At 42.9% G+C, this 116,040-nt stretch overlaps 5 protein-coding genes and 1 long non-coding RNA gene across 7 annotated transcripts; 3 read left to right on the forward strand and 3 right to left on the reverse strand.

Annotated features, from left to right (window-relative positions):
• Positions 1–3,584: 3,584 nt before the first annotated feature.
• gja10b (gap junction protein alpha 10 b) lies at positions 3,585–5,873 on the reverse strand (the record flags this gene model as incomplete). Its single annotated transcript, XM_084000400.1, has 2 exons — positions 3,585–3,623; positions 4,491–5,873. The coding sequence occupies 2 exons, from the start codon at positions 5,871–5,873 to the stop codon at positions 3,585–3,587; spliced, it is 1,422 nt and encodes a 473-aa protein (XP_083856526.1).
• A 3,484-nt stretch (positions 5,874–9,357) lies between these two features.
• casp8ap2 (caspase 8 associated protein 2) lies at positions 9,358–19,985 on the reverse strand. The gene is made up of 10 exons (XM_084000354.1): positions 19,694–19,985; positions 18,592–18,649; positions 18,256–18,333; positions 17,981–18,081; positions 17,704–17,778; positions 17,289–17,404; positions 14,785–17,138; positions 11,663–14,483; positions 10,322–10,421; positions 9,358–10,232 (listed from the first exon to the last, which is right to left on the reverse strand). Exons 2-10 carry the CDS (start codon positions 18,623–18,625, stop codon positions 10,170–10,172), a joined length of 5,742 nt encoding a protein of 1,913 aa, XP_083856480.1. The 5' UTR covers positions 18,626–18,649; positions 19,694–19,985; the 3' UTR covers positions 9,358–10,169.
• Positions 19,986–20,142: 157 nt separating this feature from the next.
• On the forward strand, positions 20,143–73,677 carry mdn1 (midasin AAA ATPase 1). The gene is made up of 102 exons (XM_084000984.1): positions 20,143–20,421; positions 20,717–20,943; positions 21,506–21,730; positions 23,107–23,214; positions 23,467–23,659; positions 23,754–23,963; positions 24,156–24,287; positions 24,420–24,523; positions 24,984–25,098; positions 25,715–25,899; positions 28,719–28,800; positions 28,982–29,077; positions 29,316–29,428; positions 30,675–30,823; positions 31,375–31,435; positions 31,601–31,812; positions 31,901–32,004; positions 33,011–33,155; positions 33,274–33,370; positions 33,494–33,607; positions 33,911–34,058; positions 34,152–34,259; positions 34,459–34,610; positions 35,850–36,028; positions 37,021–37,229; positions 37,799–37,945; positions 38,058–38,199; positions 38,293–38,427; positions 38,556–38,694; positions 38,983–39,115; positions 39,589–39,719; positions 40,045–40,183; positions 40,328–40,442; positions 41,221–41,481; positions 41,569–41,766; positions 42,371–42,579; positions 42,671–42,793; positions 43,101–43,298; positions 43,426–43,533; positions 43,686–43,874; positions 44,133–44,222; positions 44,721–44,984; positions 45,078–45,342; positions 45,443–45,602; positions 46,304–46,420; positions 46,510–46,718; positions 47,125–47,273; positions 47,381–47,580; positions 48,023–48,246; positions 48,585–48,698; positions 48,946–49,075; positions 49,232–49,338; positions 49,435–49,568; positions 50,305–50,471; positions 50,628–50,748; positions 50,905–51,118; positions 51,441–51,681; positions 51,780–51,903; positions 52,173–52,337; positions 52,435–52,649; positions 52,951–53,338; positions 53,613–53,725; positions 54,041–54,704; positions 54,807–54,968; positions 55,299–55,581; positions 55,668–55,906; positions 56,068–56,163; positions 56,327–56,421; positions 56,555–56,679; positions 56,856–57,008; positions 57,267–57,376; positions 57,495–57,568; positions 57,837–58,020; positions 58,147–58,291; positions 58,457–58,603; positions 58,704–58,830; positions 59,463–59,568; positions 59,660–59,775; positions 60,265–60,672; positions 61,309–61,535; positions 61,629–61,766; positions 62,379–62,572; positions 62,697–62,858; positions 62,965–63,102; positions 63,724–63,859; positions 64,106–64,275; positions 64,374–64,505; positions 64,591–64,744; positions 65,257–65,561; positions 65,670–65,828; positions 66,188–66,289; positions 66,715–66,913; positions 67,050–67,223; positions 67,353–67,510; positions 67,817–67,906; positions 69,633–69,748; positions 70,522–70,696; positions 70,794–70,867; positions 71,060–71,174; positions 71,599–71,665; positions 72,103–72,245; positions 72,493–73,677. The coding sequence occupies exons 1-102, from the start codon at positions 20,326–20,328 to the stop codon at positions 72,676–72,678; spliced, it is 16,590 nt and encodes a 5,529-aa protein (XP_083857110.1). The 5' UTR covers positions 20,143–20,325; the 3' UTR covers positions 72,679–73,677.
• Positions 73,678–78,777: 5,100 nt separating this feature from the next.
• LOC311007546 (uncharacterized protein) lies at positions 78,778–83,743 on the forward strand. The gene is made up of 7 exons (XM_084000783.1): positions 78,778–79,024; positions 80,277–80,400; positions 80,619–80,827; positions 80,930–81,105; positions 81,214–81,358; positions 81,531–81,667; positions 82,324–83,743. The coding sequence occupies exons 1-7, from the start codon at positions 78,976–78,978 to the stop codon at positions 83,413–83,415; spliced, it is 1,932 nt and encodes a 643-aa protein (XP_083856909.1). The 5' UTR covers positions 78,778–78,975; the 3' UTR covers positions 83,416–83,743.
• Positions 83,744–87,360: 3,617 nt separating this feature from the next.
• Positions 87,361–92,397, reverse strand: LOC311007806. Its single transcript, XR_014596439.1, has 5 exons — positions 92,131–92,397; positions 90,848–90,902; positions 90,359–90,443; positions 90,002–90,094; positions 87,361–87,830 (listed from the first exon to the last, which is right to left on the reverse strand). It is a non-coding gene; the product is annotated as an uncharacterized lncRNA (long non-coding RNA).
• Positions 92,398–93,935: 1,538 nt separating this feature from the next.
• Positions 93,936–110,539, forward strand: LOC311007322 (EH domain-containing protein 3). Of its 2 annotated transcripts, XR_014596415.1 has the most exons (9): positions 93,936–95,049; positions 99,258–99,434; positions 101,896–101,993; positions 104,824–104,965; positions 105,095–105,194; positions 105,789–105,959; positions 107,560–107,724; positions 107,825–108,543; positions 108,589–110,539. XR_014596415.1 is itself a non-coding variant. In XM_084000462.1 (8 exons), exons 1-8 carry the CDS (start codon positions 94,823–94,825, stop codon positions 108,350–108,352), a joined length of 1,608 nt encoding a protein of 535 aa, XP_083856588.1. In that variant the 5' UTR covers positions 93,936–94,822; the 3' UTR covers positions 108,353–110,539. The 2 variants fall into 2 exon arrangements, 1 of the variants encoding a protein (XP_083856588.1); XM_084000462.1 differs by having other exon boundaries at positions 107,825–110,539.
• The last annotated feature ends 5,501 nt before the right edge of the window (positions 110,540–116,040 follow it).

The following is a 116,040-nucleotide window of genomic DNA, read 5'->3' on the forward strand; positions in this document are numbered from 1 at the left end:
TTCTTGTGCGCACATTGAAGCAGAACAGTATTTACCCATGTGGAGATTCTACCAGGTTAAAGCCAGAAAATGAAAGTGGGACACTTTATGTTACAGAAGCGTCTTCTCTGCAAACATTATGCAACATTTTCTATTTGTGTGCTTGATCTTAAATTGAGGAACCCTGATGTTGCATCGGAGAGCACATACTCTTTGACCTTGTGTTGTTTTTTTTTGTTTTTTGTTTTTCTGTTTGGAGAAAAAGAACCCATGAAGTTTGTATTGTAGCCTAACTATTGTAACAAAGGACCCTGGGCTTCTCTTCAGATGTGTAATGATATTACTACAATGACATTCTTGTTCATGCATAGTAGAATTTCTGTTTCCCTTACATACCTACAGTACTGTATGTTGCTAATTCAACATAGCATGCCCTGAGTTTACCTTAGAGGGTGAAGCAAACATACAGAAATCCCTGAATCATACTCTCCAGTCAGGAGACCTCTGAGCCCTTTGAGACTTGCTGCACACTCCAATACTGACTGCTTGGTCAAACTATAATTCTCCATCCATCCTCAGCTTCAATGGCGAGATGGTGTTATTGTCAGCAAAGTCAACATATTAATTATTCCATTAAAACTGTCTGGCTTACATCCTGGAGATTATTATTTTTAAAGGGTCTTCTCTCTCCATCTTTTTGAGTTTTCTGCCACCACTCTAATTCAGCAGACAATAGAGGAAATAGTTTGTTCCCATCACAAAAAAAAAAAAAGAAAACTTATCCAAAAACTCCAACAGCCCTATTTCTCTGGAAGATTGCATGGCATTTGGTTATTGCAATGAAAACTCAGTTGTATTGTGGTGTTGGTAGAAATCTCAAATGCTTTTGAAATTTCTAGATGGCAAGTATTTAAATCTGCTCAGAAACAGACATTTTGAGTTGGTTTGTTGACATCATTTAAAGCTGCATTAATTGAATGAACTAATACTGACCACTTGAGGGCAGCAGAACAAGTCACATTAGCATATTATCACCATATACAGTATGTTTGGTATGGCCAGTGTGTGAGGAAACAGTCAGTCCAGCAGAAATAGTTGTGAATTTCAAACCAATATGCACTCTCCTCTTAGCTCTGTTTTGGTCTCCACCAACTCCTGAGAAAATACTTGTGAATCTTGACCTCCAGTATCTCCACCAGCTGAAGGGAGGTGCAGAGTTGGTAATAATTTTCTGCTGGTTTGTCTCTCACATTGCACACAGTCATCTAATTCATAGATCATATGCAAATATTGATTGGTGCAACTTTAAGATGATGTAACAGGAATAATTCCAAGCATAGAAAACAGCTCAAATGAATTTGATACTGAAACATGAGGGATCCTTGGGGCTCCTTTGTGCAGGCCAGACATGTTTTAGTTCATAGCCAATACAACAGATTCATTTAAGTGAACAATTTTGCTGTTGCTCTAACTCTGTAATTGGATGCTCTTACCTTTTATGCTGTGTGTTTGTCTTTTTTTTAGGTAACTTTTTTTTGTTGCTGCTTCTCTGAAACAAACACTGGCTTTTCAACTCCAAAGGTTGTTCTGTAAAAGAATATGAACAAAAACATGCCTTTTTTCACAGACTGCTCAACTTCATTGAGAAAAAAAAAATCTAGTATCCTGGTTGAATGCGCAGGTCGAGATCATTGAAGATAAAATATGAAAAATGGAATATGTTTACAAATAGGTGTCATGTCATGTATGATTGATTTTTGCCATGTAAAAATCACTTGGTTCAATTCGACTGGTTCTTGGTGTTGTGTAAAGAGACAAAGAATGAGTTTCCTCACCTTGTCTTTAATCCAACTTTCGGGATGGGTTTGCATTATATGAATACAAGTGCACCTCCGATATTTGCCTTAGAAAGTGCAGAGGCCATAGTTCACATTCAAGTGAAGTGAGTGTATACAGGGGCCTGGGCCCCCATCCCCGAGTCACCAGTGCGGACTTTCTCACACTTATCTACCTGTGAAATCCTTCATACCTCTCATAACTGGTCAATGACTGTATCAGCAAACTGCATCAGGTGTTTTTTCTACATGCTTTTTACACAGATTATATGGATTATTGTATTAGTCGATTTTGGTGCATCATTTTTAATGTAATAGCTCTTAAGCTTGTAGTTCAAGTTGTTGTTTTTTTCTTTCATTTTTCTAGATGACTGTTTTGTGTTAATATTGTCAATTTGAAATAGCTGTTATTTGCTTATTCTCTACTAAGAGTTCTTACCTTTATAATTTTTAAATGCTACATGACCCTAATTAATTAAAATGACTTCAATAACCATTGTAAATACAGTATTGTGCAAACCCAATTTTCATTAATTTCAATTGCTAGTGTTATCTAAACAACTTTTTTGTCTAGACACCATTTCTCTTTATGAAATAAAGAAACATGCATATCATGTGTGTATTTTGTGATTTTTTTTTTTTTTTTTTTTTTTTTTTACAGTAACGTGTTGGTAAATTCCATTAATTAATTTCTTAGTTTCATTTCCGTATTTACTTTGGCCACTTGGGGGCACAACGTTGACATATTGTCATTGTCCATATGACATTGATTTAAGTAAACCTATTTACTCCACCAGCAGACCCAGAGCAACATCAGCATTCAACTACTCATCAGCGTCAATACTCACTCTCTACCTACTGATCTCTAACAACTTCAGAGAGAAACATTTAGCTTTTTAGCTTGTTCACTAAATGCACCACTGTGTTCATCAGTCAGTCTCTATGTAACCTTGAATATTTAGTTGCTAACAGTGTATAGCCCTTTCGATTCATACATATTAATATGACCTTTGTTCATGTGAATCCCTAAAAGAGTTAATAGTTTATATTTTCACATGTAATCTTAATGACATACAACTGCAGTTTGTAGCATGAATCCATGGAAACCCACGGTACATATGACACCTGTCAGACAAAAGAGTTCAGTCCTGAAGAGGGAAAAGTATTTATTTAAAAAACAAACAGGACAACAGTAATATTTACTACAACAGCTTAAAATTTGTCAGATATTTTCATAAAGAAAACATTTGGCTACTCTCAGTCAAGACAAAACACTGAAATTGCAGAGCCCTTATTTCGCAGCTCATTGTGTAATTCTGTATTCTGTAAACCATTAACACTGTTTTTTGTGGTTGCCAATTCCACAATCTTTAATTACAATCTTCTGTCAAATATATTTGCAACCATATTTTGGTCTCATTTTATGAGTATTCACATGTGCTTTGAGCCAAATACAATTTTGATTCTCATTTGATTTATGGTCTCAAAAAACCCAAATTCAACCCCAAATAGCAAGTCACTTGCAAACTGTTAGTATAAAAAACATTGGAGATATCATTGGTACAGAACCTGAGGCAAATTATCAATCATCTGTGGAATTAAGTGTTAACACATTTTTACTGAAGCTTTTGTTCAAACACAATAAATACTGTATGTGAAAGCATAGAGTTGCTGTTGACAGGATGAGATTTGCTTTGCGATGAGGAACGCTCAGTCCCTTTAAGACCCACGCCTCCAGGGCTGTGTCCCACAAAAACAGTCATCTTCAGTTTACTTCTTCATGATTGAAGACAGCTCCAGGATCATGCTCTGAGAGAAGAAACACGTGGTTATTAATCATGTCACAGACACAAACACACTCCTCTACCCAGCAGCACCTGACCTCCAGTCGTTCCACTTGCCACCTACTAGCCAAGGTGTGTCAGTGTACTGTCTGTGACATCACTGCTGGGTGTGGTTACAGGTGCACGCTTCTCACCAAACCCAACCACTCTCCTTAGTGTGAACATAACGTACAACTACATTGAATTTCCATTCGGATATATAAATTACAAACATATATGTGGAATTCACATATGGAATCTAATACAAATTCAAACAAAGTATATTAATATATGTTCATATTCTAGACATACTGAAAGTTACATGAAGATACAATAGGCCTATATCCATTCTAAAACCTGTTAAGATATGGTGATATTAGAGAGTGAATATTCTTGATATCTTCATATATGACATTTATCTGTTAAATTTCTGTATGGATGTTGTGGTCAGAGATGTATAGTTGACAGTTAATTAATCACCTTCATACATGGGTGTCTACATGACCAGTTTTGGTGATTGCACATTGTAATTTCTAAATTTTCCCATAGTGTGTCAGTTCCCAGTAACATCACTGGTGGCCATGATTACAGGTGCAATGGAGTCCGACCAAATCCAACCACTCCCACCTAAAAGGGAGCCTTTTCTTTTTTGTAGATGGAGTAAATGTACTGTATGTCCATGCCAAAATAGAGAACAAACAACTGTCCAATCAGCCTGGTGTGCATAACGAAACACTGCATTTCAGTTTGGATAAGTTACACTCCATTGGTCACACTTGATTAACATATTGAGCTATACTCATCAGATAGGCGCCCCTGTAAAACATGCATTACTGTTCAATCATGTTCCTACCATGGACATCCTCCTCCCACTGGCTGGGGGCGGTGGGGTCATCACTGGACTCTCTCCCTGGTTGAGGTGCTGGGCCTCGTTGTCTGTCCCGCTCTGAGAGTCGGCGCTGTCAAAAGGAGATGCCAGCATTCCCTCTGACATTCCCCTGGACATAAAACTGCACTTCCTGGCTGTGGGGTAGTGGTCGCTCTCTGGGGAATCACTCATGTCGCTGAGCTCCTTACAGATACTCACTCTGCTCTGCTTCCTGGGTGGGTTCTTTAGGGCTGCCGGGATCTCCATGTGGCCAGCCATCAGCGTGGGTCGAGGCCTGGCGTACTGAGCCTGGCCTGAACCATGGGGTCCGTTTGAGTCGTCGCTGCTGCACGAGGGTTTCCTGCTCTCCAGGGTGTAGCGCCGGTCCACGGCCCCCAGCTGTTGCAGACCCTGGATGTCGGCGTGGCTCTGCAGATACGTGTGTGGAGGCTGCTGGTTGGAACCGCTGGACTGCTCCTGATTCGGAGGGGCCCCGTGGGTGTCAGGCACAATGGAGCAGGTCATGTGTGTGAGCTGCATCAGCCTCTGTGGAGAGGAGTTGGTGAGCACACAAACCTGCTGCACCATGGAGTTTTTCTTTGACCTGCACACACTCTCGTCATCTCCGTATTTGTATCCGTACAAGCTCTGTTTAATCTTCTTCACCCCCAGGTGGAAAATCTCCAGGAGGTTGAGGAACAAAGAAACTCCAGCGATGACCAGCATGAAGACCATGAAGATGTTCTTCTCAGTTGGTCGTGACACAAAACAGTCAACACTGTTGGGGCAAGGCAACCGCTCGCATTTGTACAGAGGAGAAAGCCCAATGCCAAAGAGAGCACACTGACCAATAATAAAACCCACCTCCACCGCAGATCTAGTCAAGATATGGAAAACATATGTACGAAGCAAGGAGCCTCTGAGGGGAGCCTTCCTTACTTTCTTCTGTTCGTCTAGTTTCCTGAGCTCTCGCTCGATTCTTTTATGGTCCTCCTGGACGGGGTCGGTCCCCTCCAGCTCAGCTTTCAGACAGGCTTTCTTCTTGTGCCTCTGTTTCTCAAGGGTCCTCAGACGGTATAAGGCATGACCCATGTAGACCAGAGATGGGGAGGACACGAAGATGATCTGAAGGACCCAGTAGCGGATGAGGGAGATGGGGAAGGCCTGGTCGTAGCAGACGTTCTTGCAGCCCGGTTGCTCCGTGTTGCAGACAAACTCGCTCTGCTCATCGTCCCACACGTCCTCGGCGGCGACCCCGAGGACAAGCATCCGAAAAATGAAGAGGATGGTTAACCAGATCTTCCCCACAATGGTGGAATGGATGTGGACCTCCTCTAAAATACTTCCTAATAGGTTCCAATCCCCCATCTTTTGTCACATTATTATCAGCTGTCAGTGAATAAAGAAAACCATAAAGAATTTGTACTTTTTTATGTTAAAATGCCATACAAATGTTAAAAACATACTTACATGTTTGCCAGGGCCCTTGTCTTGTGTGCTTCAGTGTGAAGCCATCATAAACTGAGCAGATTTGTTTGTGGGACAATGGGGCTCTGCTGTCGTCCTCTGAAGACAGACGAGACCCCACTGTGCAGTGTGACTGACACTATTTCACTGCTGTGGCAAACTAGGGCTCCAGTTTGAAGCGATTGATCCACCACATGACCCTATAATGCCCTGAGGTTAGTTTCACCCTGCAACTCTTAACAGGACACAACACTGGCAATAGCACAAACTGAAATGTCAATACACAGCCATGGACAATGTTTTCAACTCTATTTTTATTTTTATTTTTTATCATTTCTATATTATATATAAATATTCTTTCAATAATATACACAATATGACCAAGTGTAAGGGTACCATACCTATTTTTTTGTTGGGTTAGGGATATTTTGAAGACCATTATGCTTTTTACTTCTAAAGATAATGTTTGTAGAAATGTTTTTCCTAGTTTGGTGTGGAGGAACTCAACTGACCTCTACCATCCACCAGCTTGGGATGAACTGGACTGTCAACTGCCACCAAGGTCTCATCAGTGAACATCAGCTGAAGTTGTTACAGCAGGAGAGGTTCACAGGTGGTAAGTCTTAGATTCACATGTTATTTATTAAATCCACAGAGTTCACTGAGGTTATCCTTCATTTGGGATTGTTTGGGAATTGGGATCATTCTCTTGAATTGTCAGTGGGTACTGTGTGAGAGTGACAGTAGGTAATTCCATCTATGTCATGCACAAAACCAAAGGTTGATTTTTTGTAACCCGTGGGACTTAGATAGTTAGAAGATGTGGTGACATAAAATTGAAGAGGTTTGGTGAGCTCTTGCAAGAAACTGTTGAGAGCTAAAATGTATCTCAGGGTTTTACATAGACAAACACTGCTCACACACTCATATTCACAACCAAGAGCTATTTCAAGTCGCCAGTTAGCCCAGTGTGGGAGCCAGAGAACCAACACAGGCGCAGGGAGAACATGCAAACTCCAGAACCTTCTTGCTGATGAAAACCAAAACATTTTGCTTCACAAATTCCAACTGGTTACGTTGTTTCCCTCATCCTAGAGTCCAATGATGCAGATTCAGATTCAGATTCAGCTTTATTTGTCCTTTGCAAGGAAACTTGTTTTCACCCCCGTACGCCACACACAACCTCAAGATACATAAATACATACATTACATTACCCACCCATACACATTAAACAGGAACACACATTTAGCGACGCAATCTATTTAGTTCTGTTATAGCAGAGGGGACGAAGCTTCGGCTGAACTTGACCCTCTTCCAGGTCAGGGACCTGTACCGGCGGCCAGATGGAAGCAGCACAAAGTACGGGTTTAGGGGGTGACTGGGGTCCTGGGTGATGGTGAGTGCTCTGCGTGTTATGGCTATGGTGTTGAGGTCAGAGAGGATGGGGGTGGGGAGGCCAATGATTTTGGCAGCTCTGTGAGTGATTTGTGTCAGTCTTTTTATGTTGGGGGATGACAACATGTTGAAGAAACAGGAGGAGCAGTAGAGGAGGATGGGCTGAATTATGCTCTTGTACAGTAACAGTAGGAGGTGGGGGGCCACTGAGAGAGCTCTCAGTTTCCTGATGGCAGAGAGTCTTTGTTGGCTGCGTTTATGGATGTCATGGATGTGTGATTCAAAGGTGAGTTTATTGTCTATATGAGTCCCAGGTATGAATGTATCTACCACCTCTACGGCTTCTCCGTTGATGCTGATGGGGTTGCGGGTGGGGAAGGGGGTTGACTTGCTTGTGCTGGGGGAGGTGATGACCAGTTCTTTGGTTTTGGACACATTGAGGTGCAGATGGTTGTCAGAGCACCACTGTGTGAGGTGAGAAATGGAGTTCTGGTATTCTGTGAGTGAAGTGTCTAATAGTCCAACTACGACAGTGTCATCTGAGTATTTGAGATATGTGTTTGTGGGTGAGGGGCTGATGCAGTCATTAGTGTAGAGGGTAAACAGGAACGGGCTCAGCACACAGCCCTGTGGGGAACCGGTGTTGGTGATGGCGTATGATGATGTCACGCTGCCCACTCTGGTGGATTGTGGTCTGTTGCTGAGAAAACTGTGAACCCAGTGGATGAGGAGTGATGGGATGTTCAGGTGATGGAGTTTCCTGATCATCAGGTGGCGCTGGACGGTGTTGAAGGCGGAGCTGAAGTCAATGAAGAGAAGTCTGGCGAAATTACCGGGGGTTTCAAGGTGTTGGAGGAGTGAATGAAGGAGCTGGGTTGTATCATCGTGAAAAGCATTATGGAATGATTCAGACTAGTTAACCACCGTGAGTGAGAATAATACTGTTTCAGATAAGTAAAATTACACAGGGATGCAGAGTTAGTTATGTATCCAAGATAGTGTGGTCACACAGTAAACCCTACATTAAATATTTCATAATTTTTAAATTATGTTTTACATCATACAAAACTAAACATCCCAACACTGTCATGGCAATGGCTACATAACATTAAGAGACTAACTGAATTGATATAACAGAAATTAGTTTATGTACCACTACATGTCCTCAGGGAATTAATCTGTAATTTGACCGCAACTTGTTGACCCTTAGAGAGTGGGAAAATAGTTTGTACAAGAGATTGTACTTGTGCACAAGTAGGGAGAGTGATTCTGATTTTTTTTTGGGGGGGGTGCAATTTTTGTCTTTGTACAGTGAAAAACGGTGAAAAAATTCATGAATCAGACTTAAATGGCTGGATGATACGAACAGTGATACAATGTACATCTTGCTGTTAATGTCATGATCAGATCAAAAACAATGGCCAATCAGATTGGTTCCTTCTCACTTTGGTGGTGAGAGAGGATCAATGGGAACTCAGATGACTGACATGTATATCTTATACAGGATCCGATATGGTGATATGGTTGAAAAATGTTTATACAGTTTGATGGTGAAATATGGGAAGTTCATCCATAAAATTTGACACAAAAATCCTTGCACCATCTATGTTTGCCTCTTTCCTCCACTTAATGCCACTGTCTGGTCTGCTGGTTACAAACTGTGCCCTCGGGCAGTGGCCTGGATTTCCACACTTCGTGGCCCACTTCATGAATATTTGTGTCATGGTGAAAACTATCCACTGCTATATCCTGTTAATGTTTTTTCCCCAATTTATCAAAATTATTGTACACAGTTTCCACATGATGAATAAAACAGACACCAGAATAAATAAATAAAACTTTATTTTCAATAAAGAATTATGTACAAGATTCACAATATTGCATTCTATGCTTCTCATGAGAAAGAGGGTAAAAGAAAATGTTGTTTAAAAGTTTTAATTGATATTAACAGAGAGAGATGCACCATCCTCTACCTGAACTGGACATGAAATCATTTTAGCCTTTCAACACATCAAGCAGCACGCCCTCAAACACATTAAAATAACATCAAAAATATAAGAGGCTAACGATAAACGGCCCAAACTTTGGGTCCTACATGTCAAGGTCTACAGCTCTGTGAGGCCTCAGGTTGTCGCAATGTGCATCTGAAAGTTAAGGAAGTAAAAATGTATAGTATACTAGCAGGAATTAAGAAAACCGTAGATTTAGAAATAGATGGGAAAATAACTTGAGTACCTGTTGAAATCAACCTTTTCTGTGATATGACATGTCTGCAAAGACAGAGACGGGAATCATGTTCACGTGAAGACCAGACATCAGCACTGATACTACCGATAGTGATTGCAGTGTGGATTACCTAAAACCAAAAGTGCATAAAGAACAATAACACTAATACCGACTGTATCTGTAGTAAGTGGAAGTTTAATCCCTCATATATTATATCTTGTCAGTTGTGCATTGCTGAATTCTTGTTTTTTCTGCTTTTGAATTCAGACAGTAGGTAGGTAACAGGTACAGCTCAATATCCACATCTGAACAGAGTGCAACTGGATTTCCAACCTTTCACTGAAATATAATGCTTGACTGGTATTGCTGGTTCAGATGAAAACCAGCAGATCTTGATGGACGCAGTAACCTAGGTGAGGATCCACGCGACCCAACCAGAACACCCGCAGCCACCCTGCTCTCAGATCTTCCTGAACACCGTCCGACGTGTGCCCGGGTTGGAGCCACAGGACGGGTGCGGAAACTCTCTAATGCAAGAACTATTCGCACCAGACAAAACACAACAGTCTGATAAATCAGGTGTCCATCTTCTCCTGCTTCTTAAACAGCTTCATGAGCTGGTTAAATCTATGAGCGATCTGAGAGAGAGAGAGAGAACAGATCAGTTAGTGGATGTTCCTCCATTGAAGCGTGATGCAAAACATGAAAAGAAGCGACACTCACTTACCTGCCCTGATGGCTTATTGAGTTTTTCCTCCAAGTCAGAGAAAGTCTCACGTGAAGCGCCTTTTATTTTCAGATACATCAGAATAGCTCGATCTTCATCTCTGCAAGAAGGGGAAAGGTGATGAGTGGTGTTTCTCTTCAATATTAACTGCGAATATCAGGTATGGCCAGTGTAGTTTATTTATGAACCATTCCTTGTGGACAGAAAACACAATCCACAGCCCATCCAGCTCACTGGCCCTCTCCCCAAATGTTGCTGCGTAGACATTACTCAATGAAAACAAAGATGCAGCAGCTTTTCATTTCACGCTGGATGGTCCCAACGCACTCACTCTGCCAGTGTGCAGAAAATCCTGGCAGCTGCGGCTGAGTTATGCTGGATAAAAAAAAAACCTGCTCCTTTCTTTCTTCTTGATCGGTTTTTACAGTTGAAGACGTGCAAAACAACAAAATTACAGAAACAATTGGTCTATGAAGGGCTGATGCATCTGAACTGGCTGCCATGGCAACCAGATGGTGAAGACAATTTATGTTGCTGATTGCTAAGAAAAACAACTACACTCAAAAGATTGACCAAAAAAGGTCTTGTGTCACAGTATAAAGGCTGGCGACCAGGGCTCTAGACCTGTATCGAGAAACTGATGGCAGTTATCTATTATTATTATCTGTATATATTCTGATCATGAAATAATTTTGTACACAAAAGTCCAAACATTTGATGCTGTTTTTCTTCCATTAGTTCAAAATGACTTTTTTTTTTTTTTTTTTACAGTTTTGTTTGTGTACGGTACATGTAAATCAGCTGTGATACATGATAATCAGTGAACAGTGGATAACTCCAGGCCAGCTGGTTCCCCCAGTTTATACAAAAGATATGAGAACATTTATAATCTTCTAATCTCAATGTGAGGACAAATATATGTATTTCACAAAATGCTGAACTATTCGTTTCACTTAAATATTACTGATTTGTCAAGAATGGATTATGACTTCCTGAAGATAAGACAAATATATTTTAAGGTAAATGCCACTTGTAACAGACTGTCAAAAGTCAAATGCTACAGAAATATACCAAAATAGCGACTGTATTTCTGTCCTTTGGCTTCTAAAATAGTGTTGTTGTTGTTTTTTTTTTTTAAATACTTCATTGCAAAATTCCTCACAAACGATATTCCACATCTCTTTGCGTCTTTATACATTTTTTCAAGTATGTAGCAACATAAAAGTTTATATTTAAACACCGAAGTTATACAGCTAAAGAAAGAAAGGTAAACAAACAAATAAAATAGAATCCCAAAAGGAAAATAAATAAATAAAAAGGAGATAGAAGGGGGTTACTGACCTTGTCCATGCTATCACCACCTCGCCTTTCTTCCTCACAACGTTGTTGGCTGAGAGGCTGTTAGGAGACAGTGGTACTGAGGGGGATCTGGACTCGTTATCTTCTGTCTTGGAGTTGAACTCCTCTTCTCTGCTCTCCACCTCCTCCTTTCTACACCGCTTGGCTTTGGATTTATCATGATGCTTCTTCCGTTTTCGACCTCTGTCAGAACCCCTCTGCTCTTTCTCTGGTGTGCTGCTCGTGTCTTCTGCAATGGTGAGACTTCTGTCTGACTCCAACTCCGTCCCTTCTCTCTCCGAGTCACTCGGTGAAGCTCGGCTCCTTTGACTTGAAGCTTCACAGCTTTCATCAGGGCGATGAGGGCTATTATCTGACACCGCGCGTTTAGAGGGACTGGTGGTTGTCTGAGCTTTGGAGGTATTTCTCTGGGTTTGCGTGCTGCCTTTATGACACGTCTGACTTGAGCTCTCATCAGCACTGATGCGTTCTCCAGAGCTTGTCTGGCTCATCTGTACGAAGAGATGATCAGAGCTTTGAGCCCCGCTGAGAAAACTGTCCTCTGAAGGAGTAATTACTGGCTGCTTTTTCAAAGCCTCTGTCAGTTTCTGTGGCTCCTCGGAAAAGCAGAAGTTTGAGCTACTTTGTTGAGTTATCTCCTCCTCTTTGTCGAGGCACGGATCTTTAGTTAGAGCTGAGCTTTCATCTCGGCCAAGGCGGCTCTCTGATGCTGCGGCTGCCTGACAGATCCCAGAGCTTTCTGCAAAGTTCGACAGACTCTCTGATAAGGCACATGAAGGAGTGCTCTTGTTCTGCTGCTTGTCCGACAAAACAGCTTTTGCTTGACTTTCTGGCGTCGTTGCGCCGTTATTTCCATGCTGCAGATCCTCTTCAGTTAGTGTTTGACTTAAGGTCTCGTCGCCGATGAGCGTGCTGTTGGCACTTGTGGTTGTCTGGCGGATCTTGACGATGAAGTGGTCGTTGGACCTCTCCATCACCAGCGCCTGCATGGGCAGGTCTGGCTTGAACGTGAAAGACGTGGCGAGCGCCACCGAGCCCACGCTGCCGCTGCTGGAGCTGCGGCTGGAGTTGCGGCTGGAGTTGTCCGTGTCGAGGGCCAGGTGGATGTCCTGCTCCGTGGCGTCCTCCCCGTCCATCAGGGCGTCCTCGCTTATGTGCGCGCTGATGACGCTCTCCGGGGTGGACATGATGTGCATGCTCGACATGCTCGACGGCTGCAGGAAGCTGAGGTGGCTGTCGGACTTCAGGGGCGAAGGGATGGTGAGAGAGACCGCCAGGTCTTCGGTCAGGATGGAGTAAGACCTGGAAGTGCTCATTCCTCGGCTGTCCGACGGCACTTCCAACAGGCAGCTCTCGTCAAATAAAGCTGGGTTCAGCGGGATCTGGTCTTTGGATCGTGGGGACGACAACTTGCGAGGCGAAATGCTGGACCACGTGGCGATCAGTTTGGAGGGCGTGGTGAATTTGGTTGGGGAAAGCAGTTTGGATGGCGAGCTGAATTTAGACGGGGTGGTGATGCTGATGAGTCTCTCTCCGTCCTTCCTCGGGGTACCAAGGGACCAGGATGTGCTGTCTCCGGTCATGCCGCTGTTTTCTAATAGGTCCGATCCTTGGAGGAGACATTTGAAGATTTCACCCATCTGAGAGTCTCTCACCAGGTTGAAGGTTAAACTGGAGGCCTGCTGCTCTGTGAGGAGCTCAAAGTCAGTTTTGTCCAGCAAAGAGCCGCTCTGGGAGACAACCAAGGAGGTCATGCTTTTCTCTGGAGTTGAGGAGATACTCTTAGGAGGAAGGAAGTCGAAGACGGTTTGCGTATTAGGGCCGTCTGTTGGATGTGGGTCTTTTTCCATGTGTGTGATTCTGATATCTTTGCCTCTGCTCCCGAGGCCTGTTTTGTAAGGCACCACGGCGCACGGCTTGATCTGATTCAGACCGGTGGGAGCGGACTGCGCTTCCTTCTGCTGAATCTGTGGCTTCCTCACAGAGGCCTGTCTGGATACTTTCTCACTTCCACTGGGCCTCTTGTCCTCAGCCTGAGCTGGTTTGCAAAGGCTCTTGAGTGTCGTGTGAACATCCCTGAATAAATATTCCACTTGAACATCGACAAAGTCCCACAACTTCTGCTTCAAATCCACCGCTTGCTGCTCAAAGATGCGTTTCACTATACCGTTATTGGATACTTTGCCGAACACAGATGCAATCAGTTTTTTCAGCTTGGATTTCAGCTCTTCGGCTTGATTGCAGATTTGACCAAAGTGGGCGCCATCCACAAACTCGAAAAATGATTCTTGGAAATTATCCATCATACCATAGAAGCTCTTTCTGGGAAAGGTTTTATGAAGCTTCATGTACTTTTTTCTAATCTCATTGCGAACCAGCTTGAATGTCTCCATTATTTCTTCTATGTTGGAAAAAGAAGCTTTGGTCGCAGCAGGGCAAACGGTTTTAAAACGACTCTTTGGGCTTCTTGTTGATGACCCTGGTGATTCACTAGCTTCTTTCACAGTAACACACCTGTCTTCAGATTTCTTATTGAGCGCAGGCTTAGGACTTGGTTTATTTCTGACTGGCCGAGTTAACTTCGCCTTCTTGTTTGCAGGAGTGGGGGAACCTGCAGCCGCCTCGTCACTTTCGCTCAATATTTCCCCTTCCTCCAGCTCAGTGTCAGAGAGACGTGAATGCAGGTCGGGCGCCTTGTCCGCCATAATTTGTGTGTCGTGATGTGCAGGCAAACCTGGATATTTGTTCTCTTTGTTTACATCCAGCTTCTTTGAGTTGACATCTACTGCTGTGGTTGAGAAATCTGCATAAAATGAGAAAGAGAAAGGAAAATAAGTTAATACAGACATTTTAAAGAGCTTATAGAAAGGCATCTTATAAATAAAGGGAAATAAGAGAATTGCTGCCATTGTTTTGCTACACATTCTGAGAAGCCCTCTAACCCCACTCACTTTTTCTCTTTTTCAGACTGCTGGCCTAAAGTTTCAGCTGACACAGATTCAGACAATGGCTTAGCTAATGAAAATGACAAAAAACCTAATTTCTCTGTCCCACAACATTCACTCTAAATAATTGACCTGACTTCATCGCCAGGCTAGCATTACCTTTTTGAAGGCTCTTGACATGACCAGGCTTGCCGTGAACATGGAGATGACTTCTCTTGGCTATCCGTATGGGGCTCCTCAGAGGACTTATGGCATCAGGGATTCTCTTCAGACTGTTCAGGGTGCGCATCATGGAGTCCTCGTCGTGAAACAACGGCACTGAACTGGAAGGCTCCACATTATTCCTGTGACTCTTTGCAGGACTAAAGCTCTTTTTTGGTGTGAAGGTTAGGCCATTGAACTTTTCCGGGGGTGATGTCTCCTCTGTCGTGCTGCTGACTTTGGACACTGCGATACAGCTGGTGGAAGAGCTGGGCTCAGCTTCGATGCTGCTGTCGCTGGCCTCTTCATTAGTCTGTGTTAGAACGAAGATGGCCTCGGGTAAACTCAGCCCTTCCTGTGGAAGTGAATCCAGGCTGATTGTACTGGACACAGCGTCCATACCTTTGGGACTACCTTGCTTAGGACAGGCATCTTCCTTCTGAATAGGGCTTGACGAAGCAGCAGGATGCAGACCTTTCCGACAATCCTGTGGTGAGCTGGCGGGAGAGCTTTGATGATTTTTGGGAACACTGTCGGCCACGGGACTTTCCCTTGAGGGTGAAGCATCTTCTTCGACTGAATTCTCAGGGAAACTTTTCTGTTCTTCGGTTTTTGGAGGCTCTACTGTCACCTCAAGCACAACAGGGACAGAAATAACAGTTTGCTTAGCGTTGTTTCCCTTTTGTAAAGCCATGCTTGTGTGTTGTTCGGAAGTGCTTCCTGATGTGTCACTGACACAGTCTGTCACCTCCAGTGGTGCAGATTTATCTACCTGGCTGTTTAAGGCCGACTTGTTTGACACGTCTTCTTCTGTTGCTACTGGAGAACTACTCTCTGATGATTTCGGTGCAAACAGATTCTCTACAGTATCTTTATGGTGGCTTGGTGCTGAGGTAGTTTGGACTGCACTGTCTTCAAGCAGTTTGCCAGCTGCAGTATCAGTAAGGCTCTTTTTGTCGTCTTCCTGGGTGTCTTTTACATCGTCACACTTCTCAACGGTCCTTTCGGGGCCCAACTCTTTATGGACATCTGAAGATTGTTCTGCAACGTCTTTAAACTCTGCTTCTAATTCACTACTCTCTACTTCATCAACCACACACATGTCTTCAACACACATAGACTGCAGGCTTTCGTTATGCGTCTCTCCGTTTTCAACTGCCTCCTCCACTGGTGGGAGGTCGCCCTGCGTGGCATCAAAGGGTAATGTTGGCTTCTTTATTGGAGAAAGGGTTAGATTCAAGGTTTCCATGAAACAGAGCTTCCTGTTTGGACTGTTCTCCTCCACAGAGCTTTTCACAGTGACAGATGGTTCTTTAGATGATCTTTTTAAGGCATCATGTGTCTTTTCATGTCTTTCCTTATTGTGGCCGTCCACTTTACCTTGGTTGGGGTCTTTTGTTTTCCGCCTCTCACGTTCTCTGCTTGTGCTCCTGTGATGCTTTCTGCTGATTTCTTCTTCCCGCCGTCGCTCTCGCTTCTTTTTATGATCCTTTGAAACTCGCTCCCCTTCCCTCTCTTTGCAGGAATCGGCGTTGTGCTCAGCGTGTTGATTCGAGGAGGACTTTTTCCGTTCCTTGGAGTCCGAATTTCTGCCGTTTCTGTCACTAGTTCTCCTATGGCCCCGGCTGGGGACCTCTTTAGGGCTTTTGGACCTGTCTGATCTGTGGTGGCCCTCAACCTTTAGGTAGGTCCGGCTTTTACCTGAGCTGGAGTCATGTTTTTGACCTGTGTCTTTGTCCGTTTTATGTGACCTGTTTTTCTCAGGGGCATGACAGTCCTTGCTGGGATATGAGCCACTTTTACATCGTCTATCTGTTGAATCAGATAGTTTACGACTTTGGCATTTTTCTTCTCTGTGTTTAGATTTGTTTTTGTCACAATCACTCTGCGGGGTTGATAAACTGCTTTTGCTGACAGAGTAATCAGTCTGTTTGTTGGATATTTCACAATCTCTCTCCCTTGAAGAGCTTTTCGAATGACTGCGAGAAGATACTTTAGAGGCTCTTGTCTCAGTGCAGGAGATAGCAGGCTGACTCGTTGAACTATTACTTTCTGTCCTTGAGCGTTGAGGAGGATCCCTCGAAGGCTGATTCCCCCTGGGAGGCGACGTTGGTAGTCCTGGAGGATTGGATAATGGAGGAGGAGGAGGAGGAGGGGGAGAGGGAGGAGGAGGGGGTGGTGGCGGGTGACTAGAAGGTGGTGGAGGAGGTGGTCTAATGCTGGAGCTGCCTGTGGAGGTCCAATTGGAGGGAGTTTGATCCCGCAGATTATTCATGTGGGACTGATGATGATGATGCCGACCTTTCACTGACCTGTAGAAAACAATATTTAAAATAAAATATTATGAACCTAACAGTGTTATTCGAACTTGCACATTTTACTTCCCACTTGGAAAAGGATGAACTCTTTACAAAAATAATCGAAAACATAAAATTACAGTGAGTCACCAGTTTGAAACGTACCACTGATTCAACCTTTGAATCTCAGCATCTTTTCGTGTCACTTCCTGTCTGGCTGTTCGTAAAAGTGCGGAGATGTTCTTCTTGAGACGGCCGTTCTCAACATTTAAACCAGTGTTCTAGAGAGAGAAGAAGGTCACTGTTTAGTGAAAGTGGATTATGACAACCATCTTCACTGAAATACTTCATGTGTGTCAGTCATGTCTCAATGAAACACACTGTGGGGAGGGAAGAAAAAAACTGTCTGGATATGTAACAATAAAAACAACAACAATAATAGAAAAAAAGAAGAAGAACCGTTGTTTTGTGTGTTCTTAATATTAGTAGTAGTAGCAGCAGTAATAGTAGTAGTTATAATAATTATAATATTAGTAACACAGCTTTCCAACAGCTAAAAAAGAACAAAAATGAAACAAACCTGAATCTCCATCTGCTCCAGTCTCTTTCGCAGCTCTTTGATTTGGTTTTGAGCTGCTTGGAATCTGGACTTCAACTGGAAATATACAATAAAAAAGTCGTTTTTACACTGACCTAATCCTGTAACAACCAACAGTCAAGAATCACCTAAATCTAAATCTCTGATACCACAGCTGTGCATTGTCTAACTTGCCAAATACTCATGTTGTGAAAATGGCTATAGAGTGAAGCAAACTGTACTGGTCGCTGATTGAAGCACGGAGCACATGGCAGCTCACCTCAGTGTACGATGTCTCTCTGCTCTGCTGCTCCTCTGTAACAATTTCTTCATATAGATCCATCGAGTCTTTCAGCTGGGAATTATTTGCAGGGGACTTCGCTGTAATGGACCAAAAGAAGACAAGTAATAAAGTCAGTTAGCCTCAATGATGAACAAAATGAATTTGTAACAGACTGAGTCTAACTGTGCTAAATATTCTATTTTATTTCTAAAATTTTCATTGTAGAGGAAAACTAAAGTCAAACTGCCTCATAAATGATTTTCTTTGTTTACCTGCATTGCTGCTAATACACCCGACATCCAGTCCATCGTAGATGTCCACTGAGTCCTCATGGGCATCAGGTACCAACACTGTGGATAATATTCAAGTTAAAATATAAATACATGTCATCAGTTATAATCAGCCCTCCTTTCTACATTAGTCTTCACCCCAAATTATGACTGAGTCCAAAATCTCTCTCACATGCTTATAGATGATTGGTGAAAACATCCATACTTCATGTTATATATAATAGCCTTATACAATCCATAGTTCATCATAATTCTCTAATACCACTATGTTCATTTAAACAGAACAGCCTATGTACATAATAGTTAAATTATACTCACAGCCACAGGCATCATCTATGTCAGGGTCCTCCATTGTTCAAAATGTTTCTGTGACTACCTAATAACAAGGCAAAAGGAAATCAGTAGGTATTCCCACAAATACAACAAGTAAATATCAACCACAACGACCTTATACAAGTTATTTGCAAATAAAGACAGATGGAGCTGAGCAATAATATGATTATATGCACCACATTGATTCATATGTAATTTAATTTGCTGGATGTCAGTCAGGTTGTTCTTTACGAGACAGCTGAAGGGATTTCCTTAGAAAATGTTGTAGGACACCGAGTTCAAATGTGTCTCATTGTGCCAGTAAACGATCAGATGTACCATCACAGATGTTGTTTCTACGTTGCCCAGCTATATACTCCCATACACTCACAACTGGGGCTAATTGTGTTGTTAGCATGTTTAACATCGCGGTCCAGCTCTTTGCCTTTTGTTAAGTACTGTCCAGACAAAGACAGCACAGAACAAAGACCTTTCAGCAGCAGACAGCAAGTCATACAGAGATAACACACAGCACAGTTTCATCTATATGCTAGCTTTGTCCTACCTCAACGTGTATTGCTTCATTTTGACCATTTTGACCGTTGTGCCCGTGGCTTTAACCTGGCATTCAACACCCAGTCTGACCCAGATATTTACATTACTATAGGTGCTATACTTCTGCCCTTTTCACTCCTCAACCCAACACGACTTAAAAGTCTCCTGATATTAGCACTTCAATCAACAGGTGTTAAAAAAGACAGAGTCCGGACCGATCCAAACACGACCTCTGCTTAACAATTACTTCACCATTTTCACATACACGTCTTCTTCAAGTCCCAAGTGGTATTCAGACATGTTATAATGAAATGCAACACCAGTGCCTGTTGTCTTCTGAGAAATAATATAATGACATTTGTTGAAATATTTGGTATTTTATTGTTGTCAATCACCGAGCTCGGGTCAGTGACCTACTTAACTACAGTTGGCTGCATAACTCACACCAACGAAAAGTGCTGTAAGTTATGCGAGCAAAAAGCCCATATACCAGTGAGATATTAAGAAATATAAATGGTTTCAGTATAAGCTAACGATAAATTGCTTGACTTACTTTGTTTGAGCGTATTGTTGTGTCCTCTTGTTTACAACCGTAATGTCGCGCCAAGACTTTATTGCACAGGAAGTAACGACATTTTCCCGCGGTCTGTCACTACCGAGGGGTGTATTCATGCAGCCCCTAGGTTTGAACCAAAAAAATATATCCTAAAAACCGGAGTCTCACTCAAAAGACGGTCATATATCTCACGACTGACGGTCTTTACCGGTGGCTCACATTCTCCCGCGGCCACTGGACAATAAAAACAGCGATAAATAACGGCAGGTGTTGCAGTTCAGTCGGGCCAAAGTTGTTTCTCTCGCGGAGAGAAGAAATTGCACTAATGCCGGGCGTCGCTGTCCGCCCACGTCATCACGTCGCGACGTCGGAGACAGGAGGGGGCGGGGGAAAGGAGCTGATCTGACCCCGGAAGGATTTGTGTTTCACTCACATGTGGACAGGATTTTAACACCAGCAACGGGAACGTGCTTGTGTGTGTGTGTTGTGATACAGCCTCGCGCAAGACAAGAGCGTGATGAACCTGACAGTTTGCTTTGATAATAACAGTAACATCAGGAGACCTGTCGGTTAACCGCGCGAGCCCGTTTCCGCTGTAGATCTCTCCTCCACGAGCGACCAATGGTAGGATGGAAAATTTAGAATTGAGCCTGTCATCACTGGGCACCATATCCAGACATGTTGACAAAAGTCACAACGAACTCAGCCAATATCTGTCAAAACAGGTAAGATATGTTGGCTCCTTACTCGCATGGAATGAAATAATGTGTTTGTAGTTAATTTTCTTACTCTGATTGAAAAATATATCCTCCTTGCAGCAAGCAGTCACCTTGCTTTCACATGTCAGCAGTCCTTGCTGTAATCAGAAAATGTGTGTATATGCTGTGTGTGTTGTGTTAAATCCATGCTGCTGTCTAAACTGTAAATATTTTTTTGCAGAAACATTGGTTCATGTCTGGCTATTTTTTACAAAACAAAAAAATCCGTGTTACAGTGGTGTCCATGTGATCTCCCCTTCAGATATGGAACCATCAGGACAGACAGTGTATCCTGGAGAGTTTGGCCCAACTGCTGTTGGAGAAGGATTACACGTTGCTGATAGCACGACACCTGCGACCGCTGATTCTGGACCTGCTGGAGAGGAACGCAGAGAGAGTCAGAGTCGGAGGCAGGATCAACCATGACCTCCACGAGCGACTGTGTGTGGCCCTCAGCAAACTCCTCAGCATCAGTCCAGATGCACAGGCGTAAGTGGACGCTGTTTCATCACACTGTGCATTTGAAACGTTCATCCGTTTCTACCTGATCTGTAAACATGCTGGTCCAGACTGTGGTGCTGCATCAACTCTGTACACATGGCTGGTTAGAGGATAAACACATTTTTAGGAATTACTGAGCATAAATCTAACTACAGGTAATAAAGGTGTTATAAATAGGCCTCCTCTACAGCACAGTGTCTAAAAATTAATGGAGTGCTTTAATATTTTGGGAATACATCAATTTTTTTTCTTCCTGACAGGAGAGAAATGTGTGGTCTGTGCATAAATACAGATGGGGTTATCATGTGTTTCATGTTGCTTTGGCTACAGACTGCACACAAGCGCTGGGTGGATAAATAGAAATACTGTTGTTTGTTCCTTCCAGCAGTTCCAAAAAAATAGTTCCATCACTGAACTCCTTCTGAAATCACAAGTAGTTGCTTTCACATGTCTGTTTGTAAAAAGATAAAATGAGACAAAGAAATACAATCGAAATATTGTATTTACTCATTTACTAATGAATAACTACTTTTCTACTCTCCTCTGCAAGGTTTGCTGCAAAGTACTTCGACAATGCCCCCCCAGTGTTCCAGAGGCTCTTCTTCACCAGCGAGGAGGCATCTTCTGTCCAGTACGGCCCCAGGAGGATGAAGATGCGGGACTTGATGGGAGCCACCCTGCGTTTCCTCCAGAGCGATTGTGCCAAGTTTCGAATGCTCTGGGACTGGAGTCCCTGTGTGTCCCAGCTGCTCACCAGCGACCTCATGGTCCGAGGGTATGTAATCGCCTCCTCTTTCCACCCTTAGAGGCTCTGTGGACTACTACTGTAGGCTGAGAGTATTCTTGATACTTCTGTGACTCTTATGCAGTGATGTTTAAAGCCAAGCAGCGGGGTTTATGTCAATTTACTGCAAATTAACCCGCTGAACACTCCACAATGCAGACCATCCTGTCTAATGTTATTATTTTCCTGCTTGTCATCCTTTCATCGTCATTTTATTTTGAAAGTCAGCGACCAAAAAATCCAAACATACTTGAGAAAGAGAGGGAATACAGAGCAGTTTCTTTTATTGTTGAAAAAATTATGTTATCTTTTTTTGGTTGTGTAGTTTTTTTTTTAATCACTCACCTGTCCTGCACAATAACAGTTTTGGTTGTGAAATATTGTTGTCTGTTTTGGGATTCAGGCCAGTTTAACCTTGTTGACATACAGTATCACAGTAGGAGAGACACAGGTGTAAATCATTAATTGATTAACTGATTGCTGTATTGTGTTCAGCTGCTTAGTTTTCTGGGTCCTGGTACTTTGCATTCTGTCACATTGTCATAATTGAACGGAGCCGTCTTTGTTAATGTGAGTACTCATATCTGTGCTTTTTGTACATGAAGTCTAGCCTAGAAATCTAGACGCACCCTAGCGGCAGCACATTTTAGTGATATAGTCTGGCTCGTCAGGCTACATGAAGTCAAAATATATCTATTAAGAAGAGCTATTCTTGTTGCTATTGTGTCGTTGAGTAGGCTAAAAAAAAAATCTTCAGCTACATAATGATAATTCAGAGTCAGACATACGAGGAGTTTTTGACAGTGTCACTGAAAGAACCACTGAAGTGCACAGCGTTGAAGCTTGAGTGGGTTGTCCTTGATTTTCCAGCTCTTCTTTCTGCCTGTCAAAATGTTCTTTGGCAAGACACTGAATCATTGGTGTCTGAGTGCATGTGATAGAAAATGCACTTTACGATTGTGTGAGTGAATGTTATTTGTAATGTACAGTAAAGCGCTACTGCATTGTTAATAGACTGACCCACTTCATCATTGGGTTATCAGAATACAATGCATTATCCCCAAACACTAATTCAGTCACTTCAGCTGATTAAGAAGAGCTTTACAGCCCAGACTGAGAGCATTTAGACAGTTACAGTAATGGATACCACATTAAAGTGTCAAGTCTCAGTTAAATGAGACCAAATTTATGTCAACATTGAAAAAGGAAAATCTGTCAAGGAGCAGTAAACCAGCAATCTTTACTCAAAATACCACCTATTGATTTACACCTCCCAGATCTGTCTTTGTGTTTCACAATAAGCATTTTACAACAATATTATACTGTGGGACATTAAACATCTTATAATTTCTCATTTTCTCCAACAGGTACACTGCCCATTGTTTAGCAATGGTCTCTCATATGACTGATAATCAGAAAACCATCTTTCTGAGAAAGGTGCTGACGAATGACGAGATCCTGCACATGAAGATCAAGTATGTACCTTTTGTTTTTACTGTTGTGGAATATATTGAGTTTGGATGGCACAGTATACTGTGTTATATAGTAGCATAGTAGTTACATATAGTTCATAAACTGGATAAAGGAAGTATTTATACAATTTCAACCATAGGAATGATTTTCTTATACGACTCATCGTAATATAAAATAGTATACAGTAATATGAAACATAGTTCTTATTTCTAAGCTGCAGGTTATGAACTTTTTTGGTTGTGATCTGTGTTCAGAGCTTTGGAGGAAACTCAGCAGCTGGAAGTAGAAAAGGCACTGGTGTTGGCCAATCAGGGCTCTGTGATGTGGCGCCAGGAGAAGGCTAACAAGTTTACCAGGGGCCAGGTGGTGTCAGAGGACCTCTCCCAGAACGTCGTAGCAGTCTGTGGGGTTGTGCTACCCAGGACAGCTCCCAGACACACCGAACAGGTATGTTCCCTGTCACATGATGGAACGCTTCCTGACATCTTTTTTTTTTCTTTTTCTTTAAAGATACATTCATAATGTTACACTCTGTTCACAGGTGAACCAAAAAGATCTGGTGCTGGTGGACTCCACCTGCCGTAATCTGAGAAGACTGGCGCTGGCTGTGGCCTCCCAGAAGCCCGTGCTCCTCGAGGGCCCTATTGGATGCGGTAAAACTGCCCTGGTAGAGTTTATGGCTGCCGTCACGGGACACACAAAAGCTACGGAGCTCCTCAAGGTCCAGCTTGGGGATCAGACCGACAGCAAGGTGAGGGAGCATGGAAGCGGGCTAAACTTAAAGGGTCATGCCACCAGATTTAGACACGAGGAGTGCTCAATACGCTTCATTTGCTACCTGTATTTTAAAGTGACATTTCTATAGAGATGCCATACTACATATGATGTCCCTTGTAATAATCAAGGGAGCTAAAATGTGTGTGTGTGTGTTTGTTGTGTCCAGATGCTGCTGGGGATGTACCGCTGCACTGATATTCCAGGGAAGTTCGTGTGGCAGCCGGGTACGCTGACTCAGGCTGTGTCTAAAGGCCAGTGGATCCTGTTGGAGGACATCGACCACGCACCTCTGGACGTGGTGGGTCGAGAACTATATTTACCCTTTAAACCTCATCCTGGCCTTGTCACGATACATTTTCTGAATAGATGATGATTTTTTTTTTCTAACCTTTGCCACAACCTGCTGCCGGACTGAACCGTTCTCTCGTAGATATCTGTGCTGCTACCTCTGATGGAGAATAAGAAGCTGATGATTCCAGGGCGGGAGGACTGCATCGACGTTGCGCCGGGATTCCAGTTCTTCGCAACGAGACGGTAAGATCAAGACTAGCGTCTAAATGTGTGTGTGCAACAGTGTGTTGCCTCTCCATTAGAACTCTTAGAACTTCCTTGTTGCAGAAGAAGCGATGCTCTGTTAATCCAGGAACATACAACACCAATGTTAGACATGCAGGAGGTTATTAGGATCAGCTTTGGATGTGGTTCAACAAAGAGGAGAGGAGCAGGACCACCTGCTGACTGACGTGGAATCTCGCCAAAATCCCAATTTAACTCCTGTTTATTGCCACTTTGTGCACGGACATTCATAACCAATGAAGCTGATTCTGATTCTGAATAACAGCAGCAAACACAGAGAGTGTCAGGGCTAGTTTCAACACACCACCACTCAAGCAGCCACTCACTGAATGACGGTTGGACTCTATGTTTTTGAAAAATGCCAGAAGTTGTCAGTCATGAGGAGCTAATAACGGTACGTGATGCCTGTGAATTACAGGATGTATTACAGTGGCGGCAGCTGGCACAAGCCACAGAACTCTCACGCAGTTCTGCTGGATAAGTACTGGACCAAGCTGCAGATGGGCAACATGACACGGGAAGAGCTGAAGAAGGTGAGTGTTATTGGGTTTATTATCATGGACAGTGTGTTTTAAAGGGGTAGTTCAACATTTCGGCAAATTGGCCCATTGCCATAATCCCTATAGTCTTAGGAGTAGGTTTGTTACTTGAAATTGTCAGTGCAAGCTATTTATAGAACAGTGGAGGAGTTGTCGCATCAGCGGTTTTGCATGAATTTCCCTCGAAAACAACTCTGTCTCGTAACGTTCCGTTATTATCTCATAGCGTGGTGAATGTGCAGGTCACAACTTGTCCACGAGAGCGTTTTGGAGTTGTTGGATTGTGTATTTGATGAGTTTGATGAGGGAAACCAAGAAATCCCACGAGCCTCCGTAGCATAGCTCTGAGCAGCTCACAGCTCTGCTCCGCCGTTCTAAAAATAGCATGCATCAACAATTAAAGGTAACGAACCTACTCCTAAAATTATAGGGAGTATGGCAATGGGCCAATTTGCTAAAATGTTGAACCATCCTTTTAACTTGTCTGAAGCATATTTTATTTCGCAGCACTTTCCCTCTTCTTTTATCTCAAGTTGCAGCTCCAAAATGTCAACAGAATTTCCCCCATCTAGTCTCAGACCACACCACCTCTCTCTCTCTCTGTACGCAGGTGCTCACCAGCAGGTACCCGAGGCTGACGGTGGTGGCAGACCGTCTCCTAGACATCTACTGCCAGCTGACAGGGGAGAGACACTCTGACTCAGACACAGGCAGCACCCAAACCCCCGATGACACCCAGCAGCACAAGTCTGAGAACAAAAGCACACCGCTGGAGGGGAGAGCCCTGTCGCTGAGGTCAGGCCCAGCTCTCTTCTCTCTCTGCTCTCTCTTTACTTGGTGTGGTGTTTGAATGAACATCTGTGATTGTCATCTTAGAATGCGATTCATTTTAAGATTTACTAAAAGCAAAGAGATCACATTTAAAAAGATGCATATCCTATTATCAGATGGTGAATGTTTCAAACTACCATTTTACCAGGTGTTTTTGCTTTCATAAATCACAGTAGTTTAAAAAAAAAACGCATGCCCAGTTGAAAAGAAGGGAAACCACTTCCCTGTGGCTGTCAGGGAGGAACTCTTTTTAGGGAATGAAATGTTTGGTCCAAACCTGATGTAATACATGATCAATATCAGTCTGATCATCGGCCAGCAGACAGAATGATCTAATAAACCATCTGTCTGCCAGCGGCTCATCAACAATGCTTAACTCATCACTCATTAATCACAGTGTATCACAGCAGCTTTACTGTTAATTTCAATGCTATTCAGTCAGCCTGATGTTGTTGTTGTTCATTCCTTTGTTGTGAGTACAAAATTATCTTTTATTATTTTAACAAGTCTGTATCCAGTGACACATCGTGCCAAGTCCTGTCCTCATCTTCAGTGAGCAGAGACTATTGCTAGAGACTATTAAAGACTGTGCCTTGTGTCCAATGGGTACTTATTCTGTAACCCTGTCAAACCCATCTGCCACACAGCTCTTCTTATGAGTTACTGAATTACTGGCAAGCAATTGTGTTATTCTACTTTCATAAAGGTGATGATATATCCTTACTATGATATCCTAGTGTGAGACAAACTTCAAAACACTGGGTACTATAAGGAAGCCAAAGTCCAACATTAGACCTTCTTAATTCAATTTAATTCCCTCATGTTTAAAACTCACTGCCCTCAGTTGATGATGCAGGTCTGCTGTCACATTTGAAATATCAAGTCCAACCCAGGAGAAGAACCCTGGTATTGTCATCAACAGAGCTCCTCCAGAGCAAGACTGTAAACAACCGTCCATCACAAGTAAACTGAGCTTTATTTTTAAAAGTGGAGGGAGCAACCTTTGATCCTTCATACAAAGCTCTGATTGGTGGACAGCTTGTGATGTCTGGGCACCAACATTTTTAACAGGGTTCCTACGCAAGTATTCAAAGTATGGAATTTAATTTTATACATTTCCAGGTCTGGAAAAGTATGGAAAATGGAAATTATTGTATGGAAATTTATTTATCTTCATATTTATCTGGGTTTGGTCTTATCTAATGTTATTTGGGTTAATTATTTTGCTATTGTACCTAGCTACAATCTCCTGGAAATAATTTGGTGACATAATGGAATACAAATTCAGAATAATGAAAACAAAGGATTAATTGCATGATTTATTTACATGATACACATCTCAAATGTGTAGGAACTAGGAACCCTGTTTTAAAAACTGCTAGGAATGTGCTGCGATTTGTAAAAGCTGTCATACACCAAATTCTCTCAACACAATGGTTTTGCAACAGAACACTGTATTATAGTTGTATAATTAATGGAAAATTGACTTGCTTCAAATTGCTGTATGGATGGAGTAGACATGACTCAGCATCTAAGTTCACCATCATTATTGACCAAGCAGATGTGCCTCATTGCAGTGCACTCTGAGACTCACATTTATCTGCTCATACAGTATTTATATGTTTATCCACTGCCAGTCACTTGTCAACATTATCTGCACCATTAACTGTCTAGCAACGGCACTTCATCCTGAGAGTACTATGTGAGGCCACATAGGCTACTGGTCTTGCATCTGTCTGACCCCCCCCCCCCCCACGCCCCCTTCAATCAAAGCTACCAGCCAGTCTGCAGCAGAAGCCTCCATAACTTTAATTAGCTTTCCACTAGCTGCTGCTGTGTTCAATAGATTATTGATTGGACTGTCCTCTGGACGATGGGCTTGAATCACAGAATCTCAGGGTCACACCAGGGCATCCTTATTAGGTAACAGCCTTATGAACACCTCCTCATTTTACACAGGCATTGCTCAGCTGCCCTGACACTTTTTGAATTTTCCGATATGCTTTCAGTCTGGTCCACAGAAGGTGTGTTGGTGAAGATTCATCATCAGATCGATGCTCGCCTGCTTTTAATGGATCAGTGTAATTGACTTTATAGCTCAGCTGGCCACGCTCATCTGACCTGGTGGCGGTCATTAGAGTTCATGGTTAAAAAAAGGAGCCTTATTTTTAGCATTTCCTGTTTTTATATTTGAAGTGTCAATCAACAGGAAGATATATTTCTGGTTTCAAGAACCTAAAACCATCTCAGTGTAGTTTCACATCTGGCTTCTCTCTGGAGTTCTAGTAACAAGAAGTCAGCAGTTGAAAGACTTTTTCCAAATACAAGGCTGTGTGCATTTCTCTGTGGATTGAGGCTTTGATGCTTTCACAGTTTTAATATAGAAGATACACCTGTTTTATGATCAAAAAGACATGCAAATCTCTCTTTATGGAAACTATATAATAATAACTATTTAAACTTGTAAGCAAAAAAAACAACAACAGCTGCCCACTCTATTAAAGGGGAACTGTTGAAGTATAATCATAAATTACAGATGTGCTTAAGATATTCATTTATATAGATCTATTCCCTGTTTATTGATATACACAGAACTTTGGCATCACTTCATACTGTATTTTATTCCTCCTGATCATCATAAACAGTCAATTACCAAAATGAACCTGTTATTCAGGTATTGCATTTGAATAACAAGTTAATTTTGGCAAGTGATGCTCTGCTCTTATTTGTAGTTATTGAAAAACCAGAACAAAAAATGTCTATTTGTCCATATGTTTCCACAGGGACCTGCTGAAATGGTGCGAGCGGATCAATGTCAACTTTGATAGCGCCTCCTCTGCCACAGCGCAACGTGTCTTCCAAGAGGTTTTTGGATTTTACTTTTTAAAAAGTTGGCAAATCAAGAGATAAAAATGTTCTATTTTACAAGAGAATAAAGTTTAGTTGTATTTTGGTTAGCATTGCTTAGCCAAACCACCAGTTACTGAGCTTCAGCGTGTATTATTTTCATTGGCTATTATTTTATCGTGGGCTCTCTGCTTGTTAGGCCCTGGACTGCTTCACAGCCATGCTGTCTAATCCTGACAGTCGCCTGCGAATGGCTGAGATCATTGGGAGCAAGCTCAACATCTCCAAAGAAAAGGTTTGTACAGACGTGTGTTTTAATGGACAAAATATTACATTAATGCAACACAAGCCCTACCACTCTGATGCTTTTCTGACATAAATGTGATCCCTTACCTAAAGAAAATTTCTGCCTCTTGTTAATTGGGAATTGCTGTTATCAACATCACATCTCTGTCTGAAATCTATGGTAATCGACATTCTATTCAAACAAAAACATCTTGTAATTTTTATGTTTGACCACTCTTCATCCCCAGGCCCAGCACTTCTGCCAGATGTATCAGCCTGGCATCTCCGTGACCGAGCTCGAGGTGTCAGTGGGCAGAGTGACCCTGGTTCGAAAGCAGACTGAAGCAGTGCAGCTGAGCGTGTAAGTGGGACATCCTGCCCACCCCTGCCCCCTTTGACCTTTATTCAACCACTGATAGAAAACAAACACAACCCTTGCTGCTATATTGAGTTACAGTTGAATCGATTGGAAACATTGTGGTAAACAAAATCATCTAATGGCCCTGCTTTCAGGAGATGCCCAAATATTCTCACTGATTCTTTCCAAAATCCAATACGATTGGGTGTCAAACTTTCGACTGAAACAAAGTGTGAACTTTTGTTGTAGCACGCAACAACTGAGATCATTGTCTGCCGCCACCGTGGTAACAAGTGTTAAAGTAGTCGTACTTGAGTTTTGAGCTATCATGAATGTCAGTGATAAATAGCTAGCTCCCTCTGAGCAAGAATTAACATTTGAAATAAGAAAAATACACATTGTCCCTCTTCAAAAATAAAATTCAATTGATTAGCAATTATTCTTGTTTCAATTCACTGCTAAAGGCTTTATTCAGTGTTATAAAAACAGTAGCTTATGGTGGCTAATATAAATTCCTGCAAAAATATCAGCAAATTTCATTAAAACACTTCCAGGTGCAAAATAAAAAAGTTGAGTTTAAAGTTGCTTTGCTGCTGTAGCTTGACTTTATCTGGAAAAAGTAGCTGTTGGTGGCTAGGGTTGGCTAATTCAAGGTTATTAAGATAACTTTAGTAAAATAGCAGTTTAGTACAGTCATGGTTTTATCGCAACATCTGGTCTGGTATGCCAGTTTATACTGATTGATGTACTGATTGATGTACTGATTGATGTACTGTATGCCATTGTGGTAATGAAGCAGGCAGTACAACAGAGGTGGCTTTGACTTTTGTCTTATATTGTGAGATAAAAACGTTAGCCTCTTCAGGTTTGAGTTGGGTAGCTCCGTCTCCGTCTATGTTAGTTTTTTTTACTTATATAATGAGACGTTCATCTGAAAAGGTCTGAAAGGTGTTGGTGACCTTCAACTGACCTCCTCAGGTTTTATTAAGAAATACATCATTCGTCCTGATCTGGTTGTATAAATGAAAGGAGAAGTAGTAGAATGAACTGCATATTTTCTAATTAGTTGTCATCTTCCAGGTCAATAAATGTTTTTATACCAGAAGTAAGTGATGTCAATTATGAGATTTCTAGAAATTTTTACTGTTTCATGACTGTTACAGCAGTATTTACTGTATATGAAAATGTCTACATCTCACACAGCTCACTGTGTAATCACTGACTGTACTTTTTCTTATTATGACTCCAGGGAAAACCAGACATTTGCTGCCACTCGACCTTCTGCTGTGTTGCTGGAACAGCTGGCCGAGTGTGTGTTCAAAGGAGAGCCTGTTCTTCTGGTGGGAGAGACAGGAACTGGAAAGACCTCCACTGTGCAACATCTGGCCAGAGTTGCAGGTGAGCACAGATGTTTACAGAGAGCACAGACAGAGGAGCAGAGCTGGTAGAGGGCGTTGTCCACTAAGAGTCACATCACAAGAGTGGTGCTTTGACCCCTGGATCCTCTGGTCCATATATTGAAATGTCCTTTAACTACAGTAGAGGTCGACTCATAGTGGATTTTTAAAGGCCGATACAATAACGATAGTTCGGAGCAGGAAAAAGCCGATAACTGATCATTTGGCCAGTACCCCACGAAAAAAAACAGTCGACAGACAGCTCGGACAGAGTCAGAGCAGACAGTCTGCACGTGAGTGACACAACACATTTTAATCACAGTAAACCCGTTGCCCCCAGTTGTCTCCCATTGACAAGACCATCACAATGCAGGTAGCTAAGCTGTAGAAAACTTAACGTCAAGCCCTGTTTGAGGATACTCAGTGGCATTACCCTTATCTTCTATGTGGAGATGTGGCGGTTTACCTTAACCTGGAAATCCCAGATTCATAAATGTTACAGTTGTTTCGATACCACTGATTCAAATACGATCTATTCTGCTTTCAATCCAGGACACAGGTTGCGGGTCGTGAACATGAACCAACAGAGTGACACGGCCGACTTGCTCGGAGGGTGAGTGACCCACAAACAGTGCATTTTATTTTGTATCACTTTCAAATTTTAAGTCTCAAATTTGAATTATCAATCCTTCCATACGGTGTTTAAAATCAAGCCCAACATCTATTCATTTGAAAATGTGTTTAATATTTCTGTTTTTGTTATTTCTGTCTAATACAGGTACAAGCCAGTGGACCACAAGCAGATCTTACTCCCACTGCGGGAGGCCTTCGAGGACCTGTTCTCTCAGACCTACTCCAGGAAGCAGAACCTGACCTTCCTGGGTCACGTTCAGACCTGCTTCAGGGGGAAACGCTGGCAGGATCTGCTCAAACTCATGGACCACGTCTGCAAGTCTGCTCTCACCAAGGAGCTGCAGGAGAAATCAAACGGTAGTGAATCAGAACAATCACAACGGTATAGTGTGCTGCTTTTTTCTAACACAGCGAGTGACCTGTTATTCTGTCTGTGTCTTTGCAGCTTCCTTGTTGCAGGAGCAGTGGGAGGCGCTGGCTGCAAAACTGAGTCAGACCCAGCAGCAGATCCGAGCCTGTGAGACAGCCATGGTCTTTGCTTTTGTGGAGGTAAAGAGGAAGCTGCTGTTTTAATGATTGAGCCACATAAAGCATAATGTTCATTGTTTGATTCCACTCTGGGACCTATTCTGACCCCTGTGACTGTCATATTTACTCTTCTTCTATATTAGGAACACCCAGCTAAAACTTATGCAGTGTAGTCCTGCAATACATCCTCCTTAATGAATGGTCTAAGTTTCTATTGAGACTGTTAAAGAGGTGTTAGGACTGACAACAACATAACTGTAGTAACAGACGGTTAAATATAGCAGCAAAAAAACAACAATAGGCATACACCAGTGCAATTCAAGTTTGAGTAATATTAGTAATAAAGTGCAATATTATGCACATTGAGTTATTACGACTTCATCTGCCTGAACTTGACTAGGCTTGGCACAGAGGACACAGGAGTCAAGTCATTTCAACTTATTTCCTTTTTATTTGACTTTTGTTTTGTTGTTGAATCAGTCAGCTTGATAACCTCAAAAGAGAAAAAAAGAAATTAGTTTCAACATTGTAAATCATAATCAGGATCATAACATATAATTAATGTGAATGAAATAACCATACATAGCAATAGCGGCTTTTTCTATTCAAACCGATCCCACGGCAGACAAAAGGTTGCCCGGGTGTTCCCAAGCCTTATCACCCTGGTGCTTCTCACTCACTCTCTGAAAGTGAACATTTAGACCCACTACTGCCCTCTCTGGCACCTATCTGGCACATATCCCACACACAATATAACATTTACCACATCCACACCGTGAGAAAAAAAATAAACTGAATATAATGCATCTCAACAGTGCAAATCAATCCTAAGTAAGATCAGATGGTAAAATCAGGTAGTAATTAAAATATAAACCTAAAAAAGAGAGCAACAGTGGCAGTGTAGCTGAACTTTTTTTTCAGTAGCATCACATAGGTAGGGATGAAGGAGAGTTTAAAACGGTTGCCTTTGTGTCTAATGGCTCTATCGTCGGTGCAGCAGCTCTAACTCCTTTGTGTTCCTCTGTAGGGAACGTTGGCTCAGGCGGTGAAGAAAGGTCACTGGGTCCTGCTGGACGAGATCAACCTGGCAGCAGCCGAGACCTTGGAGTGTCTGAGTGGACTTCTTGAGGGCAGCGCTGGATCTCTGGTGCTGTTGGACCGTGGAGACACCGGTAAGGACAGTCAGGGTTGAAGATTTTGATCAGATTTGATTAAATCTGAATCTCGTCTGCTTGTTAATTCCTTTCACGTGGTAAAATTGTTGTGTTTTTTTTTTGTTTTGTATCAAAGAGCCCCTGGTTCGCCACCCAGACTTCAGACTCTTTGCCTGCATGAACCCAGCTACAGACGTGGGGAAGAGGAACCTGCCTCTGGGCCTCAGGAACAGGTGAGTCTGTTTCTAGCTTGATTTGTTATTGTAGTTTAGTTTAGAGCACCATAAGAATCGAGGATGTTAAAGAGGGATACAAACACAGCAGTAACACTACATTTCTCCCTCGGTGTGTGACAGGTTCACTGAGCTGTACGTGGACGAGCTGGAGAACGAAGGAGACCTGCGGATTCTGGTTTCAGACTACCTCAAGTTCTTGAGTCCACACCGGAGCGTCATCAGTGGCATCATAAGGTTAGCCTTTACATGTTGTTACAGCAGGTTAAATCAACTCAACCCTGTTCTAATTGGTGCTGAAGCAACCCAAATGATATTGTCTTTGTGTGGTAAAGACATAAGAGAACATTTCACTGTGGAACAACAGTTAACACTATTTTTGGAGCTTGTTCAGGCAATCTCTGAAGAAAATCAACAAAAACTTCTTCTTCTAACCCTTCTTCTCTAGGATATTAAAATAGTTAATGTTATAATAAACACACATTCAAATTCTCTTCTTACAACCACATTCCATTTTTCTTTCCTGTATTTTTTGTGCAGTTTTTACCTGTCGGTACGAAAGGAGGCCAACTCCCATCTAGTGGACGGGACGGGGCACAGGCCCCACTACAGCCTGAGGACTCTGTGCAGGGCGCTGAAGTACGTGGCAGCGAACCCCTGCACTAGTGTTCAGCGCTCACTCTACGAGGTAGGGACTGAAGAGAAATAGTTTTTCAAATATTTAATAGACCTGTCCCCATCACCTCCATGCACTCCAGGCTGACACTCTCTCTGTCTGCAGGGTTTCTGCCTGAGTTTCTTGACTCAGTTGGATAGAAGCTCCCACCCTCTGGTCCAAAAACTTGTGTGTCAGCACATCCTGATGGGAAACACCAAGTGTCTCAAGCAGGTAAGACTTCCTCAGAGCTGGCCTCTTTGTGTGTTGTTGTTGTTGAGTGCTGTCATGTTTTATAATGAACTGTGTTTGGGGTGTGGATATTTTGTATTTGAACATTTTCAAATTTAAATCAATTCTCCAATAGTCCATTTGCTGTGATGCATTTGGATGTTTGTGTGGAGATGAAAGCCTCTTGTTATGTTTCCTACAGTCCATCCCGGCGCCCTCAGGACGGCCCTGTGTGGAGGTGGAGGGCTACTGGGTGTCCCAGGGGGAGCACGAGCCAGCTGTAGACCCCAACTACATCCTCACCGCTTCAGTCAAGCTGAACCTGCGCGACCTCGCCAGAGTGGTATCTGCAGGGTAGGAAAACCTTCGCCCAGCTTCAACCGCCTGCTCATGATTTCCTCCCAAATCAATTGGCACATTTGTCAGTGTCTAGACGTTCAGAGCTAATTCCGTCCCTTTATGAAAGAACGAACCAGAGTGCATGAGGACAGAAATGTGGTCGGAACTGAATTCCCCCTGCAGGCAGGAAGCGATTAGTTTTTCTGCCTCTGTTTGGCTTCTGTGGCCGTGGCATCCTGATCTCCTAAGAGCATTAGCGAGGTCTGCTGCTGATGGCGGAAGGTTCACCGCTCATGTCACTGTCAGTTTCAGCTCATCCAAAACAGCTGGATGGAGCTGTGCTCTGTGCAGGGCAGTCAAGGTTTGTCACATCAAAGGGGGGGGGGGAAACTATTTATATTGTGCACAGGGGCAGTGTTGAGTCGAAGCAGGAAAGAGACGAACACAAATTTGTGCGAGTGTCATTGTGTAGAATATCATCATCATCGTGCAGCATTAGGTCTCACTGGTCATAAAAGCTGGTTTTAGATAACAAACCATCACAACTTCATTAGGAACACCCTCTAGGTCAGTGGTTCCCAACCTTTTTTGGCTTGTGACCCCATTTTGACATCACAAATTTCTGGCGATGCAGCCGTCAATCAAGATGCGTGCGTCATCTCATATATTGGTGAAACCAGTTTCAGACGACTTCAACTCTGTGACATGATTTGGTTCAACTGCTGAAAAACTGCCCTCGACAGGAACGCGCATCAGCGGTTTTGCATGAATTTACCTCGAAAACAACTCTGTCTGGTAACGTTCCGTTATTATCTCATAGCGTGGTGAATGTGCAGGTCACAACTTGTCCACGAGTGCGTTTTAGAGTTGTTGGATTGTGTATTTGATGAGTTTGATGAGGGAAACCAAAATAAAGCTCTGAGCAGCCTGTGGCTCTGCTCCGCCGTTCTAAAAACAGCTTGCACCGACAATTAAAGGCAACAAACCTACTGCTAAGACTATAGGGATTATGGCAATGGGCCAATTTGTCAAAATGTTGAACTATCCCTTTAAAATATGGATGGATTAATAGTGTAGCTCTAAGACATGCAGACATGCTGTATGAGACAGCTCCTCACTCCTCACTACTTGTTATCCCCTCTAGGTCAGTGTGGTACAGTGTGGTTACAGAACCAGTCTACATTGAGCTCATTACACATCAGCTGTCTCTCCTCCCGTAACTATCTCTTTGCCTCTGTGCTCTGGCCCCTAAAGGACCCACCCAGTGCTGATCCAGGGAGAGACGTCTGTGGGGAAGACCAGCCTGATTTGCTGGCTGGCTCAAGCAACCGGGAACCAGTGTGTGAGAATCAACAACCACGAGCACACCGACATCCAGGAGTACATCGGCTGCTACTCGTCTGACGACAGGGGCAAGCTGGTGTTCAAAGAGGGTACGGAGACTCCCAGACATTCGACCCATTTACAAATAACTTCCACATGTTGATAAATGCAGTTCACACGTTTTTAGGCCTTGATACAACGTATACCCAGTTCACACGCCACTACACTGTTATCACTAGATATATACTGAATATCAAATACAATACAGAAGTGTGATAATTTTAATACCAGGTTATAGTATTTAGTGAAACATAAGAAATAAGTGAGACATGGAAATCTCACTATTTGACACCTTTAAACCAACTGTATATTGGTTCTATATCTTTTCTTATAATCAGCACATTGAAACGACCTAACAACAATGACAACAATGACAACAATCAATGTATCCTACTAACAGCTAATGCCCAAAGCAGCTGATATACCTTTGTGCCACAGAGCTCCGCTGTTCTCCAAAAAACCTTTTAAAACATCAATAAACACCACTGATACACTGAGCAGGGACGAAGGGACTATTGAGGACACAGGTCAGGTCCTCAGAATTGGGGACCTGAAATGTATTTAGTTTATATAATATGATAACAATAACAATCATTTCCACTATTGATCAGTCTATTGATTATTTTCTTCTTGATTGGTAATTAACCGTCTGGTGTCATTTTGATCTCATTTATTTATTCAATCCTGGGAGATCATTGAGGTTTCCCTCATTTGAACCCTAACCCTTTTAGAGCGTAGTGTAACTCCATGTTTTGTCGACTAAACATAAACCAAAAAATGCTACAAATCATAGTCTCTATAAGCCTATTAAAAATATTTGATTCATCATAATATTTGACAAAAAAGCAGAAAATGCTCCGATTTGACAGGCTGGAACCATCAAATATTTAACTCTTTTGTTTGAAAATGACTGAAAGGTCCCAGATTATGTAAAGTCAGTTGACTGCAAGTTTGCATAATGTGTATTCTTCCTCCACTGCTTCCTCCGCTGTCTGCTATTGAGCTGTGGCACCACCCCAGACTAACATGTCTCTGGCTGCAGGCGTTCTGATCGACGCCATGAGGAAAGGCTACTGGATCATCCTGGACGAGCTGAACCTCGCCCCCACCGACGTCCTGGAGGCTCTCAACAGACTGCTGGACGACAACAGGGAGCTCTTTGTGGCCGAGACGCAGGAAGTCATCAAGGCCCATCCCAGATTCAAGCTGTTTGCTACCCAGAATCCCCCTGGGCTTTACGGTGGTAGAAAGGTAAGAAGGATCGTAGAATGATGTGGTTGCACTGTGGTCACCTCCAGATGCTCTGCAGGTCTCTTTTCTTAGCGTGGTCAAAATTTTCACATGGAGATACAGATGCTTCAGAAAGTCTGACCCCTTCACTGTTAGCAGATTTTATTGGTTCGTCAGTAATACAACCTTCTTTGATATAGACATTGCTTCATTTCAAATATCAAATATAGCATTACCAAGTGTTACTGTAGATTTGTTTTTAAATGGATAAAACTGTAATTTAATGTATATTTATAAACCCAAGATGATACAGTGAAATCATGCTTTTACATTATGCAAAAGTGAGAAAAATCAAAAATAGAACTTTATAATACAAAAATGAATATATCAAACTCCAAGCTACATCTGAATCATCCCCTTTTGATTTGAATAAAATGCAACTCTATTGAACCTTACTACCATCAAAAGTCATAATAGAATGAAACTAATAAACTGGGGACACACTTTCTCAAAATAAAAGTCAAAGTCAAGTAAAATATAAATGAAAAACTCAAACAGAGTCCTCTTCACTGTCTCCTCCAAACCTGCAGGTTCTCTCCAGAGCTTTCAGGAACCGCTTCGTGGAGCTGCACTTTGATGAGCTGCCCAGTGGAGAGCTGGAGACCATCCTGACCCAGAGGTGTCACCTGCCTCCATCCTACTGCACCAAGCTGGTCAAGGTCATGCAAGACCTACAGGTAATAGCACATCCCTGTGTTCATATCGACCTTGTTTACTTCCTCACATCTTTTTCTGTTTGTTTTATTTGTTAGCATGACCTCACTTCACGGTCTGGCTTGTGTTTTTCAGTCTTTACGCAGGGGCTCGTCTGTGTTTGCGGGGAAACACGGCTTCATCACCCTCAGAGACCTGTTCCGCTGGGCCGACCGCTACAGGCTGGAGGAGCAGACGGAGGCTTCACAGGACTGGCTGCAGCATCTGGCTGACGATGGTGAGGCTCGTCAGATGTTTTTCTGTTCAGTTACCAGCTTACATACCTTTGCTCCGGTCAAACCCTAAACAAAGCCGCCGTCTCCTCCACCAGGATACATGCTGTTGGCAGGACGTGTGAGGAAGCCAGAGGAAGAGGCCACCATCCTGTCCATCCTAGAGAAACACTTCAAGAGGACGGTGAACCCCGAAAACCTGTTTTCTCAGAAACAGGTGACCAGCCAGTTCAGTGAGTACAACTTTACTTTGATATAAACTTTTCAGACACTTTGCTATAACACTTGAAGAAGCAGAGAAAGCAGCGTCGACCATGTCTGGTGAACACAGTGTCACATCGTCTCGTGCTCTGATCTCCAGGTCCCTTCATCGACAGCATCGCTGGAGTTCCTGAGGAGTTCCGCCACGTGGTGTGGACACATGGGATGAGGAGACTGGCTGTGCTGGTGGGACGGGCACTCCGGTTTGGGGAGTCTGTCCTGCTGGTGGGAGACACCGGGTAAGAAATAACTCTGTATGAAACACACATTTATTGTGAGTGTATGTACTTGTAAATGTAAATGTACTTTATTTATACAGCCCTTAACAACAACACTTTCAGCGAACTTTACAGTGCTTTACAGTAGATAATAAATAAAAAGCAATAAGTAAAGACAATTTAAAACAATAAAAGCAATAAAATACAACAAAATAAAATAAAATAAATGCGTGGATTATTTTTGGTAAAAATAACTAATCATCCAGTTCTTTTAATCATATTGGTCTCCCTTTCCTGTTCCTTCACCAGATGTGGAAAAACTACCATCTGCCAGCTGTTTGCTGCTTTGGCTGGACACAAGTTTTTTTCAGTCAACTGTCACCTGCACATGGAGACGTCTGACTTCCTGGGAGGCCTGCGACCTGTCAGACACACACATCAGGTACTGAAGGAATTTCCAAATCTATAAGCAAAGGAACAAACTAGACGAGCAGATTCTAAGCCAAAGTAATATTTAACAGTAAAAACTTACATAAACCTTATTAATCCTGGAACTTGTTAGTGTAGAAAATAGCCCAGAAATATTACATTTCATATAAACTTTTGATTTTCCTTCAGCATATTCAATAAATTTCATTCAATAAAGGGCGCATGCGCACGCAAGCGACCGGCAGCGAGTAGTGGATGTTTTTACCTTTATGTGATTCTGTGAGCTGCAACCCAAATTGCCCTTTGGGACATGAAATAAACTGAACTGAACTGAACTGAAATTCAATAACAGAAACTAAATTTAGGGCCATTTCTCAGCTTAAACATCAGTATGGAAAGAATGCTTTAATTAGGGAAATGTCATTTGAAGTGGATGTACGACACTGTCTTCTGGGAGAATAATGCAACAACTGTGTGTGTGTGTAGCCTGATGGTGAGGACGGCAGACTGTTCCAGTGGCATGATGGTCCCCTGGTGCTGGCCATGAGGGAGGGCGGAGTGTTCCTCATGGACGAGATCTCCCTGGCAGACGACTCAGTGCTGGAAAGACTCAACAGGTGCACACACAAACGCACACACACATGCCAGTACATCAATGTCAACAGGGAATATTAGGCCCTTTCAGAACTGACGGTGTCACACTAAACTACACTTTGATGATGCTGTTCATGTAATTCTCCGACAATTAAAGGTAACGAACTTACTGCTATGACTATAGGGATTATGGCAATGGGCCAATTTGCCAACATGTTAAACTATCCCTTTAATAAGGATTGCATGCAGCAATTCCAACATGAATATGTCAGTTTAGCCCTGTGTATGACCACACGCAGGTAAGTACACAGAGAAAAGCCCCCAACAACGTGTTGTGTTTGTTGCCAGTGTTCTGGAGACAGAGAAGTCCCTGGTGTTGGCGGAGAAGGGCAGTGGAGACAACGACGACGTGGAGCTGATCAGAGGAGCTGCAAGTTTCCGTCTTGTCGCCACCATGAACCCTGGAGGAGACTTTGGCAAGAAGGAGGTAAGATAAAACTGTTTCCACTGTGAAACCTCCCCTTCCGACAGAGGGATTGAGCTTAGTGAATTTGAACCTACTGTACTACGTGTCATTTTCAAACTAGTTGTGGGTAGAGTCTGACTTTTGTGTGTCTGTGTTTTGGGACAGCTGTCTCCCGCCCTGAGGAACCGCTTCACAGAGATCTGGTGTCCTCAGAGCAACAGCCGCAGCGACCTGGTTCAGATCATCCAACACAACCTGCGCTCCGGCCTCTCACTCGATGGTAAAGTACAGATGATCATGTCCAATGCTCAAACTGGTTTTAGTTACAGCAAAAACACTAAACATGTCCTCGTTACAACTTTTAAAATGTATTTTCTTTACTTGCTTTCTGAATTATACAATAAATATTTAGATTAACTTGTTTTAGTTTTTTGAAACTTTGACCTCTGGTAACCTGTACATGATCATTATTACAGCATCACAGTTATTGTTGATATGGCTGAATGAGTTGTTATTAGATGATAGCTGACAGATAATAAGCAAATTAAATGAACAGTTATCATCGTATCCACTCAGTTATTCTAGTGACACTGTGGCACAGTTTTGCTTTTAGCTACTGTAAATGCTAATATTAGCATCCTACCGTTCTCTCTCTCTCTAGCATTTTAACATTTTAAAGTGTTTTTTTGTTAATCGACTGGACAGTTGAGATAAACAGGAAATAGGGAGACACACAGGTGGATGCAGCAAAGGGCCTCTGGGGGAATCAAACCTGGGTTGCTGCAGCAAAGACTGTAGCCTCTGTATATAGGGCGCCTGCTCAACCCAGTGAGCTATACGACACCCCAAGAGCACTTTAACATTTGCTTATCAGAGCAAATCTATCATCTAATCTATCAGCCAGGTATAACTGTGGCTAATAGTGATTTAATTGAATCATCGTGAGATGACTACATAACAATGCGGACCTTTGTGAATACATATGCAGAACAGTTACATTATGTTGAACATGTCACTGATGTTGTTTCTCTGTAAACACCTCTCTGAATCAAACCCAGGCTGTGATATCGCAGACCTGATGCTGGACTTCATCGAGTGGCTGACGCGGCAGGACTTCGGCCGTCGCTGCATCCTGAGCGTCAGAGACATCCTGTCCTGGGTCAACTTCCTCAACACCGTGTGCGAGCGCGACGAGGACGGCTTCATGACCATGGGAGCCCTGGAGGACGAAGAAGAAGCGGAGTGGGACCTCAGGCTGGACACCGTCACCGCCTTCATCCACGCCGCCTGTCTGGTCTACGTAGACGGCATCGGCTCCGGTGAGCTCATGGCCTCTCTTTACTTCTGCTGAGAGTTTGACTGTCAAAGAACATTATTTTGAGAAATGTTTCTCCTTTTTCTTACAGGAACCACAGTGTCCTTTGCCGACAATGCCCTCCTGGCTCGTCGGATGTGCCTGAACTTCCTGCACCAGCGACTGAGCAAGATGACGAAGCTGGATCAAGAGATGATGGACGCTCTGAGGGTCTATGACAGCAACCTGCCACGGAAACCTCAGTGGGGAGAAGACTTCTTCGGCATCGACCCCTTCTACATCGCTTTAGGTTGTATAGTAAATTCTTTATAGTAAATGCTTCTATAGTCAATTTACAAGATGCTTTTTATTCCAGGGTGTTGACCACCTCTTATATCATCTGCTTTCAATCATACCTTATTACACTTAGGGCCTGATTTACTAAGATCCCAAGTAAGGAGCTCTAAATTGCGTGCTCCTGGTGAATCTATACCTGCTCACCGACTCATACACTATCATTTTACACTTATACATACATACATACATACATTTTTGTTATAATAAGGCATTTGTATTGCTTTCTTTTTTGTTGTTGTTGTTGAATTGTTTTTGAATCTTTGCGTATTTTTCGGGGAGGTATTTTGTCCCTATAGGGTTTTTAACCTCTTCCGCACTTGTCCTTGATTTTTATGGTGCAAATAAGTAAAACTCAACTAAAACTAAAACCAACCAAATCAATCAATCAAAAAACTTTATTTGTCCCCAGGGGGCAATTTAAAAGAGCATTAAGTAGCTTTAAAAAACAGCAGTCAAGGGTTTATAAACAGATAAAAACACAGACATGCACGCACACACACAGCTACACACAAAAAACGAACTAACTAACCTGGATCTTACCCGTGTGTCTCCCTCAGGTCCTCAGACCGAGAGCCGTCACCTGTCAGAGTACGCCATCGCAGCAGGCACGACCGCCATGAACGCCCAGAGGCTGCTGCGGGCGCTGAAGCTGCAGAGGCCCGTGCTGCTGGAGGGAGCGCCGGGAGTAGGGAAGACCAGCCTGGTGGCGGCGCTGGCAAAGGCTTCTGGGAACTATCTGGTCAGAATCAACCTGTCGGAGCAAACGGTAAGCGATGATCCAGAAGCTCCTCATTGTGCTCCGAAATAAAACTTTAATGCTGACGACGCGTACCCCCCACCCCTCCCCTCCTTTGCAGGATGTCACCGACTTATTTGGAACCGATCTCCCGGTGGAGGGAGGGAAAGGAGGGGAGTTTGCGTGGCGTGACGGCCCCCTTCTGGCCGCGCTGAAGGCAGGCCACTGGGTCGTCCTGGATGAGGTACGTTCACACATTTTCATTTCATTTTTTTTAATTCATTTATTTATTTTGCACGAACATATCGTTTAAAATAGTATGAACAATTTATTATTATGATTCAGTTCAGTTTCAGTTTAGTTTATTTGAAAAGGGACAATGCACATTAATAAACATTGTATAAAAAACATTGGGATGTGCGAAGGGAAGGTATGAAACCCAAAAGGGCTTATATGAAAACCTCACCCATGAAGAAGATAATCAAAAACCAAGTCTGGGTTTGTCGCAAACAAAATGTATTTGAACTGGCTTGCTGTCCCTGTGCTCTCAGCTGAACCTGGCCTCTCAGTCAGTGTTGGAGGGTCTGAACGCCTGCTTCGATCACAGAGCAGAGATCTACATCCCTGAACTGGGCATGAGCTTCCAGGTCCAGCACGAAAAAACCAAGATCTTCGGCTGCCAGAATCCCTTCACTCAAGGTGGCGGCCGGAAGGGACTTCCTAAGTCCTTCCTCAACAGATTCACACAGGTAGAGAACATTCAAGAGCAAAGGAAATGACACAAAGATTTACATTGATTCTTTTATTTGTTTTCCCTCTTTGTTTCTTTTTTTATCTCTTTTATCTGACCATGAAATGTGACTTCTCTCGCTCTAGGTTTTTGTTGACCAGCTCACCAGCAAAGACATGGAGTTCATAGCCGACTCTATCTTCCCCAGCATTGACAAGGAAGTTGTTGCTAAAATGGTGGAGTTCAGTAACAGGGTAGGTTTTTCTCTTCCTGGGATCATGCAGGTCTGTGACTCTGCTGGAGGAAACTCATGTGCTGAATAAGAGACGGTTGTTCCCTAGGCAGCATATAAAGCTGATTGTGAAAAAAATTAAAGATTGTAATTCAAAGATTTTTCCCCCCATAGCTGGTCCAGGAGGTGTGTGTGGAGCGGAGGTGGGGTCAGAAAGGAAGCCCCTGGGAGTTCAACCTGCGCGACATGTTCCGCTGGTGTCAGCTGATGCAGGCCGACCAGTCGCCAGGATTCTTCAGTCCCGGGCAGCATGTGGCTCTGGTGTACGCTGACAGGATGAGGACGGAGGCTGACAAGGCTCAGGTATGCTGCTCTGCCCAAACTCTGCTCTGATCTAAAGCTCCACAAGACACTTTACTGCATTAGTAAGCAGGTGGTGAGTGTAGGTTTCACAGAGCTGAAGACGTTGTGTATATAACATCTGTGTTCTTCACACCAGGTGTTTGCATTCGTGCACATATTGAACGTATTATTCTGTTGTTTACCCAAACCCTCACTCAGTAGCTTTGGGAAGCCCTTTTTTTTTTTGTGAACCTGAACATTTCTCCCTGTCCCTCTCAGGTGCTGTCTGTGTTCAGGAAGGTGTTTGGGGAGGACTTTGAGCCGTACAGCGGCTCCAGACAGTTCCACATCACGCCACTCAACCTGCAGGTGAAAACAAACACCTGAACCTCGCCCTGATGATTTCAGACTTCTGCTGGGGAAAATCAGGACAACAACAACGAATCGATAAAATCGGTTATCATTAAGCGCTGGCAACAAATTTCATTATCTATTTCATTATTATTATTTGTGTCGCACGATTAATGTCACTCACTATGTGGCGGAGCTGTTTACTTCACGTTGAGCGGAGCGTTAAGAGTGTAGGGACGAGAAGTAGCAGCGTGAGGCAGTAATGCAACTTGACAGATGTAAACTGCCATAAAACACCACAGAATAAGAGTGGGGAGCCGATGTTTTATAACAGTGACCGAGGCGGAGAAAATGTTCTGTTTTTTTTTTTTTTTTTTTTTTTTTTTTTATCTGATTCACCGATTAATTGAAAAAATAATCAACCGATTAATCGATTATTAAAATAATCGTTAGTGCAGCCCTAGAAATCATGTGAACAAAGTTCAAGGTTTCTTATCCATGGGTTATTCCTTGTAGGTGGGCTTCTCAGTCCTGCAGCGCAGCGGTGGAGCCCCTGTGGCCCTGGACCCCCCGCTGTCCATCACGCACCAGGCCCTGCGGCCCCTGGAGTCCCTGATGAAGTGTGTGGAGATGGGCTGGATGACCATCCTGGTCGGCCCCACAGCCAGCGGGAAGACCAGCCTGGCCAGACTGCTGGCCCTGCTGACGGGACACCGCCTCAGGGTCATGGCCATGAACAGCGCCATGGATACCACCGAGCTGCTGGGAGGCTTCGAACAGGTAACCGTGACGTCATGTTCCAAGTTTGTTGAACCTTCTTCACTGTGGAGAAACACCACACCACATCAATCTGTGTTCTTCTCCTCGTCTCAGGTGGACATCATGCGGCCCTGGCAACAGGTGCTGGAAAGCGTGGACTACATAGTTGCCATGGTAATAAGACGGGGCCTGATGTCGTTAGACGTGGGCATCCAAGACACAGAGTTCCTGCTGCAGACCTGGGGCCTGTTCTGCCACTGGCTGAAGGACAAAGGGCTGCAGAAGACCGGAGGAACGGTCGACTCAGAAGCTCTGAACAAGCTGGAGGTCATCATCCTGCTGCTGCAGAAGCTCAACACCAAGCTCAAAGTTTTCACCGGTAATGAGGACAAAGGGGAAAACTGGATACAAGGATGAAGATTAGAGAGTGTAAGAAAGTGTTTCTATTGCTGTAACGTGTGTGTGTGTTTGTCCACCAGACATGTCCAAGCTGCAGATGGACTTCACGCTGCTGAAGGAACGTACGGCTCAGCTGGAGGACGGCTGGACCAACGGAGGCTTTGAGTGGCTGGACGGTATGCTGGTCCAGGCCCTGCAGGCTGGTGATTGGCTGCTCATGGACAATGTCAACTTCTGCAGGTGAGGACATAAAAATGCGTACATCTGCTCATCACATGTCTGTTGAAATCTGAAATAAATGGCACAGACCTCAAGAGGAGATTTTTTTTTAATTGGACTTAAACCCTTTGGGGCCTGAGCATATTTTGTTTTTTAATACTTTTGATTTTGCCTTTATATACCACATACAAAATGTTTAACATGCTTGGTATCTTTTCAGCACAACTTTATCTTCATGATCTGATAATTATTTTTTTCACTTCAACCTAATTGATTAACACATTAGGCCCAAAAATACACAGAAATCATCAAATCTGAATTGAAAAAATATTCTCCCCTGTTCCACGTCAGACGTCTCTGGTATAATTCATCAGCTGATTTGACAACCTTTTCCTGACTATATGGAGAAATGCAACACCTGCCCCTCCCATCCCATCCCTGGATAGATGTTTTTTGTACTATCAATTTAAAATGATCATATCTCCGGTTTTTAAGTCAAATAAAAACTGGGACAGAGTTTCAAAACTGCACTTTCGAATGAAGTTGACGGCAGCGCTCCAGGTGACCTAGTTTTGTTTTTACGGTGCTTTGAAGGCGTCATGTGATCTGATCCCGTCGGCGTGATCATAGACCCAGAGATATCAAGAAAACCATAGTCAATGCTGAAAGAATTCAACCTAACAGACTGAGTGAATTGAGCTAACGGTGTGTTTTCTGCCTAGTGCCTCTGTTCTGGACCGTCTGAATGCTCTGCTGGAGCCTGGTGGATCCCTCACCATCAACGAACGGGGCGTCATAGATGGAAAGACCCCTCAGATCACCCCTCATCCTAACTTCAGGTATTTAGAAATGAAAGCGTGTTGTCTTCGTGTCGATGTCGTTAAAAAAAAAAAAAGGCCGGTGCTCAGGTGATGTGTGCTTTGTGCAGGTTGTTCCTGACCATGGACCCTGTGCACGGGGAGCTCTCCAGAGCCATGAGGAACAGAGGGGTGGAGATTTACATCCCAGGGGAACATGAGGGGGTCTGCTGGGACTCGCTGGACCTGAAGACCCTGCTTCACACTGCCGGGGTCACCGGGGACTGCGTGTGCGATCTGCTGATTGAAATACACAAAGGCATCAAAACTGCTATCTGGGGTAGGTCCTGTAATGTCAACAGATTAACTCTACTAAATGTCTGTTTCCTAGAAGTGCTCTTTGGATTGGACAATTATAAGACAGTAAAAAAAAGAAAGTAAAGTTAAAAAAAAAATAAAAAAAATTCCAAGGCACTCTCTTTTGACAGGTAAAAAGCCTTTTATTTCTATGGCTTGGTCATGTTAAAACTTAAAAAACTCTACTACTACTCTACCACGTGTTTCAGCATGTTTCGTCAGGGAGTCAAAACTGGATTTTGGCTCCTTTTTAAAGGTTTAATATGACCAAGCCAAAAGAATAAAGCTGTAACTTTCTTTTTTTTTTACTAACTTCTGTTACTATCAGATTAACTCTACTATTTGAATTTGTTGAGAGTTAAAAACAAACTCTGGCTTCTGTGGTTCAGACTCCCCCGCCTCCTCCGTGGCCTCCCTCCTCCATGCTGCCACCCTGCTGTCCTGCCAGCTGCACAGAGGAGTGGATTTACCCAGCGCCCTGCAGCACGCCTGTGGAGAGGCATACTCCCTCTGCCAGCGCACCACTGCCAGCCAAAAGGTACCGATGCATCATTATCAACCCATGACCGACTGTAATATTTCTGTAAAGTTAAAATCGAATCAGCACCTTAATGAATGAACCTGGCTGCACCGTCTTCCTCATAGAAAGCCCAGCAGGTGATTGAGCAGCACTTGGCCATCCTTGACACGGAGGACTGGGGCAGCGGGCTGCTGTGTGCGGGGGTCTGGCCCGACGGCTTCCCCTCCGCTCTGCTCTCCACTGAGGATTCCTGCTTCTCCGCCGTTCTCCGAGACGGGCAGGTCCTGTCGTTTTGCCTGAACACCCTCAGCCTGCAGGGCAAACGGTAAGGAGGGGTACAATACAGTGAAAGATGAAGCTGAAATACTGAAAGCAGCTGAAGTGTTTGTGGAAAACAGTGGAAATAATACTAGAGACGTGTTATTGATCCAGGAAGTTCAGTGCATTTAAAGCTTTTTTGGTGCAGGGCTTAAGTCAGTGTGAATGCAGCCTGTAGGCGCAATATCAAGGTTATCAGTTGAAAATTAACAGTTTTTTTCAGGAGTCAGTGTCAGTTGAAGCATCTGCCAACGTCTAAACACTAAAATCAGTTGGAGTCAGTTGTGTAGGAGCAGGAAACTGTGTCAGTGAAAGGCAGTGTTTTTGTTCTAAGGTAAAAGGCAGCTGAAATGGTTTTAATTGTAAATAGTGAAAGGAGTTGAAGTGTGAGAGCCAATACCAGTCTGTAAAAAAAAAAAGTAACATGGTCTGTTACCGTGTTTGCACAGGAATCGTCCACTGAGCCTGAGTGACCTGCAGAGGGCGCTGCAGAGCAGCAGTGTCCACGAGGGCCTGGTGTTCTCTGACGGGGTGGTGGATCTGGAGGAGGGAGACGCTCTGAGGCTGATCCCCACAGCCGTCAAACTGGTCACAGAGAGATCCTCTCACGGGGACTGGATCCTGCGCAGCAGCTGGCTCTCACACCTGGGGAAGAGCTACAAATATGCTCCTGGTCAGTTACCCTGCACGCACCCCAAATCTGATAGACTTTTATTATTACAGTATATTTATGTCGAGTGATGATATGTTTTCTTGACAAGATAGGAAGTAACATTTTCCCTATTTCCAACAGCAGAATCGTTATGTTTCTATGTATGATGTACTTACAGTATGTTGACTGTCTTACCTAATGCCCAAATCCTCCCCATGTTACGTTATGTCATGTTGTGTGTCTTGTGCCCAATTGGCTCATGTGTTACTAAAAGAAAATGAATAAAAAGTAAATTTGAAAGAAAAAATAAAGATAGGAAGTAACCTTTGGATCCTCAATGCCATTCTTGACTCTTCCAGATGCAGCGCTGGTCCTGGTGGAGGCAGGAAACAGAGCTCTGAAGGCCATGTTTGGCAGCAAACTTGCAGCTAAGGGAAAGTCACTAGCAGAGCTGCTGCAGCCTCACAGCACAGGTAAGACTTCATGTCCGTGTTGTTGTTCTTTGACAGTGAACGGAAGAAGGTAGATGGGTCACTGCAGCTCTAGTTGTAAGAAACAGTCAGTGTGATGAGGATTATTATGGAGGTTAATTGGAAAAGTACAGTGAATAGTTTCATTTTGATATATGGATTTGAATTGGAGACAAAAAATTCAATTGTATTTTTTTTTGTGTACCTTTGTCTATCACTAACTTCAAAATCTTCTTATGTTACGTTGCAGATGAGTACAGGATTCTGGTGGACATGCGCTGGAACAAACAATATCTGGATATTTTGGCCAATAAATGTAACTTTGAGGACGAGGAAAGATACATGGAGTTTCTGGAGGCACTGAACACAGTTGCCAACAGGTAACACATCAACTCAGGATTCACACACACATGTAGCTTGTGCACTCGGTGTATCAACAGTTGTAGTGTAAAACACAACACATTGCTAGAAATTGCAAATCTAATGCATAATGTGGTTGTAAAACGTGTGTAATGATTTGTTTGTGTGACTGTTAGGATCGTTCTGATGATGGACAGAGAGGAGAGGTCTGTCGTCTGCACCTGTGCTGTCAACCTGTCTGCTCAGAACTGTGCCCTGAGAATAGCCACAGCCTTCAGCAAAGGTAAACACGGGACACCTTGACTCATTGCTGCATTAACAATAACAAAATGAATATATCCTGATGTGTAATGAGCTTCTGTTCTCCATCCACTCCCAGGCACCGTGGATATCGGCCACCTGCCTCATCCGGTGCTGATGCACCTCCAGACCTTCTTTGACCTGTGGAACTCGTTCACCCTGCAGGCCGTGCAGAGCGGCCAGCCCTACATCTCAGACCACATCATGTTTGAGGTGAGGGGCCCTGGTCAATCAGTCATTTACAGCTGAGAAAAATATTATAACTGCTGTTATCTATTGCTACTTTTGCTACTTCTACTGTTACTGCCTCTAGCTGCTGCTGATGGTGCTGATGCTGTTACCAGCACTACTACTATTACTAGCTATTGTTTGGCCTTCTGCCACTTCTTTATGCCCCTCTTTTTCTTTCTTTTAATTTAGTTTATTTAGGGACAGTGTGCAATGAGATGGTTGCACCAGATTTAGCTAACTGCTAATTTCCATCTGCAGTCCCAACATCTAATACACAGCAGACACAGAACCCATCTAAAATACAGAGGAAAACCTGATACATAAAATAACTAGAATACATAGTGGACAGCACAGACACACATTCACCACATTTAAAATGACCAGTGCATTTGGAGAAGGTGTACACTACCCTACATGGTCAGCGAAAAAAGAAAAACTTACAAATACAAAATACAGTGAAACATTTTAAAGTGCCCAGGTTCCCATTACAGAGAACTTCAAATATTGCCTTATAGTTTATTAAAGACCCCCTAAACCAAAAATAGATTTTTTTTTTTAATTATTAACATGTCAGTGTAGTGTTTGGGTTCTGCCACAAGACAATTATCAAATTGATAAAATAGTTTCTACAATACCATGGAGTAAGAATGTGTCCTCAGAGGTCACACAGGGCTTTGCTCATTCTCCTCATTGATGGCTCCCTTCCTGCTGTGTTTAGATCCTGCAGTTGCTGCAGTGGCTGGATCGTTTCTGGGATGTGTGCAGCACGCTGCCGGCCGACTCTCAGGGCATCTCTGTGCTGTCTCTGCACTGGCAGTGGGTTCAGAAACACCTCATCCTGCGACTGCCACAGCTGCTGCTGGGAGACACCGACACCACAGTCGAGTAAATGTTTTTCTCCACCTAATCTACGTGACCTGACATTTTTGTTTATCTATTTACATTCTCTGTTAAAAAATGACACTGCAGAGATATGATTTTAAATAAATGTATTTTTTACTCGGCACTTACTAACATTCATGTGGCTGTGCTGCTTTCCAGAGGTTTCCAGGAGCTGCAGGTGGTCTCTGCAGCCATCCAGACCGTCCTGTCCACCCCGGTGTCTGTGGCCACTGCACTGAAAGGCATCCAGAAAACTCTGGGGAAAGCTCTGCCAATCAAGGTGCTGCAAAGTCTTTACATGTATTTGCTCATCATCACTTGTTTTTCTTGTGGTCCTTTCTGTCCTGTCTAATCTGTCCAGTACAGTTCCTGTGATCCTAAAGTTATCTGAGATCATCTGAATTTCTTCATAACCCACGGCCAACTTCCTCTCCAGCTGGATTCAGTGGGCAAGTGCGCGTCCCGGCTGAGGCTCCTGAGTAAAGCCTTGGATGTGAGTGATCTGAGGCTGGACGGCACCACTGGTCCTTGGGGGCAGGAGTTGGTCCGACTTCAGGGTGCAGGACTCATGCTGGACATCAAAGAGAGTCTGCTGGAAGCCTGGGGCCTTGTCGTGCTGGCGAACAATCAGCTGGATCCACATAAATCTGGTGAGCTTGTGTCCCAGGAAGATCTGAGAGTTTTGTTGTTAGTTAGTCAGCTGTTTGTCTAACTCGAATCGAGAATAAAGAATCGCAGCAGTTGTTTTATCTTTTAGTTTTTTTGTTTGGTGTGGATAACATCCTAATCGTTGGTTGTCTACTGCCATCATCAGGTCAAAATGTCCTCAGTAAAAGAGAGAAATGCAGCTCAGATACCTTTTTTATTAGGCCTTCATCTCCATTTGTCTCAAATTATAGTCCCAAAATGTTACCAAAGAGTAATATAAAGGCAGCGCATTAGGTATATTAATTGAACAAAATTTCCCAACAGGAGTGTTAGAGAGGTTGGTGTCGAGTGTGGAGCAGCAGCAGCATCACATGACTGCCAGAGGTCTGCTGGAGAGCCGCTCCAAGTCTGAGGGAGAGGATCCAGCAGATGGAGTTCACCTGGCCCGGGCGGAGCTGCAGCAGCTCAGCCGCAGAGCGCAGCTCTGGCCCCTGATGGAGGAACTGGCCGTGCTCAACCAGCTGAGACTCAGCACCGACCTGCTGCACTTGGCTCTGTCTCCTGGGTAACGGCCTGTTTAAGCCTTAACAAAACAAAACCATTTGCGAGGACTGATCCCCGAATAAATCGGCTGTTTGATAACCTGTATCTATTGCTCTACAGGGATCAGGAGGCGGAGGATAGCTTGCGTCGGGAGCTGTCCAGACACCTCCGTTACTGCCTCCAGTCCACGGCAATGAACGTCAGTCAGCTCCAGGCTCTCTGGTTCCTGCTCAGCAGTGACAGGGTTAGTGGAATGAGGATTTTCGGAAGCACAAAATGAACTGAAATGCACAAAAGACATCAAACTGCCATTCAAAGATGCAAACTTAAAGAGATAGTTCAAGATTTTGGCAATTGGCCCATTGCTCTGCCGTTCTAAAAATAGCTTGCACAAACAATTAAAGGTAACAAATCTACTGCTATGACTATAGGGATTATGGCAATGGGCCAATTTGCCAAAATGTTGAACTATCCCTTCAAGCAATAACGCTACTGACTCTTTCCCCCGTCCAGCCGGCTGAGGAGCTGCAATTTGTGTGGTGTGAGCTACTGTCAGAGGCTCTGGCTGCTCTGTGGACCAGCTGTGTGACCTCAGACCCCGACCGCTGGCTCAAATGGGACCCACTGAATCACGACACCAAGCAACGTCCAAAACTGCCCCACGGTGCAGATAACATGGTACCGACCGTTTAACATCCTGATGTCAGAATGTGAGCCACAGGTTACTTAAGACAACACATTTCCTGATGCTGTTCTGCATGTGTGTTGTTTTCAGGGCCCGGCCTTGCTGAGTAAAGCCGTGTGGTCACACTGCATGCTCGGAGTGCTCGTCAACAGCGAGACGGGAGGCCGCTGGGAGCCGTCGGCGACCGCCCTTCTCTCCCTCTCCCATGTCACCCTGGGGGAGTGGAAGGAGAGGATCCAGCAGCTACAGGACGTTTCTGCTGTGTTGTGGGACAACATGGCCATCCCTGCACTGGCTGAGTTCAGGTAGATTACAGGGAACATATATTCAAAATCCTTGGTCGTCTTTACACATTAATTTTCTCAAAAATGATTTACTCTTTTTCTTTTTTTTTTCCATTTTCTTTTTTTTTTTTACACTTTCTATTGTTCTATCATTGTACATAATGTTCATTTCATTTTTACTTTGCCCCCTTGTGGATATTGACTTTGATTCTGTCTTGTCAGTTGGTGACTGTAACTTTGATCTTAAAAAAATCAAAAATCAAAAAACAAAACAAAAAAAAACTTTAAAAGGTCTCTAATCTCCTCCATATCCCCCCTACAGGGGCACAGACTTGAGGCTCCAGGGTGTGGTCCTGCGTCGCCAGCTACAGAGCATGGCAGACCTGCTGCCTCCCAGCCTGCAGGAGGGCTACATGGAGAGCTGTGAGAGCCTGGTGGAGGACCCGGACCCTCTCATACCCGCGCAGGAGATCCAGACGGTCTTCAGAGACTTCCTCCCACCGAACCTGCTCCCCGACAGCCTGGTGGCGTCCTGCATCACCTGCCTGCAGCAGTACGTCCAGAGCAAGGTCCAAGGCTCCAACTCTCTGGTCCGCTCCGGAGTGTTCTGGGTCAACATGGGCCTGCTGCAGATCAAAGTGTGGACCCCTCAGACCATCTTTGACCCCGCTGTGAAGAGGGCCTACAAACTCAGCTACGCTCAGCAGGAGGTCAGCAGATCACTGTTTTTGCTGTTTTTAGTCATTTAACCATTTCACATGATAATCTTTACACCACAACAGCTACATGTTTGTTTGTTTGTTTTTTAAAGATACACACTCCTTTTCTGGCTATTGCCTTACTTTTGACTTTCTTCAAAATGCACCTACCTGTATATGATCATAATTTTCGACCTTTATCAACACATATCTTAGCTAGTACCTCTCTCTTCAAGTCGGTTAAATCTGGAAATTCTGATGTCTTGTCCCTCTGTGTCTCTGGCAGCTGGCTCTGCTGCAGGAGGAGTGGAGAGGACGCAGCCTGTCGTCTCAGCTGATGACTGGAGCAGAGCTGGAGGAGAGCAGCACCACCGACGGCTTCCAGCATCCTCGAATCAGGTCAGTGGCGGCCGCACCTTCTCTGCTGATGGCAGAGTTCAGTTAAAAATGATCACAATTCCAAGAGCAGTAGTAGAGTTAGGGAGAGGTCAGTCAGTTTGATTTTCTCATGAATATCGCAAATATTTATTTGAATTGATTGATTGATTATACTTTATTTATCCCAGCAGCCTTAAAAGAAGAAAAGCAGGACAAATTATACAAAGAATAAAATACACAATTCATAAAAATATCCAAACGAGTTGACAGACTCTGTGCCCCCTCTTTAACTCTACTAACTCTTCAACTCTATGTATGACTGAAACCTGTGTCCAGGTACCTGTGGATCCGCATGCAGCAGGTGAAGGAGCAGATAGCGGAGCTCTCCAGGAAGCAGGCCTGTCGCCCCCACGAGCCGCAGTACGGTCGACTCTTCCAGGAGCTGCAGCATTACCTCTGCAGCATCGGCCAGGCCACCAGAGTGGAGGACCTGCTTTCCCGCCTCCTCAAGGCCCTGCAGGACTCCAAGTCCAGGTCCACGATTCAGAACCTGCTGAAGGAGGAGGCCGTGTGGCAGCACTCGCAGCAGCGCTTCTGCCAGAGGCTGCTGGAGGACTACCCCCTGTACCCCGACGTGGTGGGGCCCGTACGGACCGGCATCCTCCAGCTCCGCCACGGCATGAGGCTGGTGGCCTCCCAGCTGGCCGCCTCGCTCAGCCCCGCTCCGGGTCTGCCCAAGCTGGTGTCCTGTCTGATGGCCTTCCCGTCCCTGTCCCCCAGCCTGCCGTCCTACCTAGCCCGGGCGGACTTCCTCTGCTCCACGTCGTGCACAGACGTCCTGCGCTGCCTGGTGAAGCTGCTGCCTCCACAGGACCCGGAGCATGTGGTGCCCCAGTCCTCCACGCTGCTGCTGAACGCTCTGCTCTACGTGCAGTGCCACACACTGTCCACAGCAGAGTTCAGCCAGGAGGCGCACAGCCTCTTCAGACACATCTGTCGGGTCAGTACTCATCACCCGTCTCACTCATGATAATAAATTCAAAACTTCCAAGTGTTTCTCTGTGGGATCCCACGCTGATTGTATCACGATGCTCCATCGCAGGCTCTCGTGAACGAGTGGGACGAGCAGGAGAGACGGAAGAGGGAGCGAGAGCAGCTGGAGGCCAGTCTGTACCGCAACCGCAGCCGACTGCACGGCTCCGGACTGACTGAGGACGAGCAGGAGGAGAGAGACTTCAGACGACAGTTCCCCCAGTTCAACAAGGTATTCACATCCACCTTAAATTAATCGTCAGTAACACTTTATAATAAGTGCACACTATTAAGCATTAGTTAAGCATTAATTAATACTGAATTCTTCATTTATAACGCATAAATACTCATTATTATGTAGTTTATAAATACAGTTAGTGCTTATCAATGATGAGTAAAACATTTTTAACTGTGTTTATAAACTACATTACCAAAATCGTAATGGTCAGTTCTTCAGGGACCATGAGTGTCCGGCAGTTATCTTGATAAGATAAGCTCAAAGAGACAAAAAGTATGGACATAGGTTCACACAGTTCATACATCTGTCCATCCTCCTCATTAGGACTTTGCGGACATCGTGTCCCAGCCGACCCTGGAGGCTCCAGCAGACACAGAGTTGGACAATGAGGACGCAGCACAGGAAGAGTCGGCTGAGAGCAGCTTCCTGTCTCCAGCTGCCATGAACACGGTGGTCCAGGTGCACCAGCGCCTCTGTCTGGGATACGCCCAGTCACTGTGGTACCACAGCACACCAACGGCCAGTCACAGCAAAGAAACCATCAAAGCCCTGGTCTCCTCCTATCAGATTGCCGCCCCTGTGATGTCACGCTTCTATCATCTGATCGGTCGGTCACTCACACAGTAGATACATCACGATACTCTCCATTTTCTAGCAGAAATGTACTAATGTAAATCAAATACTTCTCCTCAGATGCTGAACTGGACCAACAGCTGACAGGCAGTGAGCTGCTGCTGTCCGCCCTCCTCCAGAACACGGTGCAGGGCTCAGGGGGCTCAGACGGTCTGGTCGTCGCCCCAGAGGGACCCTACGACTTCTACCAGCAGCCCAACATGAGCGAGGCCTCGCTCTGTCTCCCTGTCCTGGAGCAGCTGAGCGTCGCAGTGAAGCAGAGGCTGGACGACTGGCCCGAACACCCTGCTCTCATACAGGTCCGTTTTTACATCATAGCACAGAGTGAGGGAGCAGGGAGGATATAGATCTCTAAACCCCAGGAAGCAAGATCCTGATGGGCATGTGGTGCTTTATTGACAGTATTGACAGTACTGGATTTACAGTATTTGTGTGTGTGTGCATATTTGTTGTTTTTCAGCTGACTGTGGTGATGGAGAGGATCATGGCTTTCAGTCTGGCCAGTCCACTCGCCAAGTTCCTGAACGGTCTGGAGATTCTTCTCAGTAAAGCACAGGTGAGCACTGCTGGCCACATACTGTACCTCATGTTCCAAGCATTGTTACAGCTGCATTTTAATAGTCAGTATAATTTATCTAGTAAAATACCAAATGTGTGTCAGTTATAATTTCTCAAATGTGTCTCTTGTTGACATCTCTGGTCTCTGCTGTTGTATTCAGGACTGGGAGAATAACGCCAGCCGCTCAGTCTCTCTGAGGAAGGAACTGGAACCAGTCACCCAGCTCATCATCCAGTGGCGCAAACTGGAGCTGAAGTAAGACACGGAGGGACTCGGCCTGGACAGTGGGCTGATATTTTGAGACATTTAAAGTGAAACTAGTCCTGTTGTTGTTCCTGTCTGTATTTATGAATGTGTCCCATCCTGTCCTGTCTGTCCTGTGTGGTAGTTGTTGGTCGAGCAGCCTGGACAACGCAATGAAGCGGTGCACCGAGAAATCAACTAAGCACTGGTTCTCCATCTACCAGCTGGTGGAGAGGTATTTGGAGGAGCAGAGCACGGAGGCATATACAGGTATAATACAATTGAGCTATATATATATTATATCATGTACAGTGTATGTGTATATACAGTATGTATATATTGCGCTCCTCATCTCACTACTCATCACTAATCAGTCACATCAAATGATCACAAAATGCAGGACATATTTCAACTCTGTCTCAACACATCTGTCACTGTCCTTTCAGATGAGGAGGTGGAGCGTCTCTCCCTGTCCTCGGTGTCCTCCACCCTCCAGGCCTTCATGGAGGGCTCCCCACTGGGCGAGTTCCACACCCGCCTGACCATGCTGCTCAGCTTCCACTGCCACCTCCTCCTGGTCCCCAACCAGCCTGGACAAGGTCAGTCCCCACTGCTCTGTCCTACACACCACACACATTTATCTGAATACAACATTCACATGTCCCCAGTGTTAATCACTGTAATCATCCCTCCTCTCTGGAGAAGATGGAGTACTCTTATCAAATTTCAAATTTGACCTGTGACCTATTACAGGTCAAATCGGGGTAATATGTTTTTTAAATGTTTGTTACTTGTGGCTGTGAGAGAGACTGCAGCCTCCATGAGGGTTGACATGTTAATTGTTTGTTGTTTCACAGAGTCCTTGTCCAGTCTTCTGTGGAACCTGCACAAATACTACAGTCAGTTCTCTGACTCGGTCCAGACCAAAATCACTCAACTCAGACAGCCGATCGAGAAGGAGCTCAAGGTAATCAAATCGTTTCTATGTGTCCTGTTTCACTGCATACTAGTGCATGTTAATACATTTTTATTTACGGTAATCAAGTATATGTGAATGCACTTTTAAATGTTGTTGTTGTTACCAGGACTTTGTCAAGATCTCCAAGTGGAACGACGTCAGTTTCTGGTCCATCAAACAGTCGGTGGATAAGACACATCGGTAAGATGTCAGCTGGGTTTTACCTGGGCTGGATCTTTCTATTGTGTTTTGTTTTTTTTATTAGTTTTTATTTCAGTTTCATTCAAAATCATATATACAGAATCATATTCATCAAATGATCTACTGTTTTCTCAAATTTCCAATACAATGTAGTGCTTTAAGGGGCATGATAACAATTATGACACAACTGCATGCAGTAAAAGTCATATGATATGCTTGCTGCTTATCGGTGCTTGTAGCTATAATCTAACTGTATGTCTTCTCCCAGGACTCTCTTCAAGTTTGTCAAGAAGTTGGAGGAGGCTCTGAGTGGTCCCAGTATTCCTGCTCTGGTGGAACAGGAGAGCAGCACAAGCTTAGACAGTAAAGACGCCAACCCAGAAGACACACCCATCCACAGAGTCCACCGGGCGCTGAAGAGCACCCTGCCTGGGAAAGGCAGAGATCTGCAGGTACAAGTCTCACAGAAGATGCAGAGTGTGTTTTCTCATCCACTCTGGTCTTATTTTATATTTTAACTCAGTATTTAATCATTTAGTTACATAGACTGTATGTTTCTGAATAACCATGCATTTCAGAACGAAGACCCGGAGGAGGGAGTTGAAGCGTCGTCTCTACAGGGACGTCTGCCCGTCCTGTCCAGGAAGATGAAGAAAATGTGTGTCCAGCTGCTGAAGAAAAACCCAGTGCCTGAGTTAGCTGAAGACCTGGACTTCTTCACTGGTATCAAAGCCACTCTAACTCAATCTAATTTACTGAACAAAGTGACTTGGTCTCATGGTGACCTTACTGAACATGAGGCTCCTTGTTTTTGATCTTAAAGGATTTTTTATTTTTTATTTTTTAAAGAGAAACAAAAATCTGATTTGCAATTGTTTTTCTTTTCAGTTGAGGTCATCAGTAACCTGCGGGACCTGCAGAGCCTCTCCATCGACATGACGGCGGAGAAGGAGAAGCAGAAGGCCGAGGTGAAGCACATCCTGCAGCAGAAGCAAAGAGCTCTGTCCGAGCTGTTCAAGATGCTCACGGAAATAGGTGAAGTTTCCCTCTCGGACTCAGAGGTGATGACAGGTCATGTTTTGACCTGTTTGATGAAACAAAAAATGTCTGACAAGCCTCTTTATCTTCGACCCAGGTTTGTCGTACCGTAAGGGCCTGACGTGGAACAGAACAGCTGACCCAGAGAAAACCCTCTGTATGCAGCCGCTGGAGATGAGCACCGCTCTGTCTGCCGTCAGCAACCAGGAGCAGGCTGAGAGCATGTAAATACAACACGTTAACACACTAACAACTAACTGGGTTGTTTTGGTCCAACGCCGTCAGCTGATGCTATGTGTGGTTTTGTTTGCCTGCTGTGTGCTATGTTAGAAAAAAATCTGGTAACCCTTTAATTTACAGGCCGCTAATTATGTGATAATGTCAAGAAATAGCCTAGAAATAACGGTCAATTTCATACTAATGTCATGTTTTTCATACAGGCAAAAGATTACACATGCCATGCTTTGAATTTTTTGGGGAAATTCCAGAATTTTTCTCCACCATCCTTGCAGTTGTCAATTATAATCAATTATTTATGGGCTATTTCTACACAATCAATTGTTATTTCTTGTCTATATTTCTTGACATTACTATAAAATTGATCATTATTTCTAGGCTATTTCTAGACATTATGACACAATTACTTGTTTTTTCTTGACATAATCACGTAATTAGCGGCATGTAAACTAAGTAAACAGGTAGCTTTTATTAGCTATTTTTAATTTCACTACAAAACCAGCTTTAATTCAGGTACATGATAAGAACCAGTTACTCTCCAAATGAAATTGCCCTTTAAGGGATTAATAAAGTTGTCTTGAATCTCTGCACTATTTTCACTGTATCGTTGATGTTGCAGGTTGTTCACAGAGCTGCTGACAGCCTGGGATGGGTGTCAGAAATACTTTTACCGGTCATGGGCCAGGAGAGCAGCCATGCAGACAGCTCTGCAGCACCCTGCGAAGGTGAGATTCAGCACACTGTGTGTCTGCTCTGACAGATTTCTATGTAAAAGTTAGGTCAGTTTTTGAAGTGTGTGTTATTGTCTCGTTGCAGGAGGTGGGTCTGGGAAACATCGAGCGCTGCAGAGGTTTCACCTCTCACATGTTCAAGCTGCTCCTCAGACAGAGGCGACGTCTGGCCAAACTCACTGAGCAGTGGGTCCAGCTCAGGTCAGCACCACATGTCTAACACATTAATGAATGACTGTTGTTCAAGTGCCGGTGTTCCTGTAAGGAAATTCTGTTTTCAGCTAGAAGGAGAAGATAATGGTGCCTCTTTCTATGTTTTTTCCTAACAGAAAGTTTAAACCGTACACCATTGAGTTCAACATTAACATTTGCTTTGTTTTTTGTTTGTTTGATAAAAATGTTGGACATTTTCATATACATTTTCAGGGATTTAGATGAAGTTGTCTTAATAAGCAATTCCCTTAATTGACAGTATACAGGAAGGAGGAAATTGCAGGAACGTTTGGTAGTAGTTCCCCATAATAAAACAGTTGATTACACATTCTCCAACAAGAGGTTGGGTTAGGGTTTATTTTTTATCTATTTGTTTACACAGAAGACAAACATGGTCACAAATCTTTGTGGATGTGCAGATTACAGTAAGTAGTTTATTACTGGATTGTGACCTGTTGTCTCTCTGTGTCTCATCAGGAGGCTAACAAGCAGCATACAGGGCATCAAGACTGACCTGGAGAGTGACAGTAAGGACCCAGGCTGTACCCTCCCTCCCCAAGCCTCTCTGCGGGGCTGGGTCAGCAGAGGCCAGGCGCTCGCTGCCCAGTGCTCCACTCTCCTGCAGCAGCTGGCCTGGCTGCTGCAGTGCTGCCCCGAGGACCTGCAGCAGAAGGAGGAGTCCAGCGGCTGCAGGCAGCACACCCTGAGGTGCCCGTCCCCTCTGGCGGCACAACGCCAGCCCCCCGGTTGTCTAATGAGGAGGGGAGATGCCACCTGGTGCCAGCTACACCAGCGCGTCACCGCAATGTTGACGCAGACGGAGCGCCTGAAGGTGGAGCTGGACTCTGTGGCTCAACAGACCTCAGAGAGAGTACTCCACACATGGTAAAAGAAAACTATAACAAATCTGGAGTTTAGGTGAGACACTACAGGTGGAATAGGGTAAAAATTAAACTAACAGATATCACCATGAAACATCACAAGTTTATCACTTACAGTAAGACAAAAAAAAATTGTATGACAAGTTCTGTCAAATTTTATGTTTAAATATGTAAACGAGGCGATATCTAATTAAATATGTGCTTATTTGCATACATTTCCAGAACAGAAAACTGAATAATGGATAAAGCCCCTTTCAAAATTCGTGTTCTTATTTTGTTGACATATTAGTGTCAGAATTTTTTACAGAGGGGATGTTGGATATCTCGTTTTATTACTCTGTAAATGAGAAAACACTGTCACCAGCACTAAAAAATCAAATTTCGCCATGGTTTTAGTAATAAAATGTTGTATAAATCAGGCTGTGAATGATATATCAACAATCCCCTCTGTAAAATAACCTTGAGAATATAGACAGGAATAAAACTGGTAGGTTTGTTGTCTGTTAGTGTTGCTGAAGTGGAGATTTATAGCTCAAATTGATCGGTGCTTAAAAAACACTGTTTTTGCCTGTAGTGTCGCGCCTTTAAAAATCTGATGGCCAGCCCCAGCAGTCCTGACAACACTGTTATCTTTCCACAGGAACCATTTTGGAACGTGCTGTTCAAGCTTCGACCAGCTGGGGGCTGTAGCAGCTCAGATGCCCAGCGTGGAGCAGCTCTTCATCCCAGCCACGTGCGTCGGGAGCGCAGACAACCAGCCGACCATCACCCAGAGCCTGCAGTATGTCAGAGGACAGGTGGAGGCCGACATCACTGAGTTCACCACCTGGAAGACCCAGCTGCTCTCTCTGGGACACCAGCACACAGGTGAGCGCGGGGGCCGGTCGTCCCACACACTCTGCTCTGCTACTGAACGAGTCTGTGTCATCATCCACCTCTCCTCCTCTCCCTGTGTGACAGATCACCAGTCTCCCTGCTCCGCCGAGTTCTCTTCCCAGCTGGAGACAAACATCAACACGGTGCTGTGCGCTGTGCAGACGCTGGTGAAGAGACAGGAGAGAGAGCAACAGAAAGAGCAGCATGAAGGCGTCAAGAGAGGTGAGGATGGAAGCACCTCACTGTGGCCTCCAGTCTGTCACCCTGTGTTAGACCTTCTTGTGCTGCTTAGCACAATTCCATATAGTGACATATATGTAAATTATATGTATTTTTCATGAATGTGTAACATATTTATAACACAAACATAGAGTCATGTATAACCCACTAGTATACAGTTTATATGTGCCAGATAAATTTTACTTTTTAAATCTCCTATGTACTGTATAGTACTACTAGTTTATTCACGCGTACATCTGTTATGTTCTCATATTGCATACATAACAGTCAATATAAGATCATAATAACTATACATACATGTCCATACTGTTAGAAATCACAGTTAAAACCCATATGAAAATTTGATATATGACAGACGTGACCCTGTCAAATATGTTTCTTCAAATACACGTTCAATTTATAAGTACATTTATTAAGCCACCATTTAAATAACCATTGTCTGTACAAAGAAAAAAAGGGGGGGGGGGGGGGGGGGGGGAAATAAGTTCTTGTGCTGCAAAAGCAACAATGGTCTGAAGCCACCCTGTTACAAATGACTCCTTTCTTGGACGTCTTTGATGTTGTTGAGTTGACAAAGTTATTCTATGTGTTCAGAGGGAGCAGAAGAGGAGGAGGATGAAGAGCCTGTGGAGGACCTGCTGAAGCCTGGTCACCTGGCTCGACTCCTGGAGGAGGAGCTGGAGGCCGAGGTGGAGGCTCTGAGCTTGGGAGATGTTAACGGCAGGCTGGAGAAGATGCTGAGCAGCCTGAGGACACACAGAGACACATGTCAACCAGCACAGCTGCAGGTACACGCAACATAAAATTGTATATGATGTGGAGCTCCTGATCCTTTCTTATCTTGATGGCCTCTGAATACACATCGGTAGGTGGCTTTAATGTGTCTCATGTTACCGCTGTGTGCGTCTCCAGGAGGTGAACAGGATGTGCAGGATGCTGGTGCGTCTGGAGCCTCTGCTTGGGATCTACGCTGACCTGGTGCGGTACTACCTGGCCGTGTCACTGGGAGCTCACAGGAGCACAGGAAAACTGCTGTCCGTCCTGGCCAGCATCTTCACCGACCTCGCTCAGAAGGTGCAGACACATCACAACCTTCCCAGCCTTACTATAAAATAACACTACAAGGTTTTATTAAGTGAAAGCACTCACTAAATGTTTGCTGTGTCCTCCCCTCCCTCAGGGTTTCTGCCTCCCTCAGGAGCTGATGGCCGGAGGAGACGGAGAAGGAGCCACAGAGTTTCACGACTACGAGGGTGGCGGCATAGGAGAGGGCGAGGGCAACAAAGACGTCAGTGACAAGATTGAGAACGAAGATCAGGTGATGAAGCTTTTTTTTTTTCTTTTTTACAAATAATTCTACCAACCTGTGGATGTAGGGGCAAAAAAACAAAAAATTAAAATCTAGGACTGGACCCATATGCACAACTCGGAAGGAAAAGTGCAAAATAAATTTTTTTTTATTAACAAATAACCAAAGGAAATCACTCGTGAGGAAAAACTGGTTATAACAAAAAGGGAGAAAAAAAACACTGCCATGGTGTCAAAATAATACAAAACCTGACAAGACAGAGGTAGGAAGCTCACGCTTGTTCTTTGGCAAGACAAACTGGCACAGAATGATGGGAAACGCAGACTATATATACACACAAGGTAATGGGGAACAGAGGGAAACAATCAGACCAGCAGGCGGGTGAGATTTCAAAAATAAAACACGAGACCACATAGACACAAGACAACAACTACAGTAAATACAACTAGAATTCTTGGGCATGACGATGTCTAACTGAAATGATGTTGATCTTAACAAACTGCTGTAATAAAGACAGCGATAATAAGTCTTTGAGAGTCTTTTAACAGGTGATTATGTTCTATAATCTGGATAAAATAGTTTGACCAACATTTCTCATCAAGGTGCTTCTGATATTTCCTCCTCTCCCAGGTGGAGGACACGTCTCAGGAGGGCCAGGAAAAGGAAGAACAACAGGATAAAGAGAACATCAAGGCCGAAGACAACGCAATAGAAATGTCGGAGGACTTCGACGGCCAGATGCATGATGGGGATGAGAACGAACCAGGTGACGTGGTGCTGTCTTTTTTTTGTCTGATCTATATCTGGTTTATTTGCCTCTTGACCTCTGGTTCCTTTCTCCTGGCTCCAGAGAATGCAAACACTTTGTTGCTGAAATACAAAAGATCAGTAGACGAGCGAGGATTATCAGAAATTAAAAACACATTTATTAAAAACAATGGAGTCAAATTTTAACAGAAACGTCTTCCAGAATCACTGCTGAAAAAAGATCCTTTTCCTTCATCATTTGCAGGTGAAGATGATGAGTCAGATAAAGAGGAAAAGGAAGAGCTGGACAAAAAGATGGGCGACCTGGGTGAGGGCCAGACTGACACTCTGGATGAGAGGATGTGGGGAGACGACGAGGACGACCAGGAGGAGGGAAGCGATAAGGAGGAGGAGTCTGGTCAGGGCATGGACCAGGTACAGGATGAAGCAGGTTATCAAGAAAGCGTTTTGAGTGTTTTCAGATGTGGCTTTCGAAGCTGTGTCCTGATTTCCTGCTGTGGGTTCTGTGTCAGGGCGAATCAGAGCTGGTGGCCAAAGACGACAACCTGGACGCTGCGGACCCCAACAAAGACAAGAAAAACCAGGACAAAGACGAACAGATGAACGAGGAGGAGAAAGAGAAGATCCACGAGCAGGGAGACGAGGTCAGTTTGAGCCTGAGCTGAACACGTTTGAATATTTTATGGCTTCACTGTGTCTGATCTGTGATCTGATCGCTTCGTTTCTCAGAGGGAGTTTGATGAGAATGAAGTGGACCCCTACCACGGTCAGCAGGACAAGAGACCCGAGCCCGAGGCCATGGATCTGCCCGAGGATCTCAACCTGGACCAAGACGAGGAGGCCGGAGACGACGGAGAGGGAGAGGGAGAAGGAGAAGGAGACGGTGAGACTTGACGCTCAACTTAAAGATGCATGTACAGGCTGGAGTTAGTGCCTCCACACAGAAATAGCCACACTGAAACACACAGGCACGGTTAGCTCACTGTAACAACATCAGTCTTCTTCTTATTCGTTTTCACAGCAGTTTTACCTTTTTCGGCTGCTCTGCCGTTGCAACAAGCTGATTTCAATGATTCATGATTCAAGCTGCAATTGATTGGCAGAATAGTTTCAGGCTATTGTGTAGACTAACTGAATAATATTTCCAGATTAAATGTTTGTTTTGGGATTCGTATGAAATGTTTCAAAAATAAATGCGATTTACAGACCGATGCAACTTATATATGTTTTTTTCCTCTTTGCAACGCATTTTTTGACAGATGCGACTAATACTCTGACATATACTCCGGAAAATACGGTGATCAGAATTGATAATGTAATGGATCATTTGTTTCAGGGGTAACTTGTGTTTGAAAATGTCAGAGTGCCTCTATTTACACATGTTTCCCTCTTCAGAGGAGAATCCCTTGGACATCGATGAGAAAGCCATGGACCTGGATGGGAAGGAGGATGGAGAGAAAGACGGAGAGGAGGAGCAGGGAGCCGAGGAGATGCAGGAGGACCAGGCTGACCAGCCAGGAGACGAGAAGGATCAGGAGTCCAAGACTGAAGAGGAGGAGGGGAAGGGAGAAGGAGGGGAAGCTGAGGCAGATGAAGAGTCTGCTGAGAAAGAGGAGGAGGAAGAGAAGGAGAGGAGAGGAGAGGAGGCAGGAAAAGATGAAGACCTGACTGTGCCAAATGACAAAGGTCAAAAACCAAAGGTGTGTATGTGAAGGATCTACTGAAGCTCATCAACACAGAGCTATCCAAGAGTCTCCACACATGGGTTTGTTTTGCGTTTGACTCTGATGACCTCTTCATGCTGACAGGATGAGGAGGAGGAGGGTGGGGCTGACGATGAGGAGCAGCCGGAGTCGGCTGAGAGGAAGGAGCACAACAGAGAGGGTCAGACCGGAGAGGAGAACCTCCAGAGTGACACAGCTGTGGAGCTGGGAGGAGAGGCGTCGGAGAGAGACCAGGCCAAAGAGGTAAAGAGCTCTTCCTCCGCTCCGCACTGCACTCATCCACTCACTGAAAATAATTGCAATAGGATTTAAACAGGAAAAGTAAGGGGTGTTCTGGTGGGTGAGTGGTTCGAGACCATGTCCCATATGGGCTCCGGCCTTCACTGGTTCGACTTCAATGTTCTCAAAATGTGTGTTTATTGTGTGATTATACATACATAAGAAGTAGAAAAAAAGAAATGTGTTTCTTTCCTAAACGATTTTAAACATAAACATAGAAAAAAAAGTTTTACTTTTAATCTAACTCCTCCTCTTGGTTAACACCTCCAAAACAGAGAGTCCACCCTCACATGTAACATATTTGAGTTGCTCCTGTGTGCTAGGAACATGGTAGTGGAGCAGCTGATGCCAGCGAGTCAGAGGGCCACCAGTCCAAGCTGACGGCCAGGATGGCTTCACAGAGACAGCCTCAGAGCAAGACTCAGGTATGACCCAGCACTCCCACAGCACAGATTTCTTCCCTCCCTCTGTTTTTCAGTCCATCTCACCAGTTTCAGATTTCCAGAGCTTCAGCGATTCCTATCCCACATTAGGAGATATGATCATCATTCTGAACACTACACCTAGCATCACTGAGCATGTAACACGTTATGATCTGTCATTGTTTTTTGTCTTCATCCTCTTTTTTCCCCTTTTTTTAAATTGTGTTTTTGTTTTGTTGTCCTGTTTTATTTTTGTTAGGTTATTTTTGTCTTGTTTTTTGTTTGCTTGAGTGCAAAAAAAACTACTTTCTGTATACAAGTCTCAACATTAATTGTTATACAACCAAACATTTGCTACATATATACTTGTAATGTGTGATATTCAAAAATCCAAATAAAGTATTCATCGTATAAAAAAATACTTCCAGAGCTTCAAGAGGAAACCTGGCCAGGCCGACAACGAGCGATCCACAGGCGACTACAACGAACGCGTCAACAAGCGTCTGCGCACGGTGGAGAGCAGCAAGGACACGAGTTCAGACGACAGGCAAAGCTCGGCCCAGCAGGAATCAGACCTGTACGAACACATCAAGCAGGGAGAGACGTCGTACGACACCCAGACATACGGTCAGTGGTCGCTCTGCACCACACACACACACACACACACACACACACACACACACACACACACACAGCTCAGATCACAGGGTTCAGGGCTCAGTGGGTGAATGAACGTGGTGTTTGCTGCTTCCTCCGTTTCCAGATGTGGCGAGCGCAGACCAGCAGAAAGCAGCGGGGGCGCCACAGGACCAGGAGGATGACCAGAACGAAGAGGATGTCGCCATGGAAACAGAGGACCAGGAAGAAGACCTCCAGGCTGCTGAGGTTCAGGAACTGAAGCCTGAGCAGTTGGACTCTGCTAAAGCCTCCAAGAAAGGTCACAACACGACTTCTTCTCCTGATGATGATGATGACACCGATCAGATCACACAACACTGACTTTTTTTTGTTGCTTTAATTAATGCTGCACATCCTTTAACGTCTCCCTCCTCTTCCTCCCATGCAGGGGCAGACAGCGGAGAGATGGAGGTGCAGAGGCAGGGAGAGGAGGAGGAAGAGGAGGAGAGGTTGAAGGACCGACAACATCCCAGAGAAGAGGGAGCGGAGAGGAGCACAGAGTCCACCATCCACACCGTTCCTGAGCTGCTGCTGGACACCGTGCAGGTAGAGGACAGTCAGAGCGTCTCGCATTAGTCCGTCCACTGACAGTCAGAGGTCGCACATTGTAGCTGCAGCCTCTGTCCTCACTGTTGATGTATTATATATATGCTACACTTTGTGCCGTCTTTACTGCTGTGAAGCATGCGCACATTCATTGTCCAGTTTCAGTAAGATTAAGGTGAATACATGTGGAAGAAAATTGGTTTCCGACTCCATTATCTGGGCGTTTTAGTAGTCCAGTTAGAGACGGATTAAGGCCATAATTTGGTTCTTCAGATGTACTGAGTGTGTGTGTGTGTGTGTTTGCAGGAAGCTGAAAGAGACCCAGAGGAGATCAGGAGGGAGATGGAGCTGCAGCTGGAGTCCTGGCACAAACTGGCTCCAGGAACTCAGGAGGAGGTGAGACCGGTACAAAGTGTCTGTGGTCCCACAGGCTGCGTCCAAGTAGAACTCAGTATAAAACATGACCATGTCGGGCATGTTCAAATAATAGGTATTTATAGGATTAACCATGTAAGATTCATGACACGACAAGTTTCTTATTGATCCAGGTGATGATGTATCTAGAGCAGTGGTTCTCAACCTTTTTGGGGTCCGGGACCCCCTGCATATTTTTGATCGACCCTGAGGACCCCCCCCCCCCCCCCCTCCAATTTGCAATTTGATAGAAACAGGGGGGAAAAATGCATTTTAAATTGCATTATGGCATTTATTTACTCGTTGAGGCAAATATAAGCTTTCAGTTGTAACTTCCAGAACAAAAAAAAAAAACATACTTATGCAGTGGCTGCAGACACCTTGAGGGGCCTGATTGAAACTGAATGAACCTTTTTCCCTAATAATTTGGTTGTTTATATTTTATATTTTTATTTTACAGTACTAGTGCACATCATTTTCAATTATACACATCTTTGGTGTTTTGTATGATATAAAATGAAAAATCTTGACATTAGCCTATCATCATTTATCATCATCATTTTGCTGACCATCAGGTCTGTTGTGATGATACAAGTCATTGGTCCTGACTCCTTACATGTGTTTCTCTTCTATAACACACATTGTACATCTTGGAGGCGACGTCTCTCCTCTTTTTTCAACTTGAAAGTAGCAACAACAACAAACAATTCAGTAATTCCAGCTCACGTAACAGGCGACGTCTTTCCACACACGGGCTTCCTTCACCTTTCAAACGAGGCAGAGCTCAGTGGGAAACAGTAGGAGAGACACAGGCCGAAGACAGCGGGACACAACACCGGGGGAGAAGCAGGTCCGTGCAGCTGTGCGCTGTGGACGTGCACGGAAAAACAACCGCGCACCGCTACAGCTTTTGAGTTGGGAGCGTGCATGACGCGCGTCTACATTGAATGGGTTTGAGCGCGCGCAAAAGACGCTTTATCTCAATGGCCCCTCATGCATGATGCACAGTGCACACAGTTGAAACAAGGCGGCGGCCAAAATCACCCACGGCCTTTGCAGACAGGGAAAACCCTGCGAGCCGAGTCCAGCCGGCGGTACCTGGGCCTGTCCTTATCCCAGTGCTGGGGCTGACAGGCACACACAAACACTTTGAGCGTGTTTTCGTGTCCCAGCGCATTGACTTACAGGCGCACACAGATGGAGAAATACAATACACAAACTATTAAAACTCGTGGGCCGGATTGGAAGGTCCGGCGGATATTTTCACGGACCCCTTGCAATTACACCACGGACCACTAGGGGTCCGCGGACCCCTGGTTGAGAACCACTGATCTAGAGGTCAAACACAGCTGGAACTGCTTCTTCACCTCTGACCCACTGGTGGGGAGTCCCTGACATTAAATGAGTCATGGGGTTTTCATATCAACGCACTTCATATATTGTAGAGCTGATTTAAAAAATGTTTTAAAAAAGTAAGCATTTAGTATTTTAAATCCTATTATGTTTACATCCACATCTATTTCTGAGCTGTTGGAAGAGTGTGAAACCATCATAGGGACAACACACACAAAACAAGGAGCCACACTGCTCCATAAATATACTGTACCAGTGCTACCTAATGTGACTTAATTGTTTTCAATCACCTGTGATATCTGTGTTAACTCTGTCTCTTGTAACCTGTGACCAACGTGTCCTTGTCTGTGTCCAGGAGGCTGCTGCGTCGTCCATGTGGCATCAGTACCAGACCCTGACCTCGGCTCTGTCCCAGCAGCTGTGTGAGCAGCTCCGCCTCATCCTGGAGCCCACACAGGCCTCCAAACTCAAGTCAGTGCACCACACACCACCACAGTCAACGCAGTCAGACATTTTTACGTGATTGTGTCAAAAGTTTTAACTCAAATGATCAGATTTGCCCATCAGTCTCGAGGTCACATGTTTCTTTAGTTTCTTTACCTGCTTTCCTGTCTCTCTAAACTGTCCTATCAATGATATCTAAAGAAAGAAATTTGAGATTGAGATTACGTCTTTAAACATTTCTAAAAACATGTTTTCTTATTATGTGTTGGGAGTTGAAGACTGAAAATGTCAATTTACCTGTTTACAATTGAATCTACAACATGATAAATGTTGAAGTGAAGGTATGAAGCTTCTGTATGTTGTCTGTATGTAGTCAAAAGAGATTGGGGCATGTTTCGTAATCAGTAGGTAAGGTGTACACAAACATCTTACCTACTGACGCTATTGGATCAGACCATGCTTCTTCTCCAAACTCAGTTGCCAAGTCCCTGTTCCATAAACATTTAAATATTTAATTTTGTCAGTGTTAGATGAAGTGTAGTTTTCTATAGAAATAGGAAATAATTCTACTGTTATGGTGACACTGTAACAAGAATGAGTCAATAACCAGGGCTATTGGCTGGGCTTCAGGGAAACCTAGGCTATTAATAAAGTGTCCAACCTGGAGGTAGCCCTAAAAATGTTGAGATAACAATTTTTCATCCTCAAACAAATCACCAACAATCCTAATATCACGATCATACACAGTGTGGTTAACGTGTGAGAGTCTGAGCTGACGGTTTTGCGTTGCCGCTCCACAGAGGCGACTACCGCACGGGGAAGCGTCTGAACATGAGGAAGGTGATCCCCTACATCGCTAGCCAGTTTCGCAAAGACAAGATCTGGCTGAGGAGGACCAAGCCCAGCAAGAGGGAGTACCACATCTGTCTGGCTGTGGACGATTCGTCCAGCATGGTGGACAACCACTCCAAACAGGTAACACTGTCCCGCTGTCTCACGTCATCTAAAATCGCCTTATAGTCAGTGAACATCTTAACACATGAGCTGCTTTGTGTGTGTGCGTGTGTTGCAGCTGGCGTTTGAGTCCCTGTCAGTGATCATCAACGCTCTCACTCTGCTGGAGGTTGGACAGGTGTCTGTGTGCAGGTGAGAAAACACAATATTGATGTAACTGTGCTAAAAAACATGGAGAACTATGGAGCCATGTGACAAACACCAAGACCTCAACACAAAAAGAATCACAATAGTGACAGGAGAAAAGGTGAAGACACTGAGTTGTGTAGCGTGTGTTGTCTGTACCCATGTATTGACACGCCTCCTGTCTGCTCCTGTGTGTAGTTTTGGCGAGCAGGTGCAGCTGCTCCACCCCTTCCAGCAGCAGTTCACCGACGAGTCCGGCGCTCGGATCCTCAGACTCTGTCAGTTCCAGCAGAAGAAGACCAGGATAGCACAGGTGACTCCTCCACCACCGCTGATCCCTCTCACCTGAGGACACGGCTCTCCACTGTGAACCCCTCGGGGATGAAATAAAGTATAATCTAACCTAGGTTGCCTAGTGTAGGTTGTATCTTAGTACGAGGATCTTTCCAGGTGTCACTGTCAGATCACAAACACTGATCCAAACCAGCTGTTCAAACTGTTTTACTTCATATAGGACTAATACACAGACCATGTGAACGGTTCATATTTTCAATGAGAGTAGATCATAGAGATCCAGATTTACATAAAAACTCTGTCAACAACATTCCAGAGTGAGTTGAAACAGTCACAAAATTAGTTCAATTCCGTTTCTTATCATTTCATCTGAATTGGTTTGAGGCTCTGTTAGACATGTGCTGTGACTGTCAGACTGATCAGTTCATCTCTCTCCTTTGCAGTTCATGGAGACTTCAACCAAAATGTTTCTCGCAGCTCGGCAGCAGATTCCAGGATCTATAAACTCAGGTAACCACACACACGCAAGCACACACTCACACACATGTTGTATCTGTTTTTATTTATTTTTGATTCTTTTTTTTCTTTTATTAATATTTTTGGGGGCTTTTTGCCTTTAATTGATAGGCAAGCAAAGGGCCACCGTGGGATTCGAATGGGCCAGCTCCAGTGATGGAGGATTATAGCCTCTGTATATGGGGTTTCAAATAGCACCCGAATTTATACATTTGTTCCCAGCAGGGAAAAAAACAATCTTTACTTTGAATTATTGCTAGTTTAGCTCTGTGTATGTTGTGAATTCAGCACCTGCACATAGTTGTCCAGATAAAAACATAAAATGGACAAAGACTCAAAATGCAGGTCTGGAGTGCACCAGAGCAAACTGTAGTTTATGCTAATCTACTTCATGCATGACTTGCCCTCTGACCTCTGGCCTCCCTTCACAGAAACGGCTCAGCTGCTGGTCGTCGTTTCCGACGGCCGGGGACTGTTCCTTGAGGGGAAGGAGCGGGTGATGGCGGCGGTGCGAGCAGCACGCAGCGCGAACATCTTCGTCATGTTTGTGGTGCTGGACAACCCCAACTCACGGGTGAGAATGGCAGCGTGTGACCTGAATGGCTTCTCTCTTGGCTCTCTCTTTTTTACTTACTCTTTTATTCTAAATTCGTTTTAAATGGAGTTCTTACTATTCCTTGTATTGTTTTATTTTACTATATTGTCCATGATTAACTATATTGTATTTAGTCGATTGAGGTTGTTGCTTTATAAATCAACTGTGACTTGACTTGAATGTTCACACTATGAGACTAACCCCGCGGTGCTGTGCTCTGCTGCAGGACTCCATCCTGGACATCAAGGTGCCCATATTCAAAGGGCCCGGGGAGCTGCCGGAGATCCGCTCCTACATGGACGAGTTCCCCTTCCCCTTCTACGTCATCCTGCGTGACGTCAACGCCCTGCCCGAGACCCTGAGCGACGCGCTCCGGCAGTGGTTCGAGCTTGTCACGGCGGCAGACCAGTGAAGACCAACAAGAAGCCATCTTTCACGGGAGAAGAGACAGAAGTGGGGGCAGCAACCAACTGCACAATGCCACTCTGCTGCTGCCGGCTTCTCACACCAACACAACACACGAAGCGAAAACACAAAAAGAAAAAAGACGGATGATTTGCCGCTGTACATGTGCCTTTATTTTCTTATTTTTACTGTAGATTTTAGTAGAGTTTAATAGCAACCTTTGCTGTTTTTTCGATCTTTGTTATCAGGGTAATTCTGTTTCTTTTGTAATGTATTGAGGATTGCTTTAACTTGCACGTCTCTGATGAAACGATAGAAACAAAAAAATGTGATTTTCATTGCGTGTGAACCACCTCAGTGAAGAGTCAGTAAATACCTCTGTCCACCTTGTATGATAACACCCCAATCCCCTCTACCCCAACGTTATTTGTTCCTTTGTGTGGACGTTCTAGTCAGTGCTGCAAAGATCATCACATCACTCATTCACCCTGAGTGCGAACACGACAGCAGATGTTCAGAGCTGGGTGTCTGTGCGGAAGAACACCAGAGACCGAATCGTAGCGCATGGGAAAGGTCGTGACCCACGATCAGAGGAAGTCCAAAAAAAAAAAGTGCCTTTGGAGAGGAAGGAGTTCGGCATCTAACTTGAGCCGTCAGGTGAAAGATGGGAGGCGCGGCCACAGCTCTGTAAGGAAATTCCAGTCTCATGTACTTTGAAGCACGGGGTCCTGCAGACCCCACCTGAGAAACAACCCCCCCTCCCCAGTACGACCAGTTTTTGTGGTTTAAAGACGACATATCTGCTGTGTTGATCTTCCATCCATAACTGTGTGAGCTCATCACTGTGTTCTCCGTTAGGGAGTAGGTGTTGACGAAATGTTTATTATCACCCTCTGTGTTTTGTAACGTGGACATACATGTGAGCAGGCGTCGGACATATTTAAAAAAGAGGGTTCCTCCATCGCATCGATCTGTTAAAACACCACACGAATGATCCTGACTGAATAAACAGTTTACAAGGCTGCTCTGACTCCGCCTGAACTCTTTACACATCTGAACGACAGAGACTGAATACTGCATATCGATACCGTATCGATAACGTCTCTGTATATCTTCACGCTGGTCCTGTTGCTCCGGTGCTAATCAGGCACTGGCTCCGAACCAGACCTGGAACCAGCTCGGTGGAAAAGGGGCCACTAGTAGCAATGCTCCTGGCAACAGCCTTGTCTCCCTTCCAGTTGCGGAACTATTTGTGTTGGCGGAGCCAAAGAAATGATTAAATAAACAAACAAATCACAATCCCTTGTAGTTTATTGCTGTTAACTAATAAAATGCTGACGTCTTAAGAAGTATAGAATTGACGTGTTAACAGGTAATGCAATAACGACGTCCTCATTCTCTTCCCCATCCTCACCCCCCCCCCCCCCCTTTACATGTCAACATTACATCTTTAGGCCCTTCAAAAACATACTTCAAAAATCTTTTCAAGTAAAACATTTTTGCTAAATACTGATATTTTAATGGATTGATCTGGTGTTTTCTGGTATTTGTTCTCAGCAGAGCATGTGAGAGCAGAGCTTGACTGGCAAGATTTTGTATGGAACAGGCAGCGGACGAAAACAAAATAGAGTGGAAATTTATCTCCCGCTTTATCCTGCTTAAAATTCACTGATTTCAGTTCACTTCAATTGATTCAATTACTGTTCAGATTATGTAAGGGAAGAGAAGCGAAACGGAACTCATAATGGACTACGATGATGCCAGGTTAGGGTTTAACTGTACAATGCTCCTTTTATTCTTTTCTCTCTTTTTCTGTGGAGCGGACAAAAGAGTGAGTGAGCAGAGCGTAATAAAAGTTGTTGGAGCAGTTAGGAGCAAAGAATGAGCAGAACCAAGTAGAGTGGAGCAAATTGACGGGTCTGTATAGTAGATAGATGAGCATTGAGACTGTTCATCAGGGTAAAATGCAGTGTGACACATGGTTGCTTTTGTAAAAATATTAAATACCTGTTATGTTGTTCCATTCGTGCCCTTCTGTAAAACACCTTTAAAGTACACATTTTGCAGTAAATGATCTAAATATATCAATATTTTCAAACATAGGCTACTTATTACAAAAATATTGCTTAAAGATTTACCTCAGGGGTCCCAGCATTCAGGCACTCTTAAGGATCCACACGTTTCCTGTGGACAAGAGTTACCACTTATATCCAACTGTATTTTAAAGAAAGTTCAGAAGATGACTGGTTAAACAACAGAAATATAATGGCCATATTAATGATTATTTACGTGTATTTCTACTAACCTCACCTCCCTCTGGTTTTCTATTGCTCAACTTTTATCTATACTCCTCTGTAAGCCTGTATCAATTTCTTTCACAACTTTCACCATTGATACAGGAGAACTACATCATCCCAAGTTCATCTGGTCATGAACAGTACCATGTGAATATGGTGACCGGGTACTGCTCCTGCCCACTTGGGATCCCCGGTGGACAGTGGTGCAAGCACCGGAGTGCTGTGGCAAGCGGGTTTGGCATGCATGACAACTTCCCCCGCATTTTGACACCTGCCATGAAGAAGCTGATTGCCACTGGTGAGTTACACCTACTGGCATGTATAATGAGAGATATTAAAGCCCATGGGAAAGGTATGAGTACTGTATGATGGTATAGTCAACAGTTTGTACCCTTGCATTTAATTTTTTAAAATACAACTTTGGCCTGTATTGCATTTTTTAAATATAATTTTTATGACACATTTTGATCTATAGTCTCTTTGTAGTGCAGCTAACGTCTAAAATGTTTTTAACAGGAATGGACATACCTGACGACTGGTTCCAAACCTTGGCACTACCTCACTCTCCTGGAATCATGTCATGTTAGTTTAAACTATTCTGTCAACTGTCAATGCACACAACAATAAAGTCTTATTTTAACTGACTGAAGACTTATTTCAGATCTCATCCTTCCAACATGAGATATCCTTTATGTGTGAATGAAATCTACATTTGTTTACAAGTTTTTTTTTTTAATAACATGCTCTCTCCATCTGATTAGAGTGGGATATTTAAACCCCCCAAAACACATTCCATTTAGAATGTGTTTTTCACGCAGTGGAGTGGATATGGAACTAGAAGCTGGAACAAGTAACACTTTGCAAACTGTGCCATTTGTGTTCATCTTTGGCACAGTAGTCTTCTAGGCTATAACCTACTGTCTGATGCCTCCAATGCAACTGGACTTGCTGTCATGTATTGTGTTATAACACTGGAGTTACCAGTAGGTGGTGCTGCTTGCTGTTACAAGTACACTCTATGGTGGTCTAAAACCACAACAACAACACAATGTTTAGACCTTTTTATATGATAAAAAGGTCTAAACATTGTTCGGTCTGCTACAAGCCTAACTTAAGGAATTGAGTCAAATACACTAATACGTTTTTGTTGACGCTTTAAATCACTCAAAAAGGCAGAGGTGGGAGAAAGTCCCTATGTTGCAAGTCCAAGTAGAGTCTCAAGTCTTTGCTCTCAAGTCTCGAGTAGAGTCTCAAGTCTTTGCTCTCAAGTCCCAAGTCAAGTCCAAGTCCTAAGATTTTTGTTTCGAGTCCCAACCAAGTCCTAAGATTTTTTTTCAAGTCCCAACCAAGTCCTAAGATTTTTGTTTCAAGTCCCAACCAAGTCCTAAGATTTTTTTTCAAGTCCCAACCAAGTCCTAAGATTTTTGTTTCGAGTCCCAAACAAATCGATTATAATCAATGATAAGTAAAGATCATGACCACGCCTCAATTGTTAAAGCAGATATCAGTGGAATGTTTTTGTTAATATAAGTCCTAAATAGTCCTATTTTCCGTCAGCAATCACTTACATGAAGTATTTCAGCCTAAACACGAGTCTCTCCGTCACTCTGCTCTGCTGTAACCCGAGGAGAAAATTTTCCTTGTGGGATACAAGTGTTATCCAATGAGGAGAGAGAACGGCATGAAGGGCTGTGTGTGCAGCCAAGGGATGCGCGTGAATGTGGTGACGTAGCACGAGGACCAATTGATGCCTGACAAGGGCGGGGGCTGCTAACTCATGGTGCGTTCAAAGAAACTCGTACTTTGTGTTTTTCCTTCCTGTGAAGTCATACCAGTTCGATCTGGTACGAGTTCACGGGTCGGAAGTTACGAGTGGCCGTTATAGGGAACTTTCACAGACAACAGGATGGTAAAAACACGAGCTACGGGTTACCTGGAACGCTACCAAGTCGTAGTTGTGACTTGAAGCTGTAACTTACGGTTTCAAAAGCCTGCCTTGAACGCAGCATTAGCCGAAACGGCCGTGAAGCTGATATCTGCTTTAAGTTGTTTATATTTTATTGTTAATGTTCTGCCACTTATTCATCTGTTTATTTTTTATTAATATTCTATTGTGATATGCTTTGTCAATATAAGCACTGCCTTCTCATGCCAATAAAGCTATTTAAAATTGACGTACAGTAACACGCCAGAAATCTTGTGTGATCAAACGTGATCTGACGTAGTCTGTTGTTGGTAGCCATGGTGCATGGCCATGGAGCCGTTAGCCACACTGGTTTGTTATGCTACGTGTGCTGCAGTCAGCTCGCTTCTTTATTGGTTACATTCAATTTCAAGTCACATTCCGCAGAGCCGGTGACTCGAGATGGTCGGCTTCCCCCACACACATGCCGACTTTTGATCCAAACGGTCATGATTGTTGCGACCAACAATCGTAAATACTGGACATGTTCAATATTTACGATTGTCGCCACCGACCGTTTTACGAGCCGATCGTTGGGAGAATTTAAATCTTAACACACCACACACCACAGGAGAATCTCATAAAATACTCTTAAAGGAGCATTATCGCAAATACAGCAGTAATAGCATAAAACAAACTGAAATATGCAAAAGATGGGTCGGGGGGAGCCATAACTAAATTTACAAAAAAAATCGCCAACAGTATAGTGTCCGTGGGGCAAATGCAGCATTTGTCTTTGTTATGATTCAAGCCGGCCCGGCGCTTGCTGCGTTCAATTGCACTCGGAACTCGCAAATCCGACCTCCGAACCGGAAAAATGCAACAGTAAATAGTAATGTAGCAGTGTTAGGCTGCTTACAGTCACTGAATCGTCCCACTGCGGTCTGCACGTCACACCAACGATTGTACATTTGTAGGAGGAAGTTGCAGTTGCTGTTGTTGCCGTTGTTGTGGTTGTGCGCGAGTAGAGCTGCCGCTTCCACTAGCAGTTTTCTTTTTCCTTTCCCGCGATTGCACGTTCATTCAGCCTGGTGAGGGAGGAGGAGGGAGGAGGGGGGAGGGGGGAGGAGGGAGGAAGAGGGAGGGGGGAGGAGGGAGGAGGAGGGGGAGAAGGGGAGGACTAAACGAGGCTCCTCTCTCTCTCTGACAGCTGCCCACTTGTTTATATCTGATATGCTCCGCCTGGCTCCATCTAGTGGCCGAATTAAGAATTTGGATTTGCGATAATGCTCCTTTAAGAGCCAAGATAATCGGGTGATTTTTGTCTTTGGTCCGAAGGGGGAAAATCGGGGCAAAATCAGCCAGATTATCTTTATGTGTGTGGTAGGAATTAGTGTGTTGGCATTAATTATAGCCTACACAGCCAAGACTGATAACAGGAGTGGGTTCTATAGGAACATCTCTGGCTGGCTGCTACAGTATAACATTGATGTAACACTTTTTTAAATATTTTAATATTTGTGCTTGCTGCTTGTGACTTGACTTGAATTCAAGTCAAGAGGGTTAAGTCCAAGTAGAGTCTCAAGTCTTTGCTCTCAAGTCCAAGTAGAGTCTCAAGTCTTTGGCATCAAGTCCCAAGCGAGTCCAAGTCTTTTTTTGATTTGATCAAGCAAGTCTTAAGTCATCAAAATCGGGACTCGAGTCCAAGTCAAGTCTCAAGTCTCAAGTCCAAGTCCACACCTCTGCAAAAAGGTATTGGACTGTGAATTGGTTCTCATCATGTTTTTCATATCCTGTAGGTAGGCCACCACCTTCACACACACGCACGCACACACGCACACGGTACGGCACAGGTGCAATGTTCACAAACGAGTGAGGTCACATTCCTTCGTCATTCACGGAACCTGTTGTACAGGAATCTCACACTGAGCAGAAATCATTAAGTTTTACCGGTGGCGCGGAGCTTGATCTTTATTTACTTCCTCTTTGTGTTTCTCGGCATGTGTGTTTTTAAAACCACTTTCTTGGTTCGTCTTGGGGGACTTGTACGGTCTGATGACAGGTGAAGCCGACTAGCAGGGGACACGACACCCTCCGCTCAGAGATGTGGAAAGTGTTCATTGTTTTTAACCTGGGTGTCCTTCACCACACAGGTATGACAGCAGAAAACTGCTTTTTCTTTCTTTCTTGGGCACGTCACGCTTATGTCGTAAAGTTGTTTCGAAGTAACGAAACCGTGTGTGTGGCTACATTTACAGTTTTTCTCCATTGGTTTGGCTCATTTTGAGAAATTACATTCTCAAAACTCTAAGATAATTTGGCAAAACAGTGCTACAGTTCAGCACAACACCATATATCATATCACTTGCAAAAGCGCATATCTCCCTCAAAACAGTTCACTCATGTGTCAAAACTAAATTTCCTTCTCATACAAATAACCAGTGCCCCCAAAATGAATCGTTCCTTTGGCATTGTTTGAGCACTGCAAGTAAATGTCTAATGTTATGTCACTGTGGCAGAGGACCTTTGAAATATGACCACCTCTCAGTCCTTCATTGTTACTGTAGGTTTTTTTTGTCTAGCTAACAGAATACAATTGTGTATAAAACTGAAAAAAAAAAAAAAAAAAAAAAAGATTTTATAGTAACAGAATCCTCCAAGGTTTGACATCACACATTGCGCTCAAACTGCCAGGGAAAGGTAGCCATTTTTATCCACACATAAAGTAACTTCCATACATCAGTGTTAAAGAAAATGTATACAGCATAATACTGTAATATAAACACATAAACAAAAACAAGGAAAATTATATGTAGCCTACTACATTGCTGTAAATAAATGGTATTCCTGGGATTATCTTTTTGATTTTGACAACTGAACAGACTCTTGTGCATGTGATGACTTATAGAATGAAATGAGGCTGACATGTTTTGAGAGAGATCAACCATTAGACTGAGAATCAACAATCAGTTTAGATCGACAAGATCTATTCACTTGGAAATTGTGCTAACTGCAGGCTATCTGTACTTAATCATTTGCAAAGATGTACGAAGACATTTGCAATGAATGAGAAATACAATTCTGTTGTGAACAATTGCCAAGTGGTTTGGAGATTTGTCCATGTTGTTTTGAGAATGTAATTTCGGTTTCAAAAAATGAGCCAAACAAATGGAGAAAAAACTGTAATATGCTAGGGACAGAAATGGCACTCATTTGCCAAACATGTTTACAGCGCACTTTTTATGTGAGGAATTTACTGGTATTTTTGTGGCACTACAAACACATAGTGGTTGATGGATCAGTCACTCATCCTACAAAATTACATTACACTCTAAAAAGTGTACATGACCTCTGCATGTCATAGGCTATCTGTCTCCCTCTCAAATGTCTGATGTTTCTCCGTAGTCTCGTCCTCTCCTCCCAGTCCCACCAGTGTCAACTTCTCCTCAGTGAACCTTAGGAATCTTGTGCAGTGGTTACCAGGAAATGGCACACCGGCAGACACACACTTCACAGTGCAGTATGCAATGTAAGGTTGAATTGAAAAAATACCTTGAAGAAAATATGTTCTTTTAATGAAAGTGTAGGCTACTTGGAACCGATTATTGTCTACAATCTGTTCATTTTATGGTGCAATACTCTAAAGGCAGGATCAGACTTTGCCTGGTCAAAGTTGAGAATCATGTTTTATTAAGAGTGTTTTCAGCAATTGAGAGCAGTCAACATCCTGTTTTTCCACTCTACTAGTTATGGAGATAGCGTGAAAGGAAGTAAAGGAAACCGGGTGCATTGGAGGGCAGTGCACCAGTGCACTGACATAGCACGGAGATGGTGTGATCTGAGCAATGAGACTTGGGATCAGGAGCAGGGATACTACGCCAGAGTTCGTGCTGTGGGGAGGAGAGGAAGTTCCAAATGGGTCTTGACAGGGAGGCGATTCGACCCAAAGACGGACAGTAAGTTAAAGTGGCATTCAAACTTTTTGAAACATCAATTTAAAATATTTTAAATTGACTAAAAACAAAACAAAACAAAACCATGCATGTCTACCTGTTTAGCTAGTTTTGGCCCTCCAGTGGTTTCTGTGGAAGTAGAGGACAACAATGCCATCATCACTCTGAAGGGACCTATGAGATATCAGCCTGAAAACCACACAGCAGGCATTTCCATGGCAACATTATACCCTCAGATGACTTACAGCCTGTTCATCCAGAATTCCCGTCGCAACCAGATAGTGAGTTGGAATAGCTATATAAAAGGCCTGCTCTCACCTTGTTTTTCTGTACCCCTAAACCAGTTATGGACTCATCTGCTATTTGTGTGCTTGCTTGTATTTATTTAGCATCATTTCCCAATGGTCTCCAATCCATACAATTATCGTCGGATGGACCATGACACAGAGTACTGCTTCCGTGCCAAGGCAAGTTTGGCCTCCCTGCCCGTCCTGTGCCAGTCCTCTGAATGGCACTGCATAACCACACCTAAAGGTACAGAAACATTGCTGCAGTCTACAAAATAGTGTTTTTAGCTTTATATGAAGACATACTGTACTGTATCTTCTACATAACTACCGATGTAGTTTTGAAGATTCTCACATAGTATTCCCTATATGAACCTTTAAACACGTTTGTGTGACATGTTCCTGATTCCTGCCTCCAGATCCTGTGACTGACCAGCTGCAGAGGGCAGTTTGGGGTATTGTTGTTCCATCTTTGTGCATATGTGTGCTCGTGGTGGTCGGCTACTTTCTCCACAACTACCTGGTGGGAAAAGGACAGAAGAGCCCTGGTACACTGGTAATGCACTGTAAACATGTATACATTCATGCACATGCTGGCAAGTGAACCACAACTTGTCAAATCGTGCTTTGTGATTACTGCAAAAAAAATGTAATGATTTAGGGTTATGCAGAGAGTATTTAATTAATTACAAAAAGATAAGTTTTATCTTAATTATGCTGCAGTTTTACCTTAATTAAACAGCTTCAGAGTAATTTTGATGGTTGAATAAATGACTTGGGACTGGGACAAAAAGCAACCCTGCAAGATCAGAGCCTCCGACCCGGGGTCCCAGCTCTTGTCTTGGCAGCACAGCGACACAAACGGGCCCACGTAACCCATAATCTCTTGTTTATGACAGATAAGACTACACAAACATACACATTTTAACGTGTATATGATAAATAACGTTATACACTTCTCCATGGATTGCTTTCTCGCCGGCTTCGTTGAAAACAAATGCACATGAAGGAGAGGAGGGTTAGCAAAACAGTGGGAAAGCACCTGGACGTACATAGTTCCTCTTTAAAGAACCAGTTGAAGAACTGGTTTAATTTCTAGTGTCTAAGTGGTACAGTATGGAACAAATAATGAATCCTGTTTCATGACATGTAAGATAAAGAAGGATAATTGTCAGTCTTTGAATGCCACACTTTTTCTCATTAAATCTCCAGAACCAACATTCCTTTCACTCTGGTGTCACCACTCCTACTTCTTTCCCTCCCGAGAAGCTCAACCTCATCCTCATCATCGAAAGCAACTCACCATCCGGCATTGGCACTGCCATATCAGATGCTGCATGCCCTGAGCAACACAACACAGGTCCCCCTCCATACGCTTCCCAGAATCCTGGAACACCTGCAGAGCCTGATGATTTGTCCGTTGACTACGGCTTTGTTGTATCGGCTCCTAAAATCAATGACAAAGAAGAGGAGGCAAGAGAGAGGCAGGACAGAGGAGACAACTCTTCATGGGCAAGTTCTTATCTCTCACAGGGGTCACCCCACACATCCATGCAAACACAGAGAGAGGTGAGCACACTAGTACAGGCACAGGCACTGGCATCAGTTTTGCTGACCCAAATTCAGGGGTCGTTACTCTCTTTGCAGGGAGCAATGAAGGGAGAGGTGGACAAAGACTGCCCAGGTTTATTTCCAACCAGAAACAACCAAGCTGGCCTCATCCACGTTCCACTACCAAATCATCAAACAAAAGAGGAAGAAAGAAAAGGGGAGATTGATGGAAAAGTCAGAGTAAGAACAGATAGAAAGGTAAATGGAGTTGTAGAGGAAGAAAGCGAGAGTGAGAAAATAGCGCTCTTGTCTGCTTGTGCGTCCAAGAACATCAATTACATCCCCAATCCCCACGATGCCCCATCAGATATCTTACCAAAAGACTACGTTCTGAGTCTAGCAACAGCAAACAGTAGAGAGACAGACAACGATAAGGAGGAGGAGGAGGGAACTTTTTGTATTAATTGGGATCCTGAAACTAGGAAACTACTGCTGCCAGAGATGGTGGACTTCAAAAAGCAAGGAGGCTTGGGAGGGTTGATGCAGGGATTGGAAGGCAGTGAAGACAGGATGGGAGGAGAGGAGGGGAAAGTGAATGCCACGAAGAGCGTGTTGAAGTTAGAAAATGTGTTTGTCAGACGAGGATCTGAGGAGGAGGTGGAGGCACTGAGGGAGATAGAAAGAAGGAGAGAAACAGATGGTGAGGTGGATATTTTGACCAAATGGGATTTGGTGATCCCGCTGGATCAGTAGACCTTCATCAATATTATCTACCTCAATATTACAAAAACACTCTGCCTCCTCATTAGGCATGGGCTGGAAAGAGATTTTGACGGTATGATAACCTTAAGCAAAAATATTACGGTTTCACGTTATTGCGTTGTAGCGCTAAAATGTGTTATTTTGAAAAGTCTGGGTTTAAAAAAAAAAAAAAAAACGTTTCCAGTGAACAGAGTCTTCTATTTAAACAACATATATAATATTTGGAACATGGTAAACGTGTATCAAGTTAAAATAAATAATAAAATAGATAATTAAATTCTTTCAAATAAGTGCAGTCCTTTAAGGGAGGTGAGACACAATAGCTTTTAGTGGTTTTGAAACCGTGACTCTTCATACTGTGGTGTTCCTTGACCCCAACCCACCGGACTATGCCTACTACTCACTTAGTAAGTAGTAGTAGTAGTAGTAGTAGTAGTAGTAAGGTTACCTTTATATCTCTGAAAGTTGCTGCCTTATCATCACAGTCTAGTTTACTGATTAACTCACTAATCACTATGAAGAAATCATATTATATCACCTCAGTGTTTGGGATGATATTAATTGCGTTCTTATTTATTGATAGCTATTGATAGTCTATTAAAAGATAGCTACTTTAATTGTATTCTTGTGTTTATTTTCTTTCTTTTTTCTTGATTAAATTATGTGCAATGTAAATGTAAATCACGTTCACCCTGGCCATGATACTTGAGATCTCATCCCAACAGAGCACTAACAGAATGTTTCTGGACGAGACACATAGTCTGACTCCTGGTTCTTCATAATCAACATCAAAACTCTTTGGACAGTATTTCTCATTTAATAAGTAGCAATTATTCTGTATTGATTTGCTGTCAGTGTATTGTATGAAGGAAATTCTGATGGGTAGAGAAACAGGAAAGTTTTCTTTTGTTTATAAATATTAACACGGTTATGCACAACCACTTTTGTACCTCCGTTATTCAGAAGAATGATGCATGAATTATGTTTAAAGGGAATTGAAGGAAATAGTTTTGGTATTTTGTTAGTATTTCTCTTTTTATATTTCTTTTTGTAGTTCTGTCTGAATGAAATAATCAAAATGATATATGAAGGACGCTGTAAACATACAGCTGTGTAGCCTACTGACAATGTCCCCTCAGCAACTACCAGCATTGTCTCATTGTCTAATGTAAAATCTCTGTAGGAAGGGGAGCTTTAACACAACTCAGGCTGCAATATAAGTTTGATGCCATGTATTTTGTTAAAAAGTTTTTTACTTATTTTGTATGTTACAAGATAGAATCATTGTATATTCAAAATGAATAATAAAGTGAAAAATAAAATGTATTTCATCTATTCTATTTGATGTTTACAAAGTTAAAGGCCACTCATTCTTTTACTTGTATTTCCTTTTCTTAGAGGTTGTACCTTTGCCAGCATTTCTTCAGATACTTTAACTCTTTAACTTAAGGAAATGTTGGCTCTCCTGTCCATACTGTTTAACTTCTAATACTGACACCATCTTAGGCTAAATCAAGAGACATCTGCTGGTCGAACTGCAAAAAGCCAGAAAGAAATGTACTGCAAGAACAAAACCAAAGACACTCCCCAATAGCCTATCTTGCATCTGATATCATCTCCTGACAAAACTTTCTCATTCACTGACCTTATCGAGCCTATTACATAGGCCACTATTATTGTCTAGTCATTTATTTGATTATTTGCCTATAATGTTAATTGCAAGACATACATTTGATAGCCTGTTACAACCTAAAAAAGATTGTGTGTGGCCATATAGCCTAATGCATTAACCATAAAAGTCTTCAATGATCTTTTTTTATTATTAGGCTGTGAAACTGACTGTAGCTACTGTGTTATAATACACTATACAAAATATGAAAATGAATCCACGTGTTTCAGGAGGTGTGAATAGTCTTGTATGGTTTGTAAAACCTTAATCTTTGATGAAGCTCCTACTAGCAAGCTAACTTGGCTCTGAAAAGTAGCCTAGGCCTATTGAACTATTAGAAATAGGCTATATTGTTACATAAAAAGCCAGATAAACTGTAAATAATGAAGTAGATGAGTCATTCTATAATTAGGGGTACATGTCATGTCCTTCGGCTTTGGTCATCAACTATAAATTCTTTGCTAAAAGTGTATTATTTATTTGTATTATGTATTGTATTATATTATTTATTTGTAGTATGTAATTACTAATTTTATGTCAGGGCACATTTCCCTTTCATTTGATATGAAAATCCAACAGATCCCATCATTTATTTCTTGTTAAAAATGCATATTCTGTGCTGAAATAGCTGTTTTTGGGATGTCCAATTTGCGAAGTACAAAGTTTTGCTCTTCAGGAGAACACAAAAAAAATAGTTATTCAAGAACAGTGAAAAAACACAAGAAATGTGTTTTTAAAAGTATTTTTTGCTTGAATGTACACTAAATCATTCATTTAGTGAGTGTCCGAGAAGTCAACCGTGTTACCAATTGACCCCTTCCCCAATAACCAAGCAATGGTTCACTCCCAAGTCCAAAGTCCAACATCATGTGATGCCACTTTTCTTTTTGGAGGGAAACTTGAAGATACTATGGTAAATTTCTACTCCTCCTCTTCAATATTTTCTCAATATTAGGGTGTGCGCATAGAGCGGGTTAATTGACCATCAACTGTGTTACCAACATATTCTTTTGAACTTTCTTTAGTTGCTATATTGACAAATATGTAGGGAAAGTGTATAAAAACATGAGTTAATTAAGGTCATGTGGTGATGGATCAGAAGTCTGCAGTTAGCACAAGGCCCCAAAAATGGCTGAAATGTCAGCCCGTGTTACCTGTCAACCGCACAGTTGAAACAAAGACGGTTTATAAACCAAGACCTTTCATGAGAGTCAGCTTCCTGTATGCATGTCACGTGGGCTTCTGCACGGCCACGCCCCTTTAGAGAGACCAGAGGCAGCTTGGAGTGTATTGATTCCTATGGGACAATTTAATGTGAACACCGATTATGGTCGGGCCTTTCTCCCCACGGTCACTGAAGCAAAATTTGGACTCATTTTTCACAAGCCACATCTCTTCTGAACAGTTTGACACCAAAATGGTAATTTTCAGACGGAGAGATCCGGAGAAAATCCACTTTGTTCCAGACCTGTCTCTGTCTCTACGACACACTCTCGCGAGATTTGGCACAGATCTCCTAGGCAACGTCAAACAAACGGCCGCGAACTCCCGTGAAAATGATTTAAATTATTTTTGGCATGCTAAATATGACTGTTAGTAGTGTAAATATTTAATGTTATCATAAGAAAATATAAATATCTCACTTTCATCTACCTACAAATTGTATAAATCCACACACACACGATCACAGACGAGGTGGGGTGACGGTTGGCCACGCCCACTTAGAGAGACAGGAAGTGTAAACCATTTCATATCATTGGAGCAGCCGCTCATGGAGTATCTTTCCATTTATTGAATATCTTTGGTTGAAAGGGAGTAACACGGTTGACATTGTTGGGAGTTTCAACTGTATACTGCTGTCAACCGTGTTACTGTGTGTTACGTGTGTTTTTTTGTCATAAATGTTTAAAATACTCTGATAAACTGTAACAAAGACGATTGGGGCTCTCTCTGGATAGCAAAAGGAGTCCGCCGCGGACCCGCCGCGGATGTAACGCGGCTTCCGGAACGGACCCGCGAAACGGACCCGTATCGGAGTCCACTTGCTCTCCGTGACGGATCCGCTACGAAGGCGGATCGCGGACCCGTCCTGGATCCGCGCTGCATCCGGTCCGCATCCGCGATTTAAATCATACCTCCGCGGCGGGTCCGTTCGGGGCCCGCAAATCCGCCGCGGATCCGCAACGGACTCATAATAACCCTCTGGCCCGGATCCGTTTGGGACCCGCAACGGACTTATAAAATACCTCTGGCCCGGGTCCGTTCGGGACCCGCAAATCCGCCACGGATCTGCAACGGACGCAAAAAAAACCTCTGGCCCGGATCCGTTTTGGACCCGTTCATCATTTTCAAAATCTCCATAAAATAGCTTAAACTATAACTATGACTAGCCTAGACTTCTACACCAAGCTTAAATCTGCATTGCCTTGCATTTTTAACCCAACACTATTGTCAATATACAGAAAAGGTTCAAGTCAAGACATCAATTTACTGTACGAAATGAGGCTACAACTTCAATGAAATGTGAAGCTAAAATATCAGAAAATGAATAACTGGTGAACGACAAGAAGTTCAATACAAATATTGTTTATTCTTTTAAAGTACATGCTACTGGGGTTCTCGCGTGGATGGAGGCGGGACACGTCTCCTCGCTGCACAATCTGCCGCAAGGTGGATGGCGTGTTTGGTCACCTCGTCATCTGTGGCTGACCTGTCACTGTATTTTTTCTTACAGCACCTGTAATCAAACAGACAGATATATAGGGAGTCAAGGTCATACCATGTTTAATTTCGAGCAAAAAGAAAAAAAGACATCAAACGTTAAAAAAAAACAAAAAAACAGCTGATCGCTTTTGTGACAGGGTGAGGGTAAATAAACACAGCTGATGTGAGCGCAGACCTGTCAAAATGCCCTGTCCTGCGTCAGGTGTAACTTAACTCATTGAGTGCCAGACCTTTTATAAAATGGTCAGTGCCAGGTGCCAGCGTTTTGGGGCATTTTGAGTAATATGTCAAGACCCAGAGAGTATTTTGTACTATGACTCTGAAAACACCAAACAGCTCAAAGAAAAGAGGAGACTCTCTATTTAACTAGGGAAAAACCATTTGTTTGTACCTTGTTCCATTCTTGATTTATCTTAAGTTGAATAGAGCCTGGTTGCACCAAAAAGACCACTTTTTTTCTAGAAAGCTGAGAAAAATGCATTTTTGTGAAAGAGAGTCTCTCAAGAAAAATAGTGATTTATCCGTTTTAATTTTGGCTTCAAAAATATGTAAGACATCTGAAAATTTCATTTCACATGTTTTTTAGCTGTAGTTTATCGCGTGTCCTCCCGCATAAAGCCGCAATATACCGGAGCTCCTAAAAAAAAAAAAAAAAAAAAAAAACGCTACGTGCGGCAGAGCTGAAAACAGCTGAGTTCTCCTCTACTACAGCTGAACAGCTGACATGTGGTCAAGACGTACAGAGACCTGTCACACTGTCACCTAAACTTCAACCTCAGACTGTCTGCTTCCTAGATGATCACACAGGGAGAGCATGAATGTGTGATGAGTTGTGTTACAGAGTCCTGTATCAATGTTTAGGCTTATTCGTCAGTGCTTTATGTTGTCATGATAATTAATAGGCCTATATGCTGAGAAATAAGATTGTAAATAAAACAAATCCTACAGGGAAGACCAATTTATGTTTAACGAATCAAATATTGTTTTGGTCATAGTAACTGATAATAAATAGGCTATGTTTAATTCTCTCTCTCACACTTTGAGAGTTTGCGGTGCTGACGAATGTAGTCCGGTTAGTTGGCTGGGGTCACGAAAATAAAGCGTTTTACTTCACAAAACAATATGCGTTCAAAAGAGTGATACATTTGCATCACAAAACCGTTGTCCACAAAAAAGTCTGACCTCACAATCGCTTGCTATTTTCTCTCCCTCCGTATCACTGCGCGCTGCCGCCTGTAGACGGCTGTGCGCATTTCCATCAGCTGTTTCATGGAGTTTATTGCTCTGATAGTTCACGTAAATATATCTGATTATGACACAAGTGATGAAGCCATCCCTTGTTTTAGCACAGAGCCAAGGGGAGACCTTTATGAACCTGATGTGATGCTGAACCTCATCAGATGGAGTTAGAACGGGCAGACACAGAGAGGAGGGACAGGGAAGCAACAAGCTGAAGTTAGACCACAGCTGCAGCTGTGACAGACAGGGTGACCGGGTGATGATCAGTAATGCAGCGCAGTCCGTGATTGAAGATCAGCCCGACAAATGTACACACACTTTCAGGACGATTATTTTTTCTTGCCGTTATAAAATAGCGAGCCTACACACCAGCCACGTCCACTCTGTTAGCTGGCTCAGCTGACCGGTGGTCAGATGGTGGTTAGATCTTCACATGTTGAACAAAGTGCATCCAAACGCCAGGCTAAAGAAAGAGCGAAGATCCTCTGACAGCTGCAGGTGAGCTACACGTCAGCTGGCTGCAGAGGAGTGCTGTTCTTTTTTCTTTTTCCAGCAGCACCATCCTTGGAGGTGATGCACGCTGTCTGTCTGTATATTTGTTGGTCTGATCTTCCACCATGGACTGCGCTGCAACGATCACTCTTCTCTGCTCTAACCTCTTTCCTACAGTCTATGGAACTCCATCTGATGAGGTTCAGCATCACATCAGGTTCATAAAGCTCTCCCTTTAGCTCTGTGCTAAAACAAGGGTATAGATAGATATCAAAAGACCCGAACTATCCCTTTAATGAAAAATAAACACACACTTTGATATTAAGATCACTACCATATTATCCTACAACTTAGCTGACTGTAAAGTAATTACAATGAGTAGATGTTTTAAAGTTTATATAAAATACGAAAGATAACATCTCAACATACTAAGCCTAAGTAATAGCTACTTACCACATACTCTCTCAATAGATTCTCCGGGTCCTCATTCAGGTAAACGCAGAGGGTCTTTAGGACGCATTCTCTTCCCAGATCCACGTCGTCATCCTACGGCAGAAAAGCAGAGGCACAAGTTGTGTTGTTTGAGTTCATGTCTGTGACAAAATTCTCATTTGTCCTGGTAAAAGGCATTTTTGTCTTGAAGACAATCAGTTGTTACACCCCCAACCCAGAGAATATATTTACTTCATCCATTGGTGCAATGATGCCCCCTATTTCTTTTTCATTACTGAGTAATTGTTTAAAAATAATATACATAAATGAAAAAAAACAATAAACTCAGAAAACAACAAATGATTTAGTAATACTCACCACTACTGCAGAGCCTTTGACACAGCACCCTGAGACATGTCAAATATTGCACAGCAACTGAACACCCTTTACACTGCCACATTCACTAGAGAAAGAAAGACAAATGGAAATTGGTTTAGTTTGTGGTGCCATATTATTTTGTGTTGTAATGAAGACTGATTATTAGACATATCTCTCCAAAATAGTTTCAACAAAAAAATGAACATTAGAATCTTAAAGGCAATAGGACTTGCAGTAATTATCTTTACTCACAATGTTAAAAAAGGAATAATATCATAAAAGAAGGTCAGACAACAAATGTAGCCTACAGGGACATCGATCTGCATCACCTGTTACAACAGAGCTGCGCAAAAGAGAAAAAGTGATCGCCCCCGAGAGCATTGTAATCATATCGGTTAACAAGCGTTGGTTATCATCAGTCAGAAAAAAAATTCAAAATGTGCATCCCTAAAACCAACAAAAGCAATTGAATAGTAGGCTAATACTCACCACTACACAGCAGCACCCAGAGACATGTCAAATATTGGCCTGGCTGGAGGATTATCTACACAGTAAAAATAGAAAAAATGTTGAAAAAAAGTCAAGTATGTGGGTGTGTAGACAACATAAACTCAAGGCAGGACATAGAAGACACAAAATAGCTAACTTTAGTTGACTTAAGCTTAGCAAAAATGACAGCCCTCATTATTTAAAAAAAAAAAGTTAAAAAAAAAAAAAGAAAAGCTGTGTGCCCGCCCCTCCTCCCCAGCGAATTAAACATAGCCTATTTATGACCTAAACAATATCTGATTATATTTGATTCATTAAACACAAATTATTGGTCTTTCCTGCTTGATTTACAATCTTGTTTCTCAGCATACGTTATATTAATCATCATAAAGCACTGACAAGCTTAAACATTAATATTGCCAGTGTGCATGGCATGTGTGAGTGTGTTTGTACTGCTGCTGTAACTTGTGAATTTCTCCGTCGTGGGATGAATAAAGGCAGAAGGAGTGCTGTTGTACTGTATATCAGCACGGGTGTGCGGCCTCGTGCCTACGACCGAATCACACCCGTGCTGATATGTACAACAGCGCCGTTAGCCGCTCGGCTAGCGAAAAGTCACGGAGAATTAAGACATGAGGAGCAAAGAGAGGCTTAGAAAAGTCATTCTAAACTCCGTAACGTTGGAGTTGGTTGCCCTCTTCATAAACATTACGGTGTTTTTTATTTTTTAAATAAAAGCCGAGCGGCTAACTAGCCGTTAGCGGCTAACTAGCCGCTAACGGCTAACGTTAGTTAGTTTTAAAGAAAAGAAAATAATTATTTAAAAAAAAACACCGCATTGTGTATGAAGAGGGCGACTCGTAATTACTGGGAGTCGGAACACAGGGCATAGCCTACTTAAATCGAGGAAATGGGAGGTCGAGGTCGGAGAAATAGCAGCTAAGTTACCGCTAGCATAGGCTAACGTTACACAGCATAACAGCTGCGATACATTAAAACAGATAACCATAACGTTACCAAATAACAATGTGTGTTTTTTAGTCACACAACCACAACATATTCTCCCGAAATTGCTATCCCATTTTAAAACAAAATAGCTACAGACGTGCATCATCACATCTCAGCTAGAAGCTAACCTAGCCTGTTGCACAAAACTACAAAAGTTCTAACAGTGCTAATATCAAACAACGTCATTACAAGCATTAATATACATGACGATTAAAAACACAAAGGCCAATGCTTACTGTGAATGTCGCAATACATCAATAAATCAATAAACTTACTAGAGGCTTCAGCACAACCGTGTCCCAGCAAAGAAAGATGACTCCTCTAGTCTTGGCTCGGTGTGGACTACTGTGTTCGACCGTTACAGTAAAGGCGCGTCCGTGTCCACACATCCGACACGGGTCCGTTCGGGATCCGCTGTTTGACGGTAGAATAACGGCTCTGCCTGGAGGCGGGGCTGATCCTCTAGGCGGCGCCCAAACGAATGTGACAGTCACGCGGGTTTGGTGACTTGAATGCGGATCCGCGTCGGAGTCTCCTGCTGTGTGGGATATATTACATAAATATGGTGAATATTTCTGAATTCAGTGTTTTCAGTGGATTTATGTGGAAAAAAGATCCATCCTTCATGGTAATATCTCACAGAATTGACATGATAAAGCTCAAAATTCATAAAATCCAATTAGTTGAACAAACAACCTCAAACCCCTTGGTGAGTGGACCTGAAAGCTTTCAAGAAAATGTGTTATCAAATCTGTACTTCACACATGCTTTCTATGACCAAACATTTGTCCGTAACACGGTTTACAAAATAATCCAATAATTATTTTCACAAATATATTTAAATAGACATTAAAGCAGATATCAGCTTCACGGCCGTTTCGGCTAATGCTGCGTTCAAGGCAGGCTTTTGAAACCGTAAGTTACAGCTTCAAGTCACAACTACGACTTGGTAGCGTTCCAGGTAACCCGTAGCTCGTGTTTTTACCATCCTGTTGTCTGTGAAAGTTCCCTATAACGGCCACTCGTAACTTCCGACCCGTGAACTCGTACCAGATCGAACTGGTATGACTTCACAGGAAGGAAAAACACAAAGTACGAGTTTCTTTGAACGCACCATGAGTTAGCAGCCCCCGCCCTTGTCAGGCATCAATTGGTCCTCGTGCTACGTCACCACATTCACGCGCATCCCTTGGCTGCACACACAGCCCTTCATGCCGTTCTCTCTCCTCATTGGATAACACTTGTATCCCACAAGGAAAATTTTCTCCTCGGGTTACAGCAGAGCAGAGTGACGGAGAGACTCGTGTTTAGGCTGAAATACTTCATGTAAGTGATTGCTGACGGAAAATAGGACTATTTAGGACTTATATTAACAAAAACATTCCACTGATATCTGCTTTAAGATTAAGCTTGGCAAATTATGAATTAAGCACATTAAGGGGGTATACTGAGACATCAAGTTTATTTTTCAAAAAAGAATACAGATTTTTCTGGTTTTGGATATGCTGAAATGTACCCCTAATTATGGAATGACTCAGCTACAATTCTGTGGGTGGAGATCTCCCTGTGCCTGGCCTACGTGCCTTGTATGCACAATAGATGGATTGGGGATCTAAATTGCCTGCCTAGGTGTATGTGGGCGAATCCTAATCTCGCCCTCAACTGGGATTGGCTTCAACCCCCCGTGACCCTGCACGGATAGTGGAAGGACACGTTTTCCCTCTATTTCCTCAACTACTTTTACATCAGACCAGTGCTAGTTTCATCAAATAGCTAATTAGCTAGCCTAGCCTACATAACCAAGACGAAAAGTAAATTGTTTGTTAGTCACTTCACTTCACCTGTTATCCAAAAAGCAACCTCTAGGTGGCGGCCTGTCTCTTTAATGGCAGTTCCCCCGTCTCTGTCAGGACCTTGGATGCCCCTCCTCACATCATGGCGCCGCGCGGGCCGGCTTCAGCTGCAGCATCACTGCGGCGCGCGCGGCGCTCGGACTGCCAGCCGTTGGGCACTTCGCCGGAAGTGCTCGTGTTTCCCTGGACCAGGCATTTAAATTGAGCTGCAGGGCATCAGCTGCTGCTAGAACCAGCGCTGCTCTGTGACAGAACATAACCCGAATCCCTAACGAAATAGGTGGACTCGTACGCGATAGAGATCATTTTGACCCCGTGGAAGTAGTTTGTCTTGTTTTGTTTTCAGAGGGGCAGCCTAGTGCTGAACAAATAACGGTCGTTGCGCTCTGACAGGGGCTCGGTGCATCATTTTTTGGATTCTTCTGTCTTTCTCTTGGGCGAAATTGTAAAGCGGTAACGTTTTGTTGTGCATGACTAGAATGATTTAGTTGTTTCTATGCAGTGCTTATTTGCTCATATAGATAGATAAACAAAACCAAACTCACTGAACGTAGTGTTTCTTTTCGGCTCAGGGGCAAGACTGTAAGTGGCCTTCACTTATGCTACAAGGACCGATGGACTGGATGATGAAAGCACATTTGAAGGGTCAGGTTTAGTTTCTGATAATGCAACCATCTGCATTTTATTCAAGTTGTAGATATTACTAGAGAGAAAAACTTGCCTCACTGAATTTAAAATAATGACCAAATCTGAATATTTTCATTAAGAACTAGCCTACACCACGCAAGATATTTGGCATTATTCCACCTATGATCAAAAACATCCCTCTTTTCCAGACCTTTCCAAATATTTGAGAATTTATGAAAACACAATCTCTAATAATTTCAACTTCATCCTTGCTGGGGGGGAGGGGGTTATTTGAGGTTAGTGCTCATCTGAGTTTTAATTTGGAGATCATCTTCTGGGGGAAAATCTCACTTTCAGATACGCAAACGCAAATATCCAACTACCCCAAGGACATAACAAGTTTGACAAATCAACAGATCAACAAACAGCATCTTTTTAATTAGTGTTTTGAAGGCTTTATTACTCCAATAAGAAGTGACCAGTGACCATGTTCAGCTGGCTTGGAACCGATGACAGGAGGAAGAAGGAGCCAGAAGTCTTTCAGACCGTCAGTGATGGACTGAAGAAGCTTTACAAAACTAAACTCCTGCCACTGGAGGAAAGCTACAAGTTCCACGAGTTCCACTCCCCAGCTTTGGAGGATGCTGACTTTGAGAACAAGCCCATGGTCCTACTGGTGGGACAGTACTCCACTGGCAAGACAAGTTTTATACGGTGAGAGCACAACACAGCACATAGAATTACACAAATGGACAGAGGAGTCAGAGGCCACCAGAAAGATAGAGAGGGACGGGCTGACACACCCAAACTGACTTTTTCCTTCTCTTCATGTAAACAGTGAAGAGGAGTGCAGTATCATGCAGTAAAGTTGATTCAAACAAAATTGAATCGACATAAAAGAAAATAAGAAGAGGAAAAACACACACACAAAACACTCCACCTAACTGCTCAGAGCCACACCCCTGCAAGCTTTATTATTGAATCCACAAAAAGTTTATATGACAACCAACACAACACACACTCTACACAGTCTTGATGCATATGGAGACCTGGCACTGTGGCCTTCCCCGACTAAATGCGTGGGGTTTACAATTAAAAAAAAAAAAATCAAATTGCCGCAATAAATCATTTTTCAAAAGGCTCTGGTCAGTCAAGATATGTTTCTGTTTAGCTCTTTTCTCTGTTACACATCTGTTGCATATATTGTCAGTGTCAGAGCATTGGGACTAGGCAGGTAAGGCATGTTTATTAGCTATAGCCCAGTTTGTCTCAAAAGGTTTTACACTGACAGCATCATGACAACATAATCTGCCCTTAGACCTAAAGTTGTTTGTATAGCACACACATCTGAAATAATTTTAAACAAGGTTCTATTTGGCACTCAGGTGCTACATGTCCGACATGACACCAATTCGATTTTGTTGCTGTTTAAACTACGTTTCATGAATTATTTAGGTTAAAACACTGTCAGATTTAAGTCAGAGCTAGCCTGCAGTAATTCTGGGAGTGGCATACATACAGTACGTGTTTCTTTGTGTGTGTGTGTGTAAGTGTGAAAGAGAGAGACAGTGAGGGAGACAGATTTTAGCATCTGGGTGATAAGCCTCCTTTAGGCCTACTCCTGCTGATGCCTGCCTTTCGGACAAACACACTCACGCCTGCAGGGCCTTCTAGGTTATTAGTTGAAAGCCACAACGGAGAGGATACTGTTAGTGACTTCCTGCTGGGAGACAGGACAGTGCAGACGTCCCTGATGTCTCTCCTCTTCCTCTTCTGTCTCTGATTCTCTCTCTCTCTCTCTCTCTCTGTTTTGCTCTTTCACTGATGACAACACCCATCACTCAGCCGCCCGACCCTTCACTGCCAACACCTTAACAGTATGAGGATGCACAAACTGCTGAGTGGTCACCACGGCTACGGTTACAGCATCTCATTCATTTCATATTGCAGCGTCTCTTTATGGATCTGGGAGCAGTGCAGGATGTGGCTGAATGCTCTGTCAGTTTTGTTAAAGGGATAGTTCAACATTTTTGAAAATTGGCCCATCGCCATGATCCCCCTAGTAATAGCAGTAGGTTAGTTACCTTTAATTGTTGGTCCAAGCTGCTTTTAGATCGGGGGAGAAGAATACCGAGCGGCGCAGCTACACTACGGAGGCTAATGGAATTTCTTGGTTTTGCTCATCAAACTCAGCAAATACACAACCAAAAAACTCAAAAACGCTGTGGTGGACAAGTTGTGACCTGCACATTCACCACGCTATGAGATAATAGCGGAAAGTTGCGAGATGGAGTTGTTTTAGAGGCAAAGTCGGACTTTACACTCTAGACGGCTGCTCGGCGGAGTGATTTCAAAAGCGCCAGTTTACTGCAGATACGTCCGTCAAGAAAACTTGAGAAGAGTGTGATCATGGCAGACTTTGAGTTTGACGATGAGGATGACTTTTTATCCAACGGAGACCCACAGCCGTATTTATTTGAGCCGGAATACACAGAAGGAGAGCTGCAACTTTTGGAAAAAGAGAGAGCGAGAAGAGAGGCTGAGGCTGCGCACACTGTGTCCCTCCGACCAGTGGTTCACTGAAGAAAGTAGTTCCGAGTATTTGCTTCACTTCTCTTAACTTTCCGCTATTATCTCATAGCGTGGTAAATGTGCAGGTCACAACTTGTCCACCACAGCGTTTTTGAGTTTTTTGGTTGTGTATTTGCTGAGTTTGATGAGCAAAACCAAGAAATTCCATTAGCCTCCGTAGTGTAGCTGCGCCGCTCGGTATTCTTCTCCCCCGATCTAAAAGCAGCTTGGACCAACAATTAAAGGTAACGAACCTACTGCTATTACTAGGGGGATCATGGCGATGGGCCAATTTTCAAAAATGTTGAACTATCCCTTTAACCCTCAGACGATCCTTCACTTTGTACCACATCCATGACGCCTGTACAAAATTTAGATATCAGTTACTCCCAAAATATTTGTGATACATATAGGGCTGGGTCTTGACTAAACATGAAAATCACTTTTGACTCGGGTTCTAAAATTTTTAACCCCTTCCTGGCCAGTTGTTTTTGCTGCAAAAACACAAAATTTCTATGGGGCTCTATGGCTGGTGACAGTATTTTAATGATAAAAAAGTGATATCCTAAATCCCCTTGGTGAAAACTTCTGACTATAATATGTCAACAAAATAAAACAAGAATTTTGGATTCTGCTTTATCCATTGTTTCATTAGATATTGCCTCATTTACATATTAAAATTTTTTTGACAAAACTTGTAATGCAAAAAATATTTGTCTTAATGTGAGTAATAAACTTGGGAAGTTTCATGGTGATATCTGTTAGTTAGATTTTTTTACTGTGGTTAAAATTCATTACGGGTCCAAAAATTTGACTTTCATTCTGAAATTCGGGACATCCAGAGTTTACCCAAAAATACACCTCCTTGCCAAAAATCCAACACCAAAACCAGTGACCTTTCATTTGACCGTGGGGAGTTGGGAAAGTGTGAGAGGTGGACAAAAATGTCCAGGGGTAACAGGAGGGTTCCCTAAACTACAAGGGAGTGATTTATTTTCTACTTTGTCAGTAGGTCATGTGCAATAGTGCTCCGATGTGTGGGGCTCGTGGGTAAAAACTAAAAAGGTGGTACGTAACAGGAGAGGCCAAGGGTAATATAGTGTCTTGTTTGGCAGTTAGGCAGAGGTCGGTAATCTGAACTTGTCTTCTGATTTTCAACTTAGTCTGATGGATGAAGCACATAAGCAGCAGCAGCCCCCCCCATACACACACACCACCACCACAGACAATTCAAACAGACAGATGGACTCACACTACACAGACACATGCAAAGAGATAGCTCCACAAGGCACCGCGGGCTCCTCTTACAAGGTGCGTGTGTGTTGGAGGGGGGGGGGGGGTTTAGAAGAGACCCATCTTTACATCTGGTATCAGCTACATACACGCCCCACATCTCTTTTTACTGCCTGTGGTTATCATGTTGAGGTTGTGTAACTCGACAGAAACATACTAATCATCCTGTGGCTGTGTGATGTGACTGAATTAACTGCTGAGGATTCAACCTTTCACACTGGAGACATACATGAAATAATAAGTTATACATGAGTTATCTGTTATTGTAAAACACAATCACAAGTTTGAGAAATTTATTGTAGGTCTATTGAAACATATACGGAGCCAAAACCAAACATGCATAACATTTACATCTGATTGACTGCCTGTCCCTGAGACCTTTCCACCCTAGCCAGCTGTTTCTGATCACCAGTGAGCAAACAAGTCTGGTGGAAGGTTGTATATTTAACCGTTTTGTCAGAACTGAACCAAAGCCTTCTCTTTTACAAATACCAATGCCAGTGTGCCCACAGCTTTATATTGTGGTGATGGCAATTATTGGATATGTTTGTGTTATTTTGTACACTTCTGCAACTTAGTTCAGATTGTGACCTGGGCAGAAAATGTCATGGCCCATGGTGGTATTCCATTACTCAAAATAAAAGGTGGCTCTGACTGACAATATATAGTTTTCTTCCTGCTGCCTACAGATGAAGTAAGGGCCTAGGTAGTAATCTGAATGATTATACATTTTAGCAGAGATGACTACAATTTGCACACATGTGCATGTGGAGAATTATTTCTGTGAAGTGTTTATTCTCTGTATTTATTAATTCATACATTTACAGTTACATCTGACTCCAATCTGCCTGTTTAATATACAAATACTACTAATTACTATACTCATTATGCTTCTATATTATAATACTTGAGTTATTTTAAGATTCTTTATCCTTCACATCTTTTGTACTGATTACACCAACACCAGAAGGCCTTTATGTGGTGTATAGATTACCAGAATAATCTCTTATCTCTTATCTTGTTTTGTGTAACACCATGTCTTATCATCTCACCTACAGCTACCTGTTGGAGCAGGATTTTCCTGGAATGCGGATTGGCCCTGAACCTACCACGGATTCCTTTATTGCAGTGATGCATGGGGACACAGAAGGCGTCATTCCTGGGAATGCTTTGGTGGTTGACCCCAAGAAGCCCTTCAGAAAGCTGAATGCATTTGGAAACGCATTCCTCAACAGGTAGGTTACACACAAACCCACTTACACACAGTCTTAGCCACTGGCAGACATCTTTGGAGGTTCTGTATGCATAAAAGAAAAAAAAAAAAACGTTATACCAAGGTGAAGTATATGAATGCAGACAGAAATACCGACGAAGAGATAGGAGTAGGAAAAGAGGGCGAGAGTGAGTGAGAATCCACACACCACAGCTCTACATTCCTGTGTGATTAAATTTCCCTCTGCTCACTGGTCAGTCTGTGTGTGTGTGTGAGACACTCATTTTCGCAGAGTCATCCCCCTGGAAAAGCAAAACTGCCCAAAAGAAATGGTGGTGCTGCCCTCACTGTGAGGGCCCACTACAGTGCCAGTGGGGATCAGGGGGAGTTCACAGTGAGAACAGCCGCTGACCTGTTTGTGTTGTTTCATCCGGAGAAAGAAAGAAAGGGAGAGCAGGACAAATGGAGGAGAGGAACAAGAGAGGGGAAAGTTGGATAATCTGAGGGGTATTCCAGAAAGGAGGTTCAACTAACTCTGAGCTTAACCCTGAACTTTGAGTTGACCTACCCTGTGAAGTGAGTTGCAGTCGTCTTTTTGTTTTGAAATTAAAGGGATACGCCAACTTTTTTTTGTGTGTCTTGCCTCACTCCCGAGTCCATGACAAGCAGATAGACACCATCCTTTCGACTGTGCGTGCAGTAACAAGGGAGATAGAGCCCATATCGCCCGTAATTAGCTTAGCTCAAATGCTGGGAAATGCTGGTTAGCCTGCCTCCTACCCGAGCCGAAATCAGCAGTCAGAAGCTGATTTCATTTTAGCTCTAAACTCTGTAAATATATCACTTTATCGACATTTCAAACATTTTTAGGCGAGAAAGTAGCCGTTTAGATCAGCAGTGTGTCGTTAATTTGTCTAAATACCAGCTGTTTACAATTTTGCTTGGACGTATTCGGCGCTACTCAAGCTAGCCACTTCCGGTTACTTTCAAAAAATAAAACACCCGTTGCCCTTTACATACAGAAGTGCTTTTACTTTGAAATAGGAAGCTAACCTACCCTCGATGTAGCTTGAACCAAAATAAACCGTCTTTGCTTGAACCCTCCGTTTTGACCAATCACGTCCCGTTACCGGCATTTGACCGCTCAAGATGCCTTACCGGAGAGTTTTGTCAGCTCTGAGACGAAGATCGGCCCACCGGTTTCCGTTTAGAGTTTCTCTGATGAGGCAGGCTAACACTACCGATACACTTCCAGCATTTGAGCTAAGCTAATTACGGGCGATACGGGCCCTCCTTCGTTACTGCACGCACAGTCAAAAGGATGGTGTCTATCTGCTTGTCATGTAGCCTACTCGAGAGTGAGGCAAGACACGTAAAAAACGAAAATGTTGGCGTATCCCTTTAACATCACTTTCTTTAATATTTGTCTTTGAGAAAGTGGTTGAATGGTGTTCAATGTTTTATGATTTATTTATTTTATTTAATGCAGTCAGATGAAAATTAGATATAAATACAGTCTTGTGATTGCGCCTCACTTTGGTTTTATTCATATTCCACATATTAAACAAAGTAATTCATTCAGTGGATATTTCCGCTTGTAGCAGCTTTTACCACCAACTATGCTGATTAACACACATTCTGCCTCATAACATCCTGCTGAGTAGATGAACATGTGGAAGAAGGCAGAGCGAGGTGCTGGTCACCTCCACTTCCACCACGTCTGACAGAGGCAGAGGAGCTGGTCCTAAGTCAGCTCGCTGGGTGACCAGAGGCTGAGAGGGTGTCACTCACCCCCAGGACCCCAGGGCCAACATTAGAGGCAGACACACATCTACAGATAGGCCTAGTACTATAAATTATTTAATGTTATCCTCAGCTGCAAATTAGAAACACAGACTTTGAAATTGCGTTGTTGGAAAAAAAGAAAAGAAAAAAAGGCTGTGCCTACTGATTGACATAAAATGTGAACTATTTCTCCTTTTCTGGCTGTTGGAAGGTGATTGATTAACCTGCAAAGTGATAAAAACAAAGAGGATTGAACAGATCTAAGAGCACATCAGTGGTGAAGTGCAGCCTGATACGATGTGCGTCCGGAGAATACTGTTCAGGTAAATGACGGACTGTACATGAAGCGTTACCGTTTGGTTCAGTTCTCGTCAGGGAATGAGAGCTCATCTAAACGGGGCAAATTCTCCTCGTGACATAAAACTATGTGAATTATTTCTGCTTCAAAATGATCAGACTGAGAAGGAAAGGACAGCCCCTGTCAGACAGCTCCATTAGACTCAGGGTTTCTTCAAGTAAACCTGCCAGCGAGCTGGTGTACTGGAGTCAGAGTTTCCCTCATCTTAGGGTTCACTTACTCTGAGTTTTCAAATAACCTGCTTCCTGGAATACCCCTCTGGTGTTGCATGATGTTTGTTTTTAAAATGTTTCCCCCTATGTGTGTGTGTGTGTGTGTGTGTGTGTGTGTGTGTGTGTAGGTTTGTGTGTGCCCAGCTGCCTAACCCAGTTCTGGAAAGCATCAGTGTGATTGACACTCCAGGGATTCTATCTGGAGAGAAACAGAGGATCAGTCGAGGTAAGACACTTGAATGGAGATGCTCGCACAGTTATCTTCCACTGTTTATGTTAGTGTTAGTGTGTATGTGTTTGTGTGCGTGGGGGGGGTGAAGTTTAGGTTTGCTTGTATCTTCATTTTCTTTTCATTCTTTTTCATTCACTCGGTCAGTGCATACATGTTTCATTTGCATGTGTAATATTTATGTGTAGAATGTGTAGCTGATTGTTTTATCAACATCATTGTTCATTTGTGTACGTGTATGTGTCCAGATGAGGAGTTATCAGGCTATAGCTGCCTACATAGATGTCCTTATGGAGGTATTGTAGAAATAAATCTGGGCATCAAGCAGCTGCATAAGACAAAATAAAATGATATTTTGGCTTTTAATAATTTATGGACTGCTACATTTTTTCACCAGACTCTTATCACATTGTTTGGGAAGAAAAGATGTATATCGAGTCCCTGAGTTTACCTCGTAGGGTTATTTTGGGTATCACATGGTGAAGAAACTGACAGATTTAGTCAGGGTTGCCTTTTTTTCTCGGCATGACTCATAAGAGAATCTCTGTTTATAAATGTAAGGGCACAACTCTCATCACCTTATAATAGTGAGTGATGAGAGTTGTAAGATATGTGAATTCATGCTACAACAGGTCATTCACAGGCTAAAATATGCTTTGTAGATATGATGCAAAAAACTAAGATCTTTGTTAGTCACTGTAGGTAAATCTTCTACACAAATCTAAAATTATTTTTCCCCGCCAGTTTGAAAAGCAATCTGTTAACAACCCTCTGAAATTCAAAATATCATGGTATCTCTCTTAACCCTTCATAGCTTTGCCTGTGTAGCTGTGTGCCCTCTGTGTCTCCTCTCAGTTGTGCTCATAAAGGACAAGAAGACATAGCTAAAATTATTTCTGTTTTACATGCTTATTGCTACTACTGCTGAATCTTTTCTCACATCCCAGTGAGAAATTATTGAATGGTCAAAAATGGTAACTTGTTCTGACAGACAGAATTACCATCAGAGTTTAAGAAGCTCTTTTCTTTCTTTCTTTTTTTTTTTTGGACCAATTATACTCCATCATTGAAATCACTGACCACTCCTTTCATTGGGAGGGACAGCAGTACAGCCAGTAGCATATAAAAACAGTTCAACTAGTTTGTAAAAAGGGGGATTTTTCTCAGCTATGTTTGTATAGGGATTCTGCCTTTCTGTGAGGGTGAGCAGCCAGGCCAAAATTTTGATTTTTATGTGATCATTGGTGTTATAAATGATATGCAATCTGTAAATGTAGTTTTAGTTTGAAGGGAGAAAATGTTTAACAAACATAGCACTTACGGAAATCCACTTCTTCCACTGTCTTAACACAAAACTACAACTCACTACTAACTGGTTACAAATGCCTCCTAATTCCTGTCCTTTCATCTACTCTGTAACAGATTTACCATTGACTCTCTTACTCTAGTCTCCTTGAGTGTTGTTTGTAAACTTCAGCTCCCTAGTCTGTTTTCTCGCCTTTGTACTCTTCATTTCCTGTGGAATTTCTCCAGGTAAGAGTCCTTGAGCAGGATAGAAGTCAAAAGAGTCGGTGATGAAATCCTGCTGACAGACTCAGTCAATGATTCATTTATTTAAGCATTAATCCACTCAGTCATGCATTAATTCATATATGAGGTCACGATTGCATTGCACTTTTAAAAGTCAAAAATATTACTTTTTGATGTTAGATAAGTTGTCGAAGATGTATGGAGTCTTTTTTCCCTCCTTGCTTACTTTTTAAGTTGTTTTAGTTGGAGCTCTGGCAGGCCTATCACCATCTGTAAACACACTCTTTTCTCTCAACATGTTGTAATATAGGTATCCTTCTCATTGTGTCCTCTCTCAGGAATGTTGCAACATCTCGGTTAATGTTTACAGTTCTTGGAGGACAGATACTGTTGACCCTCTAAATTGTTTGGTGCTTTTGTTCACCACAATGTCAAATGGCTGTGTTTTACACAAAGATAGATAACTAACATACGAAGATAGAAGAAGTCTTTATAAGTCAAAGTGAATAAAAGTATATTAGATTCATCAGAAAGTGCCAGATGTGAGTTCAGAGATGTGGCAGTGGGGAGTAGTTCAACAGTCTCACAGCATCTTGGAATAAGTTGTTCTTCAGCCTGGTGGTCTTTGCCCAGATGATTATGTTAAAGGCTGAACTGAAATCCAAAAAGAGCAACCTTACATAGGAGTCCTTGTTCTCCAGATGTGTAAGGGGCTGATGGACCACTGCAGCAATGGCATCAACTGTGGAGCGGTTCTGCCTATATGCATACTGGTGAGGGTCAGCTGTTGTGTCAATGGACCTGATCTTAGCTATACTGTGCAGGTGGATGAAGGCGGTCCTAGTCATGTGTTTTATGTGGGAGCTGAAGGAAAGGTCCTGGTCAAGGTTCCTTGCAGTTGTACTGGAGGTCAGGGTGATGCCATCTAGAGCAGCGATCTGATTAGTTCTGCATCTCCCACTGGAACAGTCTCAGTCTTAGCAAGTCCATCTTGTTATCCAAAGTGTGTATGTTGTATAAAAAGAGCGTTGATATGTCCGGTCAGTTTGCGCTTGCCTTTAACTTAGTTAGCAATCCGGCTCTATATGTATATATCTCTATATGTGACAGGAGAAAGAATTAGAGGGAAAAAACTACTTGTCTTTTTCTTTCCCTCTCTTTTTTTATTGCAACCCTACCATTTCTTTATCTGAATCCTTCATTCCAAATCTTGCCTTACACTCCAACCTCTCATGCGGTGTCCAACCTTGTGTTCGTCCCTTTTCCTCCTGCTCCTGCTTCTCCTTCCCCCTCCCAGGCTATGATTTTGCAGCTGTCCTGGAGTGGTTTGCTGAGCGAGTGGACAGGATCATTTTACTGTTTGATGCTCACAAACTGGACATTTCGGATGAGTTTTCAGAGGTGATAAAGGCCCTGAAGAACCATGAAGACAAGATCAGGTACAAGATCTGCAACTGCTTGATTCAAAGACTTACTATACCTAAGGCTACACAAATCGCACATAAATACCTGCTTGCTTCATACATGCAGCATTTCTCACCACTGTTTACTTCTGTTGTTTTGTTCAGGGTTGTGCTGAACAAAGCTGACCAGATTGAGACCCAGCAGCTGATGAGAGTTTATGGTGCCCTGATGTGGTCGCTAGGGAAAATAGTCAACACCCCTGAGGTATGCTAACATAGCAAGTGTCATATCTTCCATAGGTTTTTTAAGAGGAAACTTCAAAGTAGTTACCAAGAGAAAACTCGCTTAAAATATCTTTATAGGAGATAGGTTGAGAGAGTTTCCCTGAATTTTTATGATGGAAGTGGTGAGTGTAATGGTGCCCATAGATATGCTAGAATTTTTCTTCAAGCCTCTCCACTCTTTTGTTGTATTTGTAGCCTTTTTATCCATTATTTCCAAGCACAGAGTCTGGGTAGAACTGTATATGGTTGTGTTAACACCTTCAAAACCTTGTGCAAATGCTCCTGAGTAAGAAATTGCTTTAGGGATACCATAACACTGGAATCACTGCCTCCTCAGGCTCTATTGACAATATCAGCTTCACACTTTTTGTACTCAAGCTTGTTTTGGATATATATACCAGTGTTTATGCCTGATTGGTTTTGCTGTGGAACAATTATTTCTTATTGTCCCCTCATAATTTGGAATCCTGCTCATTGCCTTAAATTATCAAAAATACGGTGTTACTGACTGGATTGGTCCTATTGTGTTTTTGTCCCTCTGACTGTTAATTCCTCCTCTGTCTCTCACTGACAGGTGATCCGTGTCTACATTGGTTCATTTTGGTCCCACCCTCTGCTGATACCTGACAACAGAAAGCTGTTTGAGGCAGAGGAGCAGGACTTATTTAAGGACATTCAGTCTTTGCCGAGAAATGCAGCACTTAGAAAACTGAATGATCTGATCAAGAGGGCACGACTAGCCAAGGTAATGTACAAACAGACACATCCACTGATGGATAATCTGGTTGCAGCACAGTTGTTGCTACATTAGTTATAGGTGACTCATGAATCATATAACCAATATTTCCTGCTTCTACAGAAGGGTTATCAGTTAGCTCCAGAATTTATCCAGAATAAAATATTTATTATCAGTAGATTTACAGAATTATTTTTCCCAACTCTTTTTATTTGAATTTTGTAAGTACATTACATATATGTAACCACAAGTTCTCACTATCTTATCAAAATATTGCCTTGGCGCAACAATGAAATATTGTTTTCTAATCAAAATATTGGAACTCTAATTTTTCTAAATGTAGGCTTTTAAACACTTTACCACAATGACTGAGGTAAGAACCAAGGTAACAAAAAACGTATTTTATAACTTTCAATTTACTGTAAAAGTAATGACTGTGTTTTCTGGTAATGACAAAATATTTTGTTAATGACATAAAAATTAACTTTTTTTTTCAAAGGTAAACAATAGATTAAAAAAAATAATACTTGTTTAAAAAACAAAGCCTTTTATGGGAAATGACTATATTGCTTATGTAAGAGTGTTTTGGTTGGCTGGCTAACCCTGGTGTGGAACAAAAATTAGCACTCAAATACCATTTTGAAAAAAATCGAATTTAATAGTTTGAGTGTTTTGCTAAGAAACACCTTAGACACAAGTTACAGATGTCAGTTCCTGAGTTGGAGAAAAAAAGACAGTAGTGTAGCTTTAGGACTGTATGCTTCAATGGGTTTGTAAGCTAAATAGTTTAGATTTAGATTTAGATTAACTGAACCCAAGCTTTTTAGGGATGAGACAAAGTTTTTTGTATTCATACATTTGCAGTAAGCTAAAATAATTGCACTTTTGTTGGCATTTGGCTGTGACATGCGTCGTTTGTCAGCACAGGTGTGTGTCGGGTGTTTCCCATTCTCCTCATCACTCATCTTCTCCACCATGTTCAGCTGTTAACCTTGACTAAAAAAGTTTGTCGCTGTCACAGAACCAATAGAAGCTGACGAATGTGGTTATCCTCTTCTGAGTGAATTATTCCTATATCTTTTCTGGGCGGTAAGTCTGTTGTATTGTACCCAGAGGATGTACACATGCACACACTGGGTGCATTTTTCCTGTTGGGGTGTGTGTGTGTTTTTTGATGAGCTTCAAGGACATGAGGTAGATTCAGGGAACCATGAACACACACACATGGACATAACTATAATTATACTTCATAATTTGTAATGAGCTTAAGTGGACAACAGTTTCAGCAATATTGGGGCTACATTTTGGTGAAGTTTCAAAACTGTAGTGTGTATCGTTGCTTCAGTAGGAATTTTGAAAGTTTTTTAAAATTTAAACGCTTACTGCCAGCAGCCATACCCTGCCCTGCACAAGTGCGGACCTGCCTGAGTTTAACAAAATGTATCAATTACATAATTTTTAATTTAGCTTAGTCTTTTTGAAAATAGGATCTAAGAGAGAACCCAACACCTCACAGAGGTTAAACAGATTAAAGATGCTGATTTGATCCTGCTGTGACATTGAATTTATGTTCATGAGTTTTTGAGCATCTTTCTCTGTTTGTGTTCAGGTCCACGCCTACATCATCAGTTCGCTGAAGAAAGAGATGCCCACTGTGTTCGGGAAGGAGAACAAGAAGAAGGAGCTAATTGGCAGTCTGGCAGATATTTATAAATGCATTGAAAGAGAGCATCAGATATCACCTGGAGATTTTCCAAATCTGAAGAAGATGCAGGTAAAGAGGAAAGAGAAGAAGGGTACTAATATAAAGATAGAGGCTTAGGTAGTTAAGATCTAAACTTGAGCTGTGGTTGTTTTGTTTTGTGTTTTTCCAGGATCAACTCCAGGCTCAGGATCTCACTAAATTCCAGCCTCTGAAACCTAAACTCCTGGAGGCAGTCGACGACATGCTAGCCAATGACATTGCTGGCTTAATGGTCTTGGTCCGTCAAGAAGAAACACAGCGTCCTAACCCAGTTGTTAAAGGCGGTGCATTTGATGGCACTTTGAATGGCCCATTTGGCCACGGATATGGTGAAGGTGCTGGTGAAGGCATTGACGAAGCCGAGTGGGTGGTTGCACGTGACAAACCTGCTTATGACGAGATTTTCTACACATTATCTCCAGTCAATGGCAAGGTGACGGGAGCAAATGCGAAAAAGGAGATGGTGAAGTCAAAATTGCCCAACACCGTTCTGGGGAAGATTTGGAAGCTGGCAGATATTGACAAAGATGGGATGCTGGATGATGAAGAGTTTGCTCTGGCCAATCACCTGATAAAAGTGAAACTGGAAGGACATGAACTGCCATCAGAGCTGCCTGCACACCTGGTGCCCCCATCCAAGAGGAAAATACCTGAGTAAATATGAGATTACCTCAACGAAGGAGCAAGGAGAAAATGATTTGCATTAGATAAAGAGCATTATAGCAAAAGAACTACAAAAGTTCTCAAAATCACCTTGTTACCTAGTCTTTCCTTACCTTCGCAAGGCAAATATTACAACAAATATTCAGTTAAATACAAATCTTCAAAGAACTCTGTAGGATTTTACTTGTCAACAGAATGATATCTGCCCATCAAATACACAATTTAGTCAAGCCAGTGTCCTCTTTTTTTTTTTTTTTTTTAAGTGACACATTAGGTTTATAGGTTTTAGGGCTAACATGTTGATTAGTAAACAAAAAACTAAAATTCTACAAGAGGAAACACTGGTATACAGAAAACTGTAAGTTTGTCAAAATTACTAAAAGAAAAGTCCCATGAAGATGAAGAAAATACATTTTTTGGAGAGTGACAGAAACATGAAAAAATTTGCCCCTGTTAAAAACGTATCTGTAATAGCAACAGTTATTACATTATTGTTATCTGTATGTATGAATTATCTGTAGCCAGCCAGAATATTACATATATTATACATATTAGAATAACATATTTAGTAGAGTTCAATCTTTACACAGAATTCAGTGGAATTTTACTTGTCAACAGGATGGCATCTGCTTGTAAGAACTGGATTTAAATGCACAATTTCTGCAGCGCTGAAATGACTTGATGTTGAGACCGCTAACATGTTGAAAAAAAAAATGAAATACTACAATAAGAACACTGGATACTGTAAAATGTAAGTTAGTCTAAACTACTGAAAGAATGAGGCAGATATGAGGTTGAAAAGTAGGACGAAAATTACATTTTATTGAATTATTTTGAGAGGACAAAACATGGAAAATAAACCATTTTTTCCCCATTAAAACAGCACAAGCAACATTAATCAGCTCTGTGAACTCATGCTTAACTGCAGTATTTCACATGACCGAAACAGGTCCTGCATAGCATCTTGGTTGCTTGGCATGACTGAGTATTCTAGCTTTGGTTTTCATGGCAACATATACGACTACAAAGATGTCCTTTAGAGGGGCTTGAGAAAAACACAAACATACCAATGCATAACTAGCATATGCATGTTCACTAGTACATGCACACTTATCCAGTGAACACATGGACACAAGGAGAATGGTATAAATCAGTTACTAGTATTTGAAATGTTCAAATCTGATGTCAATGTTAGTTGTTGTTAGTGTGATAGAGGATATTTGTCAATGAAAGTGGAGATGTTTATTTCATGTGGGGGAGAAACTAAGAATGTTAAGTGGTTTGTCTCTGTCTAAGGATTTTTGAAAAGTTCTTCATCTTGTTAACATGTTTGAAGATATTGTGACTCTAATATGAAACCATACTATGAGTATTGCTGGGAGACGCAGAGTGCTGACAGTGTAAATATCCTGACTATCTGATATATGCATACAAACACATGTATAGTTGTTACTGAGTTAGTTTGGATTATTCTTGGTTCATCTGAAAATAGATGAATCTGTTATTGTTCACTAACCAAACTCTGTAATCCAGAGAGAGAGAGCACACAGCTATTTGCGTGTTGTGATAACAATGATTGACACATTTTTCAAAGTGTTTCTTATAGTTTTTGAAGACATACATTGGCTTGTATTGAAATTGTACACATGTAATAAATGTAATTTCTCTTTACCATGTTAATGATGTATTACTGTAGCTTTATAGTACAGTATATATGTGTATGGATATTTCACTTTAGGATTGGTTTATTTCTCTGTCATAAGCTGCAACATTAACTAACTAAAACTGGATTCCCATATTATAAGAAATGTTCACTATTGTGTTGGGAGTGAGACATTTTGAGCTTCAGAATTGATTTAACTAAATTATTCTTCCAGTCATTCCAGCCATTCATGTCCTTCTCTGTGTGACTCTATGTTATTACTGTGAATCTAATATGCAAATGTAGACTGCTTGCATTCCATCAATAGCTCATGTTTTATGGGAGAGCCAGATAAAATATGTGCCTGCTGAATATGGCAAAACCTTGCAGAACAAGGCTTGACTTGAAGTTCATTTCACAGTGTTGGGGATTGCAACATGAAATCCTGTCTACTGGTAAACAAACTAAACTGTTGTCATGGTATTTAGTTGTTTTTGAGATGGTGATGCATTCCCCAATCTGTACTTGATTGCTTTCCTGTTAACATAAACAGTGTAATAAAATTAATTTACTCAACCACCCTTTTTTGTTTGTGTTTGATGAAGTCATTCAACTACTTCACAATGACTGCACGTTTTTGAAAATTAAAATTATACCGAATTTACACATTACAGAAATGAATCCAGGCATTTAAGGAAGTAAGACTGACTGTGACCAGTAATGTAAGAAGCAACAACCTCCTATAAGTGAAGAACATTGAATGGATATTGTTGCAATGAGTCATGCTTTCCTCCAACAACAATTTCAGATGCCACTGGAATGTTTGTATGAAATGAAACATCTGTTTGTATTGGTAATGGTTCATCAAAAAGAGCCACTGAACAGATAAGAAACTGAATATTATTTCTGGAGATCCAGCAAATGAAACTGTGTTACTTCATCATGGAAAAGGAAATAAGTGCATTTCCTTGTGGAATTTATCAAGTTCACCCTTAGAAATAGATAAGTTATTTGTGCTTTTTATACATGTTTTTTTGTTTGGGTGTGGAGGGGAGTGGGGACAGGAAAGCATCCCCTCAGCCTACACACACACACAGGGAAGATGCAGTACTCTATCCTCTCACAGGAAGTTCTGCTTGTGTCCACCATTTCCTCCCACCTTGACCCTTACACACACAAACACACACACATCCTCCATTTTTTGATATACGGATCAATTTTGCAAGTCAATTTGAATTTGATATTAGTTTTATTGATCTACAGGGCTGCTTGAGGGAAAGAGCCCAAATGAATTAAAGTCAGTTGTAGTTGTAAAGTTTCAATAATGAAAAACAAGGCTGTACATATGGGTTTGGTATAACTGAAAATTATTTTTTATTTAGACAGTTATTTGCAAAGGCACTTATGTCCAATGTGTGGGTGAGTGTGTTTGTATGAACATTGTTGTGGCCATAGTTCAGGGACCATCCACTGAAGATGTAAAAATAGATTAAATAAATGAATGGGAAAAAGTCATTGGGAAAACCAATGAACTATTTTAAGTGTAGTGTGATAGTGTTTCCTGCAAATTGTAGAGAAATGAGACAAAACTATGAGTGCCCATGGAGACAGAGAGGAAAGACAGCAGACAGATGGACAGTGAGGGAGACAGAGAGATGGTGTAACTCAGTCAGAGACAGCTGAAATGTGTTTGTTTCTGAATTTAGTTGGTATCTTATCATTTCAGGGGAAAATAGTACATCATGAACCTCCTCCCTCCCTCTCCCTCTCTTGCTCTCTGTGTGTGTGTTTGCCTGTAAGTGAATTGATGTGATGGATGTGTGTGTTTGTCCTGTGAGGAAGCAGTACATCATGATTAAATGTATACACCCAAACACCCAAGGGAATGGGTAGTTGAGAACACTGGGTGGGGATGATACTCTCACACACACACCCAAACACACACAAGAACATATAAATGTAAGTTTTTAAAGTACTGTAAACACAAGCAAGACAAACTTTAACAAATGTAAGTCAAGACCACTCACTGGGCATTCTCCTTCGTCTTAACTCTTAAATGAGTAATTACATTTACAGGACTTAGATTTCTATTTATTCAAACTGAACCAACATATAAGCAAAAGGAAAATAGGCAATAATTATCATAATTGCTGGCAAATTTTGATAATTATGCATTAAAATAAACAATTTCTTCTTTTTCTTCATCTGTTAGAACTTAGACTTTTTTCTTCATCTGGTCAACTTACACACGTGTACCAATTGTCATGTTCCAACAAAAATCCCTATGGGGAGGGGTATTTTAAAAATTAAAGGAGGCGCTATAGAGGCATTTTTCCCCTCGGGCTTCAGCCCTATCAGATCAAAGACCTTGCGACCCTTGACCTTTGTATCAATTTTCATGATGATACGACTTCATTAAAGCCATCAAAAAGCCAAACGTAATTTAATGGCAAGGGATCCCCTCGCCCCCTATCTTGTGAAATAAAGACAGATTGCATCAGTGTAACAGCATGCCACTACATATTATATGAAAACTGCATCTGGTCATAATACAACTTTATTTCTGATCACTAATTAAAGCTATGGTCTACGATCTGAAAGACAATGAGAAAAATTTTAGGAACAAGCCTGGCAGCAGAAACCAAACATGGCGACAGCTTTGAATGCAGAGTAAAATGTTGGATTCACAGTCACAACTTCCACAATTAACCCATAAGGACCCACGGTGACACGGGTGTCACACCGCCTTCAAGTGTCCTGGAAAGCCCCTTACACATATTGATGTTGAACTTTTAACTCATGAAGTCCCTAAGTGACATCTACTCAACATCCTGGTGCAGTCACCAGAGGTGTGGACTTGGACTTGAGACTTGAGACTTGACTTGGACTCGAGTCCCGATTTTGATGACTTAAGACTTGCTTGATCAAATCAAAAAAAGACTTGGACTCGCTTGGGACTTGATGCCAAAGACTTGAGACTCTACTTGGACTTGAGAGCAAAGACTTGAGACTCTACTTGGACTTAACCCTCTTGACTTGAATTCAAGTCAAGTCACAAGCAGCAAGCACAAATATTAAAATATTTAAAAAAGTGTTACATCAATGTTATACTGTAGCAGCCAGCCAGAGATGTTCCTATAGAACCCACTCCTGTTATCAGTCTTGGCTGTGTAGGCTATAATTAATGCCAACACACTAATTCCTACCACACACATAAAGATAATCTGGCTGATTTTGCCCCGATTTTCCCCCTTCGGACCAAAGACAAAAATCACCCGATTATCTTGGCTCTTAAAGGAGCATTATCGCAAATCCAAATTCTTAATTCGGCCACTAGATGGAGCCAGGCGGAGCATATCAGATATAAACAAGTGGGCAGCTGTCAGAGAGAGAGAGGAGCCTCGTTTAGTCCTCCCCTTCTCCCCCTCCTCCTCCCTCCTCCCCCCTCCCTCTTCCCCCCTCCTCCCCCCTCCCCCCTCCTCCCTCCTCCTCCCTCACCAGGCTGAATGAACGTGCAATCGCGGGAAAGGAAAAAGAAAACTGCTAGTGGAAGCGGCAGCTCTACTCGCGCACAACCACAACAACGGCAACAACAGCAACTGCAACTTCCTCCTACAAATGTACAATCGTTGGTGTGACGTGCAGACCGCAGTGGGACGATTCAGTGACTGTAAGCAGCCTAACACTGCTACATTACTATTTACTGTTGCATTTTTCCGGTTCGGAGGTCGGATTTGCGAGTTCCGAGTGCAATTGAACGCAGCAAGCGCCGGGCCGGCTTGAATCATAACAAAGACAAATGCTGCATTTGCCCCACGGACACTATACTGTTGGCGATTTTTTTTGTAAATTTAGTTATGGCTCCCCCCGACCCATCTTTTGCATATTTCAGTTTGTTTTATGCTATTACTGCTGTATTTGCGATAATGCTCCTTTAAGAGTATTTTATGAGATTCTCCTGTGGTGTGTGGTGTGTTAAGATTTAAATTCTCCCAACGATCGGCTCGTAAAACGGTCGGTGGCGACAATCGTAAATATTGAACATGTCCAGTATTTACGATTGTTGGTCGCAACAATCATGACCGTTTGGATCAAAAGTCGGCATGTGTGTGGGGGAAGCCGACCATCTCGAGTCACCGGCTCTGCGGAATGTGACTTGAAATTGAATGTAACCAATAAAGAAGCGAGCTGACTGCAGCACACGTAGCATAACAAACCAGTGTGGCTAACGGCTCCATGGCCATGCACCATGGCTACCAACAACAGACTACGTCAGATCACGTTTGATCACACAAGATTTCTGGCGTGTTACTGTACGTCAATTTTAAATAGCTTTATTGGCATGAGAAGGCAGTGCTTATATTGACAAAGCATATCACAATAGAATATTAATAAAAAATAAACAGATGAATAAGTGGCAGAACATTAACAATAAAATATAAACAACTTAAAGCAGATATCAGCTTCACGGCCGTTTCGGCTAATGCTGCGTTCAAGGCAGGCTTTTGAAACCGTAAGTTACAGCTTCAAGTCACAACTACGACTTGGTAGCGTTCCAGGTAACCCGTAGCTCGTGTTTTTACCATCCTGTTGTCTGTGAAAGTTCCCTATGACGGCCACTCGTAACTTCCGACCCGTGAACTCGTACCAGATCGAACTGGTATGACTTCACAGGAAGGAAAAACACAAAGTACGAGTTTCTTTGAACGCACCATGAGTTAGCAGCCCCCGCCCTTGTCAGGCATCAATTGGTCCTCGTGCTACGTCACCACATTCACGCGCATCCCTTGGCTGCACACACAGCCCTTCATGCCGTTCTCTCTCCTCATTGGATAACACTTGTATCCCACAAGGAAAATTTTCTCCTCGGGTTACAGCAGAGCAGAGTGACGGAGAGACTCGTGTTTAGGCTGAAATACTTCATGTAAGTGATTGCTGACGGAAAATAGGACTATTTAGGACTTATATTAACAAAAACATTCCACTGATATCTGCTTTAACAATTGAGGCGTGGTCATGATCTTTACTTATCATTGATTATAATCGATTTGTTTGGGACTCGAAACAAAAATCTTAGGACTTGGTTGGGACTTGAAAAAAAATCTTAGGACTTGGTTGGGACTTGAAACAAAAATCTTAGGACTTGGTTGGGACTTGAAAAAAAATCTTAGGACTTGGTTGGGACTCGAAACAAAAATCTTAGGACTTGGACTTGACTTGGGACTTGAGAGCAAAGACTTGAGACTCTACTCGAGACTTGAGAGCAAAGACTTGAGACTCTACTTGGACTTGCAACATAGGGACTTTCTCCCACCTCTGGCAGTCACATGACTCTCTGTGAATCTCTCTATCCATGACAACATTTCCAAGATGGTGGCCAGCAGAGTTGGCACATTTCACAGAGGCAGCTACTTTTAAAAAGCTTGCTTTCTGTCAATAAAATAAGCCACCACCCATTTCACAATGCAAATCCTTTTATAACATGTCCCTTGTTGTATTTAACAGAGGTGGGAGAAAGTCCCTATGTTGCAAGTCCAAGTAGAGTCTCAAGTCTTTGCTCTCAAGTCTCGAGTAGAGTCTCAAGTCTTTGCTCTCAAGTCCCAAGTCAAGTCCAAGTCCTAAGATTTTTGTTTCGAGTCCCAACCAAGTCCTAAGATTTTTTTTCAAGTCCCAACCAAGTCCTAAGATTTTTGTTTCAAGTCCCAACCAAGTCCTAAGATTTTTTTTCAAGTCCCAACCAAGTCCTAAGATTTTTGTTTCGAGTCCCAAACAAATCGATTATAATCAATGATAAGTAAAGATCATGACCACGCCTCAATTGTTAAAGCAGATATCAGTGGAATGTTTTTGTTAATATAAGTCCTAAATAGTCCTATTTTCCGTCAGCAATCACTTACATGAAGTATTTCAGCCTAAACACGAGTCTCTCCGTCACTCTGCTCTGCTGTAACCCGAGGAGAAAATTTTCCTTGTGGGATACAAGTGTTATCCAATGAGGAGAGAGAACGGCATGAAGGGCTGTGTGTGCAGCCAAGGGATGC

The sequence above is a fragment of the Trachurus trachurus genome (genome assembly GCF_905171665.1).
Source record: "Trachurus trachurus genome assembly, chromosome: 24".
Taxonomy (NCBI): domain Eukaryota; kingdom Metazoa; phylum Chordata; class Actinopteri; order Carangiformes; family Carangidae; genus Trachurus; species Trachurus trachurus.

Bases quoted from the DNA above. Each gene is read 5' to 3' on its own strand.
- casp8ap2 (XM_084000354.1), bottom strand. From the start codon at position 18,625: ATGGAGGACCCTGACATAGATGATGCCTGTGGCT. The intron at 17,405-17,703 runs GTTTGTTTCATT...TTCTCTCTCTAG, and splicing joins TGGAGCAGATGGAGATTCAG to AACACTGGTTTAAATGTTGA. The intron at 14,484-14,784 runs GTAATGCTAGCC...CATTTTATGCAG, and splicing joins TGTCAAGAGCCTTCAAAAAG to ATTTCTCAACCACAGCAGTA.
- mdn1 (XM_084000984.1), top strand. From the start codon at position 20,326: ATGGAAAATTTAGAATTGAGCCTGTCATCACTGGGCACCATATCCAGA. The intron at 40,443-41,220 runs GTAAAGTACAGA...AATCAAACCCAG, and splicing joins CTCCGGCCTCTCACTCGATG to GCTGTGATATCGCAGACCTG. The intron at 44,223-44,720 runs GTGAAAACAAAC...TATTCCTTGTAG, and splicing joins TCACGCCACTCAACCTGCAG to GTGGGCTTCTCAGTCCTGCA.
- LOC311007546 (XM_084000783.1), top strand. From the start codon at position 78,976: ATGTGGAAAGTGTTCATTGTTTTTAACCTGGGTGTCCTTCACCACACA. The intron at 80,828-80,929 runs GTAAGTTAAAGT...CTACCTGTTTAG, and splicing joins ATTCGACCCAAAGACGGACA to CTAGTTTTGGCCCTCCAGTG. The intron at 81,668-82,323 runs GTAATGCACTGT...TTAAATCTCCAG, and splicing joins AGAAGAGCCCTGGTACACTG to AACCAACATTCCTTTCACTC.
- LOC311007322 (XM_084000462.1), top strand. From the start codon at position 94,823: ATGTTCAGCTGGCTTGGAACCGATGACAGGAGGAAGAAGGAGCCAGAA. The intron at 105,195-105,788 runs GTATGCTAACAT...TCTCACTGACAG, and splicing joins AAATAGTCAACACCCCTGAG to GTGATCCGTGTCTACATTGG. The intron at 105,960-107,559 runs GTAATGTACAAA...GTTTGTGTTCAG, and splicing joins AGAGGGCACGACTAGCCAAG to GTCCACGCCTACATCATCAG.